General features: G+C 41.4%; 3 protein-coding genes across 4 annotated transcripts; 1 reads left to right on the top strand and 2 right to left on the bottom strand.

Annotated features, from left to right (window-relative positions):
• Window positions 1-83,808: 83,808 nt before the first annotated feature.
• LOC309381727 (vomeronasal type-2 receptor 26-like) lies at window positions 83,809-103,303 on the bottom strand (the record flags this gene model as incomplete). Its single annotated transcript, XM_081933012.1, has 9 exons — window positions 83,809-84,569; window positions 84,744-84,820; window positions 85,862-85,983; window positions 88,174-88,278; window positions 89,622-90,485; window positions 91,784-92,075; window positions 93,883-93,992; window positions 102,288-102,496; window positions 103,264-103,303. The coding sequence occupies 9 exons, from the start codon at window positions 103,301-103,303 to the stop codon at window positions 83,809-83,811; spliced, it is 2,580 nt and encodes an 859-aa protein (XP_081789138.1).
• LOC309401083 (ubiquitin carboxyl-terminal hydrolase CYLD-like) lies at window positions 95,265-143,610 on the bottom strand. 2 transcript variants are annotated; one of them, XM_081970032.1, is made up of 16 exons: window positions 143,472-143,610; window positions 140,567-141,039; window positions 136,334-136,663; window positions 132,152-132,257; window positions 130,763-131,139; window positions 128,646-128,814; window positions 127,019-127,163; window positions 124,960-125,082; window positions 121,480-121,571; window positions 119,486-119,549; window positions 118,523-118,655; window positions 117,096-117,204; window positions 114,220-114,338; window positions 112,612-112,828; window positions 110,991-111,177; window positions 95,265-95,657 (listed from the first exon to the last, which is right to left on the bottom strand). In XM_081970032.1, exons 2-15 carry the CDS (start codon window positions 140,993-140,995, stop codon window positions 110,993-110,995), a joined length of 2,598 nt encoding a protein of 865 aa, XP_081826158.1. In that variant the 5' UTR covers window positions 140,996-141,039; window positions 143,472-143,610; the 3' UTR covers window positions 95,265-95,657; window positions 110,991-110,992. The 2 variants fall into 2 exon arrangements, with proteins under 2 accessions (XP_081826158.1, XP_081826157.1); XM_081970031.1 differs by lacking the exon at window positions 95,265-95,657 and having other exon boundaries at window positions 110,873-111,177.
• LOC309381726 (olfactory receptor 5AP2-like) lies at window positions 103,316-104,173 on the top strand (the record flags this gene model as incomplete). Its single annotated transcript, XM_081933011.1, has 1 exon — window positions 103,316-104,173. The coding sequence occupies one exon, from the start codon at window positions 103,316-103,318 to the stop codon at window positions 104,171-104,173; it is 858 nt and encodes a 285-aa protein (XP_081789137.1).
• Window positions 143,611-144,179: the final 569 nt, after the last annotated feature.

The raw sequence follows: 144,179 nt of genomic DNA, 5'->3' as shown, positions 1-144,179 counted from the left end.
ATACAAACTCAAGATAAACCACTCCAAAGTTGATTGCAGAAAATATGACTTCAGCAACAGAGTGGTCAATGCCTGGAATTCTCTACCTGACTCTGTTGTTACATCCTCAAACCCCCACAGCTTCAGCCTTCAACTGTCTACCGTGGACCTCACCCCATTCCTAAGAGATCCGTAAAAGGAGGCGTGCATAAGCACACCAACGTGCCTACTATCCCTGTCCTACTGTCTCCATTTACTTGTCCTTATTTCCTTTGTTCATGTCCATGTCAATACTTATACCTGTTATCTAGTACATGTTCAACAAATTAAATAAATAAATTAAAAAAAATTCAAGCTTCTTTGTTGATATTATTTCATAAGCAAAGAAACCATATAGATACTGTGAATTCATAAAGATAAACATTCTGGGTTTCGATTTAAACCATAGAAAAAATGTTGCCTCAAGGATGATACCTTCTTTGTCCCAACTAATAAAAATATTATTATTGAACAATACAAGAAAAGTCTCTATGGCTTGTTCAAAACTGATGTTGCAAATGTCCACCTTACCTGCGGTATCTTATAGATGCTCAGGATGGTTGCCATGAAAAGACATGCCCTGGAGTTGGGTCCTCCGATGACAGCTAAAGTAGTACCTTGGTTATCACATTTGTAATTTGGAATGAACTTGCCCCATATAGACAGAACTTTCAGTGAAGTAAGATAAGTTAAACTTCCAGTGAAGTAGTCATTATAAATGTTGAAACCCAGGGAGATGTTATGCAACATCTGGATATTCTCATTGATCTCCTTCACAGCAAAGACAAAAGCCAAGATGTGCTGGTAGGTCTGAGTCACAAATCTGAAATGAGATTTAGTTACAGCATTAAAGTAGTCTTGCTGGATTCCCATTCTAATCTTTAATCATCTGCATTCCATAGCAATGTATGTACCCTGTAGAACCTTCATCCAGCTGAGATTCAGCAAATCTTTATCTCCTTAACTTTCTGGAAGAAATGACTCACCCAAGCACTGGCATAGGGCGAGGAGTGAATCTGAAGATGAGGATGGCTACATCAGAGAAGATTGGTTGTGGTGCTTTCTTTTCTTTTCTTTTTTCCACCCTCTTGTTTTTCATGCTGTTTTGATTTTATACTACTTCTTTGAGCTTCCCAGAGTTGTGTTTTTAAGGCAGGAGATCATATCAATCTAATAAATAAATAAGTATTACTGGATGATAAGATCTGTTTTTTTGAGGGATCAGTGGCTAAGGTGCAGAGCTCGTTGATCAGAAAGGTTTGCAGTTTGGCGGTTCAAATACCTAGCACCGCGTAACAGAGTGAGCTCCCATTACTTGTCCCAACTTCTGTCAAACTAGAAGTTTGAAAGCAGGTAAAAATGCAAGTAGAAAAATAGGAACCACTTTGGTGGGAAGGTAACAGCGTTTGGTGCACCTACGGTGTTTAATCATGCTGGCCACATGACCATGGAGAAATCTTCGGACAGCCTTGGCTCTTCAGTTTTGAAACTGAGATGAGCACTGCCCCCTAGGGTCGGGAACGACTAGCACATGCGTGCGAAGGAAACATTTACCTTTAAGATCTGTTCCGAACTGGAAAGCTATTCTGAAACTCAGGATCAGGTTCTTAACTATTTCTAAATCGAAAAGAAATGGGATCCACCACACTAACTTTGTTTTGGCAGGTCATTTGTCACTTATTCTAAATACCATGGCAAAATGGTTCCATTAATATCTATGCAAATATGCATAATTTCAGCACAATGTATTTAAATCTCTACCCGAACAAGTCTATCAGAATGTTGACCGCAAAAACATCCTTTTAGAGCGTTAATTTTTATTTCAAACAAGGAAACATCCTTGAGAAAAAGTAGCCACTCATCTTGGGTATTTATGATGTTTATCCTCTTCCTCATATACATGTAAGCTGCATTCATCATTAAACCTATGGGATCCCATCCTCAAACACATATTATCTATGTAAAATGCTCTTATAAGAAACCATTTAAAGCAAGCAAAAATAATAAATAATAATGCGGTTACACAAGTGGGTTTATCAAAATTATTCCAATATTGTGCTGTAATTTCGATGGTATCTTTCTCTTTGTTTGCCTTTGCTTTTATCTTTCAGTGGAGTGGGTCAAAGGTACATAAACCATGGTTCTGTTTTTGCTTATGGGTACTTAGCAAAGTACCAAAATTTTGCCTGGAGTCCATTATATACTGTATGATTGCCTGTATACATGCAAACAAAGTTATCTTGCACCATCAGAGTGATTTGATTGCCTTAGGTGAGTCTGGGTTTGATCACAATAAATGAAAGTGTTGTAACAACTACATATCCTTGCAAGAAACCTGTTTTAAGATTGTATTACTTCTTCTTTTCCTTCATAGTACCTATCTCTTTCCTAGTACATATGTCTTTCTAATTTTTCCTATAGCGATGTTGTATGTATCTTTAACATTTATGTTGTTTTTTTGTTTCCTAGTATAATTTGATTGCTTATTAGTAATCTATGACTATCACTAAGTGTTGTATCTTATGATTCTTGATGAATGTATTCTATTTTATTTTTCTTGATGTACACTGAGAGTATATGCACCAAAGACAAATTCCTTGTGTAATTCTATTCTAATAGCCATAGATTGCCTTACTAATAGATATTTTAGATTTCAATTCAGTTTAACATCTTAGTTTTGGGCAATGAGCTAATATTTAGTTTAGTGGGTCTTCAAGAATGCGAAACAAGTTGACAATAACAAAATCTCATCTTGGAATTATCTCTTTGCAATTGCTCTGTTCTCCAGAGTAGCTATTACTTAATTAGTTATTAAATATGTCCAGTTATCTTTAATTTCACAGATCATAATGAAAAATGGGTATTTTTCTAAGGGAAAGAAGTTAGCATCATTTTTTCTTTACTACACCAAAAAAGTGAAATGAATAATTCTCATGAAATTTATCACGAATTACACAAGAACCTTTGTGACAATAATAATGACACAGAATGAGTAGTGAGATCAGTCCCAGTTATTTTCTTCATTTGTCACTTTACTCATAAATGTTAACTAAACTGGTGAGAATATGCTCACATTTCTATTAGTCCTTTAATTCGGATACAAATTCTGACCCACTGAACCATAAATCACACTATATCCCTTAATGCTAATGATTGAAAAGTCTTGCTTGCTCTTACTGCCCAAGTCTAGAAAGAGACCCACTACCAGAATTATTTGATTTACTGTATCAATTACTTACATGAGGTCATCAAGGAGTTCAGAAGTAGGATGCCTTTCGAAGTTGATAGGGTTGGAAAATGTGTAGCTCTGTGAACTAATGCCAGCTATGATAACATCCCCCGACTGATAATACTTATGATTGATTTTACGAGGGTCACTGATTATGCATTTAGCAACTGGAACATCACACATTGCTGAAGGAGGCAGCATGAGAATAAAGTTCACAATCTCCCCTAAAAGAATAAAGTTCATTATCTCCCATTCAGATCTTCTCCTTAACATCAAGTCATCTGTTCTTTTAACTGTTCAACTATTGTTGTTCTGCTGTGCTCTTCTAGCATGTCCAAGAATGCCAGCATCATCAGTAATTCAGGAGTCCCAGGTGCTTTAAAAGTTCCAGCAGAGATTAAAAGTGTTCCTTAACTTTAATTCACTCTTTGGGTAGCTACTACCAAAAAAGTCCCTTCTCACCTAGAGGAGTCATTGAAGTAATCATCATCAATTGGATAATTATGGGGATTTTAAGCTCCCATTTATTATTAGATGTTCATGTAGCAGAAGAAAACATTCCTCCCCCCTTATATTTTCAACAAGTTCTTCTTTTCCTAAAAAGTTTAACAAGAATGAATATTCCTACAAGCAAGAAGGTAAAAAGGATGCTGTGAGGCCAGCCCTCAAATTAATATCTGAGATACAAGAAATGGCTTTTCAGGCAAGTGACTGTCTAGACTCTTCTTAAAAACCTCCAGTGAGGAAGAAGCCACGACATCTTGAAGCCAAATGTTCTACTGATTAATTGTCCTCGCTGTTAGGAAGCTTCTCCTCAATTCCAGGTTTCTTCTCTCCTTGATTACTTTCCATCCCTTGTTTCCTGTCCTGCTCTCTGGTGCTTTGGAAAATAAATTGACCCCTTCTTTGTGGCCACCTCTCAAATACTGGAATACTGCTATCACCAAGTATTGTTAATGGTACTACACCTGCATGGAGGAAAGTAAGTAGTGGGGTACCACAAGGTTCCACCTTAGGCCCACTACTCTTCAATATCTTAATAAATGACTTAAATGAGGGAATAGAAGGACAACTTACGAAATTTGCTGATGATACTAAACTGGCAGGAATAGCCAACACCCTAGATGATAGGCTCAAGGACCTTGACAAACTTGAACACTATTAACACTATCTATTACATGAATTTCAATGTAGAGAAAAGTAAAGTCTTACACTTAGACAAGAAAAACCAAAAGTACACATATAGACTGGGTGAAACCAGGCTTACTATCAGTAACTATGAGAGAGATCTTGGAGTCTTAGTGGACAACCAATTAAATATGAGCCAATAGTGTGCAGCGGCAGCCAAAAAAGCCAATGCAATCCTAAATTGCATTAACAAAGAGATACAATCAAGATCAAGTGAGATAATAATGCCACTCTATAAAACCTTAATAAGACTACACCTAGAATACTGCATCCAGTTTTGGTCACCACACTATAAAAAAGATGTTGAGATACTAGAAAGAGTACAGAGAAAAGCAACCAAGATAATTAGGGGACTGGAGGCTAAAACATTCGATGAATGGTTGCAGGAACTGGGGATGGCTAGTTTAGTGAAGAGAAGGACCAAGGAAGATACGATAGTAGTGTTCCAATATTTGGAGGGTTGCCACAGAGAGGAGGGCGGATCAAGGTATTTTCTAAATCACCTGAAGGCCAGGCAAGGAATATTGGATGGAAACTAAACAAGGAGAGATTCAACCTGTGTTAAGTACGAACGAAAGGCTAGCGGAGTCGTGAGGAGAATCAAGAAACTTTATTGAACAAAACAGTCACAGCAAAATACAGGAGAGAATCAAAGCAGGGTTCGTCTGACAGCTATTTATACGAAGCTGTCAGACGAACCAGCCAATCCCCAAGCCAGAGTTTCCCCGCTCTCAGCCAGGTCGCGTCTTAGCCAATCAGACGCGACCTGGCTGTTGCTAGCTCAGATGCCGGCAGTCAGAGGGAAATCCCTGACGTCATCTGCCTGGACACAATACTCCTTCCCCCCCAGTGACTGCGCATGTGCAGGCGACGCACAAACGTAGTCACGCAAATAGTCTGGGCGGCGTCGGACCCGCCCAGAACGCCTCAGTTCGACAGGAGGCGCCGGAGAGGGAGGTGGTGTCCGTCGAAGCTCCTCCCGCAAGGGAGTGGAGCTCCGGGCGCCATCTTGGAGGCCCACCCCAGACGGAGGACGACAAGGCCCAGGTAGGCAGGGCCGAGGGGGCGCGGCCGAAGGCGGGCTTGAGCGGGGCACTTCTTGGTAGGCCTGGCCTGACTCGGGGAAGGCCATTTGGAAACCGGGAGGCTGACGCCTAATGGGCGGCCCACCCTCAACATTGGACGGCCAGGAGGCGGCGTCCGAGGACGGGAAGGCCCTGGGCAGCTGGACTGGGCAATTCAAATCTGGTGGAAGGGCACCAGGGAACGGAGCGTTGGAGGGCTCAGGCGCAGCGACGTCGATGGTCGACCTTGCGGGGGTGTTGTCGTTGTTGCAGGGCAGGCGGCGCCTCAATTGATCCAGGTGCCGCCGCCATTCGGTCCCATCAGGTAGCTGGACCCTGTAAGAACAGGGGCCGGTTATGGCGGAGATGGTGGCAGGCACCCATTTAACCGCCCCTGAGAATGCCTGAGCCCAAACAGAATCGCCCAGAAGGAAAAATCGGGAAGGGGGCCCCAGGTTGCCAGGCTGTTCACTTGAATAGAGTGGGTGCAACCTATCCAAGGTGGTCCGTAGGCGCCGGCCCATCAGCAGCTCAGCTGGAGACTTCCCGGTGAGGGGGCAAGGAGTGGCATGCTGTACCAATAGGTAAGCAGCCACCCTTGATGGCCAGTCTGCCCCATCCATCCTGCTTAACGCCTCCTTGGCCGAGCGAACCGCCCGTTCCGCCCGGCCATTACTAGCTGGATGGTATGGGGCGACTGGGGCATGGCGGATGCCCTGAGAGGCCAGGAACAGCTGGAACATGGTGGATGCAAATTGAGGCCCGTTATCAGAGACAATGACGTCCGGCACGCCATGGGTGGCGAAAAGCCTAGTCAGTTCCCTGATCGTGGCCTCGGCTGTTGTGGACCTCATGAGGATGAGCTCCACCCAGCACGAATATGCATCCACCAGCACCATGAAGACCTGGCCTCTGAAGGGCCCCGCGAAATCTACGTGGAGGCGGGACCAAGGCCCACGGGGCAATTCCCATTCCCTAGGAGCGGCTGCCGGTGGCGCCGGTCGGGAATGCTGGCAGGGGGAGCAGCCGGCCACCCAGGCGGCTATCTCGTCATCAATGCGAGGCCACCAGACATAGCTGCGCGCCAGGCATTTCATGCGCACTATGCCCGGGTGGGCCTCATGAAGGCGAGATAACACCTGATGGCGCAGGCTGGGTGGAATAACCACCCTGTCACCCCACAGGAGGCACCCACTGTGAAGTGCCAGCTCCAGCTGCCTGGCCTTGAAGGGACGAAGGTGCTCTGGCACCGGACCCTCAGGCCAGCCCCTTTGGACCCAAAGCATGACCTGGGACAGGTCAGGGTCAGCCCTAGACTTTGAGGCCACCTCTCCGGAAGAGAGTGGCAGAGCCAAATCAGCTATGGCTAAGACCGACAGGCAAGGCACTGTCGGGGGGTCAGCAACGGGCAGGGGGCAGTGGCTGAGGGCATCAGCGTGCCCTATATGCTTGCCCGGGCGGTAGAGCAGAGTATAGCTGTATGCAGCTAGGAACTCTGTCCACCTGGTCATGCGTGGTGAAAGAATGGGAGGGGTCGGCTTGTTACCTGCCAAAAGCCCAAGGAGTGGCTTATGGTCGGTGAACAAAGTAAAGTGCCGACCATAGAGGTAATCATGGAACCTTTTAATCCCTGACACTGCAGCCAGAGCCTCCTTGTCGATCTGGCTGTAGTTGCGTTCTGCAGAAGTCAGTGTCCGGGAATAAAAGGCTATGGGGGCTTCTGAGCCATTGGGCAACACATGGCTCAGGACCGCCCCCAAACCCACGGGGGAGGCGTCACAAGCAAGAGTCAAAGGCAGCTTGTCCGAATATTGAACGAGGACTGCCTCTGACGTCAGCAAGTCTTTGACAGCCGCGAACGCATGCGCTTCGCGGCTGCCCCAGCGCCAGGCCGCCGATCGGTCGAGCAACCGATGCAGCGGCTCGGCTAGTGACGCCTTATGCGGCAGAAAAGGTGCGTAGAAGTTAAGCAAGCCAAGGAACGCCTGCAGCTCCGTCTTGGAGGCAGGCGTGGGGGCGTTCCTGATGGCTGCTACTTTTGAAGGGGTGGGGTGAATTCCTTGGGCGTCAATTGTGAATCCCAGGAAATCAACCCGAGGCACAGCAAATGAGCATTTGCTGCGCTTTAATTTTAAACCCGAGCCCCTGAAACGCTCGAGGACCTTCTCTAGTACTTCGATGAGGCCCGATCGGCTGCTGGCGGTGATCAGGACGTCATCGAAATACGGAACCACGCCAGGGAGCCCATGGAGCAGCCGCTCCATGAGGCTCTGGAAGATCCCCGGGGCTACGGAAACGCCGAATTGCAAGCGGCGGCAACGGAAAGCTCCACGGTGGGTGACGACGGTCTGCGCAGCTGCCGCCTCGTCATCCACCGGGAGCTGCTGGTAGGCCTGCGCCATATCCAGCTTCGCAAAGATGCAGCCCTGCCCCAAAGAGTGGAGCAAGTGCTGCACTACCGGAACTGGATAGGGGTTCGCCTGGAGGGCAAGGTTGATGGTGGATTTATAGTCGGCGCAGAGGCGAATGGACCCATCCGCCTTAACTGGGATGACCAAAGGGGTCTCCCACTTGGAGTAATCCACCGGCTCCAAGACTCCCTGCGCGACGAGCTTGTCAAGCTCCGCATCAACCTTTGCCCTCAAGGCGAAAGGCACCCTACGGGCCTTCAGCCTAATGGGGGCAACCTGGGGGTCTAGGTTCAAGGAGATGGGCGTGCCCTTATACGCTCCAAGCTGCCCATCAAACACATCAGAAAATCTGACAAGGACGTCGGCCACGTCGGGAGGCGTGGCCACCACTTGTCTAATCCCGTGCACTGATAGGCCAAGTGCCGGGAACCAGTCAAGGCCCAGGAGGGCCGGCAAAGGCTTTTCTACGACTAGTAGGGGAAGGCACCCCGAATAGTCCCCGTATTCCACCCGCACCAGGTGACAACCCAGGGTAGGAATTAGAGTCCCCTGGTAGTCCCGTAGGGTTGCGTCTGGAGAGGCAAGCTGGGTCTTTGAGATGCCTGGACAGAGGCGGGAGAACTCTGTCCACGACAAGAGGGATCGGGATGACCCCGAGTCCACCTCCATGGTGCAGGGGGAGCCCTCTATGAGGAGCGACGCCTTGATGCGCTCCGCACCTGCACCCGTGTGGAAGGCCAACTCTGCGGGGTTGGCGTGGAAGTCAGCGTCCACGGCGTAGCAGCCTCCGCGCGAAGGCTGCTGCTGCTGCTGCTGCTGTCGTCCAGCCCGGCCTCCAGGTCGCTGTTTAACGGCGGCTGTGGTCGGGACGTCCTCTGATCGCTGTGGCAAGGGAAGCTGCGCTCGGCAGACCTGGGCCAAATGTCCCTTCTTGAGGCAGCGGCGGCAAACTGCGGCTTTAAAGGGGCAACCCGAACGGTCGTGGTTGCCTCCGCAGCTAAGGCAAACGGCCACAGCTTCCCGGGCTCACTGAGGGACGCGTCTTCTAGCGGACTGGCCAATGCGCGCCACCGCTCCCTCCTCAGGATAGTCATTAGGCAATGGAACTAGTTCGTCCACCAGGCAGGTGCGGCCTGGCGGGGGCGGCAGGTTGAACATCTCCGCCATTGACTCGTCGGAGAGTTCAGCCGCCCTTGCCTGCTCGATGGCCCCGGTCAGCGTGATGTCCGCTTGTGACAGGAGCCGCCGGCGAAGGCGCAGATCTTTTACGCCGCTGACGAATTGCTCCGTGAGGTTGCGATCGAGGTCGGCGAACTCGCACCACATCGCCGCGGTGCGAAGCGACTGGAGGAACTGGCTCACCGACTCCTCCGGCTTCTGGACACAGCGCCGGAAAGCGTAGTGCCTCGCCACCCAGGATGGAGTGGGGGCGTAGTGGCGCTGAAGACGCTCGGTTAAAGTAGCCCAGTCCAGAGAATGGACTGGCTGTGGGGCGGCTAATGAGCGAGCGGCGCTAAACATTGGTGTGCCGCAGCAGCTCAAGAAGAAACTGCACTTCTCGTTGTCTGGAACATCGCGATGGCCGTTGGCTATCAGGTAGCACTCGAAGCGCTCCATGAACGCTTCCCAAGTCTCGCCGTCGCAGCCAAATGGAACGAAGGTTGGCATTGCCGACATGGTCTCCTCTGGAACGAGCTAGGTCGGCCAGGAACGGTCGCCGGTGCGATAGTTCCAAGATGGAACACTAGGTGGGTTAGCGGCTGGATCCCACCCTCGTCGCCAGTGTTAAGTACGAACGAAAGGCGAGCGGAGTCGTGAGGAGAATCAAGAAACTTTATTGAACAAAACAGTCACAGCAAAATACAGGAGAGAATCAAAGCAGGGTTCGTCTGACAGCTATTTATACGAAGCTGTCAGACGAACCAGCCAATCCCCAAGCCAGAGTTTCCCCGCTCTCAGCCAGGTCGCGTCTTAGCCAATCAGACGTGACCTGGCTGTTGCTAGCGCAGATGCCGGCAGTCAGAGGGAAATCCCTGACGTCATCTGCCTGGACACAATAACCTGGAAAAAAGGAGAAATTTCCTGACAGTGAGAACAATCAACCAATGGAACAGAAATTGCCTTCAGAATGTATGGGAACTTCACCACTGGAAGCTTTCAAGAAGAGACTGGACTGTCAGAAATGGTGTAGGGTCTCCTGCTTGAGCAGGGGGTCAGACTAGATGTCCTACAAGGTCCCAACTCTGTTAATTGGTTTAAATGTCCCTACTAGCCCTTCTTTTCTCTAGACTAGCCAAACCCAAATCCTCCAACTGTTCTTCATATGTGCTAGTCTCCACTCCAGATCTTTAACCAACTTTAGTTGCCCTTCTTTGCATCTTTGTAGAGTTTCAACACCTTTTTTGTAATGTGATGATCAAAACTGGATGCACTATTCAAGGTGTGGTCTTACCAAAGGTTTATAAAGTGACACTAATACTTACTTACTTACTTACTTACTTAATTACTTACTTACTTACTTACTTACTTTCATACATACATACATACATACATACATACATACATACATACATACATACATACTTGTCAAACATGTACAAGGTAACAGGTATAAGTATGAACATAAACATGAACAAAGGAAGTAGATCCAGATAAATGGGGACAGTAAGACAGGGATGGTAGGCATACTAGTGCACTTATGCGCACCCCCTTTTAGGACCTCTTAGGAATGGGTGAGATCCACGATAGAAAGTTTGAGATTGAAGCTGTGTGGTTTGAGGCTGTAACAATGGAGTAGGGTAGAGCATTCCAGGCACTGACCACTCTGTTTTCTGAAATCGTATTTTTTGCAATCGAGTTTGGAACTGTTTACCTTGAGTTTGTATCGATTGTTTGACCATGCATTATTGTGATTGAAGCTGAAGAAGTCATTGACAAGTATGATGTTGTAGCAGACAGTTTTGTGTATTACACTTAGGTCAGACCACAGGTGGCATGGTTCTAGGTTGTCCAAACCCACAATTTCAAGCCTGGTGGCATAAGGGATTTTATTGTGAGCAGAGGAGTGGGTTACTCTTCTTGTGAAATACCTCTGGACCCACTCAATCACATTAATGTCCAATATACAGTGTGGGTTCCAGGTGGATGAGCTGTATTTGAGAATTGGTCTGGCAAAGGTTTTGTATGCCTCTATTTAGACAACCAAGAATTGTATTAGCTTTCTTGGTGGCTGCTGCACACTGCCGACTCATGTTTAAGTGATTGGCCACTAAGACTCCAACGTCCCTCTCACAGTTACTGTTTTGGAGCCAGGTTTTACCTAATCTGCACTTCTACCTTTGGTTTTTTCTGCCCAGGTGTAAAACTTTTTTATTAGAAGGGACCATATAGTATTTAGCAATATAAGCCCCATAGCTTGATTTTACTACAATTGCTAATACAATTGCTATTTTATGTATTCTGAAGGCCCTGTTATTGAACAGTGACTTTATTGTACCTTAAATTAATTTACGGATATGGAATAACATTGACTATAAATTCCATACTGGACTCCCCCCCCCCTGAAACACAACTTATTTCAGTATATAAAAATATTACTATCATAAAGTATCTTTTCCCTTTTCTTCAGTTTCTGCCTTCCAGCCAAACTATGATAGTGAACTAATACCAATCAGCTGAATCCTCCTGTCAATGTTAGAGAAAAATAGATTGATCAGACATTATGTATGATCCTTCCAACTCTATTATTCTGTTCTAATTTTCTTTCTACGATCATGTGTATCCATCCCATTAAGCCCAAAGAAAATCTGGAATGTATAGGATTTCTTGCCATGGGCAGAGGGCTCAACTAGAATAGCAATAGCAATAGTACCGACTTATATACTGCTTCATCGTGCTTTTACAGCCCTCTCTAAGTGGTTTACAGAGTCAGCCTATTGACTCCAACAATTTGGGTCCTCATTTTACCCACCTCGGAAGGATGGAAGGCTGAGTCAATCTTTGGCAAGTCAGGATCGAACTCCTGACAGTGGGAAGGCAGAAGTAGTCTGCAGTATTGCACTTTAATCACTGAGCAACCACGGCTCTAGGTTCCTCCAAGTTTCAATTTATGTATCTTAAATAAATCATTATCCATATTTTGTGATAAAATTTATCTCTGTAATACTTTACTGCACTATTGGCATGATTAAATGAAGAAACATGGAAAGTTATACGTTTTATTATTACACTAATAAACAGACATTTCATTTTCAAAAGCACCTAAGGCACATTTTATTGCTGGCAATAGTTACTGATCTAAATTCCATTGTGTACAACAAAACTGATTCCTTTAACTCAGATTATGATGGTTTTTTTGCATGAGTTGTTGCCTGTTATTCAGCTCAGGTCTTATCAAGATGATGTAAATTTTGGGGGAGAAAATGAGAACCAATAATCCAGCATTTGAGGCTAAAATGGAGAAGATCTCCACAGCCACCGTGTATTTCCCTTTGGTGCTCTGGTAGGCTGGGACAAAAGAGATCCAGACACTGCAAAAGAGAAACATGCTAAGGGTGATAAATTTAGCTTCATTGAAACTGTCTGGGAGGTTCCTGCCAAGGAAGGCCACTGTAAAGCTTAATATTAATATTTGATTTGGTATTGGGATTATCACATAATATAGGTTTTTCAGCTCTATAATCTCCCCATGATTTGAAACAAACTTCTAACATTAGATCCATCATTAAAAGGGGACAACAACAAAAAGTTCTTTCTGCATCAACTCAGAAGATTCAGACTGCCCAGGCATTGTTCACACAGTTCTACAGAGCAATTATTGAGTATGTCATTTGTACTTCTATAAATGTCTGGTTTAGTATAGCAACCAAATCGGACAGGTACAGACTTCAACAGAGAGTTAGACCTACAGAAAAAACAATTGCAACCAGCCTCCCTTCCATAGAAGACCTGTATATTTCATGGGTCAGAAAGAGGGAGGGAGAAAAAATCTGGCCATACAACTATTTTCATTATCTACATCCTGAACAGTGATGGGCTCCAAGTATATATTGGCCACCTAATAGAACTAACATTAACACTGAATACTTGTCCTTCAGGAGCTCTGCCATCAAATCTTCCCACTTTGACTCGATGTAGACTTAGATTTGGAAATGTGACCCAGTTGATAATATCAAATCCTACTTCCATGTTCCCATTTTTTATCAAAGGAAATAATTTCCCCAGCACTGTTGTTAAAGGAGACTTTTCTTAGATAGTGATGGAACTAAATTGAGTATAAAAATAAAGCAAAATGCACAACAACAGTTTTTTTCCTGAACACCATCACTTTGCTGAACAAATAATTCCCTCAACATTGTCAAATTATTTACTAAGTCTTCATTACTATTACTATTAATCTTTCATTCTTCCAATCACCCATCTCCTCCCACTAATGACTGCAGGACTGTAACTTAGTTGCTTGTGATTTATATTCATTGTTTTCTAGTATGATTTGATTGCTTATTTGTACCCCATGACTTTCATTAAGTGTTCTACCTTATGATTCATGACAAACGCATCTTGCATATGCACCAAAGAAAATTCCTTGTGTGTCCAATCACACTTGGCCAATAAAGATTTCTATTCTATTCTATTCTACGCTATTCTACACTATTCTATGCCATGCCATTCCATTCCATTCAAAAAATAATACAAATGATAATAGAAGGTGAGAATATTTCACAAAGTATAATTAACCTTGAACTCAAACTATCAATAATGATTAAACAATGTAGTTAGGTGCTCATTATGAAATTAGTTATAATACACCTATAATAAAAACAAAGTATATACTTAAAGTACGTCTATCACTACTTCCAAGTATCCAATTCATTACATTAAAAAACAAATAACTAACCAAATAAAAAAGCAAATTCAAGCATCTTGATAGTTGTCCTGGTGATCCACTAAAGTTGGAGGTGGAGGAGAAAATCAAATTCTTTTCATCATTGGAATGGCCTCTATTAGTCCTTACTCTGATTTGGGAGCCTATCAATACAAGTTAGTCTTTTCATACATGTTTGTCTTCTTCTTTCCTATTGTGCTTCCTACAATTGTGTTACAGTGGGAGAACGTAGAGGAATAAAGATAATAAGTAGTCACCATATATGTTGGAAACTGAAGAGTTCTAGGCATGCATGCAAGCATTGCCTGCAATGAGAATCTGATACGAGCAATAATTACAATGCTTTACAATGTAATAAATTACAGGAATAAGCAAAGTCTATCAAAGTCTATCTTGCTCTTGGCAGGAAGCTAACTTCTTTCTGCCAGGAGCAAGCAACCTAATCTTGCATGGCTTCTTCTCTGGTAATATAGCACTGCTAACCAGAGCATACAAAACATTTGCTAGATGAATTTTCAAATACAGCTCATCTGTCTGGAAGCTGCATGGATATTAATACAATTGAGCGAGTCCAGAGATACTTCATGACAAGAGTCCTCCGCTCCTCTGCTCTCAACAGAATACTTTATGCCACCAGACGTAGAAATTTTGGGCTTAGAACAACTTAGAACTATGTCACCTTCGGTCTGACCTAAGCATTATACATAAAATTATATGCTATAATGTCCTACCTGTCAATGACTACTTCAACTTCAACTACAACAATACACAAGCACACAATAGATACAAACTTAAGGTAAATCACTCCAAACTCGACTGCAGAAAATATGACTTCTGCAACAGAGTGGTCAATGCATGGAATGCGCTACCTGACTCTGTGGTTTCTTCCCCAAACCCCCACAACTTTAACCTTTGACTGTCTATTGTCGACCTCAACCCATTCCTAAGAGGTCTGTAAGGGGAGTGCATAAGCACACCAATGTGCCTACTAATGTTTCTTTTTATTCGTATCCATTTCATGTATCCAAAATCATGTTTATACTTATATAGGCTGTCTATTGCATGCTTGATGAAATAAATAAAATAAAAATAAATGTGCTCCCTTTCTGTGTATGCCCAAGAAAAGCAAAAGGAGGGAAACTGAGATTAGCAGAAAGACCAATAATTAAAGAGGCAACAAAATCAGTCCTTAACTTTCTATTTGATCACCGCTCTCCCTTTGTGTTGAATAGAACATGAAGCATTGAAGAATCTCCAGACTCTCTAAATCCATCATAGTAACATTTTGTAAACAATGACAACTGAGAAATGATCGTAGAAAAAGGCAATACCGCTTCTAAAAACAGGTCTAGAACAACTCACTGTGGCCAACTTGCTATGGCCAACTCATGACCGCCAACTCACCGCAGCCAACTTGCCATGGCCAACTCAAGATAACTATATCTTAAACCTGTTCATCCTTTACAATTATTAGTAATACTATTAGTAATGTTAATATTATTATTAACTGTATTATAGTTATCTTGCATTGAATTGTCCCATGGAATTGGCAGGCACGTGTTAGCCATAGTGAGATGGCCCATTCCATTCTAAAATATACAAAAACATCAATGTAATAGAGAATGGGTTTAAGTAGATATGATTGTCCAATTTCTATTGGTGTATTCAGGATATTACCTGCCACAGTTGTTGATTCAAAAGCTTCTTTTGTCCTTCTTTGAACATAGTTCTGTGTTTCAGCTCTAACAAAGTCATGGACTGCAATGCATGGGCCACAGCATAAACTGCATTGTAGACACTGTAGCTATGGGGAGTTATGCTCATGTCAAAACAAGTCTAGGAAGAGCTTCTAGTTTCTCATCCCCACTGCAGCGATTCCAGACATTCTCCTCTTCCAAGGATGTTGGGAAGTAACAATCAAATGCCTGTTTCCAAAAGTCCTTAATAAAACCATTAGGGTTTCTCCTCTGAAGAAAATTTTGGAAATCCACCAGCTCCTGGGAGTGAGTTGCAAAAGCTAAGGTACCAGGAAGGATATCTAGATCCCAAGGTTGTTGAAAAGGAACAGAAGTGAATTCCATTTGTGCAGTTATTATCCAGATTTTCCTTCTCTTCATTGGTATGTTTTCAAGTTCTGCAATTTGGGGAAACATTCTCAGAAAGATCGTGGTGTGAATTTCACCATGTAAGAACACAACCGTGGCTGGGCTATTAATAATCAGTTTGTATATTTTGACCCAGGATTCTATCATTTTGTGGATGCCAGTTTTAAAATACAAGGTTGGCAATGGTTCAATAAAGTCAAAACAGATGCCATGCTGGGAAAACTTGGGAAGTTCCTTCTGTACAAACCTGAGACCATTGTCATCGTGTATAAAAATGACACCAATTCAGGTCCATTTGAAAAGCAAAAGTATTCCCAGATACTGTTGGTTTCTATTAGGAAACATCCATTGGAAGAAGGCTTGCTGGGATGGGTCATTAATCATAGGAGAAGAACCATATCCAAGCTAAAAAAGAAAGGAAAGATTAAGTAGGTAAATTTTTAATGTGTCAATGGTGGGTATTCATCTAATATTTTGAAAATGGGTAAAAACAAATTGAAATGTTGCAGGACCCAGTCCCATTAGAATGGAACTTACGTTTTCTCTATTTTTTTAAGGTATAAAGGTAAAGGTTTCCCTCACACATATGTGCTAGTTGTTCCCGACTCTAGGGGGCAGTGCTCATTTCTGTTTCAAAGCCGAAGAGCCAACACTTTCCGAAGACGTCTCCGTGGTCATGTGGCCAGCAGGACTAAATGCCAAGGGTGCACAGAACGCTGTTACCTTCCCTTCCTATTTTGCTGCTTGCATTTTTACATGCTTTCAAACTGCTAGGTTGGCAGAAGCTGGGACAAGTAACGGGAGCTCACTCTGCTGCTCAGGGCTAGGGATTCGAACCACCAAACTGCCAACATTTCTGATCGACAAGCTCAGCATCTTAGCCACTGAGCCACTACATTTCTTTTAAGGTATGGTGGGTGGTTTTCACTTGGTTCATGCTATCCGTTTGTAAGAATCATTCATACCGATTTGTGAAATTAAACATGTGCAAGAAAGATTGAAAACCACAGGGAGACAATTTACCTGTGGTAACGTGTAGATGCTCAGGATGGTTGTCATGAAAAGACATGCTTTGGAGTTGGGTCCTCCAATGACCGCTAAAGTAGTACCTCGGACATCACATTTGTAATTTGGAATGAACTTGCCCCATGTGGAGAGAAGCTTCAGTGAAGTAAGATAAGTTAAGCTTCCAGTGAAGTAGTCATTGTAAATGTTGAAACCCAGGGAGATGTTATGCAACATCTGGATATTCTCATTGATCTCCTTCACAGCAAAGACAAAAGCCAAGATGTGCTGGTAGGTCTGAGTCACAAATCTGCAATGAGATTTAACTGCATCATTGGATTGTCTCATCTTAAGGCTTGCTAGATTTCATCTGCCTTTTCCATAGCAGTTGGTTCCTGTGGAGCATCCTGGCCCCTGAATTCCAACAGATCCTCATCCCCTTAACCCTCTAGAAAATCATGAAGAGCTGGTTCTCACAATCTGTCAGAACAAGCACTGGCACAGGGTGAGAAGACAGCTTGAAAATTATGCAGTTGGCTGCATCAGGGGAGATTGGTTGTGGTGCCTGTTTTTTGTTCCTTTAATGTTTTTTTTATGTTTTGGTTTTATATTACTGCCTTGAGCTGCTTGTGTTTTAACTGATATGGAGGCCATACCAGTCTAATGAAAATTAGCAGATCGTAAGTAGCTGTTATGAAATCTAGGCTCAGGTTCTCAAATATTTTTAAGTTGAAAATGAGGAATGCACCAAAACTGATTTTGTTGTGATAGGTAGTTGCCAAAATGGTAATGTTTTCTTCAAAATGTCTGTACAAAAATGCATACATTTCAATAATGTCTTTCTAACCATGCCTATCTACGTGAAAATATCTACAGACCGCTCACATCCTGGACATAAATTGTTTCAACTTCTACCCTCAAAACAACCCTATAGGGCACTGCAAACCAGAACAACTAGACACAAGGGCAATTTTTCCCCGAATCCCGTCACTCTGCTAAACAACTAATTCCCACAACACTGTCAAATTATCTTCTAAGACTATACTACCATTATTCTTCTTTTCCTTCCTAGTACGTATCTCTTTCCTAGTTTCCACATATGCCTATAACCTTGTTGCTTGTATCTTTAAATTTTATATTGTTTTATTTGTTTCCTGGTATAATTTGATTGCTTATTAGTAACCTATGACTTTCACTAAGTGTTGTATCTTATGATTCTTGTTGAATGTATTCTATTTTATTTTTCTTTATGTACACTGAGAGCATATGCACCAAGGACAAATTCCTTGTGTATCCAGTCACACTTGGCCAATAAAGAATTCTATTCTATTCTATTCTATTCTATTCTATTCTACTCTACTCTACTCTACTCTACTCTACTCTACTCTACTCTATTCTATCAAGGTGTCAATACCAAAAAATTAGGCTAGAATGCTAATTTTCATTTCTAACAAAAGAACATGTATGAAAGAAAATAGCTTTTGATTTGGGATATATCTAGTGTGGTGGTAAAAGGTCCCCCCCTTGAATACCTAAAACTACATTCATTACCAAACCTAGAGGATGCTTCCCAGACATATCCAGATAGATCTAAAAGAGAATTTCGATCTGTCTAAAATGCCCTTGTAAAGAAAACATTTACAGAAACTTGAATTAATCCTGAATGGTGACAGGGAGAAAACTCAGTCAGGAACCTATGGCTCAAGTTGTTTCTATTCACTAACAATAGCTCAAAGAAAGTATAGTGAGCATACTAAATTAGGGATGAATAATAATATGGTTACACCGATGGGTTTATCTAAAATATCCCAACATTATACTGTGATTTTTACAGTGTCTACGTTTTTCTTTGTTTTGCTTCTGCCTTTCCTTGCCTTTCTTTGGAATGGGCCAAAGATACTGTATATAAGCCCTAGTTCTGGTTTTTCTCATGGGTGCTTAACAAAGTATCAAAGCATTGCTTGAGCCTGGTATTATATATATATATATATATGCTGGTTTTGTTGTATTCGGGTCTTTTCCCGTGTAAGGTTGAGATTGTCTTTGCATTTGGTTCTGGAGATGAGGGTCTTGGCTACAGAGTTGATCTGTGCAGGGTGGTGATGGGATTGTGCATTTAAGTAGCGGTTGGTGTGTGTTTTTTTCTGGTAGATGGTGTGTCCTAGGGAACCATTGGGTTTTTTGTAGATTAGGACATCTCCAGAACCAAACGCCTAGCCGACAAAGACCACCTGAAAACTGAATTGCACAAACTCACAAATGTATTAATCTCCAATGGATTCCAAAGAAAAACAATCACCAACCTAATCCAAAAGGAGACTCCCCCAAAAAACCAAGATACAGAACAGGAAAATGGCATCGCCCTCCTCCCTTACATCAAAGGCACCACAGATAAAATCAGCAAAATTCTCCACAAGCACAATATCAGGACAGCCTTCACCACTGACCAAAAAATAGCCAACATCTTAAGAAACCCCAAAGACAAAATCCAGCTAGAAAACCAAGGAGTCTACGAAATACCATGCAAAATCTGCCCAGCAATATACATAGGACAAACAAACAGGAGAATAAATGCACGCATCACAGAACACAAAAATGCAGTAAGAAAAAAAGAAAAAACTTCTTCCCTTTTCCAGCACCTTAAAGCTACAGGACACGAAATCAACTTTGAAGGAGCCAGGTTAATCTCCAAAACAGAACACCTCCACAAGAGAATAATCATGGAAGCCATCGAAATAGAGAAACACCCCCACAGCATGAACAAACGTGATGATACCTCCCGCCTACCAAACATCTGGAAACCAGCCCTAGCCAACAAACGAACACCACCCACCACCCAAGCCATTAAAATACAAAACAACAATGCACACACAACCTGCACCAATCAGCACCAATCTACCAATCATGATACAACCACACAACCAATCACTCCACTTACTGAAACAAAACCCGCACCCCATCCCTTCCCACCAAGACTTACAGAAAGACGGCAGCTCCGTTCCCATTTTAAACCCACATTTTGAGCCCACGCTTGAGGATGGCAGGTGAGATCCTGCCGAAACGTTGCAAAGACAATCTCAACCTTACACGGGAAAAGACCCGAATACAACAAAACCAGCATACCTACACCCGTGAAAATCTACGAAAACAAATATATATATATATATATATATATATATATATATATATATATATATATATATATATATATATATATATATATATATATATATATATACATACATACATACATACATACATACATACATACATACATACATACATACATACATACATATATATATATATATATATATATATATATATATATAATACCCTGCACAGATCAACTCTGTAGCCAAGACCCTCATCTCCAGAACCAAATGCCTAGCCGACAAAGACCACCTGAAAACTGAATTACACAAACTCACAAATGTATTAATCTCCAATGGATTCCAAAGAAAAACAATCACCAACCTAATCCAAAAAGAGACTCCCCCAAAAAGCCAAGACACAGAACAGAACACTAAGACACTAAGAGAAAGAAGGACTAGGGGAGACATGATAGCATTATTCCAATATCTCAGAGGTTGCCACAAAGAAGAGGGAGTCAAACTATTCTCCAAGGCACCTGAGGGTAGAACAAGAAGCAATGGGTGGAAACTAATCAAGGAGAGAAGCAACTTAGAACTGAGGAGAAATTTCCTGACAGTGAGAACAATTAATCAGTGGAACAGCTTGCCTCCAGAAGTTGTGAATGCCCCAACACTGGAAGTCTTTAAGAAGATGTTGGATAGCTATTTGTCTGAAACGGTATAGGGTTTCCTGCCTAGGCAGGGGGTTGGACTAGAAGACCTCCAAGGTCCCTTCCAACTCTACTATTGTATTGTATAACAGGACAATGGCATCGCCCTCTTCCCTTATATCAAAGGCACCACAGATAAAATCAGCAAAATTCTCCACAAGCACAATATCAGGACAGCCTTCACCACTGACCAAAAAATAGCCAACATCTTAAGAAACCCCAAAGACAAAATCCAGCTAGAAAACCAAGGAGTCTACAAAATACCATGCAAAATCTGCCCAGCAATATACATAGGACAAACAAACAGAAGGATAAATGCACACATCACAGAACACAAGAACGCAGTAAGAAAAAAAAGAAAAATCTTCCTCCCTTTTCCAGTAACTTAAAGCTACAGGACATGAAATCAACTTTGAAGGAGCCAGGTTAATCTCCAAACAGAACACCTCCACAAGAGAATAATCATGGAAGCCATCGAAATAGAGAAACACCCCCATAACATGAACAAACGTGATGATACCTCCCGCCTACCAAACATCTGGAAACCAGCCCTAGCCAACAAACGAACACCACCCACCACCCAAGCCGTTAAAATACAAAACAACAATGCACACACAGCCTGCACCAATCAGCACCAATCTACCAATCATGATACAACCACACAACCAATCATTCCACTTACTGAAACAAAGCCAGCACCCCATCCCCTCCCACCAAGACTTACAGAAAGACGGCAGCTCCAATCACATTTTAAGCCCACAGCTTGAAGATGGCAGGTGAGATCCTGCCGAAACGTTGCAAAGACAATCTCAACCTTACACGGGAAAAGACCCGAATACAACAAAATCAGCATATATATATACACATACACACACAATACAATAGTAGAGTTGGAAGGACCTTGGAGGTCTTCTAGTCCAACCCCCTGCCTAGGCAGGAAACCCTATACCATTCCAGACAAATGGCTATCCAACATCTTCTTAAAGACTTCCAGTGTTGGGGCATTCACAACTTCTGGAGGCAAGCTGTTCCACTGATTAATTGTTCTAACTGTCAGGAAGTTTCTCCTCAGTTCTAAGTTGCTTCTCTCCTTGATTAGTTTCCACCCATTGCTTCTTGTTCTGTCCTCAGGTGCCTTGGAGAATAGCTTAACTCCCTCTTCTTTATGGCAACCCCTGAGATATTGGAACACTGCTATCATGTCTCCCCTAGTCCTTCTTTCTCTTAAGCTAGACATACCTAGTTCCTGCAACCGTTCTTCATATGTTTTAGTCTCCAGTCCCCTAATCATCTTTGTTGCTCTTCTCTGCACTCTTTCTAGAGTCTCCACATCTTTTTTACATCGTGGCGACCAGAACTGAATGCAGTATTCCAAGTGTGGCCTTACCAAGGCATTATAAAGTGGTATTAACACTTCACGTGATCTTGATTCTATCCCTCTGTTGATGCAGCCTAGAACTGTGTTGGCTTTTTTGGCAGCTGCTGCACACTGCTGGCTCATATTTAAATGATTGTCCACTAGAACTCCAAGATCCCTCTCACAGTTACTACTATTGAGCACGGTACCACCTATACTGTACCTGTGCATTCCGTTTTTGTTGCCTAAATGTAGAACCTTACTCTTTTCACCATTGAATTTCATTTTATTAGATAGTGCCCAATGTTCAAGTTTGTCAAGATCCTTCTGTATCTTAAGCCTATCTTCTGGAGTGTTGGCTATTCCTGCCAGCTTGGTGTCATCTGCAAATTTGATGAGTTCCCCATTTATTCCCTCATCCAAATCATTGATGAAGATGTTGAAGAGTACTGGGCCTAAAACAGAGCCCAGTGGTACTCCACTGCATACTTCCCTCCATGTAGATGCAGTTCCATTGAGGACTACACGTTGAGTGCAGTTGGTCAGCCAGTTACGAATCCATCTGGTGGTGATGCTGTCTAACCCACATTCTTCTACTTTATCTAGTAGTAGGTTATGGTCTACCTTATCAAAAGCCTTACTGAAGTCCAAGTAAACTATATCAATGGCATTCCTCTGGTCCACTAATTTTGTCACATTATCAAAGAATGCAATAAGATTAGTCTGGCATGATCTGTTTTTGACAAATCCATGTTGACTTTTGGCTATTACTTTGTTTGCTTCTAGGTGTTCGCAAATTCGTTGCTTGATTATTTTTTCCAGAATCTTTCCTGGTATTGAGGTCAGGCTGATAGGTCTGTAGTTTCCTGGATCTATTTTTTCCCCTTTTTTGAAGATGGGAACCACATCAGCTCTTTTCCAGTCCTCTAGTAGTTCCCCGGTGTTCCAGGATCTCTGAAAGATATAATTCAGTGGTTCTGAGATCTCGTCTGCTAGTTCCTTCAGAACCCTGAGGTGTAATCCATCCGGTCCTGGTGATTTGAACTCATCTAGGGTAGACAGGTGCTCACTTTCCATTTTCTTCCATATATATATATATATATGCTGGTTTTGTTGTATTCGGGTCTTTTCCCGTGTAAGGTACCTTACACGGGAAAAGACCCGAATACAACAAAACCAGCATACCTACACCCGTGAAAATCTACGAAAACAAATATATATATATATATATATATATATATATATATATATATATATATATATATATATATATATATATATATATATATATATATATATATATATGTGTGTGTGTGTGTGTGTGTTTTGTGAGGTTTTCCACTTACAAACCCCTAAGCACGGATCCCACCACCTACTTAGAAAAAACCACCAGATCCAAAATAAAAGCCTCCCCCATCAGGGAAGAGATCCAGCAAAAAATCATTCCCAGAGAAAAATCATCCAGATGCCCTAAGCTCTATGGTCTCCCCAAAATACACAAAGAAGGAACCCCACTCAGACCCATAGTCAGCTCCATAGGCTCACCTGTACAAAACTTAGCAAAATTTCTCGCCAAACAACTACAGCCCTATGCAGAATCCATCACCTCACACGTAAAAAACTCATTCCAGTTCATAGAGATCATAAAGAAACAAAACTTACAGCCCAGCGACCTACTCGTGAGCTTCGATGTCGTATCACTCTTCACCCAAGTACCAATCAAAGAAGCCTTGACAGCTATCCAAAACAAACACAACCCCCCCAAACATATCCTAGATCTGACCAATCACTGCCTATCCAACACATACTTCATCTATAACGGACAAAAATACAAACAAATAGAAGGAGCACCCATGAGATCACCCCTCTCACCTGTCATTGCTAACCTCTTCATGGAACACTTTGAAACCCAAGCTCTAGAAAAATCCAATCACAAACCCAAACTCTGGCTCAGATACGTAGACGACACCTTCATAATCTGGCCACACGGGAAAGATAAACTGGACAACTTCCTCACACACCTCAACAGCCTACACCCCAAAATACAGTTCACCATGGAAACAGAAGCCAATAACCAACTCCCCTTCCTGGATGTCTTAGTCTATAAGAAATCCGATGGATCCCTAGGACACACCATCTACCAGAAGAAAACACACACAAACCGCTATTTGCACGCACTCTCACACCACCACCCAGCACAGATCAACTCTGTAGCCAAGACACTCATCTCCAGAACAAAATGCTTAGCTGACGAACAACACCTCAAAACCGAACTACACACTCTCACCAACGTACTAACATCCAACAGATTCCAAAGAAACAATATCAGTAACCTAATCCAAAAAGAAAACCCCACTAAAATCCAAGACAGTGAACAAGAAAACGGCAAAGCCCTCCTCCCATACATAAAAGGCACCACAGACAGAATCAGCAAGATCCTCCACAAACATAACATCAAGACAGCATTCTACACAAACCGAAAAATATCCACCATCCTGAGAAACCCCAAAGACAAAATAGAGTTAGAAAATCAAGGAGTATATGAAATCCCATGCACCACCTGCCCCACCACATACATCGGACAAACCAACAGAAGAATAAAGGCACGCATTGAAGAACACAAAAACTCAGTCAGAAAGGAGGAACCAACTTCTTCCCTGGTCCAACACCTCAAAGCCACAGGACATGATATAGACTTTAAAAAGACCAGAACTATTGCCAAGGTTGAACACTTTAACAACAGAATAATCAGGGCAGCTATTGAGATAGAGAAACGACCATACAGCATGAATAGGCGAGATGATACCTCCCGTCTACCAGCCATTTGGAAACCCGCCCTCACTGACAAACGTGTCCCTAACACTAAGAATGATACCAGACCCACACTCACGAAAACCACACAGGATGTCACTATCACACATCCAGGCAATCAGCACAAACCCCCACTGGCAGTTAAAAAGAGGAACCGGCTGAGATCTCACATGGCTCCTGGAAGCACCAAGCCGGAAACACCAAGCTGGAAGCAGCAGCCTGAAGATGATGAATGAGACTTCATCGAAACGTCGTGAAGATACTTCCAATTCTACGCGGGAGAAAACCCGAACAACCAAAGACGTATATATATGCTGGTTTTGTTGTATTCGGGTCTTTTCCCGTGTAAAGTTGAGATTGACAATCTCAAAGACAATCTCAACTTTACACGGGAAAAGACCCGAATATCTATAAATATTGGTGTGGGGGGGTAGAGAGCTGGAGTTGTTTCAGTAAGTTGGTTGATTGGCTGTGTGGCTGTATCATGATTGGTGGATTGGTACTGATTGGTGTTAGCTGTGTGTCCCTTGTTGTTTTGTGTAGTAACGACCTGTGTGGTGGGTGGGGCTCATTTGTTTACCAGGGTTGGTTTCCAGATGTATGGCAGGCGGGAGGCATCGTCACATTTATTCATGTTGTGGAAGTGTTTCTCTATTTTGATAGCTTCCATAATTATTCTCTTGTTGAAGTATTCAGTTTTGACATAAGACTTTTGAGTTGAGATCTGATATTATAGTATGGCTGACTTACTTATTTTAAATCTTTTAAGATTTTCAAATCTTCCCATTTGTTGATGGTTCTATCCAGGGGTGAAATCCAGCAGGTTGTGATAGGTTCTAGAGAACCAGTAATGGAACTTTTGAGTAGTTTGAAGCACTGGCAAATGCCACCTCTGGCTGGTCCCAGAGTGGGGTGGGAATGGAGATTTTGCAGTATCCTTTCCCTCCGAGTCACGCCCATAGAACCAGTAGTAAACAAATTTGAATTTCACCACTGGTCCCATCTCCTGTGGAGATATACCTGGTGGGACCCAGAAGAAGGGCCTTCTCCATGGTGGCTCGCTCTCTGGAATATCATTCTCCCAGAGATTAGAATGCCACCCCCCATGCTAATTCTCTTCTGGAAGGGGCTGATAACCTGGTTCTGCCAGCAGGCCTGGGGAACCCAGAGTGGGATGGAGCCCATTAAATGGCTCATGTCATCAATTGTTGCTGGGGTGGGGATGATTTTATTTTATTAATTTATTTGATTCTTTTAATTAGTTTTATTGTTTTAAATGAAGTTGTATATTCTGAGTTGCCATGTGCGAATAGGTGGCATTATAAATTCAATAAATAAAATAAATGCACTTCCTGGTTTAGATAACTACAGTGACATGAGGTGAGGTTTATTGCTGGTGAGGCACTAACACAGTGGTGGGTTTCAAATTTTTTTAGACTTGTGGACTTCAACTCCCAGAATTCCACAGCCAGGCATGCTCAGTTCCAATTTAAAGCGACAGCATTTGTATTTCTCCTTTGCGAAAGAAGTTTCCTTCTTTCTTTTTCTTTTTCTTCTCTCTTCCCCTCCTTCCTCCCTCTCTCCTTCCCTCCCCCTCTCTCAAACACACACACACACACACACAGAATTTGGATTGGACTATCTCTCCTACCCCCTTCCCTCTCTCACTCACTCTCTCTCTCTCTCTCAAACAAACACACACACACACACACACACACACACACAAAGTTGCAGTGAGGAGACCACAGGAGGAGGCAGGAAGCCAGTCAAAGAGCCATACTGGAGCACACACACTTTTCCCCAGCCCCGGAAGGATCCAGCCCAGCTTCACTGATTACAGGTTTGAAAAGGCAACGTGGCTCTCCCTGCAATCAAACTACACTTGGGGAGGACAAGCCAACCAAGGTCCTTCCCTCCAGCCTTTGCCCAAAGCCCCACACCAGGAGGATGAAGTTTGAATTCCTCCCCCTCCCTCCAACACACACGTACCTTTTCCAGCTGTTTCAGAGAGGATTTCAACTCTGCTCTTGCCTCATGTCCTCTGAAGAAGCCCCGCTCAAACAAGCGCCTTTTACTATGAGGCAGGAGAACTGTGTGCCTCACCTATGTCAGAAATTTTTAGGCTTTTAACCCTTGCTTAACTCTGCTCGAGTAATCATAAAAGGCCTAAAGTCAGACTAGATGAGGCATGCAGTTCTCCTGCCTCATATTAGAGGGCGCTTTTTAGAGGCTTTTTTAAACAGTTAAGCAGAATCATCCAAGGTGAGGCAGCAACTAGCTCAGTCTGACCTCAGTTCTTGCCTTTTTCCCTTTACATTTTTTTTCTTTTCATGATGACAATGGTGAGGTTGTGCCTCCCCTGCCTCATCTGATTGCATGTCACCGGATAACCATACATACACACACACACACAACACAAACAACACACACACATACTCATATATGGATGCATTATTTGAATATTATTGAAAAAAGGAGGTCTTTGCTGCTTCAGGAGAGCATTCTGGGATTGCCAGTTCTAAGATGTTTGAGAAGCTACTAAGAGTTTATCTGCTAAGAATATGGTGCTTTGAAGGTGCTCCAGAGCAGTTTTCGGCTTCTAATTTGAAATGAGGCCCAGATTTCTCGTCTAATTTAGTTAAAGTTCAATTATTTCATCAATTGTTGCCTGAAACATTTTTAGCAACATGACACAGCATTTGGGGAGGAAAATGCAGGAGCCAGAATAGGAAAATTTTTCACAACTAATATTTTATTTATAAACTGACACCTAAACAAAAAGGATGCAAATGAACTTACGTCTAGATAAGTGAAAGTGAATCATCATATTAAATTATTCTGTTTTCTCATAGATATCTGAAATATTAAATAGCCATACATTTTATGGTTTTCTGTGAGTTTGTCTTCTTAGCTGTTCTTTGTTGTTTAGAGCAGGCCTCAGCAGAATGATGAAACATTTCGGAAAAAAGATACAAACCAGTAACCCAACACTGGAAGATATAATGGAGAAGATCTCCACAGCAACCATATATTTCCCCTTGGTGCTCAGGTATGTTGGAACAAAGGACAACCACACACTACAAAAGACCAACATGCTGAAGGTGATAAACTTGGCTTCATTGAAAACATCAGGCAAATTCCTGGCTAGGAAAGCCATGGTAAAGCTGACAATAGCAAGAAGACCCATATAGCCCAAGATACAGTAGAACATGAAGGCAGATCCTTCGTTGCACTCTAGAATGATTTCTTCTACCACTGAATTCATATCAGCATCTGGGAATGGAGGAGAGGTTGTCACCCATGTAATGGAAATAATACCTTGAATACAACAGCACCCCAAAATTATGAAAATGACAATTCTTTTCCCAACCCATCTGCTCATCATGGACCCAGGCTTAGTGGCCATGAAAGCCAGAACCACGATGAAGGTTTTGGCCAAGACACAAGAAATGGCCATGGAAAAGATCATCCCAAAGGCTGTTTGACGAAGGAGACATGTCACCTTGCCAGGTTTTCCTAGGAATAACAAAGAACAAAGAAAAGACAACATAAGACCAATAAGGAGAGCGTAGGTGAGATTCCGGTTGTTAGCTTTGACAATGGGAGTGTCCCGATGCTTAATGAAGATCCAGAGGATTGCAGCTGTGACCAAAGCAAAGAAAAGAGCAGAACTGGCCAATACAGTTCCCAAAGATTCTTCATACTTCAAAAATGTTATAACTTTCGGGAGACAGAAATCCTGCTTCTGATTAGGATACTGGTCTTCTGGACATTGAAAGCATTCATTCATGTCTAGAAAATAAAACAGCAACTTACAGATTTATTGAAAGAATCAAAACTGAACATGACAGTATTAAGAAAAAAGAGCTGTTGTTTAACATGTGAATATCAAAAACATTGGCATCATATTGGAATTCAGTCAATGAATCGAATGCATATCTCATTGGATCAACTTTTTGTGTGCCATTAAATGTGAGCAGGCAAACTTCATTTGTGATCTTCAACAAGATACAGTTTGGCTAACACTATTTTAATCTCTGTTGATTCCAGAGATGGACAGTTTTGCCATTTGTTTCATACATTGCTAGGTGCACTTCCTTATATTTGTCATATATAGAAGTTCAAATCTAATTTCTTAATTGACAAATAGCAAAGCCCTCTGTTATGGCAGTTTTAGGAGAAAGAGGGCCTTACCTCTATCATTCTCCCCACCTATATGAAAGGGGACAAGTTTGATACTGAACACTATTACCCTGCCTCCCTATTCTCTGTAATGAGAAGCCAAGTATTTATTTATATACACTTGCTTAGCTGCTCTGCAAGAATATCTTTTTTCCAAAAAGAGGGTAAAAATTTGGGTGCATCTTATACACTGAATGTAGCTCCACCTACCAAAGGCCAAAAACACAAGGCATAGAGGCAGCAATGGTCTGTGGCAATCCCTGCAGCCTGGAACAGCTGATTGGGGGTATTCCAGCAGTCTGATCCACCCGCCAATCAGCTGTGTTGAATCAGGCTGAAATAAGTGCTGAAGCTGACCTGGCTGGTCAGAGTTTGCAGCAGTAACTGATTCAGCAGGAGTTAAAATAATAATAATGTACAATACATTACCAAAAGTAGGTTTTTCCAAGGTAGCAGTAATTACAAGCAAAACACAAGCAGTTTCACTTTTAGTTTTCAGGTAAGCCAGGCACCTTCCTGTCCCCTTGTTGCTCACACACCAAATTTCAAAGTCCACATAGTCCTAATTGGCTGACTTAGTTGCTATGCCTATTCATTGCCTGACCTTTTTACCATGTATCAGCTGAATACCATGGATGCTGGTAGGCAGAGGCAGATTTTTTTCCTTCTTATTTTCCTCCCCCAAAACTAACGTGTGTTTTATACTCCAGAGCATCTTATACTCTGAAAAATATGGTAGGGTTCGGAGCACACAGAGTTCAGACATAGTAATTCAACATGAATTGAATTTTCATTTAGATATAAAACAAAACAAAAGCAATAAAACAAAAGCAAGAACTTACCTTCTTGGTTGGAAATCTTCCCATATGGGCATTTCAGACAATCATAGCAGCAAAATGGCTTCCCTTCTATCTTGCTTCTAGCATAACCTGATTGGCACTTGCTATTACACAGAGATCGTGGTTGGACCTACTCATGAGAGAAAGAAGAAAATGATTTGACAAATTAGTACTCAGTAATTACACAGTATTATCTGGTGTGGCTTTTCTACTGTCACGTATGAATTAATACAATAGCAGAGTTGGAAGGGACCTTGGAGGTCTTCTAGTCCAACCCCCTGCCTAGGCAGGAAACCCTATACCGTTTCAGACAAATGGCTATCCAACATCTTCTTAAAGACTTCCAGTGTTGGGGCATTCACAACTGCTGGAGGCAAGCTGTTCCACTGATTAATTGTTGCAACTGTCAGGAAATTTCTCCACAGTTCTAAGTTGCTTCTCTCCTTGATTAGTTTCCACCCATTGCTTCTTGTTCTACCCCCAGGTGCCTTGGAGAATAGCCTGGCTCCTTCTTCTTTGTGGCAACCCCTGAGATATTGGAACACTGCTATCATGTCTCCCGTAGTCCTTCTTTTCATTAAACTAGACATACCCAGTTCCTGCAACCGTTCTTCATATGTTTTAGTCTCCAGTCCCCCAATCATCTTTTTTGCTCTTCTCTGGACTCTTTCTAGAGTCTCCACATCTTTTCTACATCGTGGCGACCAAAACTGAATGCAGTATTCCAAGTGTGGCCTTACCAAGGCATTATAAAGTGGTATTATAAATTGTCTAGTAGTTCTTGCTAAATGAGAAAATATACTTGTTTAAGCTAATATGACAGGTTACATTAAAATATACCCATCCATCCATTGATATGTTATCTTAGACTTAGAAGATACCCGAGGTACCACGAGGTGAATTGACTTGTAAAGGTTGCTTGAATCTAATTGCTGTGTGGGATTTTGGATTTAAGAGAACTCCAAGAATGGATGAAAGATATTTCCCTATAAGTCAAAACTTGCCTTACTTGGTTAAACCTCCTCGGCCATGCAATATCTTTCTCATCAATGGTGAACAATGTTTCTTGGGAATCCATGGAGTCTATCCCTCCAACCCTAACTTTGAGAAAAGATAGATTTGGGAATGTGATCCAATTCATAATATCAAATCCAGTCTCCATTTCTCCATTTTGGTTGAAATGAATTTTTTGTCCAGCACTATTATTGAACGAGACCTCTCTCATAAATTGGTTGAGCTACAGTAGAAAACAACCCAAGAAAAGGTTAGACACATGACAGATACATAGATGATAAATAAATTAGATATCTAGATAACTAAATGATAGAGAAGAGAAGAGAAGAGAAATGAAGAGAAGAGAAGAGAATCCCAAGGTGATAGGATTTATTTCACCTTTCAAAAATAATATATATATATATTTGGTATATTTGGGCATACCAGGGGTTGTAACACACACATACATACATACATACATACATAATCAAAGTTTATGAGAGGATGGTAGTCAATGCTATAACTGCATTAGTAAATAGTCCATCTTGTAAACCATCATTATAATAGAAAAATAAACCAACTAAAGTGCACAACAGATGTAAATACCAGGAATAATAAAACAGAAAATAAATAAAAATCATTTTTGTAGATTTTGACTTTTTTTTTCATCACTGAACTATATCTTACTGCTCCCGATGCTCAAATCTGTCAAGATCATTTTGAATCTTCAGTTTATCTTTCAAAGAGTTTGAATTCCCACCAAATTAGTATCATCTGAAAATTTGATGAGCACCCCTTTAAACCCTTCCTCTTGGTCACTTATGAAGATGTTGGAGAGCACTGGGTTCAGGACAGAAACTTGGGATACCCCATTGTGTGCTTCTCTCCATGTAGATGTAGTTCAATTGAGAACAGTTCATCAATCAACTGCAAATTCATAGTAGTGGTATCCCACATTGTTCTGTCTTACCAAGAAGTAAGATGTGTTTGACTTTATCAAATGTCTTATTAAAGTCTAAGTCTAATGATGCAAGTCTTTTATATTTAATCTACACAGAGAGAGAGAGAGGTGTGGGGGAGGGAGAGAGAGAAACTAAAGATATGAATTATAGAAATCAAAATAGTCATCCTTTGAAACAAAATGCATCAGAAATAAATATTACAGGGTGAGAAAGGTCTTAAAATGTGTAAGTTCAGGGAACACATATAAAACTTAGATACTATAAGGCACAATAAACATACTATATGGCACAATAAACATACACATATAAAACTTAGATACTATAAGGCACACTTAACATAAAAAGTCAGGTATAACAAATTGTACTACTTTGTTCTAATGAATACTCAGATGTCATAATTTTTAAAGACATTAATTGTACTAAAGCTAAAGAGATGACATTTAACAAAAGTATATGCTTAAGAGTCATAGTGGTACAGTGGTTAGAATGCAGTACTGCAGGCTACTTCAGCTGCCTGCTGGCTACCAGCAATTTGACAGTTTGAATCTCACCAGGCTCAATGTTAACTCAGCCTTCCATCCAGTGATGGGTTGCAGGCAGTACACCCCTGTACGGGCGTACCGGATCCTACCCAGAGCACCGGGTACCATTTCAGTACGATGCTCCGGAGGGCCCACCTGCCCGCCACCACTCCTTACCTGTGCTTTAAGCTTTTGGTGCTTCCGTGCATGCACTTGGCATGTACGGCACCTGGGCAATGCTACACTGAGCAGCTGGAGCGTCGTGGAGACTTGCAGAAGCGTCGCGGGCAAGTACGATGCATGTGTGCACTGCGCATGTGTGCGCATGTCCTGGGTGCATCCATGTGGGTGATGCGGGGGCCGTTCCAACTGTACTGGTTGGAAGGGAATCTGGAACCCACCACTGCTTCCATCCTTCCAAGATGGGTAAAATGAGGACCCAGATTGTTGGGGGCAATATGCTGATTCTATAAACTGCTTAGAGAGGGCTGTAAAGCAATGTGAAATCGTATATAAGCCTAAGTGCTATTGCTATTGCTTAAACACATTCCCCTTGGAAGAATGGACTGTCAGATCATCTGCTAATTTATATTTTGGATCTGGATTGCAAATACGGTGAGCAGCCAGTAATTGTCTTGGCTTAAGAATTTACCTTCCACAGGTTTTGAACTACATGTTTGGCATCGTGTCCTCTGGTTCTATATTCCATCATGGATGAATGGAGGTCATGGAAAGCATGTGCCACCACATGGACGGCATTGTAGATGCTGTAGCTATGGCCAGTCATGTCCATTTCAAACACAGATGTAGGAAGAGCTTCCAGTTTCTCCTTCCCAGTGCAGGGAACCTCATTTTCATCTTCATTCATAACAGAGATGGAGAAGGAACATTCAAAGGCACTTTCCCAGAAGAGCTTGATAAAAGTATCTTCTTTTTCCAAGGTAGGATTCCTTGTCTGAACAAATTGGTGGAATCCTAACACCTTCTTTGTGTGAATTGCAAAAGATAGAGCACCATGGAGGAAGACTAAGTCATTATTCCTCAGAAAGGGAAGCGAAGTGAAATCCATCTCAGCTGTCATAATCCAGATTTTACTTTGTCTCCATAATGGTGCATCTTCAATTTTCAAATTGGTGGAAAGAAGTCTCAGAACTATAATTCCGTAAATTTCACCATGAACTAATACTACATTAACTGTACTTCTCATAACCACCAGGTACATTTCAAGTCCTATTTCCACCAACTCAACAATGCTACTTGAATCGATTATTGGGAAAGTTTCAATAAAGTCTGAGCAGATCCCTCTCTGGGCCAACATGGGAACCACATTTTGTACAAACTTCTCCCCATTCTCATTATTCACAGACAAGATCCCAATCCATGTCCATCTGAAATATAACAATAACTGAAAAATTCCTTTATATTGATGGTCCATAATTGGGAACATTTGTTGACGCAAAGTAGACCCTGTTTTTGTACTACTTTTGGTGGTGGAACCGTAGACTAGCTTAAAAAAGAAAAAAAGAAAAATACAGGCAGGGAGTCAACAGGATACTTCTTTCGTTTTCTTTTTTTTAAAAAAGGTAGAGTGGAATGATATTATTTACTCATTTAAGTTACAGCATATTGAAGTTCAACACATATTTCATACTTCTGAAGCTGTATATGTTCAGAATGTGACATTTGGAAATTGTTATCACTCCCAAGACTGAGGGAGTGGCATTAACAAATTTGATCAAAGACACACTGTTGCACAAAAAATCCACCCCTTTAAACCCTTCATCTCGGTCGCTTATGAAGATGTTGGAGAGCAATGGGCTCAGGACAGAAGCTTGATATACCCCAAAGCATGCTTCCTTCCATGTAGATGTAGTTCCATTAAAGACTACAAAGTTCATCAGTCAACTGCAAATCCATAGCGGAGGTATCCTACATTGTTCTGTCTACCAAGAGGCAAGATGTGATCAACTTTATCAAATGCCTTATTGAAGTCTAAGTCTAATGCTAATGATATCAGAGTCTTTTATATTTAGTCTTCAGAGAGAGGGAGAGAGGGATAGAGGGAGGGAGAGGGAGGGAGGGAAAGAGAGAGAAAGAGAGAGAGAGAAAGACTAAATATATGAATCAAAATAGTCATTATGGACTTATTTTGAAACAAAATGATAGATCTGAAATAAAAACCACAGGGTAAGAAAGGTCTTAAAATGTGTAAGTTCAGGGAACACATTTAAAACTTAGATATTGTAAGGCACAATAAAGAGCTCAATGAACATAAAAAGACAGACATAACAAATTGTATGAGTGTTATATTAGTATACTATACTATGCCTACAGCTTTTTACAACTTGGCTTTCCACTTTTATATTTTAACAGACATTTGAAGTATTTTCACTATAGTACATCAGATGCTATTAATGCAAAATTCCCAATAAAAATAATTTAATTTTTTCGCCAATTTCCCCTACTGTCATTATTTTCTATAACTTAGCTTGCCCCAATTCCACCCACATTTCCTTCCCCCCCTTCAGTACTAAGAGGAACTGGAAATCATAAATTGGTAGATTGGCCTTAAAATGCATTTTCTATTTTAATACTTCCGAGAATTCTCTATAGTTTTAGTCAATGTTTCTCTTAAACGTTGTTTTAATGGAAAATTACTCCTTGGCAAGGTGATAGCACACTAATTGATTATTTAGGTCTTTCAAATATAAAAGGTCAGAAGAGTGATGGCTGCAAGACTGGGGACAGAAGTCAGCCACAGAATTCCCTTGTAGTCATCAGAAGTCATCAATTGTAAGAATAATCTCTATTTCAAGCAGAAACCCTTCCTTCTTATGCCATAAATGTTCCCATAAAAAGAAAGGAATAGTGCATTGATGATTATCTACATGGCACGGGCTCTATCAAAGCTGATACCTGTGGCATCTTGTAGATGGACAGAATGGTAGCCATTTGTAGACACACTTCAGTGGTAGGTCCTCCAAGGACTGCTATTGGTCTGTGTTGTGTATCACAACTGTAGTTAGGAATGAACTGGCCCTTGGTAGAGAAAAGTTCCAGAGAGGCTCGATATGTCCAACTGGGCATGAAATAGGTATTATAGATTTGGAAACCAAGGGTGTGATTGGGTAAAATGTGGGGATTTCTGTTGATCTCTGTGATGGCAAATTCTAAGGCCAAGATGTGCTGATAGATTGGAGTCATGACTCTGGAAAGGGAAACTGATGCTTTGTCACCATGCAATCAATTGAACAGAAAGCACACAAATACCATATTTTTCGGAGTATAAGACTCACCGGAGTATAAGACGTACCAAGATTTTGAAGAGGCAAATTTTTTAAAAAAGTTTTTGCACTCCAAAAACAGGTCCATTTTTTTTTCAAAAAAAAAAGGGCATACATAGTCTTTAGGAGGCTTATAGAGTGCTCCTGTGGGCTGGGGAGCAAAAATGAGCAAAAAATGTTTTTCACTCATTTTTGCCCTCCCCAGCCCCCAGGAGCACTCTGGAAACCTCCCAAAGGTTATAGTATAGTATAGTCTTTATTGTCATTGTATAAAATAAATACAATGAAATTGTTTAAAGGCTATGCAGGGCCATTTTTGCAAAGGGGGCAGGGTTTCGGGTGTCTGAAAATGCTGTTTTCAGTATATAAAACACACCCAGATTTTCACCCTCTTTTTTGAGGGAAAAAAGTGTGTCTTATACTCCGAAAAATATGGTACTTCTTTATAGGCGAGCAGGATAAAATAGCATTGCAATCATTTTGATTTTAATAGCCAGTTTCATAAGGGAAGTTTTGTTAGCATTTATCAATGGGTGATGAAAATGATTTTAATCCCAATAATCTTTCGGTATTCAGTTTAATAATTTCAGAAACTGAAGTCCCTTATTGTGAAAGGGTACGGATGCATTCTGGAAGAGAAGAGTCATTCCATTTTCTTTAAAACCTCCAAAATGCATTCTAATGTTGATAGTAATTTGGGAGTGTAAGATAATTGGTGGCACCAAATAAAAATTATTTCCTTGTTTCAAATAGGCATTCCCCCAAATCAAATTTTTATTATGCCCTGAGGATAAAATTTTTAGTTTAATCCCAGTATTTCCTATACATAACTTGGAAATGGAAAGCAGAAATACAGAATTTTGTCCAAAAAAAAGAGTATAGCTTTTTTTGTGATGTCAGAGAGTGCATATAATTTAATTAAATTACATTAATAATTTTAAAAAATCTTTAAGGTTTTACTAAATAATTTTTTATAACACTGATGTCACATACTGTAACAACCAAACATTTGTTTAATGCTAGAACCAAGGTGAAGTGAATAATTGTCATGACAACATTTGAAAAAGAAATCCTCTATTAAAATAAAAGGTAAATACTTCAGTTTTCAGTAATTTACTAACTGGAAACTTGGCTGTTTAATAACAAATTTAGAGGAGGACATACAACTTTTTCTTCTCTGCATAAATTATTTTAAAATGAAGACTCCCCCAAATTTTTTTAAAGATCAGGGTGTTAATAAAAGTTGATAAACCTTCAAAAACAAAATCCAACAGATGCCTGAACAAGAACTACTAAATCATAACCCATCCATTTTCCAGGAAAAATGTTTAAGTTGCCCACTCCACAACATCACATTCTTCCATTAAGAATGGAGCTCCTGGGGAAGGTCAGTCCTCCCAGCTTCAGAAGTATATGAACATGTCAAACTCTCCTTGTAAAGTTGAGGTTCCTTCAATCCCAGGGATAACTTCCCAACATACAGCTTGGCTTAGCTTTTTCTCCTCCATTTCCCACAATATTTCATACTATATATTTCTTTTTCTAATGCAAATTTTATTTGTGTAGTAATGCTTTATCTTTTTATAATATTGTTGGAAAATTTGGAGAAAAAAAATGGAATATCCCTCCCCCTCCTTTGCAGGATATAATCATCATATAATGATTATGGATTTCAGAAAGTTTTCTATAAAGAACCTCCATCAGAGCATGCATAATAAATGGAAACAAACATTTGGGGAAAGCCTAATTCTTCTAATTATCATGTAACAATCAAGGATTATTAATGCTACTTATAAAAAGAACAAGAAGGAGAAGACAATGATGGAAAAGGAGGAAGACTGGGAGATCGAAGATAGTGCTATCTAGCTGCCAATCATTGGAACTGAGGCTAATATGGATATGAAAAGACATTCCAGTTTAAATTAACTTCCATATATAAATTCTTACACAGTGTCCTCAAAGAACTCCTTAGAGGGACGCATGCTGAAGTCCATCATTGTATGGAAGACATAGAGCTGAGAGAGTATATTCACAACAATGAGGTTTCCGGACTGATATTTTTTGTGAAGAAAAGGCAGAGGGTCACTTGCAGAGCATTTACTCCGGAGAATCCTGCATATCATTTGAGGTAAAAGCGCAATAACCAATACTGCAAATATCATCACCTTTAACAACGGCATTTGTTTGTAAGCCAATTGGTCAACCTCAACATTCTTTTTTTATGAAGTACAGTATAATTCCACTTGAAATAATATCTCAGCTGCTCCCTCGGGACCTAAAGTTAATGTTGAAATAATAATATAGGGAGGGATAATTGCAGTAGAGGAGACAACAATTTCTGAATCTGGGAAGTCTTCAGCAAGAAAACATGTTTTTGCTATCTTAGAGATCACCTTTAGCATTCTGTAGTGTGGGGTCACAAGCAGTGACCGGTGGCATTCTACCGGTTTTGACCGCTTTGCCCAAACCGGTAGCGGAAATGAATACAGGCTCTATGGCATCCTATTTAGGCCCCTTTTTTAGGCAAAGCGCATGCGCAGACATGACGCGTATGAGCCAAACAAGCACGCATGCTCACATTTGTAAACCGGTAGGGAAGGTAAGTAAATACCACCCCTGGTCACAGGATGAAAATGCTTGTAATAACTGAGAGCAAGCGAAGAATACTAACTAATGAAAAATTCATAAACATTTTGTAGAAGGACAAAAAAGGAGTTATATCCCAAATGCTAAAACAAAAATTGCTTATTTCTTTATTTTATTTAATAAGTTTATGATATTACTTCACAGAAGACTTAGAACAAAGCCAAAGTTTAGGGTTTACTCCAAAACCCATTCCGAAAACATTATGCCCCATTCTGAGAATAATGTGTGAAGAAAAAAACCTGGAGAATTGTTAAAAACAGAAATGCCGCTCCCCCTAAATACAGTCTATTTATGAGTCCAATCAAAGTTTACACCCCAAATCTTGAGACTGATTTAGGTTAGACTATCCCTAAAAAGATGTGAAACTGCTGTAGGACTCAAATACGGTAACCCAGTGATGGCTAACCTTTTTGTCCTTGCATGCCAAAAGCATGTGCGACCCCACAACCATAATGCAATGCATATGTGACCCCCCTGCATACACCTCCCCCCCCAACACGTGTGTGTACAACCTCCCCGCATCCGGTTTTGGGTCTAGCAGGCCTCCCTGAAGCTTCCTGGGAACAAAAACAGGGCATGTGGGGGGCCGCACTGCACCTCCCTGCATGACCCTCACACATGCACATGTGACTCCTGCCCCCTTGCACATCCACACTCATCTCCCGCATGCATGGCAGAGAATGGCGGGAGGTGGCTGGTGGGAGGCATGCGCGCATGCCCATTGGATCTGAGCTGGGGCGACGGTTCATGTGCCGGCAGAGAGGCCTCTGCGAGCCACCTATGGCACACATGTCATAGGTTCGTTATCAGTAGCCCATCCCATTGTTATTGGTTGCACAAAAGTCAGTAGTTCACTTTTATATTTCCTCCTTCAGACTTCTTTCAAATAAAATAGGCATCTTCCTCCTTGTTTTTTGTTTCTTTTCTATTTCATAATCTCATCTTGAAGCTTTTCTAATTGCCCACCTTCCCTACAAAAAAGAATCAAAATGGAACAGCTAAATGATAAGGAGGGGAAAGGAGCTCTCTCTAGTATTTACCTTTTCAATCATGTAAACAACATGATTTGGTTCAAGTTCTCAAAAACAAATCAATACACAAATTGACAAGCCAGCTATAGATAGATGGTTCTACAGCAGAGGTGTCAAACTGGATTTCTTCAAGGGCAGCATCAGCATTGTAGTACTCCTCTGCAGGCCAGGGGAGCAGGGAGCAGGGGGTGACAGGATATATGCCTCCTGCAACATTCTGCTGGCCAAAACGGGTGCAACTGGCCTGCACACAGCCCCCCGCACCCTGTTTTCAGCCTGGATGGCCTACCGCCTTGTTTTTGACCTCCATGGCCTCCTGCAACACCACCACCAAAAACAGGCCACGCAGATGCCCTGCAAAGCCCCCGCACAGCCCATTTTCAGCCTCCCTGGTCTCCAGCAGCACTCTGCCAGCCACAAATGGGCCATGCGAAGGCCCCCCAAGGCCCCTGTGCAGCCCATTTTCAGCCTCCATGGCCTCCTGCAGCACTCTCCTGACTGAAAATGGGCCACACAGAGGCCATGTGAAGCCTCCATGTGGCCCTTTTTTGGCTGGCAGAGTACTGCAGGAGGCCATGGAGATGGACAATTGGTCACATTGGGGATGCACGCAGCCCCCCTGCTGCCCGTTTTGGCCGTCAGAGACCACATGGGCTGGCCCTTTTATATTTCCAGGCCAACCTTGAGTTTGACACCCCTGTTCTACAGCATCCATTAAGACCAACATTGATGCATTATGTATAAGCTGCATCATAGTCTTTAAATGCATCCTTATATAGCAAACATAGCTGTAACTTGTTCAGGTGATTTACTTATAAGTGGCCAAGACCACTTCTATAAGTTGAAGCTGCTGTTGGGCACCAGCTGAATCTGGGTCCTTTTCATCACGATTTTTGCCTATTGTTCAGAAGCCAGTCTGTTCAGTCCTGAAAGACCACCACTACCCCACCTAATTGCCAGCTTTCTTTTTCACAGGTAGAAAAAAATACTAATATTGATGGCAAACTCCAATATAAAAACCCAAATTTAATAATGCAAGGCTGTCTTGCTTGAGAGGCACCACAATGAGGACCATAGAGCAGAAATGTCTGCCACCTAAGGCCACCAGATGCAGTTGCCCAGACAATGGAATTCATAACATATCAATTCTGTTAAATCTCAAGTACATTGCAGATACGCTGGGATGAAAATTAATTCACAAGTATTAAGACTTTGATATTGGGAGTTCATACCCCAAATGAAGTCTACGGAGACAACCGGGTCATGGGTGTCCCAAAGGTGCTTTTTCAAGAGGAAACTGGACTTTCTGTTTTTTCTTTGAAGAGGTTTCACTTCTCATCCAAGAAGCTTCTTCATCTCTTCAAAGAAAAACCAGAAAGTCCAGTTGCCTCTTCAAAAATAGCACCTTTGGTACAGCCATGACTGTGCCAAATCTGCAAATTTGCTGTGCCAAATCTGCCAGAAATCATATTGTGAAGTATGCGGATGACATGGCAGTGGTAGGTTTTATCCAGAACAACAATGAAGATGCTTATATGGAACAGGTGAAGGTTCTGGTGGACTGGTGCAATAAACTGGTTCTAAATGTTGATAAAAATTTTTACAGAGGGATGATTGAGAGCATTTTAACAAACTGCAGCACTATTTGGTTTGGTGGCAGCAGTGCCTCAGATAGAAAGTCCACACAGAGAGAGGTAAGGGCTGCTGAGAACATTATAGAAATTTCACTTCTTGTTATTCAGAATACTGCTTATAAGCTCTATGTGCTTAGAGCTCAAAGCATTGTTAGAGACCCACACACACCAATGTTATGGTCTGTTTCTGTTGCTCCCCTCTGGGAGGAGGTTTCAAAGTATTTTTAGCAGGACTATCAGATTTTATAACAGTTTCATTCCAGGGGTGGGGTTTGGCTGCTGCTACTGCTGGTTCTCTCAGGGACATGCTGTGCATGCATGCCTTGTGTGCATATGCGCTTGATGTGCGCATGTGCAGTACTAAAAAAAAGATGAAGAACTGGTTTAGGGGCGTGGCAGGCTGAGTTACTACCTACTTGGCTCAACTAGTCCACACCGGTAGGAACCCACCTTTGCTTTGTTCCCTATGCCAGTGGTGGGCAACCTTTTTTTTCAACTGAGCCAAATCTCGCCAAAACCATGATTGAAATTTATTTTGAGAGCCACATTTTTAAAACCGAAAATACATAGGATGGTACACTGTTTTTAGTTTCAATAAACTCTGGCATTTGAAGCACGCAAGTCTTAAAGCTGTCAAGTTACAAGATCCTTGCATCCCTAACCCTTTAGGAAAAAAACCCCAAGGGGTCTTCAAACCTGACAGCTTTAAGACTTGTGGACTTCAACTCCCAGAATTCCTCCTCCAGTCATGTTGGCTCAGGAACTCTGGCATTGAAGTATGCAAGTCTTAAAGCTGTCAAGTTGCAAGAGCCTTGCACCCCTAACCCTTTAGAAAAAAAACCCCAGGGTCTTCAAACCTGACAGCTTGAAGACTTGTGGACTTCAACTCCCAGAATTCTGAGAATTGAAGTCCACCAAGGGCATCAATCATATTAGCCCAGGCAGGGATCTGCAAAATTGGCTCTTAAGACTGGTGGACTTCAACTCCCAGAATTCTGAGAATTGAAGTCCACCAGTCTTAAAACAGCCAACTTTGCAGACCTCTGTGTTAGCCCAAAGCCTGGCGCTGGACGGGCCTTGCTCCCCCATTGGTGGAGCCCCAAGAAGCGAGGAGGGAGAAAAAGAGACTGAGGCCAAGGAGCTTCTCCCCTCCCCCCGCAAAAATCTTATCAGGGAGCTGGCGGGCAGTAGCAAATTAGCTGATCACGCGCTGTGATCAGCTAATTTGCTACTGCCTGCCTGGCTCCCCGGTTAGATTTTTGCTGGGAGGAGGCGGGGGGGGAAGCTCCTTAACCTCCGTTTCTTTTTCTGCCTCCTCGCTTCTCGTCCCCGCCCGACTTCAGGATCCTCCCTAATCATTGTGGGTCGAAAAGAAAAAAGGGAAAGGGGTGCTTGTTTTGAAGTGCCCGAGAGGAGGGAGGGGAGCGGGCGCCCGGCACACAGAAGAGCCACATTAAAGTGTGTAAAGAGCCGCATGTGGCTCGCGAGCCGCGGCTTGCCGACCACTGCCCTATGCCATCCATCTGGTAAAATCAAAATATTCATTTTTATCGCCATGTATATGTACACATCCAAATTAGACCATGTTGTTTCTCTGTGCCATATAATATATGTGAGTATATGCATAATTTTGTATTTATTTATTTTGCCATGTTTATGTATTGCATATTGGAGGTGGTGACTCTTTGAGAACTGTATGTAATGAAATTTCATTTTAATGTATGCTGATTAGTGTACATTCAAAGGTACAATAAATTTATTTTAAGTTCTACCTCTCCCCTTAAATATACTCTGGGGCAACTCTTTGGTTGGAAGGGACTTGGATGTCTTCTAGTCCAAACCTCTGCTCAAGCAGGAGACCCTATATTATTTCAGACAAATGGTTATCCAATCTCTTCTTTAAAATTTCCAGGTTCTGAAGGCACGTCACTCCACTGATTAACTGTTCTAAATAAATTTCTCCCTATCTCTAGATTGGTTTTGTCTTTGATTAGTTTCTATCCATCTCTTCTTGTCTTGCCTTCAGGTGCTTTGGAGAATAGCTGAACTCCTTCTTCTTTGTGACAGTCCCTTAGATATTAGAATACTGCTATGATGTTACTCCTAATCCTTCTTTTCGTTAAACTAAACTAGTTGCATTAATTCCTGCAACCACTCTTCATATGTTTTGGCTTTCATTCCCCTAATCACCTTTGTGGCTCTTCTCTTTTTCTTGGGGCATTGTTCCTAAGCAAATAGGTCTCTCCCTCCTCCTTTTGATTTCTTTTCTATGTCTTAATATCATCTTGAAGCTTGTTTGACTTTCCAACTTCCCTACAGAAAAGAATCAAAAGATCAGTGGTGAAATTCAAATTGTTTTACTACCAATTTGTGGGCATGGCTTAGTGGGTGTGGCAAGGGAAAGATACTGCAAAATCATAATTCCCTCCCCACTCTTTGGGGAAGGACATTGCAAAATCTCCATTCCCACTCCACTCTGGGGCCAACCAGAGGTGATGTTTGCCGGTTCTCCAAACTACTCAAAATTCATGTCAGAACCTGCTGAATTTCACCCTTGCAAAAGTGGTAACTAAATGACTGGGGGGAAGAGGGGGAAATCTGTCTTCAATATTTATCTTTTGAATGATGAAAAAATACAGTTTGGCTCATGCTCTCAAAAACAAATTGACATAATTCAAGCCAGGTATATATAGCCATTCTATAACATCCATTGAAATAAAGACTGCTGAATTATGGATAAGATCTAGCTTTGTGTTGCCTTTAAATACAGCCCTATATAAAAAACATAGCAGGAGCTTTTCTAGGTAATAATGAGGATTTTCTTTTAAGTTCCTGTGGTTGGGTCCCCTTGCATTAGGAAAACCTGCAAGTCGGTATCTACTGAAGCTGAACCTTTTTAGTCATGGTTTCTACCTGCTGTTCAGAAACAGATGTCATGAATTCTGGATAATCCCTAAATTGTCAACTTTCTTTTCACAGGTGGTGCCTCTGCACCCAAAGACAACACTTCTTGTTCATTTGTAATTTCTTCCCCCACATTTTCCCCAATATTCCAATTCAATATTATAGCCAAAGTTTTTTGCCCAAATTAATTTTAAATCTCAGGAAATAATTATATGCTTCTGTTATCATTTTTTTCCTCCCTCCCCTGTATTATTTTATTAAGCTCTTGTTGTTCTTTATCATATTTTTCTAGATCCTTTTTATATGTTGTCTGAATTTATAAGTTCGGCCACCAATCTATCTCTATTCTTTGACGTTTTAGCTCTTGATTTGATGTTAATTTTCCTTGATCATCTATTAGGTCTTTATATCTTACTACCTTATTTAAATCTAGTACATTTGGGTACACTGTATAACTGCCTCCATGGTTGATAGCCAAGTAGGCATTTTGATATAATGGTTTCTCTAATCCCCCCCCCCAGCATATAGAAGAGCATCTTGCACGTGGTGTCTCTGAAAATATGTGTGTGATTTATTTTTCCCTTCCCAGATGAATGCGTGCCAGCCTAATTGCAAATCATGGCTTTCTATTGTCAATACCCTTTTGTTTTTTTAAGTTTATCCAGTCTTTTATCCATGTTATGGCTGCTGCTTGGTAATATACCTCCCATTCTGGGAGTCCAAAGCCTCCCTTGCTTCTGCTATCCTGTAATAGTTTTAGTTTTATTCACTAAAGACTTCTACAGTACTGATGGCAAATCCCAATAGAAAAATGCAAAGTTGACTGGCTTGGGAAAACTCCACCACACAATTTCAAAAGGCAGTTTTACTGAGAACATTCTGTGATGATACCTTTAATGCCAACATTAAAGCTAACCCTAACCCTAATCCCCAAACAATACCATCTGCTTCTGTATTTCAGGTCCTTGGGAAAAACTCAATAGCAATAGTAAAAACACTTAGAGTTATATACCATTTCATAGTGCTTTACAGCCCTTTCTAAGTGGCTTACAGAACCACCATATTGCCCCCAACAATCTGGGTTCTCAGTTTACCCACTTCAGAAGGATGGAAGGTTAAGTCAACCTTGAGCCAGTGAGATTTGGACTGCTGAACTGTAGCTAGCAGTCAGCTGAAGTAGCCTGCAGTACTGCACTCTAACCACTGTGCCATCGTGGCTCTTGTCCAATAGGTGGACAAAAATGCCAAGTCCTGTTTAAACATCTGGCTGACTGGTCAACATACCATAATAATGACAACAACTTTAGAAGATTCTCTTGGAAAAATTAAAGAACTTTGCCATGTTATGAGCTTTTAAGTTTAATAACCAGAAGATGAAGATATTAACAAAATGTATTTATTTATTTATTTATATTTGATGCTTCTAGACCGCCCCCTCTCCCAAAAGGGACTCGGGGCGGTGTACAGTCCATACAGAATATAACAAAATACAATAAAAAGTTAAATATGTACAGTTGGCATGGAGGAGGTTAAAATGCAATTAAAAGAACTGTACAAAGCTAATATAAATATAAGTTTTAAATCCCTAAAATAGACACAATAAATTAAAGAAAGAAGTCAATTAGAACTGATGCCAAAATGATTTTAAGCTTGAGAAAAAAGTGAAATAATGTATTTTTACGAATTGTAGGCTATTTCAAAATAATCAGATTAAGAACAAGAATGAAATTAAATGTTAAGGATGAAAAAAATTAAAATTATCATGGTTGGGGAGAATCTCTATAATAAAAATAAGTGGCTTGTCACAAATTATGCTTTTGTTCCAGTCAATACCTGTTTTGACAACTGATTTACCATTGACAAAATTACAAAAACATATCTAAATATATATGACAAGGGGAAGTGTGTGTGAGTGTGTGTGTGTGTATATACAGTGTGCAGTTCAAATCTCTAGCGCCACGTAATGGAGTGAGCTCCAGTTACTTGTCCCAGCTTCTGCCAACCTAGCAGTTCGAAAGCAAATAAAAATGCCAGTAGATAAATAGGAACCACATTTGGTGGGAAGGTAACAGCGTTCTGTGTGCCTTCAGCATTTAATCATGCCGGCCACATGACCATGGAGATGTCTTCGGACAGAGTTGGCTCTTCGGCATTGAATCGGAAATGAGAACCGCCCCCTAGAGTCAGGAATGTCTAACACATATGTGCAAGGGGAAACTTTACCATAGATAGATAGATAGATAGATAGATAGATAGATAGATAGATAGATGGATGGATGGATGGATGGATGGATGGATGGATGGATGGATGGATGGACGGACGGACAGACAGACAGACAGACAGACAGATGATAGATGATGGATGGATAGGTAGATAGATAGATAGATATGGAGAGGGAGAGGGGAGAATTTATATTATTAGGTATTTTGCTGCTTTTTTTCCTCTGAAAAAAGAATAGGTACTGCTAAGAAACAAACATGAATTTCAAAAAAATCATTAAATTAAACATGCCATATTGAATATTCCAAATAGATATAAATCCAGGTTGTGCCCAAAAACATATCTATGCATTTCAGCTCAAGGAGAATGTCATAGAAGAGAAACAGCAGACACAGAAAAATACTTAGCATATTATTGGGTATTATTGACAAACAACTTACAATGGAACTTCAAATCAAAATGAGAGAAGAAGGTTATAATTATCAATAGTACCCACATTTACAGTTGTCAGAAAGATTCAAAGTGCATCGCGATTTTGAAAACATATACCAGCATAGCTTCAGGTGTATCAACTTATGAGCTGTGATCTGTGTATTTGTCACACTGTGTCTTTAGTTTCTACTCAATGGTTTTCAGAAGTTTCATTAGACTTTTGGGGAAAGTTCATTCTTTCGTTCTAGAGGCCAATCAGACAAGGAGGCACATAAGGTGAATCAAAAGATGTCTTGCACCATGAATTTGGGTTCTTTGCAGATTCTGAACTTGGGATATATTCAACATGCTCAGTAGTATTGGTTCTTCCATCTCTAGTATAGGTCCATATTCACAGTTGCCTATTTGGGGTATTAATTGTGGCTCCTGACAATATTACAGCTGGAATACATGCCTTCTCTTGAAATCACATTATATTAGCCAGCAATAAATAATAAAATATAGATGCTCCTTGGATTATTACACTAATTTGGATTGGACATATGATCATATACTATAAAGGTAAAGGTTCCTCTTGCACATTTGTGCTAGTCATTCGCAACTCTAGGGTGCAGTCTCATTTCCGTTTCAAAGCCAAAGACCAAGGAGCCACTGTCCAAGGACACTGTCAAAGCCACTGTCCGAGGATGCCTTCCTGGTCATGTGGCCAGCATGAGTAAACATGGAAGGCATATGGTCCCTATTTTTCTACTTGCGTTTTTACATGCTTTTGAACTGCTAGGTTGGCAGAAGCTGGGATAAGTAATGGGAGCTCACTCTGTTATGCAACACTGGGGATTTGAACCGCTGAACTGCCGATCTTTCTGATCAACAAGCTCAGTGTCTTAACCACTGAGCCACCATGTCATATACTATTCTAGTCATTAAATGACTATGGTTATTTTTTTAAAAAAAATATGTGCAATTTTTGTTTTGCAATTACTCAAGTCTTCAAGCAAACATGGCAATAGAAGATGCAATAGTCATTAAGCAACCCATTGCATGAATCAAAATCCCCCCCCCCAGAAAATAGAAGTAAATTCAGATTTTCAGGGGGAAAATTATAAATTGTGGTCATGTGACTGCAGGATTTAGAAAACAACTGTAAATGTGGGCAATGCCAAGCACCAAAAAATGTGATTACTTGACTTTGAGGATGGGTGGCCATCAGAAATTTGAAACTGGTTTTGTAGGTATGTCTGGGAAGATCTGTCATAATTTCAAATGACCACTAAGTGATCAGTCATAAGTTGAAGAGTATTTGTAGTAGAAGAGATTTAAATCAAAGATTTTTAAATAATTACTGGTCAACACAAATGAAATAGATAGTACATAAATATACTACGCAATAGTATATTTTGCTTATAAACTGTAAATCAAACTAAGTGATATTGGATTACAGTTTTCAATGATTTGTTTCCAGATCTGAAAATCTAATCTATTCTGAAAAATAGATCAATCTGAATCTGAAAAAATGAGAGATAGAATTTTATGTTTTTCTGTAGGTTTGTCTTCTTAGCTGTTCTTTGTTGTTCAGATCAGGCCTCAACACAATGATATAGCATTTAGGGGGAAAAATACAAACCAATAACCCAACACTAGAAGCAATAATAGAGAAGATCTCCACAGCAACCATGTATTTTCCTTTGATGCTCAGATATGTTGGAATAAAGGACAACCAGACACTGCAGAAGACCAACATACTAAAGGTAATAAACTTTGCTTCATTGAAAGCATCAGGCAATTTCCTTGCTAGAAAAGCCATCATGAAGCTGATAATGGCAAGGAAACCCATATAGCTCAAGACACAGTAGAACATGAAGGCTGAACCTTCATTACACTGCAGAAAGATTTCTTCTGCCCCTGAGTTTGTGTCAGCATCTGGAAATGGGGGAGAAGTTGTCACCCATATAGTACAAATAATTCCTTGAATTAAACTGCAGCTTAACACAATGGACATGGCCAATCTTCTCCCCATCCATTTGGTTATCTTAGATCCAGGCTTGGTGGCCATGAAAGCCAGAACAACAATGATGGTTTTGGCCAAGACACAAGAAATTGCCACAGAGAAGATGATCCCGAAGGCAGTTTGGCGAAGGAGACACATCACCTTGCCTGGTTTTCCAAGGAATAAAAAAGAACAAAGAAAAGACAAGAGGAGAGCAATAAGGAGAGCATAGGTGAGATTCCGGTTGTTGGCTTTGACTATTGGAGTGTCCTGATACTTTATAAAGATCCAGAGGATTCCAGTTGTGATCAAAGAAAAGAAAAGAGCAGAACTGACCAAAATGATCCCCAAAGTTTCTTCATACATCAAAAATGTTGCAATCTTTGGAAGACACAAATCCTGGTTCGCATTTGCGAATTGATCACTTGGACACTGAAAACAATCATCCATATCTAGAAAAACAAATTAGCAACTTACAAATTGCATTGAAAGAATCAAACCTGAGCACCATAAAAGAACTGATTTTATAACATATGGAAATCAAACACACTGGTAAATATCCCACTTGAAATCCTTTCATTCCAAGACTCATTACCTGGAACAAAGACATCCTCAACATCACAGCTGAACTGTATGCTGATCAATATACTACATTTTAGTCCATCCATTTGTCAAAGGGAACATTTAATCTAGAGCAGGGGTGTCAAACATGCAACCCATAGGGCGGATGGATCACACACTGGCCATGTCCCCCTGTTTTAGCAAATGGGATAAAATTAATGATATGTCACATGACGGTGCAAGTTGGACATCTCTGATCTACAGCATCGGTCTAAACTTTTCATTTTTGTCCTGACTCACAAGTTTATTTAGGTATATTTTCTAGGATACAAATGCAAGAACTCACCAATTTGGTTGGAAATCTTCCCATGTGGACATCGTAGGCAATCATAACAACAAAATGGCTTCCCCTCTATCTTGAACCTGGCATGACCTGAACGGCACTTGCTATTACACAAAGACAGAGGTTGGACCTGTTCATGAAGGAAAAAGAAAATGCTTTATCTTTGACAATTTTTTCTTAATTGTAATACAGTACTAAGGAGTGTCATTAGCCTTTTCCTTTATTATATTAATCTTCAGTTTTAGCTTATTCACAAAAGTGAAGAATTGCTTCAGTTGGAGACAGTGCTCAGCCATACAACATTCAACACCACATAGCCTTAAATTATTTTTTTAAAGAATTTTATTGGTTTTTAAACATTTATATGGAAGGGTAGGTGGATATACAAAAATTTTTGGCAGCTACATTGTGCTGAAAGTAGAAATCTCTCCAAATCTCACAACTTTCACAGAAAGGAACACAAAAGATAAAAGATAAGCAGAAACAGCATCTTGTTATACATTGTATCAACCATATGTTCAATCATCTCTTTTACCACTTTCTAATATATCAGCAATTACAATAATATTTCAAATACATTTATTTTTTGTGACCTGAGTCTTTTCAATATTGCTCCCTCCTCCCCTGTCCTCTGGTGGAGCCGCAGCCCCTCCCTCCCTCATATCTTGTGTATTATCACCTTTTTCACTACCTCTTATGGTTTCGTCCTCTAGGAGGGGACTGTGTTTTTTCATGAAGGCCTCTGCCTCCACAACTGAATTGATTCTAATTCTATTTCCCTCCCAGAAGATCAACATTCCTTCTGGCAATAACCATCTAAACCAAACTCCTTTATTATATAATTTCTTTGATAAGGAGGAATGCTTCCTCCTCTTATCTCTTATTTTTTTCGGAATTTGTTTAAGAATAGCAATTTCTTTATCTTTATATTTTAGTGGTCCCCACCTTTGGGCTCCCAAAACCTCATCCCTTGTGGTCTTCCTAAGAAATTTAACGTGGACTTCACTTGGAACATTATGTGTTCTGGCATATTCTGAATTGATTCTATAAACCAGGTCCATATCCCACCACCACTGTTCTTTATCTCTCTTAATATATTCTGCTAAGATTGTACACATAGTATCTTTAAGATCTTCATCTTCTGTCTCGGGTAGGTTCTGGAATCTGAGGAAAAGGAATATTCTTTCAAGTTTCATCTTTACCATGAAATTTTCCAATTCTCTATTCCCCTTCTGAGTTGCCTTCACCTCCTCCCTCAGGCCAACCACGCCCTCCTCCAGTACACCAACCCTCTGTTTATTTTCTGTTGTTTTTTGCTGTACATCTCTGAGCTGTTCTTTAAAATCTGTCAGCTCTTTTTTCAGTTTTTCTTGTCCCTTCATAATAGCCTGGAACATTTGGGTAACTGATAAGTTCTTTGAGCTCTCTCCAGCCCCTTCTTGTTGTAAGAATGATGAAGTATTTGTCTGTTGGATCGTTGGGCTGGATGTAGAGGAAGTGGGTGCCAAAGCTGCCTTCCCCGGCGGTGGTTTTCTGGGCCCCATTTGTTAAGTTCAGGGATAAGTGTAAGTCTTATACAAAAGAAATGGCATCTGTGGAATACGCAGCTGGGTGATGCCAAGGAGGCAGACAAGCCCAGAAGTGAATGTTAATCCTTAGTTACAGTTCCAAGCCAGAAGAAGTAAATCAAATAATCCAAATCCAGGAAGACCATAAAACGGGGGGGGGGGGGCTCCAGGAGACATTTGGGAGGTAATAGTAATATAAAGCCAGAAATTTCTTCAAAGGTAGTTTCAAAAGGCTAGTTTCATTTATAAGAGCGAAGAAGAAGATGGAAGTGGGCCACCTTGGCTCCCCCTTTCACAGGGAACCAGGGAGCAAAGCATCCAAAGTTTCCATAAGGCTTTTAAAACAGCTCAGGAATCACTTCTTGCAATTGTGATTTAAATCTTTCTCATAGTTAGTACAAGAGGGTAATTCAACGTTTTACTCTCTCACTCCATTCCAAGATCGAGAGATAGTCCAAATGCCGCTTTAGCTGAGGGGGGTTAAAAAAAAAACCCCTACAATCTTGCAACTTCAAATAGATTGAATCCACAACTTGCAAAAAGCTGTTGCTCATCAATTAAATGGTGTTAAAAGAGATTAGAGCAAACTTCCCACCTCCAGCACTTCACTGTAACTTCTGATTGATTATTTCATTCCGGAATCCATTCGGCGAATGCACAGGCAGCCAACAGCTACGCCATGCACCCCCCTCCGGCTCCTGGGGCGAGACTGGAGACCCCCCGACAGCTGCCGCCACTTCCAGAAGCTCCAGCAAGCCGCCCTATGGCAGGTGATCCCTCCAAAAAACCCTGTGCTCCCAAAAGGAGCCCACCGGAGAGACAATCCCAAAAGGAGCCCACCAGAGAGACAGGGCCTGCGGCTGATGCTTTGCAATGCAAGGTCTGTTACTAACAAGGCCCCCCTCATCAATGAGTTGATCTCAGAGGGGGAGCTAGACCTTGCAGGGATAACGGAGACCTGATTGGGCCACGAGGGTGGTTTACCCCTCGTGGAAATGTGCCCACCAGGTTTCCGGGCATTCCATCAGCCCCGGGCCCTGGGCAAGGGTGGAGGGGTGGCGGTGGTTATTCGGGAATGTTTAGAGCCGAGGGAGTTCACTGTCCCTCAGATACCCGGGTGTGAGTCCCTTGGTGTGAACTGGGGCTCAGGGAGGCAGTGGGGCTTGCTGATTGTATACTTGGCTCCTCGCTATGCATCAGCAGCCCTGCCCGAGCTCCTCGAGCTAATCTCAGAGACGGCAGTTGAGACCCCTAGACTCTTGATCATGGGGGACTTCAACTTGCCGTCGACGGGAGCGGCCTCTGAGGCGGCTCGGGAGTTCATGGCTTCCATGATGGCCATGGACCTGACCCAATTAGTTCAGGGCCCCACTCACGAAGGGGGCCACACACTGGACCTTATTTTTGTATCTGAACAGTGGATGAGTGATCTGGGAATAGGGGACTTAGTCATCACGCCCCTGTCATGGTCAGATCACTCATCCCTCCTGCTGGACTTCCCTGGCGCTATCCCCCACCGCGAGGAGGCGGAACCAGACTCTCCAAGCTGGTACCGCCCCAGGCTCCTGATGGAACCGGATAGATTCCAGACGGAGCTTGGGCCAATACCTGTAGCCCTGTCCCGCTCCAGGTCAGAGGACCTAGTGACTGCCTGGAATAGGGCGACGGCTGGGGCCTTGGACCGGGTTGCGCCTTTGCGACCTCTCCGGCGGCATCGATCCACCCGGGCTCGTTGGTTCACTGAGGAGCTAAGGGTGATGAAGCGCCACAGGAGACGTCTAGAGAGCAGGTGGAGGTCCTCACGCTCCGAATCTGACTGAACACAGGTAAGAGCCTATTTGCGGACTTACCTTGTGGCAATGAGAGCGGCCAAGCGTAGATATTGTGCCGCCCTTATTGCGTCCGCGGATAACCGCCCTGCCGCCCTGTTTTGGGTGACCCGCTCCCTTTTATCGCAGGACAAGAGCAGAGGAATTTGGGGAATATCTGCAGGACAAAATCGCTCAGATCCGGAGTGGATGGACCTCCGTCAGTGGACCGGACGGGCCGTCAGCAGCGAATCTTGAGAGACCATTCTGGGAGGAGTTTGACTCTGTTGCCCCCGAGGATTTGGACAGGTTGCGTGGAAGGCTGCGACCCACTACATGTTCAATGGACCCGTGTCCCTCCTGGCTGGTACTGGCAGCCTGGGAGGTGACACGAGGCTGGCTTCTGGGCCTGGTGAACGCCTCATTGGGTGAGGGATACTTACCAACTGCCTTGAAAGAGGCGGTGGTGAGACCCTTGCTCAAGAGGCCTCCGCTCGACCCAACGGAGCTAGCTAATTATCGTCCAGTCTCCAACCTTCCCTTTTTGGCGAAGGTTGTTGAGAATGTGGTGGCGCAGCAGTTTCCGTGACACCTGGACGAATCCGATTATCTAGACTCACGCCAGTCCGGCTTCCGACCTGGGCACAGCACAGAGACAGCCTTGGTCGCGTTGGTCGATGATCTCTGGAGGGCCAGAGATAGAGGTTGTTCCTCTATCCTGGTCCTATTAGACCTCTCGGCGGCTTTTGATACCATCGACCATGGTATCCTATTATGCCGGTTGGAGGGGATGGGAGTCGGAGGTACCGTCTTGCGGTGGTTCGGCTCCTACCTCGCCGACCGGAAGCAATGTGTGTTGACAGGGGGGCAGAGGTCGACCCTGAGGCCACTCACTTGTGGGGTGCCACAGGGGTCGGTCCTCTCGCCTCTCCTGTTCAATGCATATGTGAAGCCGCTGGGTGAGATCATCCGTGGCTTTGGGGTTGAGTACCATCTGTACGTGATGATACTCAGCTGTACATTTCAACCCCAAACCACCCCAACGAGGCTGTCGAAGTGATGTCCCGGTGTTTGGAAGCCGTCGGGGTCTAGATGGGGGACAACAGACTCAAACTCAACCCCTCCAAGACTGAGTGGCTGTGGCTACCGGCACCTTGGTTCAGCCAGCTGATACCATCGCTGGCCATAGGGGGCGAACAACTGTCCCCTGTGGAACGGGCGTGCAATTTGGGTGTCCTCCTTGATGCCCGGCTGTCAATGGATGACCATGTGGCAGCCGTGGCAAGGGGGGCGTTCCACCAGGTTCGCCTGGTGCGCCAATTGCGCCCCCTACTGGACCGGAGTGCCCTACGCACGGTCACTCACGCGCTGGTGACGTCTCGCCTGGACTACTGCAATGCCCTCTACATGGGGCTCCCCTTGGGACGCATCCGGAGACTACAGCTAGTCCAGAACGCAGCCGCGCGGGCCATCATGGGGAGTGCACGATACTCCCGCGTAACACCCCTCCTGCGCGAGCTGCACTGGCTGCCTGTGGCCTTTCGGGTGCGTTTCAAGGTATTGATTACCATCTTTAAAGCGCTCCATGGCATAGGACCTAGTTATCTGCAGGATCGCATCCTACCACACACGTCCCTACGACCAATCCGCTGTCACAGGGAGGGACTCCTCCTGGTGCCGTCCACCAGGCAATGCCAGCGGGCTACACCTAGGAGTAGGTCCTTCTCTGTGATGGGCCCAACCCTCTGGAATGACCTCCCCCCCGACATCAGAACCACCACTGACCTCCGTTCCTTCCGTCAAAAACTAAAGACTCACCTGTTTCAATTAGCTGGCCTGGCACACTCTTAGTCTTACCTCCCGGGGATATATTTTAATTGGGTTTGGGTATTTTAATTGGGATGTTTTAGGGCTTTTATACTATATTTATTTCTTTGTACAGTCTCACCTCCTCCACTCAAATGCTCAAGTATTTAATTGTTTATATATTATTTATGTTGTTATTTATGTATTTTATCTGTGTTTCATTGACTGTACACCGCCCTGAGTCCCTTTTTGGGAGAGGGGGCGGTTTATAAATCCAAATAAATAAATAAATAAATAAATAAATAAATAAATAAATAAATAAATAAATAAATAAATAAATAAATAAATAAATAAATAAATAAATAAATAAATAAATAAATAAATAAATAAATAAATAAATAAATAATAAATAAATAAATAAATAAATAAATAAATAAATAAATAAATAAATAAATAAACAAGCAGCAGACGGCAACGTCCGTCGCCTCCGGGAACCGGAAGTGATCCACATAGCCTTAAATTATGATTAAAAAGTATGATGGCATGTTGCAATTATTTCTTTTGATTTTTCATCAAAATCCAAAATATTTTCAATGTCCTTGGCACAACCACATCTGGATGGCTCTTGCTGAATAGGAAAACACACTGTTGTATTTCAATATGAGAGGAAACATCAATTCTACTTCTTAAATACTCCCATTTCTCAATTCATAAACCTAATACAGAAAGCATCCAAGACTTCAGATAGAGAAACATTGAACTAGTCCCCAGATTTGTCTGGAGAATTTTTAGGAATCTTGAAGTGTTCATAATATTTTGCACCTGAATCTAATTTCTCTATGGGAGTGAGCATTCCAAGTAATGCACCCATAGGAAGCAAAACTCTGAGGCAGGCAAATTCCTCAAAGAAAAAAAATATTGGATACATCATATTGGCACAACTGGTGAAATCTGATTGTGAAATTTCCCACGGCTTTCACATGATTAAAGTAAAAGTTTCCCCTTTCTCCCCAAGTCACTGGTCATGCTGTCTAATCCAACTGCTGGCCAGTTGCTTGGTTACTGGCTCCTCCTCTGGCCAGCCACTGTGCAAATGTCCTTGGTTCTCACAGGAAAACTTTATTGTTTTGGCTACAAAACTCAATTAAACTATTTTCTCCCTCCCACCATTGTGTGGCAACCGTAGAGCCTCCAAGATGGCTTCAGCCAGGCTCACTTCAGGGTTGATAGTAGGATTTGACTCTAAGACAACTTGAGGGATGACAGAAAAGTTATTTCTCTAAAAACCCAAAATAAAACTGGCCATGCCTGGTTAAATCTCATGGGCCATACAATATCAGCCTCATCAATGGTGAACAATGCTTTCTGGGAATCCATGGGATCCATCCTTCCAACTCTGACTCTCAGAAAAGATAGATTGGGGAATGTGATCCAATTCATAATATCAAAACCAGTCTCCAATTCTCCATTATGGTTGAAATAAATTTTTTGTCCAGCACTATTGTTAAATGAGATCCTTCTCATAAATTGGTTAAGCTACATTGGAAAAGAATGAGGGAGAAAGAGAGAGAGAGAAAGAGAGAGTGTGTGATCAGATTGCCACAAAATGATAAGATTCATAAATCCTTTCTGCCTACCAGGTATTCATCTGGCTAGCATCCTTAATATGGTCAGCTTCAGCACATAAATTTGCTGGATTTGAATGCACACACACTTTTTATTCCTTGGTTGGGGATAAAAAAGTAGCTTCTAAAGCACAGCTGATCATTGGGCGGAGCAGCAATGAGAAAAGCAGGCAAAGCATGGAAGATTGCTTCACTCGTTAGCACCTCATTAGAGCTGAAAAACAGCTTCTAAAGCACAGCTGATCATCAGAGAAGCAGCAATGAGAAAAGCAGGCAGAGACCAGAAGATTGCGTCACTCCTTAGTACTTCATTAGGGTTGAAAAAAATCTTCAAAAAAGCTACATTCGGAGTATAGGACTCACCCAAATTTTCAGCCTCTTTTAGAAAGGAAAAAGTGTGTTTTATACTCTGAAAAATACGACATTTTATGTATGTATTACTTTTGTTTGCTGCCCATCTCACTGCAAGGCAACGAATAATGACACCGTGTTTCCCCCAAAATAAGACAGGGTCTTATTTTCTTTTCATCCCCAAAATAAGCGCCTGGCCTTATTTTTGGGGAGGTCTTATTATTTTTGAGGTGCAGGAGGCGGCGAGCATGGTCACCTCATGGCTGCTGCTGTGTTGCAATATTTTCAGGGAAGGCTTATTTTCGGGAGAGGGTTTATTTTAGTGCATACACTCAAAAGCCTGGTTGGGCTTATTATCTGGGGAGGTCTTATTTTCAGGGAAACAGGGTATTATTTGGACTATATCTGGAGAGAAGATGACATGTAAGAAAACGAACATGCCTAGATACATTCCCTTTGAAAGAATTCATTAAATTTAGGTTTAGGATTGGGGTTGCAGATATTGTGAGAAGCCAGAAACTGATTTGTTCAAGGTTTACCTTCCACAGTTTTTCATCCAGAGGTTCCAGTTTGGCTTCATGCCCCCTAGCTCTGTACACTGTTATTGATGAATGGAAGTCATGCAAAGCATGGGCCACCACATAGATGGCAATGTAGATGCTGTAGCTGTGGCTAGTCATGTCCATTTCAAACACAGATGTGGTAAGAGCTTCCAGTTTCTCCTTCCCAGTGCAGGGAACCACATTTTCCTCCTCCATTGCAGAGATGGAGAAGGAACATTCAAAAGCACTTTCCCAGAATAGCTTGAGAAAAGTATTTTCTTTTTCTAAGGCGGGGTCCTTCATCCGAACAAATTCTTGGAATCCTGACACCTTCTCTGAGTGAATTGCAAAAGACAGAGCACCGTGGAGGAAGACTAGGTCACCATTTCTTAGAAAGGGAAGTGAGGTGAAGCCCACCTGGGCTGTCATAATCCAGACTTTATCTTTCTTCCATAATGGTACATCTTCAGATTTCAAGTGGGTGGAAAGAAACCTCAGAACTATAATTGCATGAATTTGGCCATGAACGAGTACTACATTCACTGTGCTTTTCATAACCACCATGTACATTCCAAGTCCCAATTCTACCAACTCAGCAATTCTATTTGAATAATCAATGATTGGAAATATTTCAATGAAGGCTGAGCAGATCCCCTTCTGGGCTAGCATGGGAACCACATTTCGTACAAATCTCTCTCCGCTGTCATATTTTGTAGTCAATATGCCAACCCACGTCCATCCAAAGTACAGCAATAATAGGAAAATACCCTTATATTGATGGTCTATACTTGGAGAAATTTGTAGATATGAAACAGCCTCTCTTCTGTTATTATTTTCAATAGAGGAACCATAGATTAACTTAAAAAGAAAAATACAGGTGGATAGGCAACAGGGTACGTATTATCTTCTTTTCAGGTAGCATGTGCAGTAATAGTATTTACCTCAATTCAGTTCTAACCTTTATTGTCAATGCACAACCTGTGTACAATGAGATTGGATGAGACTCCCTGAGTGCAGCCCCCCCCCCAAACATAAAATACACCACAATAACCTTTGCCAGACCAATTCTTGAATACAGCTTGTCTGCCTGGAATCCACACTGTATATCGGACATTAATACAATTGAGTGGGTCCAGAGGTATTTCACAAGAAGAGTGCTCCACTCCTCTGCTCACAATAGAATACGTTATGCCACCAGGCTTGAAATTTTGGGCTTGGACAACCTGGAACTAAGCCGACTAAGGTCTGCCCTAAGCGTAGTACACAAAATTGTCTGCTACATTGTCCCACCTGTAAATGACTACTTCAGTTTCAACCTCAATAATACATGGGCAAACAATGGATACAAACTCAAGGTTAAACACTCCAAACTCAATTGCAGAAAATACGACTTCAGCAACAGAGTGGTCAACACCTGGAATGCTCTACCTTACTCCCTTGTTACATCCTCTAACCATCAACCTCAAATTATCTACTCTGGACCTCACACCATTCCTAAAAGGTCCATAAAGGGGGCATGCATAAGCGCACCAGTGTACCTACATTCCCTGTCCTACTGTCCCCATTTATTTGTACTCATTTCCTTTGTTCATACCCATGTTTATACTTATACCTGTTATCTTGCACATGTTTGGCAAACTAAATAAAAACAGTGAAGAAAGAAAATCCCTGAATCATCCTAACAGACACATGATACTATATATACATATATGTGCATAATGTGCATAATGTGACATTATATTTTGTTGCACTACTGTGAACATGTAGCCCATTGTGCCAGCCCTGCAAGTCTATCATACTAAATAGTTATGGTGTTATGTTGCATTCAGAAGTGTGACAGCCCACGGATAGAAGCTATTTGTCAGCCGGTTTGTTTGACTGGCTAGGCTTCTGTATCTTCTGCCCGATGGTAGGAGAGTAAAGAAGTGCTGACAAGGGTATGAATCATCTCTGAGGATTTTCCTCATTCTTCTAAGGCAACGGGTCCTAGCAATTTCAACTAGTGAAGTTAGGGGACAGCCCATTATATTTTGTGCTGTGCTTTGTAGTGTCTTTCTATCCATGGCTGTCAAGCCAGCATACCATACCATAATGCAATATGTGAGGATGCTTGTAGACTGGTAGAAGCAGGTCATCAGTCATTGTTCCACCTTGTTTTTCCACAAGATCCTAAGGAAATGTTGGCCTTCCTGACCACCTAGATCATATTATTTTTCCTGGTGAGATCTCCACTAAGATGGACTTCCAGGAATTTGAAAGAGGAGATCCTCTCCACACAGCCCCCCTGATGTAGAGTGGGGCAGGTTACCTATTTAAGCTACAACATAGCTATTAAGGTTCAACACATATTTCATATTTTGATTCTACCTCTACTTCACGTATATATTCAGAACATCCCATGTGGATTTTTAAAGTCATCATTCCAAAGAGTCATATCAGCAAATGTGACTTAAGATACGTTTAAAAACGTCCTAATAGTTTGCATTTTATTGGAAATGAAGCATTGAGTTTTATACTGTATTACTGAAACAACGCTTTTAACACCCTCCTGCTTGGCTTTCCACTTTTATATTGCAACAAAGAATACAAGAATTTCTCCACAGTACATCAGACACTACTGATGTAATATTCCATTATAACTAATCTAATTTCTCCATCACCATTGTCCCAATTCCTGTCATATCCTATAACTAACTTTTCCCCAATTAATCCTGCATTCTACTGTTTTCATTAAATATAATTTTTATTTTATTATATAAAATATAAAATGCAAAAAAATAAAGAAAACAGGAAATTAAGGGCAGGAAATGGGAAAGGGAAAAGGGAGGGGGGTGAAATGCAAAGGTGAAGAGAAAAAGAAATGAAAGGGAGCATTGACTTCCAACTCTTCCTAACACAGTACAAGATAAACACACTCCAGCATCAACTTTTTGCTTTTACATTCTTTTATTTTCAGTCAATACCGTTAAAGCAGGGGTGTCCAAACTTGGGAACTTTAAGACTTGTGGACTTCAACTCCCAGAATTCCCCAGCCAGCATGGCTGGCTGGGGAATTCTAGGAGTTGAAGTCCACAAGTCTTAAAGTTCCCAAATTTGGACACCTCTGCGTTAAAGGGAACTGGAATTGATAGACTGATAAATTATCATGCAAAACACTGTTTCTCTGTTCCTAGTTCTGAGAATAGATGCCATTTTTTTTCTTAAATATGACCTTAATAGATAATCAAACCTTAAGGAGGCAGGGCACACACCTTAATATTCCTAGATCTCTCAAAAGAAAATATTAGAAGATTTATAGCCACAAGTCTGGGAATTAGTCTATCACACCTGAATTCATTTGTACTACCGAGGAAGCTTTGTTAAGAATAATCTCATTATTTCAAGAACAACCCTTTCCTTCCTATATCCTAAATTCTCCCATTTAAAACAAGGAACAGGACGTTGATAATTATCTACGATACTTGGTCTGAGTTCTACCGAAGATCATACCTGTGGCATCTTGTAGAGGGATAGGATGATAGCCATGTGTACACACACATCAGATGTAGGTCCTCCAAGGACTGCTATTGGTCTGTGTTGTGTATCACAATTGTAGTTAGGAAGGAACTGGCCCTTTGTAGAGAAAAGTTCCAGAGAGGCCCGATATGTCCAACTTGTCATGAAATAGGTGTTATAGATCTGAAAACCAAGGGTGTGATTGCGTAAAATAAGGGGATTTCTGTTGATCTCTGTGATGGCAAATTCTACGGCCAAGATGTGCTGATAGATTGGAGTCATGATCCTGGAAAGGGAAACATATATCTCATCACCATGCATTGATAATATTTCTTATTTTATTATACTCTAAAAATGAGCAAGGGATGCAGTGGCTCTGTGGCTAAGACACTGAGCTTGTCACTTAGAAAGGTTGGCAGTTTGGCAGTTCGAATCCCTAGTGCTGTGTAACAAAGTAAGCTCCCGTTACTTGTCCCAGCTTCTGCCAACCTAGCAGTTCAAAGGCATGTAAAAATGCAAGTAGAAAAATAGGAACCACCTTTGGTGGGAAGATAACAGTGTTCTGTGTGCCTTCAGCATTTAGTCATGCTGGCCACATGACCATGGAGATGTCTTCGGACAGCGCTGGCTCTTTGGCTCTGAAACGGAGATGAGCACCACCCCCTAGAGTTGGGAACTTGCTCATATATGCCAGGGGAACCTTTACAAATGAGCATGATAAAATAACATTGCAATATTTTTAATTTTAATGAGCAATGTCACAAGTGAGGTCGCCACAGCCCTTGAAAAATTATTGCCAATGAAAATGATTTTTGCTCCCCGAAATCTTCCAGTATTCATTCTTACATATCATAATTTCAAAACTTATTGTACAATGGTACTGATGCATTCTGGAAGAGTAGAGCCATTCAATTTTCTTTAAATTATTATCTGTTGATAGTAATTTGGGAGTGTAAGATAGCATTGATGGCATCAAATAAATAATTAAATAGATAGTTTGCATTTTTCATATAGGCATTCTCCCAAACCATGCATTTATTATGTGATAAGCATCAAATTTACCCTTCAATCCCAGTATTTTTTATACATAACTTGGAAATGGAGAGAGTAGAAATAGAGAAGAATTTAACCCAAAAAAGGGAGCCTAACTTCTTCCATGATGTCAGAGAGAATTTATAATTTTATCATTCTTAATCTTTATTAAGACTCTACTTAGTACATTGGTTATTACACAGAATGCCATACATGTTCCAAGTAGTAATTTTTAATGCGGCAATGTAGATGCAATAAATAATTTTCATGGCAATGTTTGAAAAACAAATGCCCAATTTTTTTTAAAGATAAAAAGATTTATTATCTGGAAATTTGTCTGTTCAATAAAACAAAACAAAAAAAATCCACAGAAGGACATGTTTTAAGATGAGGACTCTTAGGAAGATTCCTATAAAGAACCTCAATCAGTGCATGCATAAATTTGAAACACAAACTATTGGAAATGCTTTAGGTCTTACTGGACAACATAAGATAGCTGAATGTGCAGTTTGGTAAAATAGCCCTTTAAAGAAAATGATTCATGTCTTAGCAAGAACACATAGATTGTAATCCATCCATCCATCCATCCATCCATCCATCCATCCATCCAACCTAATCTTGCATAGCTTCTTCTCTGGTAATATTGTACTGCTAACCAGAGCATACAAAACATTTGCTAGACCAATTCTCAAATATAGCTCATTTGTCTGGAACCTACACTTCATATCGGACATTAATACAATTAAGCAAATCCAGAGATATTTCACAAGAAGAGTCCTCCACTCCTCTGCTCGCAACAGAATACCTTATGCCACCAGGCTTGAAATTTTGGGCTTAAGACAGAACTATGCCGCCTTTGGCCATAAGCGTAGTACATAAAATTATCTGCTACAATGTCCTACCTGTTAGTGACTACTTCAGCTTCAACTGCAATAATACACGGGCAAACAATAGATACAAACTCAAGGTAAACAACTTCAAACTCAACTGCAGAAAATACGACTTCTGCAACAGAGTTGTCAATGCCTGGAATGCACTACCTGGCTCTGTGGTTTCTTTCCCAAACTCCCAAAACTTTAACCTTAGACTGTCTACTGTTGACCTCACCCCATTCCTAAGAGGTCTGTAAGGGGCGTGCATAAGTGCACCAGTGTGCCTACCATCCCTATCCTAACAACCCCATTTATTCATATCTATTTCATGTATTCATAATCATGTTTATACTTGTATATGTTATCTAATACATGCTTGATGAAATAAATGAAAATAAAGTAAAGTAAAATAAAAGGAAAGGACAGGAAAGAACATTTAGCTACTCATTGCAAGACTTTCGATCCCCCCACTAAGCTCCACTCAGTATTGAAGAACACCTCTTCCAACTTCAAAAATTTGGGTATATTCCACCTTTTCCTTGAGAAGGAATTCTACTTCAGGTTCCTTTTACCCTAGGAATATGTAGCTATCATACAGCTTGTTTTAGCTTCTTCTCTTCCATTTTCCACATTTGGTATTATATATTTCTTTCCCCTAATTTTAATTTTAGAATGCTTTATTCCTTTTACCTTATTGTGGAGGAAAAAAACAATGGGAAGGCTGAATCTTTTTCCCCCTCAGGATATCATAATCACATCCTGATTATGGATTATGGAGATGTTTATGAAAAGGAATAGGAGGAGAGGATGATGACGGAAAAGGAGGAAGAGTCCAAGGATGGAGATAGGGGCATCCAGCAGAGGAAATATCATGCTAATCATTGTGAACCGAGACTAATATTAATGTGAACAAACCACCTATTTCAAATTAATCTTTTCTGTGACTACAATCTTACACAGTGTCCTCAAAGAGCTCCTTGGAGGGACGTTTACTGAAGTCCATCACTGTCTGGAAGACATAGAGCTGAGAGAACATGTTCACAACTATGAGGTCTCCTGATTTATATTGCTTGTGAAGAAAAGGCAGAGGGTCACTGGTCTTACATTCAGCCCTGCGATTCTTGCATACCACTTGAGGTAAAGGCAGAATAACCAACATTGCAAATATCACCATCTTTGACAGTAGCATTTCTTCTTCGGTAAGCTAATGTCTATGAACCAACATTCCCTTCATTAAGTATAATTTTACCTCAGCTAATGGCTCAGTTACCCCTCCCCTGTCCTTCAGGACTTAGAGCTGAATTTGAAATAATTATATAGGAATTGAGCCTCGGTGGCACAGTGGTTAGAGTGCAGTACTACAGCCTACTTCTGCTGACTGCTGGCTGCCTGAAATTGGCAGCTCAAATCCCACCACCTCAAGCTTGACTCAGCCTTCCATCCTTCTGAGGTTGGTAAAATGGGGAGCCAAATTGTTGTGGCAATAGGCTGACTCTGTAAAACCGCTTAGAAAGGGATATAAAGCACTGTAAAGTGATATATAAGTCTAAGTGCTATTGCTAATTGCAGAAAAAAAATCAAAAGTGTCAGAAGCAAAACCTTGGGAAACTTTGAAAAGGAAAGCATGTTGTTGTCATCTTAGCAGAGATCTGTTTTGGAATTCTGCAGTGTGGTGGCAAGAGATATAGATGTTTTCAGTTACCGAGAGCAAGAAAATAATCCCAACTCAAAAGGTAATTTTTCTTACATTAGTAGAAGGACAGGAAGAGAGTTTAATATTAACAGAAAAGGAGCTTAATATTAACTCACAGATGAGTTATATCATGGGCCAAATGCTAAAGGGCTTCTTGTCTCTTAAAACCCATTCGGCCCCTTTTGAAATAATGCTTTTTGAATGCCTGCAATCACATATTTGACAAAAGACCTAAAGAATTGTTAAACAGATTTAAAAGCAGGATTGCCCTCCACCTAAATACACTTGTATCATTGGCATATGATATCTGAAAAATAACTTTGATTATATGATGTCTCAAAAATAACCCACAATGTGTAAAGGCACTTCAAATACAAGTTCAAGTTTATTTGATTTATAGGGGACTCGGGGCGGTGTACAGGAATCACATTAAAAACCAGATACGTATGAGAACAAAATGGAAAGATGTCTATGGAGATTCTCAGTCATTCAGGTCATGGTGCTTTTTTTCAAGAGGCATATAGGCTTTCTTGTTTTTCTGTGAAGATGTTTCGCTTCTTATTCCAGGAAGCTTTTTTTAGTTAGAGCTGAAGAAGCTTCTTGGATGAATAACAGAACAGAACAACAAAGTTGGAAGGGACCTTGCAGATCTTCTAATCCAACCCCTTGCTCAGGCAGGAAACCCTATATCATTTCAGATAAGCGGCTTTTCCAATCTCTTCTTTAAAAACTCCAGTGTTGGAGCATTCAGAGATTCTGGAGGCAAGATGTTCCATGGATTAATTGATCCAAATGTCAAGAAATGTCTCCTTAGTTCTAGGTTGCTTCTATCCTTGATTAGTTTCCATTCACTCCATATATGGAGATTATCAGTCATTTCCATCCATTGTTTCATGTTCTGCATTCAGGTGCTTTGGAGAATAGTTTGACTCCCTCTTCTTTGTGGCAACCCCTGAGATATTGGAACACAGCTATCATGTCATCCCAGTCCTTCTTTTCATTAAGCTAGATATATCCAGTTCTTCAACCATTCTTTATATAGTTTAGCCTTCGGTCCCTTAATCATCTTTGTTGACTTTCTCTGCACTCTTTCTAGAGTCTCCATATCTTTTTTACATTGTGGTGACCAAAACTGGATGCCACATTCCAAGTGTGGTCTTACCAAGGTGTTATAAAGTGGTATTATCACTTCACATGATCTTGATTCTGTTATTTCAGCCAAGAAATATGCTGGCTTTTTAAAGAGATTATCCACTAAAAGTCCAAGATCCCTTTCACAGTTACTACGACTGAACAAGGTACCACCTATACTGTATCTGTGCATTCCATTTTTGTTGCCTAAATGTAGAACCTTACTCGTTTCACCATTGAATTTCATTTTGTTAGATAGTGCCCAATGTTCAAGTTTGTCAAGATCCTTCTGTATCTTTAGCCTATCTTCTGGAGTGTTGGCTATTCCTACCAGCTTGGTGTCATCTGCAAATTTGATGAGTTCCCCATCCATCCCCTCATACAAATCATTGATGAAGATGTTGAAGAGTACTAGGCCTAAAACAGACCCTCCTGGTACCCCAGTATATACTTCCCTCCATGTAGATGTCATGCGAATGAGGACTACACATTAAGTGAGGTTGGTCAGCCAGTTACAAAACAATCCATCTGGTGGTGATGCTGTCTAATCCACATTTTTCTATCTTATCAAGCAGTAGGTTGTGGTCTACTTTATCAAATGCCTTACTGAAGCCCAAGTAAATTATATCTACACCATTCCTCTGATCCACTAATTTTGTCACTTTGTCAAAGAATGCTGGCATGATCTGTTTTTAACAAACCCATGTTGGCTTTTGGTTATGACTTTGTTTGCATCTCAGTGTTCACTGATTCATTACTTATCTTTTCCAAAATCTTCCCAGGTATTGAAGCCAGGCTGATTGGTCTGTAGTTTACTGGATCTATTTTTTTTCTTTGTTGAAGATGGGCACTGCATCAGCTTTTTTCCAGTCCTCTGGTAGTCCCCTGATGCTCCAGGATCTTTGAAAGATATAGTTTAGGGTTTTTAAGATCACATCTGCCACTTCCCTCAGAACCTTGGGGTGTAATTCATCTGGTCCTGGTGATTTAAATCTGTCTAGGGTGGACCAATGCTTACTTACCATTTTCTTGTCTATTTTGACTTGTACTCCTAATCTGTTTTTTATGGTACTGTTTTTGATAGGTTAGACTGGGTTTTTTTCCCTTTTATGTGAAGACGGATGCAAAAAATGAGTTAAGCAGCTCTGCTTTCTCCCTGTTTCTTGTCACCTTCTTGACACTTTCTCCCATTCATGGACAAATCATTTCCTTGACATTTTTTGTTTTTTACATGTTGAAATAAACTTTTGTTTTTGTTATTTTTGACTTTTGTCACAAGCCTTAGTTCATTTTTAGCCTTAGCTTTCCTCATTTCACCTTTGCAGATTCAGGTTATTTGCCAATATTCTGCCTGAGTTATATGCCCCTGTTTCCACTTTTTGTTATTTTTGCTTTTCAATTTATCAAAGGGGTTTTTATGCAGCCATGCTGGTTTCTTTTGAGAATGGTTATTTTTCTTCATCATTGGTATTGTGCTAGACTGGGCTTTTATAATCTCAATTTTCAAAGTTCCCCAAACTTCTTGGGTTGTTTTCCCCTTGAGGATTCTCATCCATGGAATCCTTCCCAAGCATTCTCTCCAAGTTTATTTAAATTAGCTCTCTTAAAGTCCAAGACTCTAATCTGACTTTATCCTATTTCTTGTGTTATATAATATTGAATTGCAATATTGCATGATCAAGGTTCCTGCAGCTTCATTACCTTCCATCATTTCATCTCTGTTAATGAGAATTAAGTCCAATATGGCTGATCCCCTAGTTTCCTTCTCTACTTTTTGGGAGACAAAGTTGTCTGCTAGGTTTGTCAGGGAACTGTTTGCTTTTTCACTTGGTGCACAGTTTGTCTACCAGTTAATGTCAGTTGATGGACATTTTATGCATGGTGGAAATTTTATAAAAAACGTTTAAAATGGATTCAAATACATATGCATTTATCTCACTTTTCAAGGAATGACCTAGCCTCTGATCCCCTAGAAACTATATGGAAGTCTGTCTTCCATATTTTCAGATTGATTTGAGAATCTCTGAATGCATTTTTGTCTGTTCTCTTATAATGTATTAGGATATTTCTTTCTTGTGTCTATCCTATAGAATCTATCCTTTATAGCAGGCATATTTAACCCACTGCCCATTGCTGCATGCAGCCCCACAGATATAATAAAAATATAAGAAATAAAGGAAGCTCGTTATTTATAAACATTAACTATAATATATATTCTATATGCAGCCCAAGACAATTCCTCTTCACTTAATGTGCCCCAGGCATCCAAAAGGTTAGATACTCATACCCAATAAAAGGTAAAGGTAAAGGTTCCCCTGGCACATATGTGCTAGTTGTTCCCAACTCTAGGAGGTGGTGTTCATCACCGTTTCAAAGCTGAAGAACTAGCACTGTCCAAATCCATGGTCATATGGCTGGCATGACTAAACGTTGAAGGCACTCAGTTACCTTCCCACCAAAGGTGGTTCCTATTTTTCCACTTGCATTTTTACATGCTTTCGAATTACTAGATTGGCAGAAGCTGGGACAAGTAATGGGAGCTCAGTCATTACATGGTGCCAGGGATTTGAACCGCTGAACTGCCAACCTTTCTGATCAACAAGCTCAGCATCTTAGCCACTGAACCACCACCTCCCTATATTAGCAAGCAATAAATAATGGAATACCATAGTAGCATATTTTTTTTAAAAAATAACCAGTGACAATAACAAATGAAATAGATGGTATGTAAATGGTAATATTTTATTTTTTCTATCAAGTGAGAATTAAACCTGAAGATTTGAAACCTTTACTCAAATTAAGTGGAATTGGATCAGAACATCAAATGATTCTGCTTTCTTACAAACAATCTAAAATAACAAGATATATAATCTACATTTTTCTGTGGGTTTGTCTTCTTAGCTGTTCCTTGTTGTTGAGGGAAGGCCTTAGGACAATGATGTAGCACTTAGGAGAAAAAATGCAAACTAGTAACCCAACACTAGAAGCTATAATGGAGAAGATCTCCACTGCAACCATGTATTTTCCCTTGGTGCTCAGGTATGTTGGAACAAAGGACAACCAGACACTGCAGAAAACCAACATGCTGAAGGTGATAAACTTGGCTTCATTGAAAACATCAGGCAATTTTCTTGCTAGAAAAGCCACTGTAAAGCTAATAATGGCAAGGAAGCCCATATAACCCAAAACACAGTAGAACATGAAGACTGAACCTTCATTACATTGCAGAAAGATTTCTTCTGCCCCTGAGTTTGTGTCAGCATCTGGGAATGGGGGAGAAGTCGTCACCCATATAGTGCAAATAATTCCTTGAATTAAGCTGCAGCTCAACACAATGGACATGGCCAATCTTCTCCCCACCCATTTGGTTATCTTAGATCCAGGCTTGGTGGCCATGAAAGCCAGAACAACAATGATGGTTTTGGCCAAGACACAAGAAATGGCCACAGAGAAGATGATCCCGAAGGCAGTTTGGCGAAGGAGACATGTCACTTTGTCAGGTTTTCCAAGGAATAATAAACAACAGAGAAAAGACAAGAAGAGAGAAATAAGGAGAGCATAGGTGAGATTCCGGTTGTTGGCTTTGACTATGGGAGTGTCCTGATGCTTAATAAAAATCCAGAGGATTCCAATTGTCACCAGACAAAAGAAAAGAGCAGAACTGGCTAAAATGATCCCCAACGTTTCTTCATACATCAAAAATGTTGCAATCTTTGGAAGACACAAATCCTGGTTTACATTTGCATACTGATCTTCTGGACACTGAAAGCAATCGTCCATATCTAGAAAATAAATTAACAACTTAGGAATTGCATGGAAGAAAGGAAATTAGAAATTGCTCGCTAAGAAAGGATTTTTCGAAATGACTATCACATCATCAGTATTTTGTAAAACTGCAAAATCCCTTATGGTAACATTCTCTGATGCTGCTCCTTTGCTAAACCGGGCATAAGTGTGGCGAGCGCGTGACTCATTTCGCCTGCAGATTGGGAGTTTAGACATTCTTCTCCCCCTCCCCATCTGAAAACAACTTTGTTCCAATTGCCAGTTGCCTCACATTCTGTTACCTCAGTTCAAACTGGCAGACATTCCACTCCTTTACTCGGAAGCAGTCTGGGGATCCTTACAGTTCATTAGTGAAGCATGGGTATCCAGCTAGTAAAGTTACATTTGAAGACCTCTTCGCTCCAAAATATTACTGGGTATCACTGTAAAAATCCATTCCATAAACTGAATGCTGATTAGTTTCCATGTTTTATTCCATCCATTTGTCAGGTAGAACAATAAATCCCAAACATTAGTCTAAATTTTTCATTGCTCTTTGGACCCACCATTTTATTTAGGTACTTTATATTTTCTAGGATACCAAATGCAACAACTCACCTACTTGGGTGGAAATCTTTCCATGGGGACATCGTAGACAATCATAGCAACAAAATGGCTTCCCTTCTATCTTGTTTCTACTAGAACCTGAACGGCATTTACTATTACACCAAGATAGAGGTTGGACCTGTTTAAGAAGGAAAGAAGAAAATGATTTGCTTTGACCATTTTTAGAAATCGTAATACAGTACTGGATTGTCATAATGCTTTTCTTTTGTGCCTTAATAGGTGGTTAGCTTCTCTCTTAGTTTATTCGCACGAGAGGCTTGTTTCTGTTGGAGAAAATGTTCAGTCCTATAACCATTCAGTACTTCATAACATGAAGGTTATCGGGCCAGTATGTAGGCATCTAGGTATGTAGGTATGTATGTTTGATAAACTACATTTGCTTCTACAAAATCCAAAATGTATGCTGCATTCTTGGCACATTCTTTCGGTTGTAGCTCTTTGTATCAATGGGAAAGCATATACTTTTATGTCAATGTGATAAAAAACACCAGCTCTTAAATACCCTACTTCCTGTAGCCACATACTGTATCTAATTTAGAAGACAACCAAGCAGATGTGAGTTTCTGCTGGTTTGGCCCAAATTGGGTGAAGAGGTAGTGGGGGAGGCGGATCAGGTGAATTGGTAGTGGCAGTGGCCAGAGGCTCCGCCCACCTGCCCAGACACTTCTGCTCACATGAGCGAACTGATAATAAAAAAATTGAAACCCACCACTACAACCAAGGGTTCACTAGGTGGTTCAGAGATTTGTCTGGGGGAACATTTAGGAATCTTGGACTACTTGAAATATTCTGTAGCTTAATTTACTTTCTATCTAGGATTTTGAATCTATGACAATTTTAGGAGCGACAGAAAGACATTGGTCTAAAAGCTAAGATGAAACTCACCATACCTGGTTAAACCTCTCTGGCCATACAATATCATCATCAGCAATGGTGAACAATGCCCTTTGGGGGTCCTTGGGGTCCATGCTTCCAACCATGATTCTTAGAAAAGATAGATTGGGAAATGTGATCCAATTCATAATATCAAATCCAGTTGCCAATTCTCCATTTTGGTTGAAAGAAATCTTTTGTTCAGCACTATTATTGAATGAGACCCATCTCATAAATTGGTTGAGCTACATTGGGGGGGAAAAGTCAAGACAAGGTTAGATGGATGGATGGAGGGAGGGAGGGAGGGATGGAGAGATGGAGGGATGGAAGGATAGATAGATAGATAGATAGATAGATAGATAGATAGATGGATGGATGGATGGATGGATGGATGGATGGATGGATGGATGGATGGATGCATGCATGCATAGATTGGATAGATAGATGATAGGTGATAGATTAGATAGATAGATGATAGATTAGATAGATAGATGATAGATTAGATAAATAGAAAGAAAGACAGACAGACAGATAGATTATAGATAGATAGATAGATAGATAGATAGATAGATAGATAGATAGATGAAATAGGTAGATGATAGACAGATGAGAGATGAGAATGAGATAAATAAGATGATAGATGATAGATTAGATGATAGATAGATAGATAGATAGATAGATAGATAGATAGATAGATAGATAGATGATAGATAGATAGATAGATAGATAGATAGATAGATAGAGGATGGATGGATGATAGATAGATGATAGATAGATAGATAGATAGATAGATAGATAGATAGATAGATAGATAGATAGATAGATAGATAGATAGATAGGATAGGATAGGATAGGATAGGATAGGATAGGATAGGATAGGATAGGATAGGATAGGATAGGATAGGATAGGATAGTGCACACTCACATTTTGTGAGTTAGTTGCTGGTGTGTGGCAAACCGGTGGTAAAATTATGTGAAACCCATCTCTGGTTGGAGGTAACAGTTTAGTCTGTAATATTTATATTCTAATTTTTGGTAAATAAATCAGGGCTTATTATTATAGTAGTTTCCTGTCTGTGGTGATCTTTAATGATTATTTTGATAGGTTTTGCTTTGGAATTTTAATATTGGGGGTTTAGTTTATAATATCTATATTCGTGCTTTTGTTTCATAAATGAAGGCTTACCATATCTGGAAATATTTAATTATTTCAATTGTCACAATGTTTAATTGTTAATTAAGATTAGATTTCTTATTGTTATGAAGCATTAGGAGAATTAAACCATGTTTCATTTTTATTTGAGACTAGAACTTCCTTCTTGTGATGAGGCATTGGGGGAATTAAGGATTTAAATAGAAATGGGGATACATATCTCCATTGTTAGGTAATTCTGCTAACTTTTATTTGACCTTTATCAATTCATAAAGTGAGCTGAGAATTTGGATTTGAGTTTAGAGAAAATGAAGTCAGGTATGGAATGAAGAAAAGGGACACAGTGGCTCAGTGGCTAAGATGCTGAGCTTGTCGATCAGAAGGTTGGCAGTTCGGCGGTTAGAATCCCTAATGCCATGTAATGGAGTGAGCTCCCGTTACTTGTCCCAGCTTCTGCCAACTTAGCAATTCAAAAGCACATAAAAATGCAAGTAGAAAAATAGGGACCACCTTTGGTGGGAAGGTAATAACGTTCTGTGTGCCTTTGGTGTTTAGTCATGCCGCCACCTGACAATTGAGACATCTTTGGACAGCACTAGATCTTTGTCTTTGAAATGGAGATGAGCACCACCCCTAGAGTCAGGAATGACTAGCATGTATATGCAAGGGGAACCTTATCTTTACCTGCACTTTTTACACATTGTTGACTTTTTATGTACTATTTGTCTTATGTGTTTGATGCAAAAATTAATAAAACTATTAAAAAAGAAAGAGCAAATCTGTGTTGTGGAAAATATTATAAGAAGTCTAAAGACTCCAGTTACAGAAACAGTGTTCGTGGACTTCCTTTGAAACAAATTGTTTCGGAAATAAATACTGTAACCCAAGAAAGTCCTTGAAATGTGGAAATTCAGGAAGGCATGGAAAATCTAGATATTGTAAGGCCAAATAAAGAGCACTGTTAACATAAGATGAAAAACTGCATGCTCCCATTCCTTAATGCAAATGCAGATGTAATAATTTGTAATGACATTATTTGGAATAGAGCTAGAGAGATGATGACATTGAGTCAAACTACATCTTGAGATACGGTACATTCTCCTTGGAAGAATGGATTTCATTTAGGTTTAGGAATCAGAGGTGGTATTCAGCCGATTTGGACCGGTTTGCTCAAACTGGCAGTGGAAATCGTGGGAAGCCTGCATACCCGCCCTGGCTCTATGCCGTCCTATTTAGACACGTTTTCAAGCTGCGCATGCGTGCAAGCTGCGTGTGTGATCAAAGCGTGAAGGGTCGTGAGCATGTGTAGACGGGCGCTCACATTTGTGAACCTGTAAGGAAAGTAAGTGAATAGCACCCCTGTTTAGGATCAGGGTGGCAGATATAGTGAGTACCCAGAAATTGGTTTGCTTACGGTTTTACCTTCCACAGTTTTTGATCCAGATGTTCCAGTTGGGCTTCATGCCCTCTCACTCTGTATTCCAGCATTGATGAATGGAAGTCATGGAAAGCATATGCCATAGCATAGATGGCATTGTAGATGCTGTAGCTATGGCCAGTCATGTCCATTTCAAACACAGATGTAGGAAGAGTTTCCAGTTTCTCTTTTCCAGTGCAGGGAACCTCACTTTCATCTTCATTCATAACAGAGATGGAGAAGGAACATTGAAAGGCACTTTCCCAGAAGAGCTTGATGAAGCTAACTTTTTCCTTTAAGTTTGGTTTCCTCATCTGAACAAAGTGCTGGAATCCTAACACCTTCTCTGTGTGAATTGCAAAAGACAAAGCACCATGGAGGAAGACTAGGTCACTTTTCCTCAGAAAGGGAAGGGAAGTGAAATCCATCTCAGCTGTCATAATCCAGATTTTACCTTGTCTCCATAATGGTGCATCTTCAATTTTCAAATTGGTGGAAAGAAGTCTCAGAACTATAATTCCATAAATTTCACCATGAACTAGAACTACATTTACCGTGCTTTTCATAACCACCATGTACATTTCAAGTCCCATTTCCACCAACTCAACAATACTGCTTGAGTCATCAATGATTGGAAATGTTTCAACGAAGTCTGAACAGATCCCCTTCTGGGCTAACATGGGAACCAGATCTTGTATAAACTTCTCACCACTGTCATTCTTCACAGACAAGATCCCAATCCATGTCCATCTGAAATGCAGCAGTAATAGAAAAATTCCCTTATACTGATGATCCATTCTTGGGAACATTTGTTGATATAAAACCATCTCTTTTTTCATACTACTTTCGATAGTGGAACCATACATTATCTTCAGAAAAAGAAAAATACTGGGAAATAGACAACAGGACATTTGTTTTTCTTTTAAAAAAATAATGTGGAGTGGTATTATTTACCCTCTTAATCTACAATATAGATATCAATGGCCAAAACATATTCATATTTTGACTAAGGTGATATTTCATATACATATTTAAAGAATCCTATATGGAGATTTTTATGACATCAGTTGAAAGGCTGAGCTCCAACAGAGAAATTGATCAAACCTGTTGCATCAAAATTTCCTAATAGTTTACATTTGTAAGATGATAGATTATCCCTTAAAATCCCTCATTTTGCAATTCTGAGAATAGTCTAAGGTGTGTCAAATTTTTCAAGTTTCAATTTCCAAATATTAGGGGTGCTCAAAAGTTGTGATATATCTTGGGGATTATAAAGATATTTTGGCTACTAATATAATTTAGATGTGCTTGGTAAGTAGCTACATAAATATCATAACTCTCTAACATTGTGTTTGTTACATTTGAATGCTCTATATGCTTAGTTATATTTTCTCTTAAATATGTCTTTATTTGGGGTATTTCTGAGAAGGCTTCTGAAAATCCTCTGTAGTTTTGGTCACTGTTTCTCTTGAAAATTGCTTTAGTGGAAAATTAATCTTTGGGAAAGCATAGCACAAACATTGATAATTAAATCTTTAAACCACAAAATGTCAGAGGAGTTATGGCTACAAACCTGAGGACATTAATAAGCTACAGCACAATTCCCTTGTAGTCATCAGAAGCCATCAGTTTTTAGAACAATTTTGTTATTTTGGGAAGAATCCATGTTCCATGGCCACAAGAGGTATTTAAATGGTAAAGAAAAGGTTGAGAACTACTGCCATAAACAATTTACATAAAAAAGAAGGGTAGAAGGGCATTGATGGCTATCTATTTGGTCTGGAGTCCATCAAAGCTCATACCTGTGGCATCTTGTAGAGGGACAGGATGGTAGCCATGTGTAGACACACCTCAGTGGTAGGTCCTCCAAGGACTGCTATTGGTCTGTGCTGTGTATCACAGTTATAGTTAGGGATGAACTGGCCCTTTTTAGAAAAAAGTTCCAATGAGGCACGGTATGTCCAACTTGTCATGAAGTAGGTATTATAGATCTGAAAACCAAGAGTGTGGTTGGGTAAAAGATGAGGATTTCTGTTGATTTCTTTGATGGCAAATTCTAAGGCCAAGATATGCTGGTAGATTGGAGTCATGACCCTAGAAAGGGAAAGACATATTTCCCATTGAAATGAAAGCACATAACACACTTTGATTGTGATAAAACAGCATTGCAATTGTTTTGATTTTGGTGACAATCTTCCAATAATCATTCTTCTGAGTAATACTTTCAGAAAATGCTGTCACTGGTTGATTTTTCAAAAGGGTGTTGATGCTTTTTGGAGGAGTAGAATCACTCCACTTTCTTTAAAATTTTCAAAACCTCCATTCCATCATTGACAGTAATTTGTGGGGTACTATTGATGGCTCTATTACAAAGAGAGAAACAGAATATGGTTTAGCTGACTATACTAATAATATATAGCTTTGGACCATCGAGATTCCTCTTGAAATAACTTGGGTGTTGTTGTTTTTTTAAAATGGATGAATATTTATCAGTTGATAACCCCAAAGTGGACCATAACGTCTTTCCATAATGCAGACAGGGTTAAGATGAGAACTCTCAGGAACATTTCTCTATTTATTATTATCTCTTTTATTCATTAAACATGAAACTCAGTCAACTGAACATTCAAAAATGCATCACAAATACTATTGACTGGTGCTAATGGTTGATATGGATTGCTGCCAGCGTTCTAGGTATCAACCAAGGATCTTCTTAAAATATACGATGTTCTGACTAGTGCAGGGTTTTTGTTTTTGTTTTTTTGCAGTTCCACTGGTGTTATTGCAGGAAGCTGCAATTTGCAAAATTTTTGGACATGGTACCAAGTGCCCTGATGACAATCGTTTTTTTATTATTATTATAGAATAATATTTTATAGAATTATTATTATTATTATTATTGTTGTTGTTGTTGTTGTTGTTGTTGTTGTTGTTGTTGTTATGTTAATCTTTGGTGAGATTCACAGCCTTTGGGGCTGGTTGATAGCTCAACAGCTCGAGTCCTAACCAAGGACCCAGGAACTGTTAAGGTAACGTCAGAGGATATAAGTTGTTTCAAGTAGGGTAGTTTTTTTGTAGAGTCAGAATGTTCAAGTCAGGTAAATTTAGAATTTTCAAATAGAGAGGTAGCCCTTTAGGTATTGCTCCAAGGGCTCCAATTACAATTGGGACAACACATGATTTCTTTTTCCACAGTATCTCAACCTCAATTTGCAAGTCCCGGTATTTTGTGATTTTTTTCTTGCTGTTTATCTTCAATTTGTGCATCACCAGGTATTGCAATGTCAATGAACCATACTTTTTTCTTTTCAATTATTGTTATGTCAGGTGTGTTGTAGGCCAAGTGCCTGTTAGTCTGGATTCTGAAGTCCCACAAGATCTTGATTTTCTCATTTTCTAAAACCTTCTCAATCTGATGGTCCCAGTGGTTTTTGCTGTACTCAAATCCAAACTTTTGGCACAATTTCCAGTGAATAATCTTAGCAACGCGGTCATGGCGTTGTAGGTAGTCAGTTTGTGAAATTTTGCTGCACCCGCTGATCAAGTGGTCGACTGTCTGATCTTTCTCATTACAGAGGTGACATTTGTTGTTGGTGGTAACATGTTGAATTTTTGCCTTCATGCAGTTTGTGGCTAAGGCTTGTTCTTGAGCTGCCAAAATAAAGCCTTCTGTTTCTTTTTTCAGTACTCCTGATCTTAACCAGTTCCAAGTTAGTTGTTGGTCAGCTTTGCCTTCAATACTTTTCAAGTATTGGCCATGCACAGCTTTGCTTTTCCAATTTTCAGCTCGCTTCTCAATTTCTTCTTCCTTATATTCAGCTTCTTCCCAAAATAACAAAATTGTTCTTAACTTAGTTGTCTTCAAAAGGCCTCCTTTATTTATTTCCTTAATCATTGATTCTTCACTTTTCTGGATGTAATCATTCAAGCTGTGTCTTTCTTCTTCCATAATCTGCTTTATTTGTAGGAGTCCTACATTATTACTTGTAGGAGTCCTATTGTTGTTGTTGTTGTTGTTGTTGTTATTATTATTATTATTATTATTATTATTATTATTTACTATATAATATTCATTAAACATGAAACTCAGCAAAATGAACATTAAAAAATGCATTACAAATACCAGTGACTGGTGCTAATGGTTGATATGGTTTGCTGCCAGTGTCCTAGGTATCAACCAAGTACCTTCTTAAAATATAAAATGTCCTGAGTAGTGCAGCATTTTGCAGTTCCACTGAAGTTATTGCAGGAAGCTGCAATTAGTTGATGTATCTTGTAAAATTCTTGGACATGGTGCCACTGTTACATGTTTCATCCATAGCCGTGTAGTTTCGATGGCCAGGTTGTGATATTTCATTATTTTTTCTAGTTCTTTTTCTTATTTCATAAACATTTTGAATACAGTGTATTGTCAGGGTACATCATTTACAAAATTAAAACAAAGAGAGAACAAAAAGAAATATCAACACATTTACCCCAGGTACTTATTATTATATGTGATGGACTTGTATGAAAGGAAGAAAATATTGTAAGAAAATACATACTTGATTAGAAAAAGATGATTAAACAACATATAGTTTTGAAACCATAAATATTTTTGTTGGGTATAATGCCGGAGGACTATGATAATACAATAATACAATAGTAGAGTTGGAAGGGACCTTGGAGGTCTTCTAGTCCAACCCCCTGCCTAGGCAGGAAACCCTATACCGTTTCAGACAAATAGCTATCCAACATCTTCTTAAAGACTTCCAGTGTTGGGGCATTCACAACTTCTGGAGGCAAGCTGTTCCACTGATTAATTGTTCTCACTGTCAGGAAATTTCTCCTCAGTTCTAAGTTGCTTCTCTCCTTGATTAGTTTCCACCCATTGCTTCTTGTTCTACCCTCAGGTGCTTTGGAGAATAGTTTGACTCCCTCTTCTTTGTGGCAACCTCTGAGATATTGGAATAATGCTATCATGTCTCCCCTAGTCCTTCTTTCTCTTAAGCTAAACATACCCAGTTCCTGCAACCGTTCTTCATATGTTTTAGTCTCCAGTCCCCTAATCATCTTTGTTGCTCTTCTCTGCACTCTTTCTAGAGTCTCCACATCTTTTTTACATCGTGGCGACCAGAACTGAATGCAGTATTCCAAGTGTGGCCTTACCAAGGCATTATAAAGTGGTATTAACACTTCACGTGATCTTGATTCTATCCCTCTGTTGATGCAGCCTAGAACTGTGTTGGCTTTTTTGGCAGCTGCTGCACACTGCTGGCTCATATTTAAATGGTTGTCCACTAGGACTCCAAGATCCCTTTCACAGTTACTACTACTGAGTAAGGTATCACCTATACTGTACCTGTGCATTCCGTTTTTGTTGCCTAAATGTAGAACCTTACTCTTTTCACCATTGAATTTCATTTTATTAGATAGTGCCCAATGTTCAAGTTTGTCAAGATCCTTCTGATAAAGGGACTATATATTTAGTTTTGCATGTACTGACAGAAGTAAAGATTTGTATTTGCAATATTGGAAAAATGAAAACACTTCATCAGATGACGAAATAATTTGGAAAATATTAAGACTGTGCAGAGATAGACAGATTGACTTTAAAAATAAAAGACATAGAAGACACAGAATATTACCTGATATGGAATAGATTTTACCAGTGATTAGAGATAAGAGGTAGAAATTAGATGAAGAAAGATTATTGCTATGTATGAATTAAATATAAAGATGGTTTATAATTATAAATATGCCAATATAATTAACAGTATTATAAATAAACTAAAATAAAGAGAAATTTAGCCAAAACTATTCTGTTACATTATTACTATTATTACCAGGAAATTTCTCTAAAAAACCTCATTCACTCTTGCCTAAAAAATAAGACTAGAAACTGTTAGAGAAGCTCTAAAGCACAGATTTCCAACTTGCAGCCAACAGGCAACATGTGAGCCTGGATAGCTAGTAATGAGGACCCACAAGATAATTAAAAAATAATAATATAATATGTTTCATTGTTTTCACATAATGGTGGGAAAATCTGAGAAATAAATGGAGGATTTTTTTAGGATTGTACGATGCAATCATCACATAGCATAGATGAGGCTTATGAAAAGGAAATTGAGAGTAAGAGGATAATGGAAAAGGAGGAAAAGGAGGAGGATGGAGATAGGGCTAATCAGCAAAGAAAAGGTCAAGTCAGTCATTGGAAGGGAGGCTAATATGAACAGACTTCCTAGTTCAAATTAATGTTCTCTGTGAGTAAAATCTTACACAGTGTCCTCAAATAGATCCTCAGAGGGACGTTTGCTGAAGTCCATCATTTTGTGGAAGACATAGATCTGAGAGAGCATGTTCACAACAATGAGGTCTCCTGACTGGTATTGCTTGTGAAGAAATGGCAGAGGGTCACTGATGCTGCATTTAGCCCTGCACACCACTTGCGGTAAAGGCACAATAACCAATACTGCAAATATCACCATCTTTGACAACAGCATGTTTTCTTTAGGTCAACTTTTGTGAATCAACATTCTCTTTCATGAAGTATAATTCTGAGTTAATAACTCACCTTCCTCCCACCCCCATCCCCCATGGATTTAGAGCTGAAGTTGAAATAATTACATAGGGGACTGTTAATTGCAGGAGAATAATTTCCAATTTTGGAAGCAAAATCTTGGGGAACTTTGAACAAGGAAACATGTTTTTACTATGTCAGTAGAGATCTCTTAGAATTCTGCAGTGTGGTGGCAAGCAATACAGGTGTTTGTAATGACTGAGAGCATTAGAGATCCTGATTCTAATGATAACTTCCTAAACTTTTCCTTCATTTGTAGAAGGATAAGAAGAGTGTTTAGGTATTCTAAATCAGGGATGTCAAACACATGTCATCATGGCAGCAACACATGACTTTTTTTCCCTTTGCTAAACCGGGTGTCCTTGTGGCGAGCACATAAAGCATCCGACCTGCGTGCCAGGAGTTGGACAAGCTGTCCTAAATGTTTATTTATTTATTTTTATAATTTTTATTAGGATTTTTGTCAGGGGAAATTTCACCCTGAGCTAATGAGGTGTAGACCGTCGGCTTTCCTAAAAAGTATATCTTCAGAAAAAGCGAAAAAGGACCCGATAACATGTTTGAATGAAAACAAAATTTAATATGAAAATAAAATGAAAACAAATCTATCTAATTGTTACATTGTGGCAAGAGCAATTGTCGCCCGCCTTCTTGGCAGACAAACAGAAGATCAAAAGTAAAGAAGTCTCTGGAATGTGTGATATATTAAGAAACATGTTAAGAAGCATGCACAGTAAATCATTGCTGATAAGGCCTATGACCTGCACAGTAACTATTCAGTTCAGCTAGCAAACAATTAACGCAGTGATAATTTTTACAAGGCAAAACATAAAAAACTCTTTCTACATCCATTCTTCCCATTCCAAGACATCAGTATATCCCATTTTGTTTATCGTCATACATACTTTCCATTCATTTTCCATTTGCTATTTCCCCTTTATATTTATAATTCCTATAACCTAATATTATATAGATACACACACACACACACACACACACACACATATATATATACACACACACATACACACACACACACACACACATACATACATACATACATACATACATACATACATTCTACTTTCATTCGTTATTCCTGTTTTCTAACCAATCATACCATTTATCTCATACTGTATGGTATTCTTTATCTTCTTTTTCTTGCAGTTTAAAAGTTAATTTAATCATTTCCGCGCAGTCCATTATTTTTTTAATTATCATGTTTCCGGAAGGCATGCTGTCTAACTTCCAATTTTGAGCGTATATTATTTTTTCTGCTGTCAGTATATGTATTATAATAAAATTGATTATCTTTGCAAACGTTCCTCTAATCATCCCTAACAAAAACATGTCTGGTTAAAATTGAATTTGAAGGCCTGTTATTTCTTGCAACCAGGTTCTTATTTTACTCCATTATTTCCTCGCTTCCAGAATGGGCCACCATTCTGTTATCAGTGGTCTCCTTGAGTATCACCCAGACTTTCAGAGAAAAAGTCATAGAGTTCACACTTGTATAGATATAGATGCATTGAGCCCTATGAATCTTGGATATCATTTGAGGAAAAGGCAGAATAACCAATACTGCAAATATCACCATCTTCGACAATAGCATTTCTTCTGTAAGCCAGTTTTTCTCTAATGAACATTCTCCTTCCTTAAGTATAATTCTACTTGAGATAATGACTAAGACATTGCCCAGGACTAGAGGCGAAGGTAAAATAATTATTTAGGGATTGATAATTGCAGTAGAACAGCCATCAATTTCAGAAGCAAAGTCCTAAAAAAAACTTCAGCAAGAAAACATTTTAAGCAAGAAGAAGAATTTGAAAGAAAATCCTCATGAATCACTCACCAAATTACGTTTTTACAGAAGGAAATGTCTATATTAACAATAAAAGAGAAAACCAGACAAAATGGAGAAATTTTCAGATTGATTTGGGTGTCTGTCAGCCTTGAAGCTGGCCTGACTGAGTCCATTTTAAGACTTCAGTGCTAACTCAACCATGCTGAAGAGGGACAGGGAGGGAGGAATAGAGATAGTTGGGGTTTGCAGTCAAAATAAAAATCTTTCTCTTGGGAACCAAGGAGATTCCTGCTTGGAAGGAAGGGCCTGGAGTCATCTAGCAACTGGACAGTATCCTGATTGGACCATGTGACTGATTGTTTTGAGAAAGTGAAAAACTCTTACTTTTAATTAGGTGAAAACTGCAGGAATACTCAGAGTTGGTTTTCACCAGCCTGTGCCAATATGACATATCCAATGAAATTATTATTTGAGGAATCTATCTAACTCAGAATTTTGTTTGCTATGGGTATGTTATTTGGAACCCTGATATCTCTGAAAGCATCACTGCATTTCCTCTTGCAATCTTGGGAGCTTTCTTCCCAAGTAAAGAGGAAGTTTCCCTGTTACTATTCCTTTTCCTCCCGTGTCCTCTTGACCTTCCTTTCCTCATGACTAGTTTTCAAGTCATTCTTAAACATGCCAATGATAAACTGGGCAGCAAGCAATGAGACCTTCGCAGGCAGTGTAAGTGATGTCTTTGATAAATTAGTCTGCTAAAGTCAGAACTTCAGGAGTGAGATTCAGCTGGTTCGCACTGGTTCAGGCGAACTGGATGTTAATTTTGCATCCAGTTCTCTGAACCAGTTGTTGCACATACCGGCTGGCCCCGCCCTGCCTACCCCTCCCTCCAAGGAGTCTCCATACAGCCCTTTCATCATGCCAGGTAAGTGCAAGGCCAGTACAGAGGTTCTGGGAGGGCAAAAAATGCCTTCCAGAAGTACTGGAAGTTTCCAGCCTCTAGAGGGCCCCAGAGCCTGGTAGAGGCCATTTTGCCCTCCTGGAGGCTCAATGAGAGCCTCTGGAGCCTGGGGAGGGTGAAAATGCCCTGCACTGTGGTGCACGAGGTCAAGTAGGCCATGCCTACTATGGCCACGCCCACCCAGAAACTGGGGCAGAGAACCGGTTGCTAACATTTTTCAATCCCACCCTTGCAGAAGTGTTCTAAGTTTGCTAATGATGATACTTTGTGGAAATTAGTTAGTTGAAGTTATGTATTCACCAACATATTCCCTCTCAGAAAATGTGGGGTCAAAATTTCAATCTTTCTTCCAGAGAAGAAAACTGAGAGATATAATTCAGCAATATATGGAATGTTATGGGTGTTCAAAGGAGATAAGATAAATGAAAGAAGTAGAAAGGTGCCAAGTGAATTTAAGGATAAGTGTAAGCACAGATTCATGTCTATCAAGCTGTGTTCTGTGTTTACTCATATTGTGCCTCCACATTCTATCCAGTGGTTTCCTTGAATGTCACTCAGACTTATATGGAAGTCAGGGTTGGGTGGGGGTTCACACTTTGAGTAAATTCCTCTGCAGGTAAAATAATTCCTAATCTAACCATTCCAGCACTCAATTGGCCAAAGAGGCATGTGAGGTGAGTCTGGTAATGTCTTGGATCTTGAGTTAGAATGTGGATCTATATGCAAGGTGTTCTGTAGTGTAAGTTCTGCTGTATCTAGTGTATTTCTGCATTCATGGCTGCCTGTTTTAGGCATCCAAGTTTGGCTCCTGACAATGTCAGGGTTGGAATAAATTCCTCTCTTGAAATCTTGCTATATTAAGGTAAAGGTATCCCTGCCCATGCATTCTAGTTGTTCCCAACTCTAGGAGGCGGTGCTCATCTCCATTTCAAAGCTGAAGAGCTAATGCTGTCCAAAGAGGTCTCCATGGTCAGGTAGCTGGCATGACTAAATGCATAAGGAAAGCTGATGCCTTCACAATGAAGTGGTCTTTATTTTTCAACTTGCATTTTTACATGCTTTTGAACTGCTAGGTTCTGATCGACAAACTCAGTGTGTTAGCCACTGAGCCACTGTGTCCCTTACTGTATTACATACCAATAAACAATGAATTAATTGCATAGATTTTTATCAAAACTTTTTTTAAATGTATGGCTAACAGAAATGAAATAGATAGGACATAAATGGTAAGTCTTTATTTTTCCCATAAATTGAAAATTAAATCTGAAGATTTGAAAGGACAACCTGACATAATGAAACATGATATTTATGTTTTCCTTTCAGTTTGTCTTCTTAGCTGTTCTTTGTTGTTTAGAGCAGGTCTCAAAACAATGATGTAGCATTTAGGGGAAAAAATACAAAGCAGTAATCCAACACTGGAAGCAACAATAGAGAAGATCTCCACAGCGACCATATATTTTCCCTTTGAACTCAGGTATGCTGGAATAAAAGACAACCAAACACTGCAGAAGACCAACATGCTGAAGGTGATAAACTTGGCTTCATTGAAAGCATCAGGCAATTTCCTTGCTAGAAAAGCCAGTGTGAAACTGACAACAGCAAGGAAGCCCATATAGCCCAAGACACAGTAGAACATGAAGGCAGATCCTTTGTTACATTCCAGAATGATTTCTTCTGCTATTGACTTCATGTCAGCATCTGGGAATGGGGGAGAGATCATTAGCCATATAGTGCAAATAATTCCTTGAATCAAGCTGCAGCTCAACACGATGGACATGGCCAATCTTCTCCCCACCCATTTGGTTATCTTAGACCCAGGCTTGGTGGCCATGAAAGCCAGAACCACAATGATGGTTTTGGCCAAGACACAAGAAATGGCCACAGAGAAGATGATCCCGAAGGCAGTTTGGCGAAGGAGACATGTCACTTTCTCAGGTTTTCCAAGGAATAATAATGAACAAAGAAAAGACAAGAGGAGAGCAATAAGGAGAGCATAGGTGAGATTCCGGTTGTTGGCTTTGACTATTGGAGTGTCCTGATGCTTAATAAAGATCCAAAGGACCCCAACTGTGACCAAAGAAAAGAAAAGAGCAGAACTGACCAAAACGATCCCCAGAGCTTCTTCATACATCAAAAATGTTGCAATCTTTGGAAGACACAAATCCTGGTTAGCATTTGCATATTGATCTTCTGGACACTGAAAACAATCATCCATATCTAGAAAATAAATTAGCAACTTACAAATTGCATTGAAATCCAAACTAAACAGTGTGTATTTTATAATTTGTTGCCACCAAAAAAGACAGGGATGTTGTCCACTGGCTCATCTCACTTGCTCACAACCACGTCCAGCCATTTTTTTCACTCTCAGAGGCCTTCAGGAACTTCTTCATCCAGCAAGGCTAGCAAGGCTTTTCTGGAGGCTTCTGTAGCGGATAACAGAGCTCCAGATCGACCTTGCTGGCTGTAGCAAAAGAAATGCGTGAGACCCGGCTGCTACTAAGTAATTTTTCTACTACTGGTTCGGTAGGGGTGGCTAGATGGAGGGCATGTGACTTCGTGGGCATGGCCAACTTGACATTACTCACACCCACTCAATCACATGTCTCCCCCACCCACCTAGCTACAGCCACTGAACCGGCAAAAATGTCTCTTTTGCTGGGAGGCTGGCAAAGACGCCTCACTTTCCTTGCCACCTGCAGCTGCTTTTTCCTCAGTGCTGAATGAGTTCCCCTATGGACTGATGCTGCAGGAGCGCCGTCTTCGGGGAGACCTTCCCTCCCACTCCAGAGAGCTCATGTGGTGAGAGTGGAGGCGAGTTGGTTTGAATGCAGGTGGGTGGTTGGTCGCTGGCATCTCTTTCGCTCACTGGAGCAGGCACAGCAAGACACATGTCGTAGCCATGCCCGTGCCACCTACCTGGGTGAATACAAGGTGTGGGTGGGAGAGTTTTTCTTCTCTCTCTCTCTTCACCCACCCACCTCCTGCTCTTTTCTCCCACTTCTTCCCTGCGATGCCTGGTCACAAGGGACGAATGACAGCGGAGGTTTAAGCAGAGATAAGAGGACACCCGGAGGGGTGCTCCCCTCCACCATTGGTGGTGGGGTCTGCTTTATCGCACACCTCCTTTCTTACTCCAGCCCCTCTCCTTCCCTTGCTCAGCTGCTAGCACCGGGGTGCCACCAGGGGAAGTGAAAGAAAGAGAGGATTCTGCTTACCAATTATTCATCTGGCTATTGTCTAGTGGTGGGTTCTGGATCCCGTTGCAACTGGTACAGTGCAACGGGGCCGTCCGTCCACCACATGAATGTGTGCAACTTATGCACACACACACATACAGCATGTGCATACGTACTTACCACCCATGATGCTCCAACTTCTTGGTGGAGTGTCGCACAGGCACCGTATGCTCCGTGCATGTGTGCAGAAGCCCTGAAAACCTCCAATACTGGTAATGAGCACTGGTGGGTGGGTAGGCCCTCTGGAACACCATACCGGAACGGTAACTGGTGCTTCCAGCAGGCACCAGTATGCCCATACCGGGGCATACCGGTTGTAGCCCATCACTGCTAGCCTCCTTAGTCTGGTCAGCTTCAGCATATAAATTTGCTGATTTTGAGAGTGCGTGCATTATCCCCTGGTTGGGTATAAAAAACAGCTTCTAAATTACAGCTGATCATTGGAGAGAGAAGCAATGAGAAAAGCAGGGGAAACCCAAAAGATCACTTCACTCACTAGCACCTCATTCGGGCTGAAAAAAGCTACATTTGGCATATAAGATGCACCCAAATTTTTAGCCTTTTTTTGGGGGGGGAGAAATGCACCTTATTATCTGAAAAATATGGTATCTATCTATCTATCTATCTATCTATCTATCTATCTATCTATCTATCTATCTATTTATCTATCTATCATCTATCTATCTATCTATCTATCAACTATCTATCTATCTATCTATCTATCTATCTATCTATCTATCGATCTATCTATCGATCTATCGATCTATCGATCTATCTCTACACAGTACCTCTCTCTCTCTGTCTTTCTCTCTCTCCAGTATCTACTGTATTTATCATCTATCTGTCTCTATATCTATTTACCTATCTATCCATCCATCCATCTATCCATCCATCCATCCATCCATCCATCCATCCATCCATCTACAAACACACACATACCCTGTAGGTGTGTTTGTTTGTTTTGTTTGTTTTTGTTTTATTGGATTTATATGCAGCCCTTCTCCCAAAGGACTCAGGGCGGCGTACAACATTAAAAAACACATATCACGAAAGTTAAAAAGAAATTAGATACATATCCAAAAAACAAACCCAATTAATAGGACAATAACATTTAAAAACGTCTTGTTGGAAGAGCCAACTTTTTAGGGCGCGTCAGAAGGACCGGAGGTCAGGGATTATGCGAAGCTCCGGGGGCAGCTCATTCCAGAGGGAAGGTGCTCCCACAGAGAAGGCTCTCCCCCTGGGGGCCACCAGCCGACACTGTCTGGCCGACGGCACCCTGAGGAGGCCAACTCTGTGGGATCGTACTGGACGGTGGGAGGCTACTGGTGGCAGTAGGTGGTCTCGCAGGTACCCTGGGCCTAAGCCATGGAGTGCTTTAAAGGTCATAATTAATACCTTGAATTGCACCCGGAAAACAACCGGCAACCAGTGCAGGCCGCCTAAAAGGGGTGTAACATGGGAGCACCTAGGTACCCCCATGATAACCCGCGCGGCCGCATTCTGGACCAGCTGAAGCCTCCGGGTGCTCTTCAAGGGCATGTGTATATATATTATAAAAAGTACCTATTGGATAACAACTGAAAATGAAATACATCAGTAAGCACTGTTTGTGTGTGTGTGTGTGTGTGTGTGTGTGTGCGCGCGCGCGCGCAAAGGACCTGTTGTACAATGAGTGAAAATCAAATACATCAGTCAACTTCCTAACGGAATACACCTTTTCTCCAAAGCTCACATAATTTCAATGCTATTCAATTTCCTATATTTTATATCATCCATTTGTCAACATTAATCTACAGTGCTAAATTAAACCTTTTGTTGCTGCTTTGACTCACAGTTTAATTCGGTATATTTTCCAGGACACCCTATGTAAGAACTCACCTACTTGGCTTGAAATCTTCCCATGTGGACATTTCAGACAATCATAACAACAAAATGGCTTCCCTTCTATTTTGCTCCTAGTATAACCTGAATGGCACTTGCTATTGCATAAAGACAGAGGTTGGACCTGTTCACAAAGGAAAGGAGAGAATGGTTATCTTTGTCAAATTTCTACTAAATTGTAATACAGTGCTAAGGAAGGTCCTTGAACACTCATTCTCTTTCCCATATGTGGGTAAGTTTCTGTTTTAGTTTATCCCCAGGAAAGGATTAATTCAGCTGGAGAAAGTGCTCAGCCATACAACCATCCAGCACTACATTAAATAAATTAGGTTAAGGTAGTTAGGTATGTTTAAAAGCTAGATAGACCATTGTTGCATTTGATTTTTCTACAACATCCAAACTTTTTGCAATATCCTTCTTTTTTAACATCTGGGTGACTCTTGCTGAATGGGAAAACAGACTCTTTCAATATGACAAGAAACACCAGTTCTTAAATGCCCCCATAACTCCATTCACACATCCAGTTTAGAAGACATGCAAGGGCTCACCAAGTAGTTTCCAGATTTGTGTGGAGAACATTTAGGACTCTTGGAGAATTTGAAATATTCTCCACCTGAATCTAATTTCTTTGTAGGATTTGGTTTTAACAGAACCTAAGGGATTAAAGAAAGATATTTGTCTACAAGTCAAAATTGAACTGGACATACCTGATTAAACCTCTTTGGCCATATAATATCATCCTCATTAATAGTGAACCATTGGGAATCCTTGGGGTCCATCCTTCCAACTCTGACTCTCTGAAAAGATAGATTTGGAAACGTGATCCAATTCATAACATCAAATCCGGTATCCAATTTTCCATTTTGGTTGAAAGCAATTTTTTGTCCAACAGTGTTATTAAATGAGACTCGTCTCATTAATTGGTTAAGCTAAATGGGAAGAGAGAGAGAAACAGAGACAGACAGACATACAGACAGACATGAGGTGTCAGGGTTCCAAGTAATAGATCCGTTGCAAGCAAAAACTCGGAGGCAGATGAATTCCTCAAATAGCTTTCTTGGAAATATCATATTGGCACATATTTGGTGAAAATCAATTCTGAGGGGACCACTTGATTTTCACATAATTAAAAGTTTTTTCCCTCAATCACACAAAAATTCACATGGCCCAATCATGGCAGCATTCACAGGTCTGGTGACATCACTCCTCCTTCCTTCAGCCAGGTGCGAGAATGTCCTTGGTTACCTAGGAAAGTATCTTATTTTGACTATACAACCTTAGCTAATCTCTAATCCCCCCCTCCCTCAGTTCCAGTGTGGCAACACTGAAACTCCAAAATGGCTTCGGACAGATCAGCTTCAGGGTTGACATAAGGTAATTCAAGGTGATAAGATTCATATCACATTTCAAAGATACCAATATTTTTCAATGTTTAAGGGAGATTAGTAGGCAATGCAATAATAATAAATGATCTAGGTAACCTTTGGAACACATGTATTCATATTTTACAATATAAAATATATATTGCAAAACCAAATAAAGTAAATGGCCTAAGACATTTTAAACCCTTGTCCTAATGAATATGCAGTTATTATAATATTGTATATGCAGATATATTTTTATACATTATTTGGATTACAGCTAGCCAGAAGGTGACATTTAGCAAAACTACATGTTTTGATACAACCCCTTGGAAGAATGGATTAATTTAGGTTTGGAATAAGGATAATAAATATGTGGCGTGATGGCCAAGAGGTGAAGCTCCAGCCTCACAATCAGGCAGATATTTCTCTCTCTGGGCATACTGAGAATATATCTGCTGAAGAAAACTCCACATTGGCAACATGAATGGCATCCGGCCATGAAAACACTCTACTTGCTCTATTCAGTTCACCAGATCCATCACACAATAGATTATGGGGTCATTAAAAGAAGATGATGATTAGGATGGCAAATATGATGAGCAGCCAGTAATTGACCTGGCTTGAGTATTTACTTTCCAGAGCTTTTGATCCAGATGTTCCAGTTTGGCTTCATGTCCTCTAGCTCTGTATTCCACCATCAATGAATGGAAGTCATGCAAACCATGTGCCACCACATGGATGGCATTATAGATGCTGTAGCTATGACTAGTCATGTCCATTTCAAACACAGATGTAGGAAGAGCTTCCAATTTCTCCTTCCCAGTGCAGGGAACCTCATTTTTATCTTCATTCATAACAGAGATGGAGAAGGAACATTCAAAGGCACTTTCCCAGAAGAGCTTGATAAAGCTGTTTTCTTTTTCTAAGATGGGGTTCTTCATCTGAACAAATTCTTGGAATCCTGACACCTTCTCTGAATGAATTGCAAAAGACAGAGCACCATGGAGGAAGACTAGGTCACTATTCCTCAGAAAGGAAAGCGAAGTGAAATCCATCTCAGCTGTCATAACCCAGATTTTACCTTGTTTCCATAATGATGCATCTTCCGTTTTCAAATTGGTGGAAAGAAGTCTCAGAATTATAATTCCGTAAATTTCACCATGGACCAGTACTACATTAACAGTACTTTTCATAACCACCATGTACATTCCGAGTCCCACATCCACCACCTCAGCAATGTTATTCGAATAATCAACAATGGGAAATCTTTCAATGAAGTCTAGACAGATCCCCTTCTGGGATAACATGGGAACCAGATCTTGTACGAACTTCTCACCACTATCGCTATTCCCAGTCAAAATGCCAATCCACGTCCATTGGAAATGCAACAGTAATTGAAAGATTCCTTTATATTGATGGTCCATAATTGGGAACATTTGTTGATACAGAATAGCTTCTTTTTCTGTACTACTTTCAGTGGAGGAACCATACATTAACTTAAAAAAACAAAACAAAACAGGAAATAGGCAACAGGACACTTATTCTTTCTCTCTCTTTTTAAAAAAAGATAACATATTATTCAGCCATTTAAATGATGATAGAGATATTAATACACATTCCTGTTTGATTTTCAAATTTGATAGGGCAACAGACAATAGAAAAAATTGTCCTATAGTACATTAGATGCTCTGAATGTAAAATTCCTGTTAGAATCAATCCAGTTTCTTCAATTCTGTTGCCCCAATTGCTGTCATTTTCTACAGCATATTTCCTAAATTCACCCCACATTTCTTTCTCTTCCTTCAATAATATTAAAAGAAACTGATAGATAGTCCCATAAAATACTTTTTCTCTTTTTATTGTTCTCAGAATGTTCTAGATGCAATCCTAACTTGCATTAACAGAGGGATTCAATCAAGATCACATACGGTACCAATACCACTCTATAAAGCCTTAGTAAGACCACACCTAGAATAATGCATCCAGTTTTGGTCACCACAGTATAAAAAAGATGTTGAGACTCTAGAAAAAGTGCAGAGAAGAGCAACCATGATGATTAGGAGACTGATGGCTAAAGCATACGATGAACGGTTGCAGGAACTGGGCATGAGTAAACTAGTGAAGAAAAGGACCAGGGGAGACATGATGGCAGTTTTCCAATATTTGAGGGGCTGCCACAGAGAGGAGGGGGTCAAGTTATTTTCTAAGGCACCTGAAGCCCAGAGAAGGAATAATGGATTGAAACTGGTTAAGGAGAGATTCAACCTAGAAATAACGAGAAATTTTCTGACCGTGAGAACAATCAAGCAATGTTATAGCTTGCCTTCAAAAGTTGTGGTAGCTTCATCACTGGAAGCTTACAAGAAGAGACTGGACTGTGAGGTGACAGAAATGTTATAGGGTCTTCTGCTTGAGCAGTGGGTTGGAGTAGATGACCTACAAGGTCCTTCCAACTCTATCATTCTGTATTTATTCTGTATATTTTTTGTAATTGTTTTTCTTCAATCAAACATTAATAGTTAATTAATCCTTGGGAAGGCACAGGATACTTGCTTATTTTTAGGTCTTTCGAACAATAAAAGATCTAAAAGGCTTAAGGTCATAACCTTAAAGTCTTTAGTATGCCACAGCAGAATTATCTTGTAGTATACAGAAGTCATCAATTTTTGTGAAAATGATTCTCTTTATATAAAAAAGAATCCTTTCCTTCCTATGGCATAAACATATCCATTACAATAAGGGAACAGTATATGGATGGTTAACTATTTGATCTGGGCTCCATCAAAGCTGATACCTGTGGCATCTTGTAAAGGGATAGGATGGTATCCATGTGTAGACACACATCAGCAGTAGGTCCTCCCAGGACTGCTATTGGTCGGTGCTGTGTATCACAGTTGTAGTTAGGGATGAACTGGCCCTTTGTAGAGAAAAGTTCCATTGAGGCACGATATGTCCAACTTGTCATGAAGTACGTATTATAGATCTGAAAACCAAGAGTGTGGTTGGCTAAAAGATGAGGATTTCTGTTGATTTCTTTGATGGCAAATTCTAGGGCCAAGATGTGCTGGTAGATTGGAGTCATGACCCTAGAAAGGGAAAGACATATTTTTTTAAACTGTGCGTTCAATTGAAATGAAAGGACATAACATACAGCTGAACGTACTAAATTAGCATTGCAATTATTTTGAAATGAATGAGAAGTGTCATAACTGAGTTTTGCCTTTGGAAAATACCAGTTATGAAAATGATTCTTCTCTTCCTTACTATTATCTATCTCTTCCCATTTATGACTATAACCATGTTGCTTGTATCTTTCCATTTATATTGTTTTCATTTGTTTCCTAGTGTGATTTGATAGCTTATCAGTAACCTTGACTATCACTAAGTGTTATATCTTTTTACTCTTGATGAATGTATTATTCTCCTTAGGTACTGAGAGCATATACACCATAGACAAATTCCTTATGTGTCCAATCACACTTGACCAATAAAGAATTCTATTCTATTCTATAAAACATAGCCAATCCATTGCCCAGGAAAGCATTTTGGGCTATCCACTGCAAGAGATGAGATTCACTCACTGAGCACCGAGATCCACTCTGTAATGTAAATCACGTCTTTCAGCTTCAGCATTATATATAAATATTCTTTAACAGTATATGTAAATATTCCAATCATTCCATCAAGAAGAATTTTATCTGAGGTTCCTTCTACTTTAGGAATGTTTTCCCATCATATAGCTGGACCTTAGCTGTTCTTCCTCCTTTTCTCATGTTTGGTATTATATATCCTTTTTCTGAATACAAAATTCTATTTGTGTGAAATGCTTGATGATTTTCACATAATCATGGAAAAAATTGAAGAAGAAAAAAGAAATCTTTTTTCCTCAGGATATAATCAATATTGAGTGATGCGGTGGCCTAGAGTGGAACTCTCATCTCACAGTAAGGAGGCTGTTGAGTTCAATCTTATGTAGAGGCAGATATTTCTCTCTCTCTGGGCACTGTATTTGCTGAAACAATCTCCACATTGGCGACAGGAAGGGCATCCAGGCAGTAAACACTAGCTTCATTCATTTGCCCAAGACCAACCATGCAAGGAACTAAAGCAATAGCAATAGTGCTTAGGCTTATATACTGCTTCACAGTGCTTTACAGACCTGTTTAAGTAGTTTACAGAGTCAGCCTATTGCCCCCAACAATCTGGCTCCTCATTTTACCCATCTCGGAAGGATGGAAGTCTGAGTCAACCTTTGGCAGGTCAGGATCGAACTCCCGACAGTGGGAAGGCAGAGTTAACCTGCAATACTGCATTTTAATTACTGCGTCCCCACAACTTTCTTATGGCATAAGTTTTCCTGTTTGGAGCATGGGGTTGGACTTGAAGACCTCCAAGATCCCTTTCAACTCTGTTATTCTGTTCTGTTCATGGGTTATGGATGAGGTTAATGAAAAGAAAAAAAATAATATATGGTGATTCTGGAAAGGAGGACGAGGAGTGGAGGGAACATGATTATAGTGACATCCACCAAAGAAGATATGTTGGCAATCACTGGGAGAGATAAATATGAAAAGGTGTTTGAGTTGTAATTAATTTATTTTCTGTTAGTAAAATCTTATACTGTGTGATTCCTCTAACCAACTCCAATCAATCCATGTGTAACAAGTAGAAATACAAACTCTAAATTTTCTAATCCTCTCATAATGGATAATGGGTCATGGATAAAGCTTATGAAACTGAATAGCTGGATAAAATGTTGATGGAAAAGGAGGAAGAGTAGGAGGATGAAGATCCAGCAAGGAAAATACGTCAATCATCACAAGTGAGGCTAACATAAATATGAAAAAATCTTCAGAGTTCAATTTAATTTGTGTTCTCTGTATAAAATCTTACACAGCATCCTCAAAGAGCTCCTTAGAGGGTTGTTTGCTGAATTCTATCATTGTCTGGAAGATGTAGAGCTGAGAGAGCAAATTCACAACAATGATATTTCCTGGCTGATACTGCTTGTGAAGAAAAGGCAGAGGGTCACTTATGCTGCATTGAGCTCTACGAATCTTGCACATCATTGGAGGTAAAATCAGACTAACCAAAGCTGCAAGTATCATCACCTTCAACAATAGCATTTCTTCTGTAAGCCAATTTCCCTGCTCTATCATTCTCTTTCATTAAATGTAATTCTACTTGAGCTAATGGCTCAGCCATCCCCCAGGATTTAGAGGTGAAGTTGAAGTAATTACACAGGGATTGATAATTGCAATAGAAAAGCCCCCAATTTCAGAAGCGAAGCTCTGGGAAACTTTGAACAAGAAAACATTGCCAACTTAGCTGAGATTACTTTTAGCATCGTATGTTGGAGTAGTAAAACATACAGATGTTTCTGATGACTGAAAGCAAGAGAAGAATCTTAACTAATATTTGTTGTTATTTGTTGAGAAGTCGTGTCCGACCCATCGTGACCCCATGGACAACATTCCTCCAGGCCTTCCTGTCCTCTACCATCCTTTGGAGTCCATTTAAGCTCACGCCTGTTGCTTCGATGACTCCATCCAGCCACCTCATTCTATCGTCTCCTTCTTCTTTTGCCCTCCATCTTTCCCAGCATGAGGCTCTTCTCCAGTGAGTCCTTCCTTCTCCTTAGGTGGCCAAACTATATGAGCTTCCTCTTCAGGATCTGGCATTCTAAAGAGCAGTCAGGGTTGATCTCCCCTAGGATTGACCAGTTCAATCGCCTTGCGACTGCAGAAGTCTTGACCAGCACCATAATTCAATTGAGGATGAGCTGAACACCCTCAATTTTTTGGTGCTTAGACTTTGTTATGGTCCAACTTTCACAGCCAAGCATTGTAACTGGGAAAACCATACTACTTTTGTTGGCAGGGTGATGTCTCTGCTTTTTAGTATGTTATCTAGATTTGGCATAGCTTTCCTCCCCAGAAGCAAACATCTTTTAATTTCTTGGCTGCAGTCCCCATCTGTAGTGATCTTGGAGCCTAGGAAAATAAAGTCTGTTATTACCTCCATTTCCTTCCCATCTATTTGCCAGGAATTGAGAGGGCTGGATGCCATTATTTCATGATCTCATGATCTTAACTAATGAGAGCTTCATAAAGTTTTGCTGCAGTTTATAAAAGGAAGAAATAGTGTTCATGTCTCCCGTTTATTAAGACAAAAATAACTAAATTTTAATTTACAGATTATATCATAGCCAACATAAAGAGAAAGGGCTTCAAAACCATTTTGGAAGCACTTCATTCCTTCAGAGAATGATTCTCTGTTAATGTCTGCAAGTACATTGAAACTATGACACAAGATCTAGATAACTTTTGAACAGAGTTTAAAACAGGAATGCCTCTCCCCTTATATGCACGCTATTTGGGGCAACTTTCCAATCAAAGTTGGCTTCCCAAATTTTGAGACTAATTTAAATATCAGATTACTGCTCAATAGGTGCAAAACTGTTGTAGGACACAAATACAGTCGCCCATCCCATTGTTGTTGGTTGCACGAGTGTTGTTAGTTCATTCCTGCATTTTCTCTTGCAATTTCTTAGAGAGTCTTCTTTCCATGAAAAGAAACAGCTTCATCTTCCTCCTCCTCTACTGTGCATCTTGTTAGTATAGTTGATATTGTTTGCCTTCTTCTCATCTTGAAGCTTCTCAGGCTGACTACAGAACGGCGTCAAAATGGGACAGTTAATGATAAGGGAGAAAGTTCTCTCCAATATTTATCTCTTGAATTATGAAAACACAGTTATTTGTTTCGCATTCTCAAAGACAGGTTGACACCATTCTAGCAGTCTATAAATACATATGACATCCCATAGCACGGATCTGGGCTGCAGAGTGCTTATATCTGGCCTGCAGGGCCCCTCTGAAAACAGTGAAGGACTGGTCTGTGGTGCCTCTGCCAGTGAAAATGGAGCTTTGGAGGGTTGAGTGCCGTCCTCTTGAGCTTTGTTTTCACTGGCAGCGGGTTGCAGGAGGCCGTCATGACTGAAAACAGAGCTTGGGAGCCCATTTTTGCTGACAGAGCATTTGGGCCATCATTGGCGCCCTGGACATGAGTGATACCGAGCTGGCCATGCCCACTCCAGCTCTCTGTGGTCAAACCCAACCATCACATGGCCCTGAATGAAATCGAGCTTCACACCCCTGTTCTATAGCATCCATTTAGACCTAGACTTCTGGCTAAGTTGTACTTCCTGGATAGTCTTTAAATGCAGCCTATATAAAGGAGAAGCTTGTCTAGGTGATAAGAAGGATTTACTATATACCATATTTTTTGGAGTATATGACGCACTGGAGTATAAATCGCACCAAGATTTTGAACAGGTGAATTTTAAAAAAAGTGCACTGTAGACCTCTCAAACCCCCTGCACACCTCATTTTTTGTGAAGGGTACGGGGTTTCAGGAGGCCAAAAGTGCTGTATTCAGGGTGTAAAATGCACCCAGATTTTCACCCTCTTTTTTTGGGGGGGGGGAATGCATCTTTTTTATTTTTTTTATTTTTGAATAAACACAGACAAAACACAACAAGCAACCAAAAAATATCTTTCATTACAAATTATAAAGAGTGTGTAAATTGGTTACAAAGAGCTTTCGTGCATCCCTTCCACAGTCATCACCTACAATTCATTTCAAGTTATATGTTTTATATATATATATATATATATATATATATATATATATATATATATATATATATATATATATATATATATATATATATATATATATATATATATATATATATATATATATATATATATATATATATATATATATATATATATATATATATATATATATATATATATATATTACTATCATCATACCTCAATCTTCTTATTACTATGATTGTTTTTACATCCCTTTATATAAAATATTCCAAAATTTAAAGCAAAACCACATGATGGCATTCCGTTATCTATTCTCAATATCATCCAACAACATTACATCTTTATGACACTTTTTAAATAAAAAAAATAATTATGTTTAATAACAAAGTTTCTAGACCTCCTTTCTTAATCACTGTTTACAATTTATATCCAATTTCCCTTTTGTCATGTCAATACAAATATTACATTATTATCATTATCAATCATTTATTTAACATACATCATAATTTCATTTTTATTTTTTATTTTTATTTTTTTATTTTATTTTAACTATTTTTTAATATTATAAGCCTTTATACATAACAAAGTTTCTAAACTTCCTTTCATGATCACCATTTAGAATTTATACCAAATTTCCTCTCATCAAAACAATACATTGTGTACATTGTTATCATTATCAACTATTTATATAACTATATTCATTATCACTTCATTTTTAACATAATACTCTAATTTTAACTAAATTTAACTAATATTTTGTTATTAGTTTTCATATCTCAACCTGTGTCTTTCCAGTAATAGTGCAGTCTTATGTTTTTTTGCCATTTGTGGAATTTTGGTTATTTCCTGAATCCAATTTGTGTGGACTTCTCTTCGCAACTCGTTGCTTTTTGCATATCTTGTAAAATCTCGAGACCCTCTGTCTGTTTCTTTAATCAGCTTATCTTTGGTTATCAGTAGTGCTTTTATCAAAGTTTCTCCCCTTGTATCCATCAATTCTTCACTTTTTTTCTTTTTCTAAACTTTGAAATCTGGGGTAGAGCTCCTTTCCATCTATCTTCCCTTTCCATGTTCCACTCTTTCCATCTCCACCCACACTCAGTTCACTGTCAGTATCCACAATTATCTTGCCTCTTTGTTCATTTTTCCCTTGGGCTTTTAGGACTCTAGCCTCCACTTTTTCCATTTGTTGGCTATCTTCAATTTTTCCATCAAATTTTACTGCATTACAGTCTATATTTTTCAATCTCTTCTTAATTCTCTCTGTTATTTCTAGTAATTTTTGAATTTCAGACATAATCTGTTGTACTGTTATGGTTTCTTTCTAATGATATGCCATACTTCCAACTAGTAAACACTGCCACTCTAGTTTCAAAATAAAATTTTATTTTCACTTTTCTCCAGCTGCCAAAGAAAAATCCAAAGAGCACCTGTGTATACAATCCGTGCTCTTCTCCTTATCTCTTCTATAAACAAGTGGAAGCCTTTGAAGTGCAAAGTCAAAATGATCAAAGAGAAAAAAGAGAAAGCAATATTTCCAGGACTCAACCTCCAACCTCCAAGTGGCAGTGTAACTTCTTTTCCCTCTGATGTTACTACCTTCTTTATATTCCTTTTATATCTTCTTTATATTCCAGGCTTAAAAGAAACAAAATAAGGAGCAAAATAAAGAGAAAAAAACCACTATTATAAAAATAAAGAAAAATATTTAATCCATAGGTTAAAAAAAAATAGAAGAAAAACCAATACTTTCACTTTAAAAAGTAGGAAATACTTGCAAAACTTCCATCCATTTAAAAAAAAGGATAACACACTGTCCAATATAGCTTAATTTTGCCGCTTATTTTCTTTTCTGATTTTTGGGGAGCAGTCTCTTTTATAACAATAACATTTCCTCACCAGATGGACACACTTCTCTTTCCACTTTCCTCCTATTCCAGAGCTGTCCCAACTTCAGCAGCTTATGGCTGTGCTTCTGTCACCGGCAAGGAGAGATTCTCTTGGATGAATCAGGGACTTTGAGATGATCCTGAGATCAGCAAGACGTACTCCTCCCTGTCACCATCTCTTCAGGATGGTTTAGGTTCAAAAGGACCGTCCAGCAGCAAAAGTATTGACTGCGATCTCGGAGCTCCGAGATCGCATGTCATATCGTTGTGATGTCAGCTCCTCGTTCTGTGAAAAGGCGCATTTTATACTCTGAAAAATACGGTATTTATAGCAAAGTTGCAGATGGTCATTGGCTAAAGCTGATCCTTTTAAGTCATGGTGGCTACCTGCTATTCAGAAGCAGGTTGCCTAAATCCAGGAAGAACCCCAAACTGTCAACCTCCTTTTTCACAAGTAGTTCCTCTCCACCTATAGTCAACTCTTCTATTGATGGCAAATCCCAGTATAGAAAAACAAGGCTTTAAGCTCTTCTCCCCTCTAGATTCTTACGGTTCTGAGATAGAACATTGAAGCTTCTCTGCTCTAAGGCCCTGGTGATGATGTATAACTGGGAACCATCAGCCTATTGATGGCAATTTCACCCCAGAAGAATCCTACAGATGTTCAAAAGCAAGGGAAAGAGATTGAACTACTGTGGCACCCTGTTTGTCTGGTATACCAAACCAACTTCTCTTTTCCTATCATTACACTGGAACAATCTACTGTTGAAGGAGAGGAACCACTGCAAAACAACATCTCCTAGGTCCAGCCTGTGCAGTGACCCCGAAAGATAATAGTCAAAAGTCAAAAAGAGGTCTAAAAGGATCAAGATGCATTACTTTCATTCAGATCCTGGCAAGTCATCAAAGGCAATAACCACAGCTGCCTTAATTATACACCCAAATATGAACCCTAATTAGATTATCCAGTTATTTTAGGGTGCTGCACAGTTGATTTGTTCCCAATTGTCTCAATATTTACATCCAAAAAGGAAAGGTTGAAGATTGACTGATATAAAGGACTGCAGGATCCACAGATGCTTTTTTTTCCAGGCAAGGGTACATCTTACTATCCTTCAGAGATGTTGGCAGCTCCCCAACATGCAGGTGGACATTAATGCCAGTTGATAAACTTTCCATTTGTTCCAGGCAGGGGTGGGGTGCTGGGGGGTTCGCACGGGTTTGGGTGATCCTCTAGCTAGGACTCTGCCCAGTTCAGCAAACCCCCAAATGCTACCCCTGCCTGGCTCTATCAACCCTTTCCGTTCCCTCCCACCCAGCCCCTCCCCTCCCTGGAGCGCGTTCATTGTGCAAGGTAAATGCAGGACCCATGCAGAGGCTTGGGGAAAGTGAAAAATGGGCCTACCAGAGGTTCCCCAAATCCAGAAAGGGGCCTGTTTCCAGCCTCCAGAGCCCAGGGGAAGCAGTTTTCGCCCTCCCGGAGGATCGAGAATAGCCTCCGGAACCCATTGCTGAGACTTTTAAAGCCCACCCCTGATTCCAGGATGGTCAAAGCCAAAGCCAGGATGGTTAAGATTTCAACTATGTATTGCAGAAGACTACCTAAAAGTACCCTATGTGGTTTCTCTCTTTTTTTAAAAAAAAAAAGTATTTTATTGAACACAAATTAAAACATTGGACACGGTGTAACTGTCCTGGCAAAGTCTTTGCCCTACATGCTAAGATACAAAGTTATATATTATAACCACCATGCTTTTTTTTACAATTGGTCAATTCAGTATTTACAAATATAAAAATATCGTATTTCCAACCATGTTGCCTTTTTTAAATCTTATACATTTTCACTGTTATAGTTTCATATATAATTCTAACCTCCATTCTATAAATCTTAGTCATTGCTTATTTTGGGTCTTTCCTTTTTTTGTTCCAACCATTGATAAAATTTGTCCCTTATAATATTCTGATTTGTCTTTATTCTTCAATTCCCACATCAATTTATCAATTTCAGCACAAGTCAGAATTTTCCTAATTACTTCCTCTTCTTGTGGAATTTCCCCGTTTTTTCCAGTTTGGGGTAAAGACCATTCTTGCTGCTGTAAGAATATGTATTATTAAGTAAACTACACGCTTGTTATATTTATTGTTTACGATTCCCAAAAGAAATGGTTCTGGTGTGAATTCTATTCCTCTTTGGTTATCTCTAAAGTCACCTTTGAATTTTCCGCCAATATTCTTTTGTTTTTTGGCACACTCACCACATATGTGGTTTCTCACAGGTAACACTGCAATAGGAATACCAAATAATATACAAGACCGTGTAATGGTAATCTTCATAGAAATTACCCATAAGAAGTCAAAACCTTGTGAATCACAATAATTTTGTCAGCAAAATAGTGTGCAATATAATCACTGCAGCCACGATAGACAGCTTTATAAAAAACAGGTCACCTTAAATAAGGCTGCTGAGTGTCAGCCCACCATCCAAGGTAGAGGAGTGGCAGAAAAGTAAGTTTGCTTCACATGTCTTAATGCTACAATAACATTGAACAGAATTGCCTTATCGGGGAGGTGAGTGGCATATAAATGTAATTAATAAATAAGATAAAGAAACATGAGCATACATCTGGATTTGGCTAGATTCACTTTTAGACTTTGTTTTTCCAAAAGTTTAGGCATTGTTTATGACACATCCCTGAGCAAGAGCTTGTTTTTTATTTATATTTTTATTAAATATGTATGAGGTCCATCTCTCTACCAAGCGACTCTGGGCAGCACTTTTAGCCAAACTCATCCAATTCCCAGGAATACTGTTAAAAGGTAGAAAAAAAGTGCAAACAAGTAGATGTATGTAACAAGATGGAATTGTTTAAGTCTGTGGAACATCACAATGCAGGTAGAAAAAGCGTGAAATTTGTATTGTGGCAGATATCCCTCAACATAAGGGTAAAGGTTCCTTTTGCACATATGTGCTAGTCTTTCCCAACTCTAGGGGGTGGTGTTCATCTCCGTTTCAAAGCCGAAGAGCCAGTGCTGTCTGAATACATCTCTGTGGTCATGTGGCTGACATGATTAAATGCCAAAGGCACATGGAACGCTGTTACCTTCCCACCAAAGGTGGTCCCTATTTTTCAATTTGCATTTTCATGTGCTTTCGAACTGCTAGGTTGGCAGAAGCTGGGACAAGTAACGGGAGCTCGCGCTAGGGATTTGAACTGCCAACTTTTCTGATTGACAAGCTCAGCATCTTAGCCACTGAGCCACCACACCCCCTATCGCTGAACATAAATACACACATTTCTTCGGTCACCCATCTTGGACTGTGGGTACTATGCAACTAAGGCTAAAAAAATTAGACAAACAATGATTATGATTAAAAACTTTTACATTACAAAAGGCACAATAGTTTTAAAAAAGATAGAAAAACATATTAGGCTGAAGAGATAGGTGTTAATTACCCTTGAGCCATGTCAATACTTCTTAGTTATCTCCTCAGGTCTCAAAGCCTGAGGAGATAACTGAATCTGGAGGGATTTCAGGAAAGTTAAAAAGGACCGAGGACAGCCTCACTTCTGGGGTTCCCTTCCATACATCCATCTTAACTAATCCCCCCTCAACTTTTTCCCCAGAAGAGAGAATTATTATCCAGCGGGAAAACCCACATAATCAGGCTTGTAAGGCAGAGAAGTTCTCCTGTAGAACTAGCTGCTTTGGAAATAGATTGACTCTTCGCGCGGCCAGGTGTAAGTAGAGCCCATCCACCAGCCCACAGGTAGGAAGAGTGACAAACCGGCGTCACGCCGCCAGACGCGATCGGAGCGGGAAACAGAAACGGGCAGTCCAGGATTATAACCAAAGCCACCGGCTTCTCCGATTCGTCCTCCTGTCCGTTTCTGTAGCAGTTCGCGGAGAGGTGTACGGGCGCGATGAGCGCATTAATGCACGGCAGCAAAGACAGCCTGACTTCCAAGTACTCTGGCTTTTTCCGCCCTGTCCAGCCTGCGAGAGAAAGAGGCACCTGAACTCATCCCCCGGGCTCACTCCTCCGACCTCCAGGCCCCAATCGAGGTTGGCACTGGGTCTATGGGCGTGATAAAACTCCATAAGCGCGGGAGGACGCAGCCGGCAAGTCCATCGGCAACGGCTTCTCCACGCGAGAGAAAACAACTTGCTTCTCCACAAAAGGGGAAATAACCGAGAAGATCCGAGTCAGTCCATGTAAGTGCTATCACAAATCCAATAATTTAACCATCCAATGGAGGGGGACAAACCATCCAGTTTTCTGATCTACTAGAAATCTTCAGGGTTTCTTTTTTCTCAATCTCTGTTTCTGTCTCCCCCTACCTTCTCTCTCCCCCTCCGTCTCCCTCTCTCTCGTCTTCCTACTCCCTCTCCCCCCTCTGCCTCTGTGTCTCTCCCTTTTCTCTCTGTATTCTCTTTCCCTCCCGCTCCCTCTATCTCTCTCCCCCTTCTCTCTCCCTCCGTCTCCCTCTCTCTCTTCCCCCTTCTCCCTCTCCCCCTCTGCCTCTGTGTCTCTCCCCCTTCTCTCTGTGTGTCTCTTTCCCTCCCGCTCCCTCTGTGTCTCTCTCCTTCTCTCTCTCTCTCTCCCTCTCTCTCCCTCAAAATTCCCCCCCCCAAAAAAAAAGAAAAAAAAAGCTTTTCATGTACCTATGGTTGATCTTTTGGTATGTTTTGTCTCATGGTCACTGTTTCTTCTTGTATTTTTTTGTGTAGGTAGGAAACAGAATGGAGGTTGAGAATCTCACCTCTATTAGGGAGTTTCTCTTGTTGGGACTTTCTGCTCATCACAAAATCCGGATGATACTCTTCGCCACAATTCTCCTCATCTATTCTCTTACCCTTCTGGGGAATCTGGCAGTTATCGTGTTGGTTCAGTTCAACCCCAACCTCCACACTCCTATGTACTTCTTTCTGAGCCATTTCTCCTTCCTGGAGATCTGTTACACCACTAGCACCGTGCCCCAAATGTTGGCTCACCTCCTGTCAGGTAACGGAACCATCTCCTTTATCCGTTGTGCAATCCAGCTGTATATAAGCACAACTTTCGGTGGCACGGAATGCTTTCTGCTGGCTGTCATGGCCTATGACCGCTATTTGGCCACCTGTCATCCCTTGACCTATGCTATAACTATGGACAAGAGGCATCGATGGATGCTAACCACGGTTTCCTGGGCAATTTGTTTCCTAATTGCAGCTGTCAACATCGCTCTGACTTTTCAGCACACTTTCTGTGGCTCCAATCATATCAACCACTTTTTCTGCGAGCTACCCTTAGTAGTTAAGCTTGCATGCGGCGACACCAATATAACACAAATTATTCTGTTTTGGACATCGGTCCTGGTGATCCTTGGTCCACTTATAGCTGTTTTAACCTCCTACGCACGTATCCTGCTCATGGTGTTCCAGATGAGGTCAACAGCTAGTTGGCACAAGGCTTTCTCCACCTGTGCCTCCCATTTGGCAGTGGTCACCTTGTTCTATGGCACTCTCATCTCTATGTACCTGAAACAAAATTCTGAGTCGGCTTTCAATCGTAACAAACAAATTGCTGTCTTTTATACTGTGGTCACTCCCTTAATCAACCCTATCATTTACACCCTACGGAACAAGGATATCCACAAGGCAGTGGACAAAATTCTGAAACGGAGGCTCTAAAGGCAAAATAACACAAGGAGAGATTCCCTAATGTCTTTAACTGATCCAGTTCAATCATTTTTTAACTGGGTATTTTTCAGATGGTTCAAAACTTCAACTTCCAGAAACTCTCAAAAAGGGTGAGATTTCTCCAACCTGGGTGTAACTCCATGTCCTTCACAGAAAGATACATATTCTCTACATGTGGTCTTCTTGGGTTGGATCATTCTGAAGAAAGGCTTCTACCTTAATACATCATAGTCCTCTATGCAGTGGTGGGATTCAGTTAGGTTTACCACCGGTTTGCAACTGTGAGTACGCATGCATGCACTTTGCTCGCACACGGGGCGTTGAAAACAAGGCTACATAGGAAGTCTTGGAGCCAGGGGTGTGGGTGGGTTCAAACTGGCTGAATATCACCTCTGCTTCTATGTAACAGGAGAACCTAGGTATAGTTCTATAGTACCAGCTTTCTGGTAGCTGGTATCCCATTAGCCCTTGTATGAGCATAATTCATGGCGTCTTCTCTAATGGGTAGGCAATAAGTGTGAGTGAGCAAATGCATCAGCAAGGTTTAGAAAGTGTGCCATGCGCTGTGAAGTCTAAGCTGTGAGTTTTGTAATCAATGAGTTGCTTTTCCAGGTGCTTCTTTTCTTCTAGACGACTAAGTAGTAAAATTTTTCACACATCTGCTTTCATAGATTCTCACAACATAAGTAAAGCTGTTTTAATGCAATGCATGACTCACTATTCTGAGTTAAATTCACTCTGATTTAAATATCCCCTTTTTAATGTTCTCACAACACTCTGCCCTTTCATTGACCTGTAAACAGAGCCTTAATATAATTTGCATTTTAAACACATTGTAGTGTATAATATTGTTTTAAGTTAAATTCTAAGACAGACCTACCATGTCTATTGGCAGATAAGCCCAAAATTCTAGGGGCCAAAATCACACTAAAAATTCAGTTTATCCACGGATGGGATTATCCATGAGAATATGTGCTGATGCTTTTCTAAAATGTTTATATTTCCCATATAAATAAGATAAGCAGAACCTCAAACTTTGAATCAAAATACACAAAAAAATGAGCCATTTTACTTGTCGATGGCTTATTTTTCTTCATATACTAGTTAAAATATTAGAGGGTGTTGCTTATTCATGACTGGACTTATACAACAGTGTGTATAATTTTTTCCACATGAGAGCACATGGTTGGATGGTTGATTCCTTAAGAGAAATGCTAATCTTTCCAGATTTTCACTATTTTAAATTTAAAAAAAAAAGTTTCAGTGTCTATGCCATAATTCAATATTGTGCAATGTGATACTCAATGCTTGAAGATAGCTAAATCCTGCATTAGACAAATTTTAATAAATACACCTTATTTTAAAAGACGGAGGAGCCTTTAAAGCAATAAAAACCAACCAGTAACCAAGCCATAGTTTCAACATTGCAACACCTGCTTTTCCCAATATAGAAAAATCATGAAATCTCTTTTTAAAAAATCTTTTTATAGCTTTTTTTAAAAAATAAATAATAATAATAATAATAATAATAATAAATTTGAATTTATTAGCCGCTCCCTCTCCAGACAGGACTCGGGGCGGCGTACAATAAAACATATAAAACATAAAACATGTGCAAACACATAGACATCCAAATACACACATATACAAAGACATACATGCACGGAGGAGGTAACAAATTACATCACATTTAGACAATTAAAAGTCACCATTAAAATACCCCATTAGTAATACCACAATTTAAACTTTAAAAGGACTGTCAGGAGGAATAAGAAAAAATTTACGGTTGAGCCAGGCCAGATAATTGAAAGAGGTGGGTCTTCAGCTGTACACGGAAGGAGCGGAGATCGGAAGTAATCCTGATGTCACGGGGGAGGTCATTCCACAGGGCTGGGCCCATCACAGAGAAGGCTCTGCTCCTGGGTGTCGCCCCCCCGACACTGTTTAGCGGACGGCACCCGAAGAAGTCCCTCTCTGTGTGAGCGGATTGGTCGTAGGGATGTATGGGGCAGGATGCGATCCTGCATGTAACTAGGTCCTGTGCCATGAAGCGCTTTAAAGATCATAATCAAAACCTTGAAACGCACTCGGTAGACTACAGGAAGCCAGTGCAGCTCGCGCAGGAGAGGTGTTACGGGGGAGTATCTAGTCCTCCCCATAATCACCCGCGCGGCCGCGTTCTGGACCAACTGCAGTCTCCGAGTGCATCTCAAGGGAAGCCCCATGTAGAGAGCATTGCAGTAGTCCAGGCGAGACGTCACCAGCGCATGGGTGACTGTGCGTAGGGCATCCCGGTCCAATAAGGGGCGCAATTGGCGCATCAGGCGAACCTGATGGAACGCCCCCCTTGCCACGGCTGTTACATGGTCATCCATGGACAGCCGGGCATCCAGGAGGACGCCCAAATTGCGCACCCGTTCCATGGGGGCCAGTTGCTCGCCCCCAATGGCCAGAGATGGAAGCAACTGGTTGAACCGGGAGGCCGGAAGCCACAGCCGCTCCGTCTTGGAAGGGTTGAGTTTTAGTCGGTTGCCATCCATCCAGACCCGTACGGCCTCCAAACACCGGGACATCATTTCAACGGCCTCGTTGGGGTGGTTCGGGGTGGAAATGTATAGCTGAGTATCATCAGCATACAGATGATATCCCACCCCAAAACCACAGATGATCTCGCCCAGCGGTTTCATGTATGTGTTGAACAGGAGAGGCGAGAGCACCGACCCCTGTGGCACCCCACATGTGAGGGGGCTCCGGGTCGATCTCTGCTCCCCTGCCAACACACGTTGCGTCCGGCCAGAGAGGTAGGAGCCAAACCACCGTAAAACGGTGCCCCTGACTCCCAGCCCCTCTAGCCGGTGCAACAGGATACCATGGTCGATGGTATCGAACGCCGCCGAGAGATCTAATAGGACCAGGATAGAGGAACAGCCCCTATCTCTGGCCCTCCAGAGATCATCAACCAACGCGACCAAGGCCGTCTCCGTGCTGTGCCCGGGTCGGAAGCCGGACTGGCGCGGGTCTAGATAATCATTCTCCTCCAGGTGACGTGGAAACTGTTGTGCCACCACACTCTCTACAACCTTCGCTAAAAAGGGAAGGTTGGAGACTGGACGATAATTGACTAGATCCGTTGGGTCCAGGGAAGGCTTCTTGAGCAGGGGCCTCACAACCGCCTCTTTCAAGGCGGCCAGTAGAAACCCCTCACCCAACGAAGCGTTCACTAGGCCCAGGAGCCAGTCGCGCGTAACCTCCCAGGATGCCAGCACAAGCCAGGAGGGACACGGGTCCAATAAACATGTGGTAGCACGCAGACGTCCACGCAACCTGTCCAAATCCTCGATGGCAACCGAGTCAAACTCCTCCTAGAACGGTCCCTCAAGACTCGCCTCGGGCGTCTCCACTGGACCACTGAAAGGGGCCCATCCCATCCGGATTTGAGCGACTTTGTCCTGTAGATATTTCCCAAACTCCTCTGCTCTGCCCTGTAAAGGGGCTTCCCGCGGTCTCTCAAACAAGAGGGAGCGAGTCACCCGAAACAGGGTGGCAGGGCGGTTATCTGCGGACACAATAAGAGCGGCACAATGTTGACGTTTGGCCGCTCTTAATGCCACAAGGTACGTCCTCAAATAGGCTCGTGCCTGTGCTCGGTCAAATTCGGAACGGGAGGATCTCCAATGACTCTCTAGGCGTCTCTTGTGGCGTTTCATCACCCTTAGCTCCTCGGTAAACCAAGGCGCCAGGGTGGTTCGTCGCCGCAGGAGAGGCCGCAAAGGCACCACCCGGTCTAGGGCCCCGGTAGTCGCACTATTCCAGGCGTCTACCAGGTCCTCCACTCGGGGGCGGGTCAGGTCCACAGGAGGTGGCCCAAGCTCCGTCTGGAACCTATCTGGTTCCATCAGGCGCCTGGGGCGGAACCATCTAATACCTTCCGGTTCCGCCTCCCCGCAGCGGGGGGTAGCACCAGGGAAGTCAAGCCGGAGAAGTGAGTGATCTGACCATGACAGGGGAATAATAGTTGAATCCCCTATTCCCAGATCACTCGTCCACTGGCCAGAGACAAAGACAAGGTCCAGCGTGTGGCCTCCCTCGTGAGTAGGACCCTGAATTAATTGGGTCAGGTCCATGGCTGTCATGGAAGCCATGAACTCCCGAAACCCCTCAGACGCTTCTCCCATCGAAGGCAACTATTGGAAAAAACAAAGCAACATTGGAAAAGATAAAAAAATATTTTGATAATATACTTTGCCAAAAGGGGGAAAAAATACACTCTCACAGAAAGTTCTTCTAAAAAGTAGGGGGGAAAACAAAAAAAGAAAAAAGGTGTATTTTAGCAGTAAATATGGTATTTAAAATTCTATTAGACAATATTATCTAATGCAATGATTATTCAAGTACATATACATATATAAAATTGATTTATATAATTATAATTTTAACTTACTGTATTTTGTCTAAACGAGCCATACTATATTTCATTATATTTGTTCATATACATTTTACATCTATAGGCAATCTGCTGACTGCATTGAGTGAAGAGCCCTATATTATCTTACCAACACTATAATGTCAGTTATTTGGCCATAATAAGGACGCAGAGAATCCATTTCCGTTGCCCATTTGTCAAATTCCAAATACAAGGAATGTAATTCAAAATAATTTTATTGTCTGAAAATTTTTTCTCACAAAATTATATTTATGTACTCTAGTACTTTTTTCCAAAACTTGGTAAGTACAAGACAGTATAAAAACATGTGTTTTAAAGAACCAATATCCTTACTATATGTTCAACAAAGTGTTGTTTTTGAAAATCCTTTTATATACATACATAACAGAGTGCAATAAATTCTAAATATTTTTTTCTATAAGTCACAATTTCAGGTCCAGTGACATTCTTGCCACAGAGGTTCAAAAGGTCTCTCATTGTCTAGGCCAGGGGTGTCCAACTCAAGGCCCAGGGTCAGATCCAACCCAGGGGATGCTTAGCTTTGGCCCGCAGGGTTGCCCTGGAAACAGAAGGCCTGCAAGGCCTCTGCCAGCGAAAAACCCGACCTTCCAGAGCTCCATTTTTGCTGGCAGAAGATTGCAGAGGGTCATTCCAGCCAAAAATGGAGCTTGGGAGCCCATTTTCTCTGGCAGAGCGTTTTGCGCCCCCGACACGAGCGATGCTGGCCATGCCACCCCAGCCACGCCCACCCTAGCCCCCCAAGATCAAACACAACCCTGAGGCGGCCCTCAGTGAAATTGAGTTTCACATTCCTGGTCTAGGCATAATAAAACCTAAAATTATTTATCACATTAATTTCTTAGGATCTTCATACCATATTGAATTATTGATAACAAATATGTTTAAAAATGAATAGGTTTTTTTTTTAATGTAAAGGATTTAACAAGTTGTTGTAGTAGCTCAAGTGTCTCAAAACTAAAAAAAATATTGCCAGTCCAATGTTGTTAACAAATGATGTAACTGTAAATGTTACGATACATAAATTAGATAAATTATGTGTCCTAACACGGACTACGTGAAAATTTTCACCATCCTCTATTGGTTGGTCCAAATTCAGTAGCCTCCTTTCCATCCAATTTTTCCATATCACACCATCATTTCAATCTCTCTTGATTCAATTCATATTCTAATCTCCTTGTGGTTTTCAAAGGACCTCAGAACTGGCATCAGGTCTGTGTGTCTGGAGACAAGGTATCACCACTGAGAAGACCCTGTTTTTGGGCCACCATTCCTTTTAAGTGTGATGAGTGACTGGAACTGTCCAAAAATTTAGAAAAAGTCTCTTCAGGATTGGTTTAGAAATACCCAAGCAGAGGATGGGCTTAGAGGCATGATAGACTTAATTTTTTTTTGGTATTCACATACAATAATCAAACATCAGAAGGGACGTGGTGGCTCAGTGGCTAAGACATTGAGCTTGTCGACCAGAAAGGTCAGCAGTTCGGGGGTTCGAATCCCTAGTGCTGCATAACAGAGTGAGCTCCCATTACTTGTCCCAGCTTCTGCAGTTCAAAAGCAAGTAAAAATGCAAGTAGAAAAATAGGGACCACTTTGGTGGGAAGGTAACAGGGTTCCATGTGCTTTCGGCATTTAGTCATGCCGGTCACATGACCACGAAGACGTCTGTGGACAGCGCTGGCTCTTTGGCTTTGAAACAGAGATGAGCACTGCCCCCTAGAGTAGGGATCGACTAGCACCCATGTGCGAGGGGAACCTTTACCTTTACTTAATCAAACATCCTTTGGTAAGTTGCTCCAAGTGGATGGAGTTAGTTTAATTATGTCCATCATCCCTAAAATGTTTAAAATGGTGAAGAGTGGTCAGGGAAAAACTCATATAACATTTTTTAAACATTTTGTCTAGATTAGCCCTAAAGGAAGGGCAGATTCCAATATGGATTCCATTTAAAAAAGTTCTAGTTAATGGTATATATCCTTTGCTTCCGAATTATTCAGTGCTCCCTCAGGTTGTCACTCCCAAAGGTTCTGTTTTAAATGTCTATGGAGATTTGCAATCATCCAAGTCATGGCTGTCCCAAAGGTGCTTTTTCAAGAGGAAACTAGAGCTGAAAAAGCTGAAGAAGAAGCTTCTCATCCAAGAAGCTTCTTCAGCTCTTCAGAGCTTCTTCTGAAGCAGCATCTTGAATGAGAAATGACACGTCTTCAAAGAAAAACCAGAAAGTCTAATTGCCTCTTGAAAAAAAATCATCTTTGGGGGTCTCAGATTTGCAGCCACATCTGCCATGGGATACGTGCAGCCACATAGCTTCTTTCTTGTCTACGATCTCCTGCCTCTCATCCAAACCTTTATTTGTAGAGGCTGAGGGAAGGGCTGTGGTAGAAGCACATGTAAGCGTCACAGAGCAAGCGACGGGCATAAGAGGGCAAAGATTTGGGATCCAAGCCTTGCAGAGCTTCAATGGGCATTTCCAAGTAATCTGCTACCTCTGAACAGGGTGTAACACGGGGGATGTTAAAGCCGTTCAATCCACCTTGGGGAAAAAAAGAAGAAGACAGGCATAAGGATGGAGGGTATGCATGGAAAGAAACAGAAGGGGAAAGGAAATCAACTTACTGTTGGAATTCCAACCTTTGATCAGTGAGATTTCGGCATTGAGAAATACTAACAATAGCATCTTTGAAGATGTCTTCCATTACTAATTTTTCTGAAATTTGGAAGATTTTTTTTACCCCCAGGCCAAGCAAAATTTCCCATGTTTGCTTATAAGACCATTATAAGATATTTATCCAAGCAACTAAACATCTGGTTTAGATTTCAGGCAGCTGATAAAATGGCTTCTGTTCACTTTTTAAATCCCATTTATAAAGAGCTAGATTCGGGTACGTGTCTCTTTTGCCTCCTGCTCTTGCAACTTCTGATTTATGGTAGTTGGTTAATTAAAGCTTCCCACACAGTCAAGGTGTGCAAATAAACTTGCCTATAAACAATAATGTAGAGGGTATGAGAATGATTCAACCAACCAAACTGCAAACTGAACAATTGATTAATGTGTGGAATGGGATAGAGGTAAGTCCTCTACTTACAACAGTTCATTTAGTGACCATACAACAGCCCTGAAAAAAGTGACATGATCATTTTTCACGCTTAAGACCATTGTAGCATCTCCATAATCACATGATTTACATTTGGATGCGTGGCAGCTGACTCACATTTATGACGGTTGCAGTCTCCTGGGGGATCATGCAATCCCCTTTTACAATCTTCTGACAAACAAAATCAATGGGGTAGTTTAACAACCATGTTACTAATTTAAGAACTGCAGGCATTCACTTAAAAATGTGGTGAGAGAAGTTGTAAAATGGGCAGAACTCATTTCTCACTTAGCAACATAGGTTTTGGGCTCCATTGTGGTCGTACGTTGAAGATTCCCTGTACTTTCCAATTCCAAACATTGTCAATTTGGACAACATTTAATACTTTAACCCACGTGCAAAGCAGGGTGGGCTCCCCCGCCCCATGAATTCCGTCAAACAATCCAAATCAAACTTATCTGAGGATTCAGTTTCAACATTCAGACAGAGGGAGAATTGCAAGTCAATTCACTACTGGAATCCAACCAATTCACCAGATTAGTCCGATTTTACAAGCTAAACATAGCATTTTTTTTCGTTTAATGACCCTGTAATCCCTTGTGGGGTGGAGTCTGGGCAACTGAATGGAGCTACCAGAGCATTTAATGACCAGATGCCTTTCCTGTCACCAATGCAGAGCTTTATTCAGCAGATATATTCTCATTGTGCCCAGAGAGAGAAATATCAGCCTCTACTTAGGATTGAACCCACAACCTCCTGATTGTGAGGCGAAGCTCCACCTTTAGGTCACTGTACCACTCCACAAACTAAACATTGCGTTGACAAAAGCAAACCTTGATTTTCTTTGGGAAAGACATTTTGAAACAACTCACCCTCACGGTCAGCCATACTATCAAAGAAAAGCCACTGGTGGACATCTGGGCCATAGCGGGTAAAGCCCACATAATGACTTGTTTCAATGCAGAGGACTGCGAAGAGCTGCATTGTCTGGCGCGGGATGTTCTCTGGCAAAGAGCCAAAGTGAGAAAGCTCCTCAGGAAGATGCAGTGGGCGGGGTTGGTGGTACCGTCGGGCCCGGTGCTTGTGAACCTGTAGGCCAAAGAACACCAAGAGATCTGAAACAAATCTGCCTTGAGTCTTTTCAGTTCGGCTACCATATTGTTCTGACCCAGCTCCCCAAACGTGACAATCCCTCTGAAGTGAACTCAAAGATTCCTTTATTAGCACTGCCGGCAGCCCCCTCAAAAGGTTTTCCCCTCAACGCAAGCTAACCAGTCTGGCTGGCCGGAAGATGAATACTTGTCTGTCACATCTATTCATCTCTGCCCCCTGCCTTTTGTCCTCAGAGCTAGGGTGGGGCTTTGTTAGTAGTGGTGGCTCTTCCTTCCCAAGGATCGGCCCACGGATTTCCACTGCTCTCCTCTCCTCTGCCTTCTGCGCATCTGCATGTCAGGCACTGGACCCGGTTGTTCCTCCTCCTCCTCCTCATCAGCCCTCTCCAGATCTGGTGGCTGTTGACTCTCCAGCTGAGGGCTGAGGGCCCAGGTTCCACCCCCCTTTCTCTCTCTCTCTGCCAGCTCCATTCTCTCTTCCCCCTCAGAGCTCTCAGGTTGCCTTGAAGAGGCAGGAACAGCAGGATACATACAGTGCCTGACACGTGGACGTGCAGAAGGCAGAGGAGAGGAGAGCAGCGGAAATCTACGGGCCGATCCTTGGGACAGAAGGGCCACTTCTGCTAGCGAAACCCTACCCTAGCTCTGGGGATAAAAGGCAGGGGAAAGAGATGAATAGGTGTGGAAGACAACTATTGTTCTCCCTGTAGGACAGACTGGTTGAGAGAGAGAAACAGAAAGAGAGAGGCTTTTTGCCAGGCCTCCTGGCACTCCTAATAAAAGAAACATTTATTTAACTACAGAAGGCTTGTCCTGTTTGGGAGCTGGATTAGAACACATATATTCTATTCAATGAGTTCTCAGATATTAGAAGAAGAGAATTGTATCCCTCCTCACTCAGCTTTTTAAAGAGTTTTAAAGTGGGGGGTGGGTTTGGGCTTTTGACTTTGAGGGAAAGCCCAGAAATCTCCGATTCGAGTGTTGCCAGATAAGCCTGTATGCTTATTCTAATAAATGGGAGCTTTGAGAAAATGCCTGTCTCAAGAGTTTTCCATTGGAGTTGGGCCTTTCAGGAATACTGATATAAATACAAAAAATAAGGCAAGGAAAGCACAGGACTCTTATTTAACATGGCTTTGGTGTGTTGGGCTCAAACTTTGAATTGCTAATTTTAGTAGATGCACAGTGAGGGTTTTCCCCTCACAAGAGCTTCAACAAAATTACATCTGTCAAATGCATTCCAACTTTTCTGCATCTAGTAGAGGAGAATCTTAACCAGAAAAAACTCTGAACTTTGGCTATATGTTCTTTGTCAGACAAACCTAGCTTAAGGGAGTATCCTGGGATGGAAAGGTGGCACAAAGATACCTGCTGATTGCAAATCTTGCAGAACTGTTTGATGTGTCGCATGCCGAAACTAGGATCCTGGTAGCAATCTAAGCACTCCATCACAGCCAGTCCTTGGCATACAGAACACTCTCGGGGAGCTGCAGTGGTGAAATCAGAAATGTTGGGCTAAGTTAGAAGTTAAAAGCAACCCGTTGGCTGTGGATTATGAGAAATGACATTCAGTACTCTGTAATTGACTGCCAAGTTGAAATAAAAACAGGGTGCAAATTTCATTTGCCCCACAAAGGGGAAAGCATTCAGCACAAATATTTCGCTCCTCAGGCGTAGAAACCTGGGGGAGGGGGGGGGGAATCAGTTGCTGACTTGAAACTTACCCCAGACAGTAGGAATAGCAATAGCGATAGCACTTAGACTTATATACCGCTTCACAGTGCTTCACAGCCCTCTCTAAGCGGTTTACAGAGTCAGTCTATTGTCCCCAACAATCTAGGTCCTCATTTTACCGATCTCGGAAGGATGGAAAGCTGAGTCAACCTTCAGTTAATTTAGGGATCTCCATTGTTCCAAGATGTAGTGAAAGCCATAAGTTTAGGTAGATACTAAAGAAGGCAAACTAGCAAATTGTGAAGGATGAAAGCTCAGTGAAGGAGAAGGAGCTCAAAAGGAACATCTAACTTCTCCATCATTCCATACTTGTTTGGTCATTAGGTTTACAATCCACCTTTCTTCTAGGATCTCAAGGCAGCATGCATAGCATTCATTCTTCCTTTTCTCCCCACAATCACCTGACTAAGTTGAGCTAATAAATCATAAATGACCCAAATAATTTTCATAGCAAAAGATATTTTAGCTTGGGCCTTTCTGGCGATTGTTCACCATTTTAACCACCACCGCTACATCAAACTGTTCTGACTTAGACTTCCTGGGGAAGCATAAATCACAATCTTAGTCCCCAAAACCCTCCTTTATTTATAAGTCTGTAAATTATGGTCATTAACATTCCATAAGGCTTCACAAACAGTCAGTGAAGATTCCGACAGATGTCTGCTCGAGTTGCCACAGTCTTTCAGGGGAATGTTGATAAACACCCACCTTATCTCCCTGGGAATGCTGCCAGAGACCTAGTTGCCAAATGCAGAGCATGGCCAAACTTAGCACAGAATCAAACGAACTTTCCAAAGCTTGAACCGACCAGATGAACTAATTGCTTCCTGCAAAAGCTCACACCCCATTCACTCCTCTTTTATGTCTTTTATGGGAGGTAATCTCCAAGCCTTACTCCCAACTCGACCCTGTTTTCTTAATTGTTCTTGCCTTCTGGCAGCTCTGCGCATGCACACACTGGGAACAGGCTCCCGTTGGTCTTCTGCCTCGCTGATGTCAGACTCCGGAGGCAGCAAATAACTACCAGATGGCCTTGGTCCCCTCTCTGCCTCCAACACAGAGCCCTCGTCCAAGCCTTCCCCAGGCTCCAGGACTGGGCCATTTCCCTTGCCATCCTCCTCCTTTTGCAGTCTAAATCTACTGCCAACTCTGCTGGCCGCTGGCAGGCCACAACACAAACCAACTGCTATGTGTAAAGAGTAGAGGAAGATCGTTACTTCCGTTTGAGAGCTTCCACAGAGTATCTACAGCAGTTGGTATAGCAGACAAAACCATTAAGGAAGATAACCTTCACATAGAATGCAGCAACTTTTACGTAGGCAAAAGACGTTGAAGTCCAGAAGTAGAAGATAAGATATGGAAATGGCTCGGGCAAACACCCTCCTAATCTACTGAACTACTACAAGGAGGAGGAGATAACGCATATTTCCAAGGTTCTATTATAATTATTATCATAGCCAATCTCGATACAAAGTAGTTTTATTAGCTTTCCTGTGATTTCCTGCTTTTATCTCTCTCGCGGGAGTGACATAAAGGAATAAGACGCTAAACTGAACCATTTTTCGCCCTTAACCTTGTCCTAGATCAGTGATGGGTAACATTTTCGTCCTCGCGTGCCGAAATCGTGTGTGTGTGTGTGTGTGAGAGAGAGAGAGAGACAGCACACACGTGCGTGCTCACACCCACAATGCAATGTGCCCTGCCCCTCCCAGCGCATGCACTCATGACCCACCCCATACATGCACACGTGGCCTCCCGCATATGCGTGCGTGAATCCTCCCATGATGGGGAAGGGCATTATTATTATTATTATACCAATGACCTCCGCTCCTTCCGACCTCCGCTCCTTCCGACAGAAGCTCAAGACTCACCTGTTCCGACTAGCTGGCTTAGCTGATTGACAGTTCCATCTTCCACCTCCTGGCAAACATTTTATTGGGGAATTTTTAAGGGTATTTTAATATTTGTATTTTAACTAAGAATTGTACAGTATATTTTTTACCTCCTCCGTCTACGTCCACGTCTATGTCTATGTCTATGTTCATGTCTATGTATTTGTATATGGTTTTTTTTAAACATGACTGTACACCGCCCCGAGTCCTGCCTAGGAAAGGGTGCGGTCTAGAAATAAAGTTATTATTATTATTATTATTATTATTTGCTCTCCTTAGGCCCCGGAGGCTTTCCTCGAGCCTCTGAGAGGGTGAAAATGGCCTCCCCTGGGCTCCAGAGGCCTTCCCTGAAGCCTCCTGGCACCCAAAATGGAGCACAGGGGGGAGGAAGCGCTGCACCCCCCTGCGCTCCCCCCACACATGCACAGGCATCTCCCGCATGTACAGTAGACCCAAAAACCAGCTTTCCAGCAGGAAGCGTGCACTCGTGTGTGGTGAAATTGAACTGAGCGACAGCTAGTGTGTCCACGGAGAGGGCTTCACTGCCGTGACAGTCCTAGATGGTCAGATGAGAAGCCCTATGACAGAGACATGTGCTTTTCCTCTCTCATCCCTTACTTTCTTCCAGAAGATCCGTGAGGTCAAGTTCCAGGCTGGGTTGGATGGTTCGGAAAGCTTTGAAGTTCTTCCCATTCCGAGGCATCTGAAGGATAAGGCACGAAGGGGCCTACCAAGAAGAATGGAAGCACCCGGATGAGATCGAGGGGAAGAATAGATGAATATCTAATACAGGTGGGCCTTGACATAAGATCATAACTGAGTCCAAATTTCTATTGCTAAGTCAGACATTAGTTAAGTGAATTTTGTCCCATTTTACAACCTTCCTTGCCATAGTTGTTAAGTGAAACACTGGAATTGTTAAGTTAGGGACACGGTTGTTAAACGGATCTGGCTTCCCCATTGACTTTACTTGTCAGAAGGTCACAAAACATGACCTCGGGACACTGCAACCAGCATAAATATCGAGCAGTTGCCAAGCATCCAAATTTTGATCATGTGACCCTGAGGATGCAGCAATGGTCATAAGTGTGGAAAACGGTCATAAGTTAGTTTTTCCAGTGATGTTGTAACTTTGAATGGTCACCAAATGAACTGTTGTAAGTTGAGGACTGAGTAGTCCTCAACTTACAACAGTAATCTTGAGTAGTCAAGATTGTGGCTATAATAATGGAACTAAATCGCTCTGATTGCACAGCCACCATCTTGTCGATATTTCTGGCCTCTGATGAGGTGCATCAAACTTAAGTCAGGGAGCTCGAGCTGGCCCGTGTGGTGTTTAGATCTGGCCCATGGGACCACCCAGGGCCGGATTTTCCTATAGGCTAACTAGGCTTCAGCCTAGGGCCTCAAGATCAAGAGGGGCCTTTTATTTTTATTTATTATCCGTGCCACATTTTTTATAAAGGTTAGTACCAATTACAACAGGTTTCATTTAATATATTGATATATATATCACAGTCATGATGTATTTTATTATCTCTCATGTAATTTACAAACTTAAAAATGGGAGATGAAAGGGCCCCATAAGTGGAATAGCCTGGGGCCTCTTTTCATCTAAATCCGGCCCTGGGACCACCCTGTAAACAGTGAAAGACTGGCCCATGGTGTCTCTGCCAGTGAAAACCGAGCTCAGGAGGGTCACAGGCAGCCCCCCTTCCCTCGAACTCCGTTTTCACTGGCGGAGGGTTGCAGGAGGCCGTCGCAGCTGAAAACAGAGCTCAGGAGCTTGTTTTCAATGGCGGTGCTCAGGCCGCTACAGGCGCCCTTGTCATGGGTGATGTTGAGCTGGTCACTCCCACCCTGGCCACACCCACTCTCCCCCCCCTGGCCAACATCAAACAAACTCTGATGCAGCCCTTAATGAAATTGAGCTTGACATCCCTGCCTTAGATCAACCTTCTGTAGCCTGCGGTCCTTCAAATGTGATACACATCTGAGGTGATAGGAAGGTCACATCTGCCTATCTTCCTGGTCCTGCATCTCACCTCTGTGAATTTGAGATCCCCGATCACCAGTGATCCCTCCAGAAGTTCTTGAACCGTTGGGACCACATGAGTAGGGTGGTCCTCAGTAAATATCTGGTAGAATATGCAGCCATGAGGGTCTTGGCCAGCTGAGCTGGGTTCAAAGGGGAGAAAAAGAAAATTAGATTAGGGGATACTAGTTGGTCTGGAATAAACTGGGAGTAAATTTGTAATTATTTTCTTTATTAAAGTTTCTATCCCTCAGGGTTGCAAAACCATTCTAAGGAGTATACTGCCTAGCAAAACAGAACAATCAAAATAAGGTCAAATAGAAATTTAGGGGTGCTTCGTGGTCACAGTAATTTCATTGCTCTATAACTAAAAATATTATTATTCTGTACCTATCCCAGCTAATCAGAGAATATATATAGGAGAGGTTTCTGTGGGACAAGGCTGAGGGAGAGAAGGGGATAGGATAAAGGAGGCTTCTGTGGGACAAGCCTGAGGGAGAGAAGGGGATAGGGTAGAAGATGCTTCTGTGGGACAAGCCTGAGGTAGAGAAGGGGATAGGACAGGGGAGGATTCTGTGGGACAAGCCTGAGGGAGAGAAAGGGTTAGGATAAAGGAGGCTTCTGTGAGGCAAGCCTGAGGGAGAGAAGGGGATAGGGTAGAAGATGCTTCTGTGGGACAAGCCTGAGGTAAAGAAGGGGATAGGACAGGGGAGGATTCTGTGGGGCAATTCTATCTCCTTCTCTCCCTCAGCTGAAACAGTTGTTAAACACATGCAATGGGGTGCTTTGTGAATTCCGAGTAATTGAAACCACCTCATTTTGAATACAAAACAGACCTCTTTGCCTCTGAACTTAATGTTTTGGGCTCCAAATGGAACGTCTTAAATCTGTGACAGTCTGAATTTGAAGTGTTCTGCACACCACAAATATACAGCATGGGACTACGAAATAGAAAGCAGCTCATCCTTCTCACCGGATCTGAAAGAGGGGGTCCATCTTTAGCACTCGGAAGAGCAGTGTGAGGAACTCTTCTGGGTCTGCCGAGAGAAAGAAGGCAAAAATGGAGCGGCAATCTTTCCTTCCTTCCCTCCCCCCCCCCCCACCTTGAACGCCCAATTCAGACAAACCTGCCTTCCCTTGAGCAAAGAAAGAATATAAACAAAGTAACACCAACACCACCCCAATTGTGTCCCCATTTTTTTCTTTGAAGCTCAACAACAGTGGGAACCATCTCAGGTAGCAAGATGACCTCTTCCTATTGCTGAATTGCCCCAACTTTCAGAAGATCATTGAGATTAAAAGATAGAATCACAAATTGGGGGCATGTAAGTATGTATAATTATATAAAGATAATGATGAGAATAGCATGGAATTGTAACTAGGTCTACATCTTGGCCAAAATTAGCCGGAGGGTGGGGGTGGTTAAAAGTACAATGACTATATATGTATATTTTTGTTCTATTTTTTTTAAAGGAGGAGAATACAGGTTAAAATTAAATGTGTTTATTGAAAAGGAATTGTAAATACCATCAACATAAAATGGAGCTTGCTCAGAAGCTGAAATAAACCAAGTAAATGAGATGAAGAGTGGGAAGTAGAGGAGAGAGGTAAGGGAAGAAGAGAGGGATAGGAGAGAGGGCAGAGGGGAGAAGAGGAGGAGAGAAAGGAGGACTGGAAAGGGGAGAGGAGAGAAGGAGAGAGGAAGGGGAAGTAGAGAAGGGAAGGTTGACAGTGGGAAGAAAGGAAGTAGGGAGGGGGAGGAGAGAGGGAGAAGAAAGTGATGGGCAAAGTACAAATATGATGTATGGAGAGCATAAGAGCCAATAATTGTTTTGGGGAGTTGTTGGTAAGATGAATTGATGTACACATTTAATAATACAATATGATGTTGGTTATGTAATAGTATACATCTGATTATATGTTATGAAAATGAAAAAAATAAAAAATAAACTTCATAAAAAAGATCCTTTAATGATGATAGTATTTGGACCTACGCTTCTTGAAACAGTAAAAATCACATGCTTAGTCCCCCAAACCCTTTTTTAAAAAACTTAAACGGCTGTGAATTAAGTTCATTCACAACCCGTAATGATTCACAAACAGTTTGTGAAGAGTCCAACAGAAGTCTGCCATAGTCTTTCAGGGTAAGACTGATAAGTACTCACCTTTATCTCCCTTGAAATGCTGCCAGAGACCTAATTGCCAATTAGTTTTTCAAGGCCAAACGGAGCACAGAGTCAAACGGAGCTTCAGAATTTAAACCGACCAGAACGAATAAAGCTGCTTCCTGCAAAAGCTCATGTCTGTTTGCTCCTTCTTTATGTCCCATGGAAGGGGCCAATCATCTCTAAGACCTTACTCTTGAGTCATCCCTTTTGACTTAACTGTTCTTGTCTTCTGGCAGCTCTGCACATGCGCACACTGGGAACAGACTCTCCCTGTTCCTCTACCTCGCTGATGTCAGACTCCGGAGGCTCAGGCGGCAGCACATAACTACCAGATGGCCCTGGCCCCCACTCTTCCTCCGATGCAGAGCCCTCGTCCGAGCCTTCCCCAGACTCCAGAACTGGCCCATGTTCCTCCTCAACCTCCTCACTCTCCAACACTGCTGCCAGCTCCGCAGGCCTCCGGCAGACCACAACAGATAGGTAGATGGAAAGAGGTAGACACTACTGATGTTCAAGAGAGGATCCCAGAGATATGTTCATTATCAGTTTATGGCAGAGCATAATATTCCACAAAATGAAAAAAAAATGTGTCAATGTGTTTTTGTATGATCCAGCATTAATAATATGCTAGAGGACTGGACTAGTTTTACATTAACATTATACAGATCTCTTTGCTCTCCACCTCTTCCCTCCCTTCCCCTTCTCTCCTCCATCTTTCACATGGCTTTCAAGATGGCTCCTTCACTTTGCTATCCAACCATCCCCTCACACACACACACAGACGTGCACAGGCCCAAACCTTTTTCTTCACTGGTGAAACCAGAGGAGTGCCCAGCTGTTTCCAAAACTTTCCGCAAGGCCATGATTTTGGTAGCGCACACGTAGCCGTTCCTATCAGGTGAAAAAAAAAAAAACACACACAAAGTCAGATTACAGATTAACCAAATTGAAAGGGACCTTGTAGGTCATCTAGTCCAACTCCTACCCAAGCAGGAGACCCTACACCATTTTTGACAGGTGACAGTCACGTCCCTTCTTGAAGTCTTCTAGGGATGAAGCTCCCACAACTTCTGAAGGCGACTTCCATTGGTTGATTGTCCTCACTATTAGAAAATTTCTTCTTATTTCCAGGTTGAATCTCTCCTTGATCAGTTTCCATCCATTATTCCTTGTCTGGCCTTTGGGTGCCTTGGAAAATAGTTTGACTCCCTCCTCTCTGTGGCAGCCCCTCAAATATTGGCACGCTGCTATCATCTCTCCCTTGGTCCTTCTCTTCACTAGACTAGCCATACCCAGTTCCTGCAATCTTTTCTCATGTTTTAATCTCCAGTCCCCTTATCATCCTGGTTGCTCTTCTCTGCACTTTTTCTAGAGTCTCAACATCTTTTTTATAGTGTGGTGACCAAAACTGGATGAAGTACTCTAGTGAAGAGAAGTACTAGGGGAGACATGATAGCAGTGTTTCAATATTTGAGGGGCTGCCACAGAGAGGAGGGGGTCAAGCTATTTTCCAAGGCACCCCAAAGCCAGACAAGGAATAATGGATGGAAATTGAACAAGGAGAGATTCAACCTGGAAATAAGGAGAAACTTTCTGACAGAATAATCAATCAATGGAACAGAAGTTGCCTTCAGAAGTTGTGGGAGCTTCATCATTGGAAGCTTTCGAGAAGAGGTTGGACTGCCATCTGTCAGAAATGGCTACTTGGGCAGGGAATTGGACTAGATGACCTACAAGGTCCCTTCCAACTCAGTTAATCTGTACTTGTATCTAAATCATATTATGGGATAATGCAGCACAATATTCCAGTCTGTGAAAACAGCCTGAGTGTTTTATAACCTCAACCAGAGGATTCAGTTCTTCAGACAGGTCTTTATTTCTGAAAAGTACCAGCCTTCTGAATGCTCCTGTGGTTCACCAATTAAAAGACTGGTGGATCGATGAGCCAAAACTTCCTCCTGGAAAATCATCTCATTCATTCTCCTTTCCCCCATTCTCCCAGACCAACCCTGAGAATTCTTAAAGGCGTCCAGCTCACTATTAACTGGATTCAACCCCACCCCTTCAAGAGACACGAAATAAGGGAGCAGGGAGTTTCTCCTATTATCCTAAAGGGATTAAAATATTGTTAAACAAAGCAATTTGCTTAACAGAGTTGGAAGGGACCTTGGAGATCCTCAAGTCCAGCAGTCAACAACCGGTGGTCCAAGAGAAAAATTTGGTGGTCCGCAGAAAAATTATTTGCATTTTTTATATTGCACTAAATCAGAGGGATACATGCAATAAACGCTTGTGTTGCTGCAGAGAGGCTCCCCCTTCGGGGTCTTTTTGGGTGGGTCAGAGGGCAGGAGAAATTCTGATTCAGAATCTGCTTCAGTCTCCTGGTGTGGGGCTTTGGGAGAAGGCTGGAGGAAAGCGCAGCTGATGGCAAAGAGCTGGAGGGCTTGTTATAGTGGGACTGCATCATGGCCTGGAACTGGCTGATCATCTCAGCCCGCTGAGCCTCCAGGCGCCAGTACCTGGCCTTGCACACCTGCAGGTCTTCCCTCTGCTTGGAAAGCCTATGCTCATAGTCCTCACCGAGGTGCTTCTGCTGAGCCTCCTTCAGATCACATTTGAACTGAGCCAGCTGTTTTGCCAACTCTTTCTCATAGTGGCTGCTTAGCTCCAACAACTGCTCCCTTTGGGACCCTAAAGAGCCTGGGCAGGCAGGTAAGGAGTAGTGAGTAGAGACTGGTGAGGAGCCCATCAATGTGACTGACATTGAGTTGGCCCACGCCCAAGTCACATGTCACTTTCCCATACCTAGCCGGTCATTAGGCAGATCATATTAGTGGTCCGCGGGATTTAAAATTATGAATTTAGTGGTCCCTGGGTTCCAATAGGTTGGTGACTCCTGTTCTAGTCCAACCCCCTGCTCAGGCATGGAACCCTATTCCATTTCAGACAAATCGTTGTTCAATTTCTTCTTTAAAACCTCCAGAGTCGCCACTCCCACAACTTCTGGAGGCAAGCTGTTCCCCCGCTTAATTGTTCCAATTATAAGGAATTTTTTCCTTGGTTCTAGGTTGCTTCTCTCCTTGATTAGTTTCCATCCCTTGCTTCTTGTCCTGCCTTCGGGTGCTTTAGAGAATAGGTTGAGCCCCTCTTCTTCTTTATGGCAGCCCCTTAGATATTGAAATACTGCTATCATGTCACCCCCACCAGTCTTGCTTTTTATTAAATACACAACTGTGTGTCCTGGCTTGCCCAATTATCAAAGTTTGTGAAAGATCTCCAAAAACCTTTGCTTCACTGATAAAGCCCAAAGTGAGCTCAAATGTTTCCAAAAATTCCCACGGGGCCACAATTACCAATAACAATAGGTACTAAGCATCATTATGAGCTGGACTTCCAAAATTTACATGTCTATTTCAGGGAGAGTGAAAGAGAGAGACTCAAGATGACTCACCCATTTGGGAAACCACCCTGTCCTGCACTAACCCACAACTACATTCTCCCATCACACAAAAAAAAGTTTGGCAATCTTAGAAGTTCCCAGCTATTCTCTGGCTTGTTGAATATGTATGAATCAAAGAGAGCGACTATGTTCTGACCTAGGCTTCCTGCAAAAGCATAAATCACACTCTTAGTCCCAAACACACTTTTTTTATTTAAACGGCTATTGATTATGGTCATTCACAGCCCGTAATGATTCACAAATGGTCTGTGAAGAATCCGCCAGATGTCTGCTCAAGTTGCCAAGATCTTTCAGGGTAATGTTGATAAGCACCCACCTTTATCTCCCTTGAAAGGCTGCCAGAGACCTAACTGCCAATTCGTTTTGCACGGCCAAACATAGCACAGAGTCAAACAGAGCTTCTCAGAGTTTGAACTGACCAGAATGAACTAATTGCTTCCTGCAAAGGCTCACATCTGTTTGCTCCTCTCTTATGTCTTATGGCAGGGGCCAATCATCTCCAAACCTTATTCCCAAGTCGACCCTGTTTTCTTAATTGTCCTTGCCTTCTGGCAGCTCTGCACATCACCACACTAGGAACAGGCTCCTATTGTTCTTCGGCCTCACTGATGTTAGACTCCGGAGGCAGCAAATAACTGCCAGATGGCCTTGATCCCATCTCTGCCTCCGACACAGAGCCCTCATCAGAGCCTTTCCCAGCCTCCAGGACTGGCCCATGTTCCTCCCCAACCTCCTCACTTTCTGACTCTGCTGCCAGCTCCACATGCTGCTGGCGGACCACAGAGATGGGCTTTTTACAGAGGATAAACCCAAACTCACTTGCGCAAAGGGTTGACAATCTCGGTTCTTAAGAGATCTCGGGTCTCGGTGTAAGAGTCCCCATCATTCTTGTCTGCTGGGCGTAGAAGCAAGGAATCCAATACAGAAGTAAAGGAGAACATACTGTAAGCAGAAGAGAAAAATGGGATCTTCAGAGGTTTCCCCCCAGCTTGGAAGAGGAGCGGAAGGTTTAGTAGTGGGGGTGTCAAACACTAGGCCCATGGGCTGGATCTGGCCTGCAATGTGGCTGGCCTTGGCCCATGGGGCTGTCCTGGAAAATATAAGGGGCTGGCACGTGTGGCTTTAGCCCAGTCTACCCAATGAGAAGAGGAAACATGCCAGCAGTTTGGGGAGTGACGTCAAGCTGGCCGCACCCACCCAATCAGCCATGCCTAATAAGTTATGTCAAGCTGGCCATGCCGACCAAGTCAGCCATACCCTCCCAGTCAGCCAAGCTCCTTGAGGTCAACCACAGCCCTGGTGCGGCCCTCAATGAAACTCAGTTTGACACCCCTGGTCTAGTGGTTACAAACTGGAATAAAAGAAACTGGGGAAAGAAAAAATTGGATAATACAGGTAGGCTTCAATTTACAACCACAACTGAGCCATGAAATTTTGTGAGAAATCTGTTAAGTGTGTTTTGCCCCATCTTCTTGCCACATGTGTTAAGCGAATCACTGCAGTTGTTAAAATTAGTAACATGGTTGTTAAACGAATCTGGCATCCCCATTGACTTTGCTTGTCAGAAGGTCGCCAAAGGGGATCAAATGATTCTGGGACATTCAACCCGTCATAAATGTGAGTCAGTTGTCAAGCATCCGTCTGTAAATCACGTAGGGATGCTGTAATGGCAATAACTGGAAAAAATGGTCATGTCACGTTTTTCAGTGTTGTTTCAACTTCAAATGAACTGTTAATAAGTTGAAGACTACCTGCATTCTTTTCAGTGAGGTATTTTGCAAATAAACTAGCCAGAACTCATTGAATAATGAAAGAAACAGGTACGATATTGATACTGCATTCATATGGTTATACATGTTAGTAGGGGAAATCTTGTCTAAATAAGACTCCTAATAGTTCATACTGGACTGATTAACTGGACTACTTACGTATTTACCTAGAAAGTTCCACATACATATTTCATTGGTCAGCAGGAGGCACTATGGAGAAGTCATGTAAAGCCCTGAACACGGAAGGTTTTCATAATGCAACATGTGTATCTTTACGCTCTGAGAGCTTAAGGCAGGAGTCGGCAACTTTAAACACTCAAAGAGCCACAAGGGTCCTAACCAGAAGCTCTACCCACCCACCCGTTCAATTCTGGAGCTGACTTGAAGTCCAGTTCCCCCACCATAGAGTCTCCTCCTAGCATGGTGTCCTTTTTCTTCTGCCGAACAGTAGTCCGGTCCCCCCACCATAGTCTTTCTTCCTAGCACAGCATTCTTTTTTCCTTTACCGACCGGAAGTCCAATTCTCCCACCATAGAGTCTCCTCCTAGCATGGTGTCCTTTTTCCTCTGCCAAACAGTAGTCCGGTCCCCCCACCATAGTCTTTCTTCCTAGCACAGCCTTCTTTTTTCCTTTACCGACCGGAAGTCCAATTCTCCCACCATAGAGTCTCCTCCTAGCATGGCATCCTTTTTCCTCTACCTGTCCTAACCGAAAGTTCTATCAATTGTGGAGCCGACTGGCAACAGGAAGCCACAGCAGAGGGATGAAAGAACCACATGCAGCTCCATAGCCACAGGTTGCCGACCCCTGGTTTAAGGGAAAGCATATACACCATTCTGATGGCCTCCATAGTCAAATGAAAACTTGAAATTGAGCTTCCTTCATCCAAATCCAAGACCTTAATCACCGTATGATTATGGTTCTCCGCATCATTTATCCTGAATCCTACTTTAGCATGAAAAGGAATGCAATCTGCCAATATTTTCTCCAATTCCCCAAGTATTGGTAGGCCTTCCTGGATTCAACTAATTGTAGGTCACAGACATTTCAGGCCCAAAGAGGAAATCAAAGCAGGTTCTTGCCAGTTTCGAACAATGCACCGGCCTTACCAGAACAAAGTAGCATCGAGGTAGCAAGAGTTGCAATGACCTTGGATCCCCTTCTTCCATCCTGAGAGAAGTTCCAAACCTTGATTGCCCAACGGTGGTGGTGGAGTATCTTCTTCTACCTTGGCACTGGCATAGACCCGGAAGTCTAGGAGAAAAGAGCAAAGGGTGGAACTAGCAGCCACGCCAACACTCTTCTTGCATGGTTGCTCCTTCATCCTTTCTAGAAACAAGATTCCCCATCGGGGCTAACATAGGCTAAAACAGGAATCCTGTAAATCATCTCCCATCTCTCCATTATGATAAAATCAACAGCCCTACACTGGGACTAGTGGGTGAAATAATCAAGAGCGTCAGAAAACGTCTCTCTCCAACACAGAGATGTATAATAGAGACTGGGTGTTCCTCCAAAGCAAAATTCAGTATTGGAAACAATCAGATGGGACTTTCCACTTAAAAATAGATCAAAAATATCAACCAACCAAAAGATCTGTATTAAGATATAAGCAAATACCGTATTTTTCAGACTATAAGACTCCCCCACCCAAAAAAAGTGGGTGGAAATGTCTGTGCGTTTTATATTGAATATGGAACTGTTTTTGGCCTCCCAAACCATCTGTCCATCCCATTTTCACCCTCCCTGGCCCCCAGAAGCACTATGTGGGCCAAAAATGGGTGGTTTTTGGCCTGAAAAGTGCTTCTGGGGGCTGGGGAGAACAAAAACGGGATGCACGAAGGCCAAAAACTATTTTTTTCTCGTTTTTCTCCTCTAAATCTAGGTGTGTCTTATAGGCCCGTGTGCCTTATAGTCCGAAAAATATGGTAATCATTTCAGTGATTTAGTTTTTCCTATAACTTCCATTTACCAGATCATTCTCTTCAATGGAGGAAAAAAGAAACAGGGAGGAGGTGGGGATTCAAAAGGTCTTATACCCTAATCCCTGAAGGAGACTGAATATAATAACTCATTTCTCCAACCTATGCTTATTCCCTTTTATGACCTAGTTTGAGAATGATTGATTAAACCCGAAGTTTAATCAGTAGTTTCAGAGGAGAATTGATGACACTTTGGAAGTTGCTACAATTCTACATTCTACAGTCCCAGCCAATCTATCCAATAGCTACCGAGGGTGGATGCTTTAATCCAGGGGTCACCAAACTTGGCAACTTTAAGACTGGTGGTTCAAACCATACTGGTTGCAGAATTCTGGGAGTTGAGTGTCCCCAAGTCTTAAAGTTCCCAAGCATGGAGACCCCTGCTTTAGTTGAATAGCTTTTGCAAGACCCCTTTGTTGCTTACTGAGGATAAGAAGAAGATAGTTAATTTCCAATATTCAGACTGCTTTGCTTTCAGTCTCTCTAAGCCAAGCTTGACAACTTTAAGATCTATGGACTTCATCTCCAAGAATTCCATATCCCAGCATGTGGGCTGGGAAATTCTGAGCATTGAAACTACATATCTTACTGTTGCCAAGCTTGAGAAATGATGTTTTAAATCATATGGTAGCCAGGAAATCTGGAACCAATTCCTAGAATTCCATTCCCTGGAATAGTGACTAGGAAATTCCAGGAGTTGGACTCCACATATCTTATTGTTGTCAAGCGTGAGCAACACTGCAGTAAGCCATACCCAGGGAGTTGCATCGCAAAACAGGATTTTCAGGAGTCTGCAAGGTGTCAAAACGTGAGTCAGGGTGGCAGTGGCTCAGCTTGACAAACAGGGCTTTGTTTGGTTGGCAGTAGAAATAGCGGTTCCCTCTGTATTGTCCATCTGTGCAGCCTGTTGGCAGTGGTTCCTCCTAGAAAAAGTAAAAAAGAGGTGAGCTTGCACATCCCCAATTGCCCTCAACCTTTCCCCTCTGTCATACGATTTATAACATCTTTCAATTCTGTTTATTAACATACCTTACTGTTAGTAAACAGAAGTTCTGAAATGTGTTTCAATATTAGTAGCTCGGGTTGGTAGTTAGGCTGTTAGTTTGAGCTCCAAAGCTTGGCAATTCGGTTGCAAACATTTCATCACTATTCAAGGAGACATCATCAGTGCATTTTGAGTTGTGCTTGTCTGTCAGAACACATCTCATTAAAAGGTATTTAAAGACCTGTGTTCTGACAGACGAGCACAACTCAAAACGCACTGACGATGTGTCCTTGAATGGTGATGAAATGTTTGCAACCAAATTACCAAACTCGGAGCTCAAACCAACAGCTTAGAAATTCTATAAAGTTTAGCAACAGGAATTCTGGTCCCAATTGTGATTGTAAAGGGAGAATTACTTGTGAAGACAAATTTGGCCTAAAGTGGAAAAGAGGATTCGGATGACCTTATGTCCATAATATGTTAAAATATGCCTGTGTTTCTCAAACCTATCAGTTTGAAGATGTACGGACTTCAACTTTTCAACCCACGGTGTTGAGAAACACTACATTACTATTCTCTAGTGCAGCGATGGTGAACCTTTTTTGGCTTGCGTGCCACAAGTGGGGGAGCGCAGGGGGGGTCGTGTGCGGGCGTGCCGCACCCATAATGCAATATGCGACCCCCAGTGCCCATGCGCGCACAACAGGCGCGATCCCCCCCATTTTTACATGCTTTTTTCGCCCTCCCCAGGCTCCAGAGGCTTTATAGGAGCCTGGGGAGGGCGAAAAGAGCCTCCCCCGCCCCCCCCGGAGGCTTCAGGGACCGTCTGGAGGCTTCCCTGAAGCCTTCGGAATGCTTAAAACAACCCTCTGAGCAAACCATAAGTGAAGCCTCAGACGCCTGGGGAGGGCGAAAAAATGGCTTTTTAAAAACGGTGAAGTCAGCTGGCCAGCGCGCATGGCAGCGCCTCACGTGCCCTGACAAATGGCTCCGTGTGCCACCTGTGGCACGCGTGCCATAGGTTCGCCATCACTGTTCTAGTGGAATGGCCATAATAGGGCTGGATTTGATTTAGTGATGCATTTTTGTTAGCATCAAGGAATTAGTAGACAACTAACTTATCTGGGAAATAACCTTCTGAAGATGATGTGGAATCATTGCATATCTATGGCAAGCTAGACTAGTAAGAATAAAATATGCAAATGTGCTTCTTCTTGTCTATGTAGATTCTCAATCATCCTGGTCATGGTAATCCCAAAGGTGCATTTCCAAAACACACCTGGACTTTCCTGGTTTTTCCCGTCTGAAAACATTTCACTTCTCATCCAAGAAGCTTGTCAGGGCAGCCTCCATCAGTAACCAAGAAAGAAACCACTCAACTCCATTTTTCAGAATTAAGAGTACTTTTACTGGTTATGAGTAGAAAGCAGTTAGCAAAGCAAGATCTGAGGCAAAAGCACGCGCAATCATAGATATCAATATGTGACCCAACTCCCTCCCCCTAGTAACCCCAAACCCCAGTCCAATCCGCACACCCCACAGGTGTCATGTGGGCTGCAGCTTCAAAACCCATCATCAGGTTGGTATGCCGGACGGTTGGCCTCAGCGGCAATTCCACTATCTGCAGCATGTGCAGTAGATGGTGAGAAAATCACTCCCTTCTTCATTCACTCCTGTGCTTAAGCTTTCCCTCCCAAATACCATGTTATCTCCCCCCACTCCCCGTTTCAATGGCAGCCGAAAGCAAGCAGCAAAGCAGAGGCTGGCAAAGCTTCTTCAATTCTGAACTGAAGAAGCTTCTTGGATGAGAAATGAAATGTTTTCAGGAAAAAAAGGCCAGGAAATGCACCCTTGGGTGTGCCTCTTCGCCCATGTTTTCCTCTCACCAGCTCCAAGCCAGCAACTGTCTCATCTGCATCTGGAAGGTCTCCAATCCAACGTATCACACCGTAGATGGGTGGATTATAAACCTCCACCATGGAATTGATCTCTAAGAGATGGTGGTCATATTGTCTGCTGTCCTGGTCCTCCTCAGATTCTTCTGTCTCACTTTTCTTCTTCTTCCTCTCAAAAATGTGTGCTACTTCTTCCTTGAGGTCCTCCAAATTTGCCGAAGGGGCTAAAGGAGGAGAGTTCTGGGATAAGCACTCCTTCATTGGTGGAGGATATCTGATGGAGGAAGGGGATGGACAGTCTTCATATTCATCTGAGGTAGGGGTGGAGGAGTTGCTGTTTAGGACCTCTTGACCTTTATCAACACATTCTTGAATGAGAGGGGGGAGAGAGAACATTAGATATTTTAACCATAATCTCATGCCAACATATAGGTAGTCCTCGAGATACGAAATATGAGACAGCAAGTGTGCAGTGACAGCAAAAAAAGCCAATGCAATCCTAAATTGCATTAATAGAGGGATACAATCAAGATCAAGTGAGCCACTAACACTACTCTATAAAACCCTACTAAGACCACACCTAGAGTACTGCATCCAGTTTTGATCACCACACTGTAAAAATATGTTGAGACTTTAGAAAAAGTGCAGATGAGATTAACCAGGATGTCTACGGAACTGGACACTAAAACATATGAAAAATGGCTGCAAGAACTGGGCATGGCTAGTCTAGTGAAGAGAAGGACCAAGGGAGACATGATAGTAGTGTTCCAATATTTGAGGGGCTGCTGCAGAGAAGAGGGGGTCAAGCTATTTTCCAAAGCACCTGAAGGCCGGACAAGGAATAATGGATGGAAACTGATCAAGGAGAGATTTAACCTAGAAATAAGGAGAAACTTACAGCCTGTTGTGCCTTAAAATGGCTTCTAGTGTACTGCCATTTTACTGCCTTAAAATGGTTTCTACTGTACAGCACAGTGGAGTTGCCATGGTAACGGCTTCATAGTACTCCACAAGGGGTCTCCCTCTGGTAAAGGAGAAAATCCAATATTAGAAATTACGCTTCTGAGGGAATAGGGAAAACATTTTTAACTAATGTAATTGTCGCTGAAATCAGGGCTCAGGGAGAAGTTGCTCTTGCCATCGCCTCTTCAGGAATTGCAGTGACATTAATGGAAAGAGGAAGGATAGCACATTCCGCACTTATGTTGCCACTTGATATAGCCATTCCTGTGTAATGCAACATTGGAATAAGGAAATGCCCAGGCAATGTTACCACAATCAAAGTTCACTCAAAAAAAAAAACCACACACAGGATTGTTTTTTTGGCAAAATGTGAAAAATACAAGAATTTTCCCAAACCTGGATTGTTATAAATCTTACCTTTATGGACCTTGGAAAGGGGGAGCAAGATCCCATATTTGGGTGACGGGAAATGACAGAGAGGTTTGCCTTTGAAGCAACCATCCCAGGATCCCACGGGCTGATCCTATAGCAAGATTTAAAAGTAGTCAAGATGATGGATGGAATAACAATACTTTATTTATCTCAACCTTGACCACTTGAAAAATGTGGACTTCAACTCCCAGAATTCCTCAACCCTTCAAAGACTTTGGATGTAAAGTTCAGATGATTTAGAGCAGACCAAACTTGTTGGCACCTTTCTAAAGATGTGGCATTTTTTCCTTGGGTTCATATGACAGTTCCAGAATTATGAATGAAGAGACATTTCAGTTAAGGAAGCCTCACCAAGCAATGAGCATGAAGCAAACTCCTGGTCCCAACAAAAAACCCTTTTATTAATTTGCTGTGAATTCTGCTCATTCACATCCAGCAAAGTCTTTCAAGGGAGGATTTTCAGTCACAGACCTTATCTGGCTTGGAGAGCTGACAGGCCGATATCTGCAAAACTTGGTAAGGAGTCTAAGAAAGTCATGAACCAATTAAGCAAACTAATTGTCTCCTGCAAACTCCACTCCCTTTTTGCTTCTCTTTTATTTCCTCTAGGAAAGCTATTCACCGTCCACCTGTGGCATTACTCCCAAGTCGACCCCTGTTCTTTAGCTGTTCCCTTCGTCTACAACTCTGCACATGCGCACCGTGGGAACACGCTCCAGTTGTTCCTCTGCCTCACTGATGTCTGACTCTGAAGGCAGCTGATAACTGGCATATGGCCCCGGCCCTCTCTCTGCCTCTGACACAGAGCCCTCATCAGAGCCTTCCCCAGATTCCAGGACTGGCCTATGTTCCTCCCCAACCTCCTCACTATCCAAATCTACTGCCAGCTCCACTGGCTGCTGGTGAGTCACAAGAATAGTGGTGGGTTCCTAACTGGTTTACTATCAGTTTGCATTCTCTGAACTGCACATGTGCATGTGTGCAATTAAACTCAAATTGGTCAGAAAAAAAAGGAGTGACAATTCAAGCTGCTGCTCTGGATCAGCTGGGCTTCAGAAGCTGGAGTAAGAGTAAATGTAACACAGCGGCAGGAGGGCTGGTCTATTTTTTTAAAAAAAAAACACAGAGACCCGGTTCGCTCTCTGTTTGAGGGCAGCACTACTGGTTTCAGGAGAACCGGTCCGAACTGGTAGGAACCCACCTCTGCACAAGAAGCAAGTCCAGGAAAAGGCACAGCTAAGACGCTGGCAGATAACACTTTAATGTGCTCATATTAAACCAACTTTTGGGCTTCAGATCCCTAATTTCATTTCCCTCTTTCCATTTTTTCTCAACTTTTTTTTTTTTTGGCTGAAAAACTTTTTTTGATGTAGAGCAGGGGGTCAAACTCGATTTCATTGAGGGCTACATCGGGGTTGTGTTTCACCTTGGGAGGCCAGGGTGGGCGTGGCCACCTTGATGGCCCTCATGTCAGGGGCACCTGTAGTGGGCCGAGCGCTCTGTCAGCGAAAACAGGCTCCTGAAATGCATAATTGCCCGAATCAACAATATATTTCAATTAGTTATACAGACATGCCCACACAACACAATATTGTGGCCCGCCAGCGGAGCTGATGGCATACTCAGACAGTGAGGAAGTTTGGGGGGGGGAGCATGGGCCAGTCCTGGAGTCCGGGGAAGGCTCTGATGAGTTCTCTGCATCTGAGGCAGAGATGGGTCCAGGGCCATCCGCCAGTTATTAGCTGCCTTCAGAGTTAGACATCAGTGAGGCAGAAGAGCAGCTGGAGCCTGTTCCCAATGTGCACACACACAGAGCTGCCATGAAAAAGGAACAGTTAAGGAACAAGGGCCGACTCAGGAGTAAAGGCACAGGTGGATGATGAATGGCCCCTCCCAGAGAAAATAAAAGAGGAGCGAAAGGGGAGGGGAGTTTGCAGGAGACAATTAGTTCACTTCATTAGGGTGAAGATCTGTTCCTGACTTCTTGCCAAGTAATTGCATGGCATTTGGAAGATATTGGTCTGGCAACTCCCCAAGCCTGATAAAAGTTTGTAGTTGTAAAATTTCATGAAAGACTGTTTGCCAGGACTTTGCTGGAGAGGAATTCCCTTTAACCTAAATAAAAGAGGTTTTATCGGGACGAGGAGTCTGCTTCATGATCTTGGGAGGCCTAGGTGAGAAGACACAAAACATTTGGAGAGGGAAAAAAAACACATGACCTTTAACAAAGTCTAGAAAGTCCTAGCATGACTTTACATCTGAAAAGCTATTGATAATTCAGCATGACAAACATTTTCCATTTTCGCCCAAATTTCCACTGGTGGAGGAAACAAACACTTAACTTCCTCCCTTGCCCCCACTATTTAACATCAAAATTTTTAGAAACCTGATTTTTTTCCCCTATATATATATAAAAAAATACTGAATATTGAAAAGGGTATTTGAAAATAGTGTATTAAAAATTAGTATTATTTTTTTAAAAAAATAATATATTTAAACAAAGACATGTATATTAACATTAGAATTATATAGACTGGATAATTATTTTGTATGTACTGTGATAGGCATTAGGATAATATTTCAATACAAATAGAGGGATTATGAATATGAATTAAGCATTAATTGGAAATTATAGAGAATGAATGATGGTATTATGAACATGCTTAAATAATATAATGATTAGCATTTTATTATAATAAAAATGATACATATTAACAATAAAATTAAATGAGTAATTAGTGAAATAATATATTTTAATATAAGCATGTTTATTAAAAGTAGAATCACATGGGTTGGTTGGATGAATGGAAGGAATATGAATAAATCTACCCTATCTGTTTAAATGATATTGTGATTGATATCAGAATTCTATATTGAAATATTGAACAATGAAGCTATGAAGGATGAAAATTTAATATAGACAGGTGTGAAGAGTTAAATAAGGGAAACATGAATAATAAAGCAGGTGAAAGATGAAAGTCATAAAAGAAGTGTCTGAATACAATGGTGACATGAATAAATGTTAGAATAGAAATAGAAATAATATTTGTTTTCGTAGATTTTCACGGTTGTAGGTATGCTGGTTTTGTTGTATTCGGGTCTTTTCCCATGTAAGGTTGAGATTGTCTTTGCAACGTTTCGACAGGATCTCAACTGCCATCTTCAAGCTGTGGGCTTAAAATGTGATCGGAGCTGCCGTCAGCTCCGATCACATTTTAAGCCCACAGCTTGAAGATGGCAGGTGAGATCCTGCCGAAACGTTGCAAAGACAATCTCAACCTTACACGGGAAAAGACCCGAATACAACAAAACCAGCATATATATATATATATGTATGTATGTATGTATGTATGTATGTATGTATGTATGTATATATATATATACATATACATACATACATACATATATATATATACACATACATACACACACACACACACACATATATATATTATGTATGTATGTATGTATGTATACACACACACACACACACATAAACACACACACGCATAACAAGTTATAGGTAATAATAAGAGGGAGGTTCAGAAATTGAATGGCGGTAGTATTAGATACGTTTAAACAATATGAAATGAAAATGAAATGTAATAACTATGAGCAATAATAATATGTTGATATGCACTAAAATGTATGATACCCTGGTATCACACTGTTCACACATTGATATATATATATAAAAATAAAGGTTCCCCTTACACATATGTGCTAGTCGTTCCTGACGCTAGGGGGCAGTGCTCATCTCTGTTTTAAAGCCAAAAACTCAGCGCTGTCAGAAGACGTCTCTGTGGTCATGCGGCCAGCATGACTAAATGCCGAAGGCGCACAGAGCGCTGTTCTCTTCCCACCAAAGGTGGTCCCTATTTTTCTACTTGCATTTTTACTGCTTTTGAACTGCTAGGTTGGCAGAAGCTGGAGCAAGTAACAGGAGCTCACTCCATTATGCATCACTAGGGATTCGAACTGCTGACATTTCTGATCAACAAGCTCAGCATCTTACCCACTGAGCCACCGTGACCTTCTTTGATATGTATAAAATAAATAAAAAATAAAAAACTTGACATGGAAAAATGAGTATTGAAAAGGGGTGTCAAATTAACATTCAGGAGATCTTCTAAACTGGTATCCTGCTTTCTCTGAACAAGTACTTACTAGAAAAATTCCCACAAACACTCCGGCTTCATATTTCCCTGGAAGATGGTTGCAGTATACCACACTGCCAGTAGGGGTGCTGTTTTCCATCTTGAAAAAGACCCGGTCTCCAAACGTTAGCCCTGGGGACGACAAGGGATCTCCCGTGGTAAGCTTGACTCTCGTACACTCCCGGATCCCTCCTCTACGAGGTGCTGCTGGGCTACCCTCAGCCGCTTTGTCAGGTTCAATCCGGCTGACGGGTACAAAGACGCCACAATTCTCACGGCAGGAGAAGAACTTCTGTCCTTTGAAGGAGCCATCTGTAAAACCCTTGCCGGCTGCCGAGCCCTACAAAAGAGGATAATGGCTCTTCCAGAAAGATAATTTATTCCTCATCTCACTCTTCATCCCTCTAAACTTAGCAACCCTAGACTTATTTACCATATTTTTCAGAGTATAGGATGCACCACAGTATAAAACGCACCAAGGTTTTTAAAAAAAAAATTTAAACTTTTTTTGCACTCTGCAGACCTCCCAAAAACGGCCCGTCTTTCGTGAAAATGGGTCCGTTCCCCCCCCCAAAAAGGGCATGAATAGCCCTTAGGAGCTTATAGAGTGTTGCTGGAGGGGGGGACAAGCAAAAAACAGCTCATTTTTTGCTCATTTCTGCCTTCCACAGCTCCTAGGAGCTCTCTCTTCCCCAGCTCCTAGGAGCTCTACATAACATGTACAAGTTATGCATGGCCATTTTGGTGAAGGGGCGGAGTTTCAAGAGAGAAAAAATGCTGTATTCAGTGTATAAGATGCACCCAGATTTTCAGCCACTTTTCTGAGGGGAAAAGGTGCATCTTATACTCCGAAAAATACGGTATTTATTTATCTAGTTTGTCAAACATATACGAGATAACAGGTATATGTATAGATGTGGACATGAGCACATGAAATGAACACAAATAAATGGGGACAGTAGGACAGGGACTGTAGTACATTGGTGCGCTTATGCACGGCCCCTTTTACGGACCTCTTAGGAATGGGGTGAGGTCCACAGTAGACAGTTTAAGGTTAAAGTTATGGGGGTTTGAGGACATAACAACAGAGTCAGGTAGGGCATTCCAGGCATTGACCACTGTTGCTGAAGTCATCTTTTCTGCAATCAAGTTTGTAACGGTTTGCCTTGAGTTTGTATCTATTGTTTGCCTGTGTATTATTGAGATTGAAGCTGAAGTAGTCATTGACAGGTAGGATATGGCAGACAATTTTGTGTACTATGCTTAGGTCAGACCTTAGCTGGCCTAGTTCTAGGTTGTTCAAACCCAAAATGTCAAGCATAAAATTTCTGGTGGCATAAGGTTGAGAAATTGTGCATCTCCCAATTTTGAGAATTCCGTAGCCAGATGAGAAAATGAATTTTTTTTTGATCCATATGAGCTTGAACTCTTAGCCAGTGTTTCTTGATCTCAGGAAATTTAAGATTTGTGGACAACTCCCTACACACACCCACACATGCACACACCCACACCCTATCTATTCAATCCTCCTTTGGTTTATTTATTTATTTATTTATTTGATTTGATTTCTAGACCGCCCCCTCTCCCCGAAGGGACTCGGGGCGGTGTACAGGTACCAAATTAAAAACCTTACAAATAATCATAAATATAGTTAAAATTGAATTAAACTTTAAGAGAAATAGCAACATGACAGGCTCAACAGGGAAATCTTATTGTATTCTATGATTTTAATATTCAAATAATTTTCAAATGTTGGCCATGCAATTCGTGACTTCTTTCCCAAATTCTAGTTTCCCGCGGGTTCTTGAATAAAATTCCAACGATGCATGCAATTGTTGCCAAATTTTTGTGATAAGGAGGAATTAAACTATTTTTTAATCAATAGAAGATTCTTTGATGAGCAGCCAAATCCAGCTTTCTCCTTCCCAACCACATAATCTTACTGAAGGCATAATAAAACTAGTTTTTCAAAAGGCTTTTACAGATTCCCACAATAAGCAAGGCAGCATAGTGCAAATAGTGGGTTATTTCACTGTTCTCTGTATGAATATTAAAATCATCATTTTCGCCAATTTTGCATTATACAGTTAGCATGAACTAGGGTATTATCGTATTTTTCAGAGTATAAGACGCACCTCTTTCCCTCAAAAAAGAGGCTGAAAATCTGGGTGCGTCTTATACACTGAATACAGCATTTTTTGCCTCCCGAAACCCTACCCCTTCATCAAAATGGTCGTGCATAGCCTTTAGGAGGCTTCCAGAGTGATCCTGGGGGCTGGGGAGGGTAGAAATGAGCAAAAAAACCTGGCCTGTTTTTTGCTCAATTTTGCCCCCAGTCCCCAGGAGTACTTTATAAGCTTCCTGATGCCCTTTTTTTGACAAAAAATAGGCTCGTTTTTGTGAAAAATGGGCCATTTTATGATCGGTTTTGCCCCCCACCCCTCAGGAACAGTCTACAAGCCTCCTAAGGGCTATTCATGGCCTTTTGCGGGGGGAGGGGGGAAACGGTCCCATTTTTGGGAGGATTGCAGAGTGCAAACCCTTTTTTTTAAAAAAAATTGCCTCTTCAAAACCTTGGTGCATCTTATACTCTGAAAAATATGGTATATCAGCTATTTTTGCAGCTAAGATATAAAAAATGAAAGTTGTGTCTTCCCACTTTAAATTACATTACAGGTAATCCTTGACTAGTGATCACAATTGAGCCCCAAATTTATGTTTGCTAAATGAGACATTTGTTAAGTGAGTTGGCCTCCTTTTACGACCTTTCTTGCCACAGTTGTTAAATGAACCAGTGCAGTTGTGAAGTCGGTAAAACAGTTGTTAAGGGAATCTGGCTTCCCCCATTGGCTTTGCTGGCCAGAAGGTTGCAAAAGGGGGTCACATGATCCCAGGATACTGCGACCGTCATAAATATGAATCAGTTGCCAAGCTTCTGAATGTTGTTCACATGACTGTGGGGATGTTACAACGGTCGTAAATATGAAAAGAGGTCATCTCAGCTTTTTTCAATGCCATTGTGTAACTCTGAATAGTTACTAAAGGAACTGCTATATCTCGAGCACAGCCTGTATGCTGTGGTGAAATTCCATTTTTTTTTACTACCGGTTCTGTGGGCATGACTTGGTGGGTGTGGTGTGGCTTGGTGGGCGTGGCAGAATGATTCTGCAAAATCTCCATTCTCACCCCACTCTGAGGCCAGCCAGAGGTGGCATTTCTCCAAACTACCATTTTTCGGAGTATAAGACGCACCTTTTTCCCTCAAAAAAAAGAGGCTGAAAATCTGGGTGCATCTTATACACTAAATACAGCATTCTTTGCCTACTGAAACCCTTGCCCCTTCACCAAAATGGCCGTGCATAGCTTGCAGGAGGCTTTGAGAGAGCTCCTGGGGACTGGGGAGGGCAGAAATGAGCAAAAAACAGGCTGTTTTCCCTCAATTTTGCCCCCCCCCAGCCTCCAGGAGGACTCTATAAGCTCCGAAATACTATCCATGCCCCCCTTTTTTTGGCAAAAGGGGCCCGTTTTTGCAAAAAAACGGGCCATTTTGTGCTCGCTTTGCCCCCCCCCCCCGGAGCACTCTACAAGCTTCCTAAGGGTTATTCATGCCCTTTTTTTTGAAAAAAACAAAACAAAACAGGGCCCATTTTCACAAGAAACAAGCCATTTTTGGGAGGTTTGCAGAGTGCAAAAGCTTTTTTTTTTAACTTTGGGTCTTCAAAACCTTGATGCGTCTTATACTCCAGTGCATCTTATACTCTGAAAAATACGGTACTCAAAATTTCCGCTACCGGTTCTCTGGACTACTCAAAATTTCCACTACCGGTTCTCTAGAAATTCAGAACCTGCTGAATTTCACCCCTGCCTATATATGAAACAAAACTTAGCAATACGATGCGTTTTGGTTCCAAGCTTGGAATAGCAATAGCACTTAGACTTATATATTGCTTTACAGTGCTTTTACAGCCCTCTCTAAGCGGCTTACACAGTCAGCATATTGCCCCCAACAATCTCGGTCCACATTTTAACAACCTTGGCAGGATGGGAGGCTGAGTCAACCTTGAGCCGGGTGAGATTCAAACTGCTAAATTGCAGGCATCTGGCAGGCAGCAGAAGTAACCTGTAGTACTGCACTCTGACCACTGCGTGGCTCATGTGATTAAAATATTCAAAATGCCTTGGGATTTCCATTCGGATGCTTTCACACAACCCTCGTAGCGATATGCCAGTGGTTATTACTCACCACTAGCTCGACCCCAAAGATGATGCTGGTATCTTGCTTGTTCTTGTCTATGGATCCTCGGTATCGGATGATGCCTGGGACTTTCTGCCCAGAAGAAGAGGTGATCTGGACCCTCACTCGGTCACCCTTCCCCAGGGCGCTGAGTTTCTGCATCCAACGCTCCTGCTTGAAGAGTGCCAGGCGTTCATCTCCGTTGGTCACAGCTTCTAGCAACCCAGACTGGGCTCCGCTCAGTTCCCTTGCCATCAAGGGTGGTACCCGGACCACCTTTTCTGCATCCAAGACCTTGGCCCTAAATGTTCCACCAGGGGAGACCCCACGGGCATCTTCCTGGCTTAGTAAGCTACCCCTGGATACCTTGACTTCTTCGCCTGTTTTGGCTTCCCCCGTGAAATCTTTCACAGCTATATAGAGTCTCCGCGGCTTCATTGTCCTGGGTAGTGATACTGACAAAAGAGATTCACCCCAATCACCTGCCCGGGGGGGGAGGAATGAAGCAGTTTAGGTATTGATGGAAAAGAACAGAAATAGTACTTAGGCTTCACAGTGCTTTTACAGCCCTCTGTAAGTGTTTACAATATCAGCCCATTGTCCACAACAATCTGGGTCCTCCTTTTACCAAACTCGGAAGGATGGAAGGCTTGAGTCAACCTTCAGCCTGGTGAGATTCGAACTGCTGGCGATCGGCGGGCTAGAATGCAATGCTGCATTCCAGTCACTGTACCACCATGGCCCTAAATAAACTATAATCAAGGAGAAAAGCAACCTAGAACTAAGAAAAAATTTCCTAACAGTTTAGAACAGTGGAAAACCTGCCTCCAAAAGTTGAGAAACAGTGGAACAGCTTGCCTCCAGAAGTTGTGAATTCTCCAACACTGGAAGTTTATAAGAAGAGATTGGACAACCATTTGTCTGAAATGGTATAGGGCTTCCTGCCTGACTTGGCGGTTGGACTAGAAGACCTCTAAGGTACCTTCCAACTCTGTTATTCTATTCTATCTGTATTTGCCTTCAATCATGAGAACAACTGTAGCTCAAGGTGGGGTCCTTGGTCCACCCTGAGCTTGGTTGTTTTCTTGCAGACATTCCACAACCCAACTAGGTAATATCATCAGTACTAGACGTGCCCGTCTAACACTGATGATGTTACCTAGTTGCATAATTAAATATCTGCAAAACAAAAACAAAAAAACAACCAAACTCAGAAAACACCAAGGGTCCTTTAATCTAGGTATCTTATTTAGTTTGCATCTGTACTTTAAAAAGCTCCCTCTCACAGTCTCTTTTCTTGGCAACACTGAAACCCTGTCATCCCCCCCAAAAAACCCGCCCCCAAGTGCCCACAATGAGCATCACAATCCATATGAAGTTTAACGGTTACTGATTAGGGAGCCATTGACACCTATTTTAGAATAGAATCGAATAGAATTCTTTATTGGCCAAGTGTGATTGGACACACAAGGAATTTGACTTTGGTGAATATGCTTTCAGTGTACATAAAAGAAAAAAAAATACATTTGTCAAGAACCATAAGGTACAACACTTAATGAAAGTCATAAGGCACAAATAAGCAATTGAATTGTATAAGGAAACAATCAATATAAATTATAAGGACACAAGCAACAAAGTTACAGTCCTGCAGTCATAAGTGGGAGGAGATGGGTGATAGGAACGATGAGAAGATTAATGGTACTGCAGACTTAGTAAATAGTTTGACAGTGTTGGGGGAATTATTTCAACTAGCTTAATGTTGGATTCACCTCTGATCTCATTAATAAGCTACCATGCTGCCAATTTTATTATAAAACCTGTTGCTCACATTTCGCACCCCTTCTAAGTGATGAAATCTTAGATTTCACTTCTTCTCGTAGATCATAAGAATAATGTCACTCTAAAGGCGGCCGATTTTGGTTTCAGAGTTTGTATTATTAGAAAACAGATGACGAATTTTGAAAACCATTGTTCAATCTGATTAGAAAAACAGTGTGTACATTTTGTCTCTTATCCATTAGTTTTATTATATCATTTTCAAGGATGATTAGAGGACCGGTGGGACTAAAACATATAAATAATTGTTGCTGGAATTGGATATGAATAGTTTAATGAAAAGAGGGACTTAGGGGATGACATGATAGCAGTCTTCCAACATCGAAGCGGGCTGCCATAAAGAAGAGGGAATCAAGCTATTCTCCAAAGCATATGAAGGAAGGACAAGAAGCAATGGGTGGAAACTAATCAAGGAGAGCAGCAACCTAGAATTAAGAAGAAATTTCCTGACAGTTAGAACAATTAATCAGTGGAACAACTTGCCTCCAGAAGTTGTGAATGCTTCAACACTGGAAGTTTTTAAGAAGGGACTGGATAACTGGTTGTCTGAAACGGTGTAGGGTACCCTGCCTGAGCAGGGGATTGGACTAGAAGACCTCCAAGGTCCCTTCCAAGTCTGTTATCCTGTTATATTATTCAATTAAAAAAAGGAATAACATATTTTTAAAAAAAAAATCCCCAAAGAATTAAGTCTAATCGGTTAGTTTTCTCCTTCGTCTCTTTTTGAATGTGCCAATTTCGAAACCGGGCCTTGTAACTCTGTCTTTTAAGAGTTGCTTATTTAAACCATCTCTCTAAAGCGTCCCCTGCTTACACTTTTCATTCCGGGTCAAAATGCTTTTAAAAGAAGGAAAACAGGACAACCTTGGAAGTTGACGGTCCATGCCTGTTTGATTTTCAAAACATGGCAGAACGAAGAAGGCCTTTCTTGGCTAGCATCGAACCTCAAATCTCCGCATCCTTCCCCTGGTTATGTAGCTAAACCACGACCCGTGGGCGAGAGATCGTGAGAACGCGTGCAACCAACCAAAGATGCGTAAGTGATAAACTCCGCCATACGACACCCTGGAAAACTCACCTGGAAGAAGCCCAGCAGATGAAATTTTCTCTCCCTCTTTCTTGAACTACCCCCTTCAAAGCCGCCGCGACAAGAGAGAGAGAGAGAGAGGCGAAAATAAAGTTGAGGAAGTTTGCTGAAAGTTTTTTTTTAAAGGGGCGGAAATCGGGAACCAATGAGAAGGCAGGTGAAGAGGTAAGGGAGCCAATAAACACGGAGAAACCCGGCGTAGGTGTGCCTTGTGGGGGAAGAGGTCTAAACAGCAGGAGTTCCCCGGCTTTTCTTAGCTTTTTCTTTCTTTTCCTTGTTGAATCATTTTGGGGGAAATCGCATTTATGCTGGGGGGGGGGGAGAGGCGGAGGGGGATGAATCAGATGTAAACGTACGGGGGGGGTGTATGCGGGGGCCTCAAATAGCGACCTGGCCGAGGGAGGGAGGCAAGGACAGGGATGGAAGAGTTTTAATTATTCATTTTTATTTTATTTATTTCGTCAAGCATATATTAGATAACATACGTAAGTATAAACATGATTTTGGATACATGAAATGGATACGAATGAAAAAGAAACATTGGGAATTTAATGTTTATATATTTATAATAATTAAACGTTAGTTTTAATTCGGCTTAGATGCACCGCCGAACACTTTAGATGCCAACTTCCTTCCTGGTCTCGACGCTGCGATCCCGCCCAGCTATCTGCAGCCATCAAGACTTGAGTGTGGGTTGGG

The sequence above is a fragment of the Natrix helvetica genome (assembly GCF_964273705.1).
Source record: "Natrix helvetica genome assembly, chromosome: Z".
NCBI lineage: Eukaryota > Metazoa > Chordata > Lepidosauria > Squamata > Natricidae > Natrix > Natrix helvetica.
Note: the sequence above shows the minus strand (reverse complement) of the source record. Positions and strands in the feature narration are given on the sequence as shown.

Bases quoted from the DNA above. Each gene is read 5' to 3' on its own strand.
- LOC309401083 (XM_081970032.1), bottom strand. From the start codon at position 140,995: ATGAAGCCGCGGAGACTCTATATAGCTGTGAAAGATTTCACGGGGGAA. The intron at 118,656-119,485 runs GTGAGAAGGATG...CTTTGAACCCAG, and splicing joins GACCCCCTCTTTCAGATCCG to CTCAGCTGGCCAAGACCCTC. The intron at 114,339-117,095 runs GTAAGGGATGAG...TCACCACTGCAG, and splicing joins CACGGATCTTCTGGAAGAAA to CTCCCCGAGAGTGTTCTGTA.